This window comes from Lemur catta, chromosome 8 (genome assembly GCF_020740605.2).
Source record: "Lemur catta isolate mLemCat1 chromosome 8, mLemCat1.pri, whole genome shotgun sequence".
NCBI lineage: Eukaryota > Metazoa > Chordata > Mammalia > Primates > Lemuridae > Lemur > Lemur catta.
This window is the reverse complement of record NC_059135.1, coordinates 54567990-54712168: the sequence shown is the minus strand read 5'-3', so window position 1 is coordinate 54712168 and position 144179 is coordinate 54567990. Positions and strand designations below refer to the sequence as shown.

Below are 144179 nucleotides of genomic sequence, written 5' to 3'. Positions count from 1 at the left end.
CCTGGGAATAAACAGTTAAGAAAGGCTTACATCCAAGACTTTCCACCTTAAAACCAAAGGCAACTTGATGCTGGAGGAAAGTTTTGTCCCCTGGTAGAAGGGTAGACAATTTGGGGCCACTTTCTTACTCACAACACCAGAATCTGATGTTTTGAGATAGGGCTGGTCTTGTGGTGAAGTCTAATCAGCAGCTGCAACTTGACAGTAGCCACTTTATCACCCAGCTGTATTTCTCCTAATCACGTCACTTAAGATGGTCATGGGCCTTGAACTTCTTAAGGAAGAGATATGTGTTAAATTAAACATCTTAAGGTTATCCAGACGTCTTATATATTTCTTGCCAAATTGACTTTTTTCTTCTCTTTTTTCATTTTATTTTTAATATCACAGACAATGGCTATACTTATCCTACTGTTAATATAAGTTAGTAGCTATGGTGACTAGTATGTCTATTTGTTTAAGTACCCAACTAGGTATGTCCCTGTACTAGGTATACAGTAAAATAAGTAAGTAAATAGATACATAAGTAAATAAGTAAAAGTTTACGATATTCCCCACAGCATTTAGGAGATCATATAACAGTGACCAAATATACACCAGGCTCACAGACAACCAAATAAACCTACTATCTGATATAATGGACAATGACGTAGTTATAGCTACACAGGTCAAGGAACTGGACCATCTCAATGTCGTTTCTTCCTTGCTTACAAGTTCTCTATCCTTCTTCTTTCTTTTTTCCATTTTTTAAAAATCTCTGAGTATTTTGCCTGTTAATCTTTGCAAAGGATGGAAATCTGAGTGAAGATTAAGCAGAGCCTGTTCTGGTTACATCCACCTCAGGAATCCCCAAACCTAGCTTCTGGCAACAGCCTGCAGAAAAGCCAAACAAACCGTTCCTGGTCGGGAAAGGAGTCGTCACCCTCATCAGCAGCTCATGTGCTGACAAAGCTCCAACAAAGGAGATTTTGTGTGGCCATCAGAGCCACACGGATATGCCTTCTGCAGCTGACACATCTGCCCCTTCCTGAATTCTCACACTGTGTCTGGGGCATGCCCTGGAAAAACTCACTCCAAAGACACTGCAGAGTACTAGAGCCGTGTTTTCCTTGGCTATTGTTCCTCGCCTCGTCTCCACACTTAACAACGCCACCCTGCACAGTGGAACACTTGGCAAGGAAAGAAAGCAATCCAGCCTGGATGCTAGGGACTGCTCCAGTCATCAGGAGGAACCCAGGACTGTCTCTTGCCCTGCTCTCTCCTACTCAGTGCACTTCTGCTCCCCACTAATTTTTCCATCTTATACATCTTTTATTGTTTTCTAAATATAGACATGCTAAAACCTCAGTGGAAAGACCATCTATTGAAACCAGAGTGATAGCAAGTAATGTGCCCAGCAGGCAAATCGCAAAACAAATAGAGGGTGCACTCAGCACTTTTTCTTCTGATGCACAAAAGAACCCAAATAAGGCTCCTGGAAACATGGGTTGAGTAATCAAGTCCTTTTCCTGGATGTACAACAGCACAGCTTTGGGAGATAACGAATTCAGCTTGTGTAACCATACACCCATCTAGAAGAGGAAAGGGAAGCACAGAAAGAGAGAAAAGGAGAGTGGGCCAAACTTTGAACGGCTTGCCCTCCTTCTGCACCTGCCACGACTTGCAAGCAGAATAGCAGTTCCCAGCTGGCCACTTGTCCTGAATTCTGAGACCCCAGGACACCCATTGCCCTTGGAATTAAAGAATTACAAATGGAATTTTTGCACCTGCGAATTAAAAAAAAATAAAAAGATAGTGAGAGAACTTGGAAAGGATCCCTTGAAACGTTTCTATCACCCTTGTCAGGCTGTGTTTACTGCCCCTGGTGAATGCTAACCAGACACATAAGGAAGGACTCTTGAGGACCATTTAGCTGTTTCACTGAAATTAATTTTGGTTCCTACAGATTAGCCATAAAGACATGCACCGGCTGCAGGTGTGCCAAAACCAGCGTTAGGAGAAAACCCAGCAAATTTTGCAGAGATGGTTAATGACTCCTGCAAAATTAATTTAAATTGAAATAGGATAAGAACATATGGAAAGAATCAATCATTCTCCATTTTGAATGAATATTATTTTAGCATGCATACATTTCTGATATAATTTTCTTCCTTTTCCTTAAGGGTCGAGGTGTACTGAAACACTAAGTCTTTTTGTAAAAGAGAAGATTTTTTTTCCCCAGGAAAGAGGAGAAATGTGTTTCATAAATCTTTTTCCTTGTCTAATGCTGAAACATACATCTGGGGGTCCACAGACACTGCTAAAAGCCCTCCCAGAAAACACAGCTCTGCTCTTGGGGTAATTATGCTTTCCTAGTGTCTGTACACTGGCTCTAGCTTCCATTTAGAATAAGATCTGGGCCCACTTATTATGCATGTCCATATTAACTGGACCAGTTATGGAATTTAAATGTGGAATGAGGAGAAAGCACAGAGGCAATGGCCATAGAATAGAATTATAAAAGAAAAGTATTTCTCAAGTGCTTGGAAGGAAATAAGTACATTAACAAAAATCCCACAGCCACATATTCATACTCTTGTACTCCCATTCCATGTGCAAAGCCATGTCCAAAGTTTGGCTCTAGTTTTCTCCCCAGGGGAATAAAACAGAGGTAAGCACACTCATCTTAAGGGATGGGTTCCCAAGGCATGAGTTACAACAATGAGATTTCTTCTACTCCACTGACATTCTTCTAATGCTATTTATAGTTTATTTACCTAAGTTATTTATACTTTGTTCCAGAAAATATTTAAGGTAACATTACTAATATAAATCTTCATACACATCAGCTACAGTTATCAACTAAGTGTCTAGAATTTATTTGTTCTTTATTCAACAAATACAGATTAAGGTTTTGCTTGTTTTAGGCACAGGGCAGAATAAGATACAAAGCGGAACAAAGACTAGTCTCCCAATTCTTGAGGATCATACAATTTAGGGGTGAAACTGACACACAAACCCCTAAAAATAAACATAGCAACATCGTTCATGCAAAAATCGTCTACTCATTTTTTTTCTCTCTTTTCACTTTGGATTTATTTTCACATATATTTATTGGATACCTATCACGTACCATGCAGTATACTAGGAATTGGAGATAAAAATTTGGATTTAAAAATCCAAAGAAGAATTTCAAAAGAACATTCCACAATAGTAGAGACAGCAGAAAAGAAGTCAGAAGAGATCTATTTGTAATATTTGTGCCAATGGAGATGGAGCAGAGAATTGAGAAAATAACAACAACAAAAAAATCATTCCTATGTGGTTTGGGAAGCGATCCTAAATTTTGTGCAGAGCAGGGGAATAGGGAGTGGTGAGGAACTAATGACTGTCTAAGTCAGCTTTTCTCAGGCTAATGTTACAACTAATTCCTGTTCCCTGAGTATTCATCATCTGGGGAGCGAGGGGCTGGTGGAGAGGATTAAATCCAGATTCCAGCAGTTGAGGTTCAAACATTCATTGCACAGAATCCACAAAAGAAATCATCTGGAAATGGCTGTCTAAATAATAAAAAGTAGGGAAAGAAAGGGGACATGATATAGCCAGAGAAGGAAAGCTGGAGGACAGTAAAATAAAAGATGAAATCAGATGGTAACAGACCAAAAGGGTAATATCCTTCCTCTGGTCTTGCTGACAAGCATCCTGGTTTAAATCCTTAGCCAATTAATTGGGATGATCATTAGTTTCTTAGAGCTCCATCTGCTGAGCTCATCCCTAGAGGGCTGTGACTGTGTTCTGGTCATCCGTATCTCCAATCCTCAGCACAGTGCCTGGCCCAGGATTGGCCTCCAGTAAGTGTTGTTTAAATAGATAAAAAAAAAAAAAAGTGAATCAAGTGAAGGAGAGGATAGAAATAAACACGTACATGTACGAAAGGTCCTCAAAAAGTTCATGGAAAATGTATATTATGAAAAACCATGCATGGATTTCAAAAATTTTTTGCACCAAAATACTCACAAATTTATACTAACTTCTTATAACATGTTGGAACAGGATATAGTTTGAGGCACTAACAGGAGTAAGACATCAGTTTGAAAAGAGCCCCCCTATCAGAGCAACATGAATTCTGCAAAAATGGAAGCAAGAACACCAAATTTATGGTGAAGTGTGAGTGGAAGAATGGTGAAATCATTGATGCTTTATGAAAAGTTTATGGGGACAATGTCCCCCCAAAATCAGAAGTTTACAAATGGGTAACTCATTTTAAGAAGAGAGGAGACAGTGTTAAAGATGAAGCCCAAACTGGCAGACCTTTCACATCAATTTGCAAGGAAAAAATGAATCTCATTCATGCCCTCATTGAAAAGGACAAATGATTAATAGCAGAAACAGTAGCCGACATCATAGACATCTCAACTAGTTCAGCTTGCTCAACTGTGACTGAAAAATTAAAGTTTAGCAAACTTTCCACTCCATGGGTGCCAAAACTGTTGGGACCAGATCAGCTGCAGACAAGAGCAGAGCTTTCAATGGAAATTTTAAACAAGTGAGATCAAGATTCTGAAGCATTTTTTTGAAGAACTGTAACAGGAGATGCAACATGGCTTTACCAGTAAGATACTGAAGACAAAGCACAATCAAAGCAGTGGCTACCAAGAGATGGAAGTGGCCCAGTCAAAGCAAAAGTGGACCAGTTAAGAGCAAAGATTATGGTAACAGTTTTTTGGGGATACGCAAGGCATTTTGTTTGTTGACTTTCTGGATGGCCACAGAACAATAACATCCACTTATTATGAGAGTGCTTTGAGAAAGTTACCCAAAACTTTAGCAGAAAAATGCCTGGGAAAGTTTCACCAGAGAGTCCTTCTCCACCACGACAATGCTCCTGCTCATTCCTCTCATCAAACAAGGACATTTTGTGAGTTTCAACGGGAAATCATTACAGTCCTGGTCTGGCTCCTTCTGACTTCTTTTTGTTTCCTAATCTTAAAAAATCTTTAAAGGCACCCACTTTTCTTCAGTTAATGATGTAAAAAAGACTTCATTGACATGGTTAAATTCCCAGGACTCTCAGTTTTTTAGGGATGGACTAAATGGCTGGTATCATCACTTACGAAAGTATCTTGACCTTGAGCGAGCTTATGCCTCTAGTCCCAGCTACTCAGGAGGCTAAGGCAGGAGGATTGCTTGAGCCCAGGAGTTTGAGGCTGCAGTGAGCTATGACCATGCCACTGCACTCCAGCCTGGGCAACAGAGCAAGACCCCATCTCTAAAAAAATAAAGTAAAAAAAACAGATAAAATTAACTTTAATAATATATTTTATTTAACCCACTACCAACAAAATATCAGTTTAACATGTAATCATTATAAAAATGTATTAGTGAAATATTTTGCATGCTCTTATTCATACTAGGTTGTCAAAATCTGATGCATATTTTATACTTGCTATATATCTCAATTGAAACTCATGACGTTTCAAGTGTTCAGTAGCCACATGTAGCTTGTGACTACCATATAGAACAGTGTAGTTCTTTTTTTTTTTTTTTTTTTTTTTTGAGACAGAGTGTCACTTTGTTGCCCGGGCTAGAGTGAGTGCCGTGGCGTCAGCCTAGCTCACAGCAATCTCAAACTCCTGGGCTCAAGCGATCCTACTGCCTCAGCCTCCCGAGTAGCTGGGACTACAGGCATGAGCCACCATGCCCGGCTAATTTTTTCTATATATATTTTTAGTTGGCCAGATAATTTCTTTCTATTTTTTTAGTAGAGACGGGGTCTCGCTCAGGCTGGTCTCGAACTCCTGACCTCGAGCGATCCACCCGCCTCGGCCTCCCAGAGAGCTAGGATTACAGGCGTGAGCCACTGTGCCCAGCTACAGTGTAGTTCTGGATACTGTTTTAGGACTGGAGATACAGAGATGCAACATACTGTCTCTATCATCTTGGAGTTGATGGTGCAGTAAGAAAGATCAACTATGCAAGCCATTATAAAATAATGTAGTAAATGAGTAATTAGTGCTGTGTACAAGATGCTGTGGGAATAGAGCTCCTTCCACCAGTAAGTAGGGTTTAGAGAGCGATAATAAGTAACACTTGAATGGATCCTGAGTGCTAAAAGATTCTGCCAAGAAAACAAGAGGGTGGAGAGGGCAATGCAAGCAGACAGAGAGAATCTTCACCTTTCCATTGGCTCTAGCTATATCAGCTCTCCTCTGACTATACACCCAAGACAGACATCCTGCCCGTCTCACAGGTACACTTGGATCTCCTTCGTTATTTTGGTCCAGGTTTGAATGGACCTCTGCAGTCTTAGCACAGCCTCTAGGAATAGAAGCTTTCAAAGGAAATGCAACTAGGGAATAAGAGGGAGGTGGTGGTGAGATATGCAATGTGGAGAGGCTGCCTATAAACAGACGCATTGAGAGAACCTGTCTGGATCCATTTTCCTAAGGTAATGTAACTCTGCCCACTGACGGGCTTCATTGGCTCAGGTTCCCGGGCACAAAGCCCAGCCTTATTTTCCTCACCTAATCTGTTTCCTTTGCTATTTAAAAAGCAATGTCGCTGGCCAGGTATTAAAGCCCATTATTCCTATCCTTTGGTGACATTTTTGTTGTTGTTTTCCATTTTTTTCCCTTAAATGAGCCCCATGGCTCTAGCAGTGCCGAAGACTTAAGGAGCAGCATCAACATCCCTCTGGTCAGTCTTGTACGAAAATCCTACTACTTTTAGTCAAATTTGTCTGTCTTTTCCCATTTAAAAATTCAGACACCCTATAGGAGAGCTCAAGAAATTCTTATTTTTGTCTGAGAGGCACTGCTGTTTCTCTGCTCTTTGAAAAGAGGATATAACTCAAGCGACCCAAGACCAGGTAATGGTCACGTCCTGCTTCAACTTACCTCCTCAGCATACTTTGTTAGATGTTTTTGGAAGACTCACCCCACTCTCTGAAATCTCCCCAAATTCAGTTTCCTAACATAAAAGTACTTCACATGTATCATAATAACAAAATAGAGCTGCCCTCCCTTCAAGCCCTCGGGCCTCCTGTGAGGTTCCTCTGACCCTCTTTAGGAAGTAATCAAGTTCCCTACAGATCTCTCTGGGTAACCCCATAGTACTTAATAGCTGGTGAGGATTTTTAAGGATACTCAAGCAGTAATGGGAGAGGAAAGGAGGATAACTATTCTTAGATACTAAAAGAGAAGTGTGCACTTAACTCAGACAAACATTCTGGCGCCTTTCTGTATGAGCAGAATTCTGATTTCCAGGAGGTTGGAGAGCTATGGCTAACTGTTTACATCCTTTGTCTGCAGCAGTCAGATGGTATACACTGTAGTCTTATTTTCCTCGTCTCCTTCTTAAATCAACCATAAATCATTTTCAATGCCGAGCTTTCCGCAAAAATTCCCTGTGGTTTCTCTTAGTCTCTCCCTCCAACTCTCACATTGTGATCCCCGTTGGCAATAATGTCAGCATCTGTTCTCCATACCAGCACTATTTGCAAATACTTTAAGACCAAGTCCTTGATTACTACTCAAAAGTTCAACTTTTGTTTTCTCAGAGCCAAAACACATACTGTATTATCCAGTTTAAATAGTTTCCAATCCTCATCTGGGCAGCAGGCTTCATCAGTTCCTCCCATTACTCATATTATTTTTTTATTGCTTTTTATCCTTTTCTTTCAAATCACTCACTGTAGAGATGATTAACTTTGTCTTGAACATTGCTAACTTTGCCATTCTGAGCTCCTTAAGGATCTCTTCCATCCATGATATTGTGGACGTTAAGATGTTCTTTCACTTCCAAAGGCAATTTGTTAATGCCACCTTTTTGTTTTCTCTCTGCATGGTCTAAGTTAGATCTCAGTATGCCAGGAATTAGGCAACAATTGTCCATTAAAAAAAATTACTCTTAAAGATAAATTTCTATGGTTTACAATTTCTTTCTCTCTCTGGCTTAAAACATCCACGATTTTGTTTGTTTGCAATGTGTGTGTGTGTACATGGTTTGGTTTTGGTTTTGTAAGTGTGTGTATGTATGTGGTTAGATTTTGCTTTGGTTTTGTTTATTTGTTATTTTTCTACATGACTTGGTTGAACAGTTCTTCAACAGAGCTGAGTGTGACATTCTGAGCACTGTTAGTCAGTCAATATATATATATATTTTTTGAGACAGGGTCTTGCTCTGCCACCCAGGCTGGAGTGCAGTGGCCTCTGGACTCATCATATAGCTCACTGCAACCTCAAACTCCTGGCCTCAAGTGATCCTCCTGCCTCAGCCTCCTAGAGTGCTAGGATTACAGGTGTGAGCCACCTCAACTGGCTGCATCAACATTTTTATGAGCTGCCCCTTTTTCATAGACACTGTGCTTCTGGACTTGTGAGAAAATACATACTCATATGATTGTGTGTGTGTGACTAAAACATATGCACAAAACTAATACAGAAATGAAAACAAAGAATTGAGGAAGTTACTTTACTAAACCCAGCAGATCAAAGAATCACATCTATATTGTATAAGTTAATCACCTTAATCACATCTAAGTTAATCAAAGATATTTATGCATTTATATAAGGACTAGAGGAAATCATAAATTGTAAAGAAAATCACTAATATTCTGATACAACTACTAATACTAACAATTTTTAATGGTTTTCCATTTATCAGGTACTATTCTATATCCTTTACATTGAGAAATCCATTTAGTCCTTACAACTCTGTAACATAGGTACTATTATTATCCTATTTATAGATGAGAAAACCAAGCCACAGAGAGGTTAAGTGACTCACTCATGGTTTCACAGTCAGATAAATGGAAAAAGGCACAACCAGACAATTCACAGAAGATAAAATGCATTCTTAAATGGAAAAATGTTCAAGATTGCCGGTAATCAAAGAAATGTAAATTAAAACATTAAGAATCATTTTATACCACACCTTTGGGGAGGCTTAATTAAACTGTCACTCTCAGATATGGTAGCAACAATGTAAATCAGTATAAGCTTTTTTGGAAAACCATTTGCTAATACTTACAATGGTAAAGAGGCTCCCTTTAACACAGTAATCACGCTCCTAGAAATTTATTCTTAGAAAATTATTCAAAAGAAAAAGCCATATGAATAAAAAAATTGCTGCAGTATTCTTTATGTTATCAAATATTGAAAGCAGTCTAAAGTTCCAAATATAGGGACTATTTAAGTAAAGTATGGTACATCAATGAAATGGAATACCATGTAGCCATTTAAGCTATAATTATGAGTAATAATGGTAATATTAAAAAGTTATATAATGTCAAATGAAGTAAGCCAAATATAAAATTTTACCTATTTTATAATTGCAACTATGTAAAATTATGTGTACATATGTTCAAGGACCAGAATGGAACATAAAATGAAAATGCTTGAGATGTCAGATGGCATAATTTTAAGTCCCTTTCTTTCCTATTTTTAATTATCTTTATTTTTGTTGTTTTCCATATGATGGCAAAATCAAGAGTTGGGAAAAAATAGAAGATGCTGCTTCTACCTTTTGGTAATACATAATTTAGCTGGGCATTCAGAGAATCATTGACTTTTAGAGCTGGAAGGGACTTTATCTGGCTCTTGGTACAACTTCCTAATTTTACAGGAATTAAAATTTTCAATAACACATATTTAAATAGGAGCCAGAATTTACAACTCCAAAAATGACTCACAATCATTTAGGGTACATTTCTTGCAGATAAATTAAGTTGCTAGGACCCTATCTTGAAATGCATTGTGTTGATTAAAATGACTATTTTAACTCAATGCTACTTTCTTATCTGCACTATCAACTGCCTCATTTCCCCACCTGAAATAAGCTTTATGCCAAAGCAAGAGCCCTGCCTAGTTCTTGTATGTATTGTACGCATGATGCATATTTTTGGTATTTCAAAAAAATGTCAAAACATTTATAAAGAAGATGAATATTTCAATAACAATGGGAAAGCTGCTAGTCATTTACCAGTGATGGAAACAGCAGGAATTCAATTAAGATTTGATAAACCAATTAAATTGAATGTTACTTTCAACATTAACAAATGTTTTGTAACACTGACTAAAATATCTGTTTTAAACCTCTTAAAAACTAGTTTCTGGGAGAGAAATGAAGAATCTGAGTGAACGTATAAATGTTTATGCAGCCTTACAGACAGGTTGTCATCGACTCACCTGTGACCACAAAAAGAAAAGCATGTCCTCAGGAAAAGTGAGACCCTTCTGGCAGGTGAGGCTCTCTACTCTTAAACCCACTTTAGATCGTGATATATTCTGGCTGGGCTCTCTGAAAGGACAGATGAAAATGAAAAAAACATGGGAAGATGCTAAAAAAATTTGGAAGTTGCAGATTGGTAGGGATATCTAAGTTGTTCCAGTTGGTAGCGGGGGTGGTATGTCAAGGCCACAAGGCTGATTCCCAGTGAGCATGTAAAAGCATTATGTGCTCACTGTGGGGATTCAAACGTGCCTGGGCAGGTGGCTTTAGCGCAGTGAGTCTCTGGGGGTGTCAACCAAACGTAGCACCAGCAACTAAGACAAGGTGATGGTGGTGGCTGGTCCCGTCAGTGGTATGCACCTGTGCCTCGGCAGCAGTGCCAGCTTTGGGCACTGGGACAGGAGCATGACCCTCTCACTGGGCACGGTCGGAAGCCCTGGAAACCATTTAGCAGAGGTTAAAAGAGCTGTTGAGACATCCCATGGACAAAGGAAATAGAAAATAAGAGAAAAATGAAGAATCAGAGAGGAAGACTTTTTTTTTTTTTTTTTTTGAGACAGGGTCTTGCTCTGTCACCCAGACTAGAGTGCAATGGCATCGTCATAGCTCACTGCAACTTCAAACTCCTGGGCTCAAGGTATCCTCCTGTCCCAGCCCCCTGAGTAGCTGGGACTACAGGTACATGTCACCATGCCCAGCTAATTTTTTTCTTTTTTATAGAGAAGAGGTCTTACTATGTTACCAAGGCTGGTCAAGAACTCCTGGCCTCAAGTGATCCTCCCAACTCACCTTGGCCTCTGAAAGTCTGGGATTACACGTGTGAGCTACTGAGCCCAGCCTTAAGGGAGAAATTTCTTCTACATGCAATTTATAGTTGCATGTTAATAGTATGTGAAATTGTGAAATATGTATTTGGCCTTTGTTCCTGTTTCCTGGCATACAACACCTAATATTCTTAGAATCTCCATAGTGCTGTCTTTTTATGTGCTAATGTTGATGGCTAGTTCCAGGATGGAGCTGGTCACCAGAAAAATAAGGCATGATTAGACAGTTGGGACTTTCAGCCCCACCCCTCCAACCTCCAGGAATGGGAAAGGGGCTGAAGATTAAGTTGATCACCAATGGCCAATGGTTTAATCAATCATGCTTACATAATGAAGTCTCCATAAAAACCTGAGAGGACAGGGTTCAGGGAACTTCTGGATAGTTGAACGTGTGGAGGTTTCTGGAGGGTGGCACCCCTGGGAGGGCATGAAAACTCTACATCCCTTCCCCCATACCTCACCTTATGCATCTCTTCATCCATATCCTTTGTAATATCCTTTATAATGAACCAGTGAACATACATAAATGTTTTCCTGAGTTCTGTGAGCCACTCTAGCAAATTAATTAAACCTGAAGGGGGGCGTTGTGGGAACCCCAACTTGAAGCTGGTTGGTTATAAGTTCCAGAGGCCCAGACTTGTGACTGGTGGGAAGGGAAGGAGGGGGTCAGTCTTGGGGACTGAGCCCTCAATCTGTGGGACCCAGTGCTATTTCCAGGTAGATAGTCCCAGTATTTAATTAAAGGATGCCCAGCTGGTGTCTGCTGCTTGGTGTGTGGGGACAACCCCCTACATTTGGTCACAGAAGTCTTGTTATAGTACTGAAAGTTCAGCACTTGTCCCCAAGGCTACATCAGAAGAACAAGGACAAGTGGTTTGAGGAAAAGAAAAGAAATGTTTATTAATTTGCCAGCAAATGAGGAGGATGTCATACTCTCATCTTAAAAAACCATAGTCCTCTCCATAAGCCAAAATACAGAGCTTTTAAAGGGAGTTTTCAGCTTCAGGCTATTGCTGTTTAACTATAGCATCTCCGGCGAAGACCAGAAGATGGTGAAAACTGGACAATTCCATTGAGCCATCTCCTGTGGTATAAAAATAAATAAAGAAAGAAAGAACACTCCCCTGCCCTTCTGATTACTGGCCTCGGGCAGGAATACAGGTTTTAATTCCCAAAAAGAGTGTGTTGGGGGGAGTCTGTCAAAGAGACAGCTTGTATTAAGGCCTACTCAAATTTAATAATCTGACTCTGCTTTTTACAACTCTAAACCAGCTCATAATCCATGGGATTCTCCATGATATTTTCTTTTACGTCATAATCCAATGGTTTTCAACCCTGGCTAAACATCAAAATCTCCCAGAGAATAATAAACAAACAAACACCAATGCCTAGGCCCCCTAGATGAATAAAATCAGAATCTAGCAGTAGGACGCAGGAATCAGTATGTTTTAAAAGCTTCCTGTGTTCTTCTAATGAACAGCCAAGGTAGAGATCTATTGTTCCAACAAGAGCAGTCAGCTTTCTGAACGGTTCTAATTTTCATGTGCATACCAATTGCCCAGTGATCTTGTGAAAATGCAGATTCTGATTTGGTAGGTCTGGGATGGGACCTGTGATACTGAATTGCTAAAAACCTCTCCCAGTGATGCTGATGCTACTGATCTGCAAACCACCTTTGAGTATAAAAAGAATCTAGGAAAATTAAGACAGGTGGTTAATTCCAGAAGACAGTGGGCAGAAATAAGTAACAAAATAATAAATTTTTTATAAAGAGGGCAAAACAGAGAGCATACATGGTCTCTTTTCATATGACCAATTTTTTTAACTTGATCACTGCTATGATTAAAATGTTTGTATCCCCCTAAAATTCATATGTTGAAATCCTAACCTCTAAATCAATGGTATAGAAAGTGGACCTTTGGGAGGTAATTAGGTCATGAGCGCCAATAGGATTAGTGCCCCTACGAAAGAGTCCCTCACATTCATTCCTCATACAAGGTGAGGACACAGGGAGAAGATGCCATCTATGGAGTGGGCCCTCACCAGATACTGAAACTGCTGGTGCTGTGTTCTTGGACTTCCCAGCCTCCAGAACTATAAGAAATGAATTTCTGTTATTTAGAAGCCACCCAGTTAATGGTATTTTGTTATAGCAGCCCAAATGGACTAAGACAGTCACCTAATCTATATTCTTTAAGGTCAAGGAAATCCTAAAATTGGTGGCATGGAGCTATCTGCATTGCTACCTCTCAAGCTTGCTATATGTGACTTGTAGTCATGTCATATTAGTCCAGGGGGCCTGCTGCAAATGACACTCCCTAGGACCAAGTTTTGGGCAGTGCACCTGGAGGTGACATTTGGATTGAAACAATAGGGAGGCTGAGGTAATACGTAATAAGATGAGCATGAACTCTGAAGGGAGATGCAAGACCAGAAAAAAGGAAATAAGTTCTTTGATCAGAAGACAAGAGGCTGGAGCTGGAAAAAAATAAATAGTGCCTAAAATGCCAAACTCAGGCCCTCAGGAAATGCTGGAGTTCTTCTCCTATGTTGTCCCAGGCACACTGTGTGGGGAGGTCATATGTTACTTTCTGGCCATATATATCCCTTATTTAGCTCCCACTTATATGTGAGAACATGTGGTATTTGTTTTTCCATTCCTGAGATATGTCACTTAGAATAATGGTCTCCAGTTCAAGCCAAGTTGCTGCAAAAGACATTACTTCATTCCTTTTTGTGGCTGAGAATACTCCATGGCATATATATACCGCATTTTCTTAATCCACTCATCAAGTGATGGACACTTATGTTGATTCCATATCTTTGCAATTGTGAACTGTGCTGCAATAAACATTCAGGCATAGGTGTCTTCTTGATATAATGGCTTCATTTCCTTTTGGTAGACACCCAGTATTGGCATTGCTGGATCAAATGGTAGATCTACTTTTAGTTCTTTGAGGAATCTCTATACTGTTTTCCATAGAAGTTGTACTAATTTACAGTGCCACCAACAGCATGTAGGCGTTCCTTTTTCACCTGTTTCATGCTTCACAAGCCAATATCCTCTGGAAATACCCTCGTAGACACATCCAGAAATAATTTTTTACCAGATATCTAGGTATCCCTTAATCCAGTTAAGCTGACACCTAAAATTAACTATCACACTACCCTTTGTAAAAAAAAAAATCTATTAATGATATTAATCACCACTTATTAAGCACCAATCATCCCCAGGCATTATCCTAGCACTTGATGTGCACTATATTCATATATATCCTTGCAACAGTCTTCAGTAAGTGTTCTCTCCATTTTATAGTTGAGGGGATCAGAGATTTTAAGTGTCTTGCTTAAGGTCACACAACCAGCAATAGTGAAGCTAGAACTAATATCCAAAATGGATCTTGTGTTTCTTTCCTGACAACCCTTTTTACCTGTTTTTACTTAGGAACTATCATTCTTATCTTCTAGCATGCTTTTATTTTAGGGTAAATAAGTAAATATATAAAAGGAACAATAACCATCAGGACCCCTGGTGAGAGCTAGGTGGTGAAGCATAGTTTTGTGTTCTTAACACAGCCAATTGCATGAAAAGCAACTGGACACCTGGACCAAAGTAACCAGGGAAAAGCAACTCAACACCTAAACCAAGCATTTTCTAGGTGCAAGAAAATGGCACTGTATATCCCAAGGTGAAGAGAGACAACGAAGTTCAGGAGGCAAAGCAGGACAAATACCATGATGTAGATTTTTAATCTAATCCCTGTGGTCTAGAACAGATCAGCTCAAACTGTGGGTGGGTTCTGGTCCGTAAATTGTTTCATTACCAGTCTGTGACAAGGTAAGTACAGAAACGGAGTAATTTCACATCTATTGAATCTAATAAAAATCTTGGGCTTGTATTTGTCTATCTTTACTTTTTCCTATTCATCCCCTCACTCCCACAATCTAGAACAGAACCTTACATGTAGCTGAATGATGTAGCTGGTACTCCCTGGTTGGCTCGAGGGTATTAAGGAGGGATCGTGGGCAAAGGCAGAGACCAGGAAACAAAATGGCAGGAACTGGAGTATATCTTCATTTTTTTATTTTCTAGTAATTCATGTTTACTGTGCTTTACAAAAGTGTTCATCTGTGATAGTCTGGAAATTTAAACAAAAAGCAACAATTGGTCCTTCACCTCAGATAGTTCAAGAAGCTCTGGTCTAGAGCCAGGTATTCATACAGAGTCAGCGCAGAAATGGTGTTAGGTAGAGTTGCTAGACCCCCTGGCCATTTATTTAGCATCGCAGGAAAGATGTGAATGTAGCTGGGTTCCCAGAATAAGTCACTGGTTTTAACTTTGGAAATTCCTTTTGTTTGCAGTTCCCAGCATTCTAATCATGTACTGTGTCAACCCATTCCCCACAGATTCCATCTATCATGAAGGCAAATGTTTGCAGACCAGAAAAGCTGCCTTGGGCTTGTAGGTAAATGTTGAAGAAGTATTGACAGTGAATCTTTCTGAGCAGACTACTACTCAGCAAGTGACAAAGGGACAAAGTAGAGTCCACTCCACACTGCTCTAGCCTCTGTATATGTGGAATAGATTTTACTCAGCACTTATGGATGGCTTAAGGAATTCCCACCCCTGTTGTTTCTTGCCATGTGGAGGAACAGCAACTGACAAAACTCCTAGTCCCTTTAGTACCACCCTCCTCATTCCTGGGAGAAGTGGAGAGACTTATAGTTGAATGTGGGGGATGACTTAAGCCTGTGTAACCTAACCTTTGTTCGCTCCTTCTCTTGGAGGAAAGTATGCTGTAAATGATAAGGCAGACCCTCATCAACCCAATACTAACCTATTACCTGGCTTCTGCAATTGCATCAGCCACCTGAGACCCCACCCCTCAGACCACCCCAACCCAATAAAAATGGGAAAAACCTGGTAGACAGGGCTCAGAATTTGGTGGCGAGACCCCTCTGAGGCCCCCAGCGAATAAACCTTGATTCTCCGACTCTCTGTGTGGCGCTGGGTTTGTCCTCGGAACCACCTGCTGTAACATTGTGGTTCCCTGACCGGAAACCGACCGCGCTGGCCCCTTGAAGCCTCCGGTTCCGGCCGGGCGCGGAGGCCGACGAGATCTCGCAACAGAAGCGAACTGGCACCTACCACCATTTTGTGGAATATCTTTGCTCCTCGGGGGCTCCCACTGGCCGCGGGGTCCCAAACTCGCCTGGACACGCCAGAGGGACGGACAAGTCAAATCACGTCTAGAGGCATCGGACCAGGTAAGGTCCCGGGACCCATCTGTGTCAGGCCTGTCAGACGACGGAAGAGGAGCTTGATCACCTCCTGAGTGCAAGAAATTCCCAGGGCGGGAATGTGTGACCTCTGCCTGTCTGAGTGAGTGAGTGAAGAGTGACTGTGGTTCCAGGGCTGCGGCTACGGAATCTGGGTGGGTCCCCACCTGCGGTTCTGAGGTGGCGTCCTTCGGCATAACGGTGATTCACTCCCCTACAGGGAGCGACCAGGCCCGGAGGTTTATACGGGCACACCTTAGAGTTCGAGGCCAAACTGAGCAAGAGTGAGACCCCGTCTCTACTAAAAAAATAGAAAGAAATTAGCTGGACAACTAAAAATATATAAAAAAAATCAGCCGGGCATGGCGGCGCATGCCTGTAGTCCCAGCTACTCGGAAGGCTGAGGCAGTGGGATCGCTTAAGCCCAGGCCTTTGAGGTTGCTGTGAACTAGGCTGACGCCACGGCACTGTAGCCTGGACAACAGAGTGAGACTCTGTCTCAAAAAGAAAAAAAAAAGTCTCTACAAAAAAGTTAAAAATAAAAAAAATTAGCTGGGCATGGTGGTGCTAACCTGTAGTCATAGCTACTGCAGAGGCTGAGGCAGGAGGATCACTTGAGCCCAAGAGTTTGAGGTTATGGTGAGCTATGATCGCACCACTGGACTCCAGCCTGGGCAACAGAGCAAGACCCTGAAAAAAACAAAGAAAGAAAGAAAGTCCTTGGTTCTGAGGCAGCTTCTAAAGTCTTTTAATTTCCTTTAGTTAAAAGTGCTCAGCATGCCAAAATGCCATACTCCAGGCTATTGTTTTCTGAGCCTCAATACTTTTATTAGCCATTTCGGTGGTATAACTGCAATTCAGGTAAGCAGAAAAAAGCTCATGGCCTCTGTAGTCTTCCTATTTCCAAAGCTCAGCTAGGACTTTTTCTTTGGTTCTTTTTCTGAGCTTAGGCAGGGGACATTTAAGCTTATAGTTCAGAGATTCAATTACAAGTCACTCTTGCTACAATCTTTCCTGATCTTGCATTTTTGTTTGGGTCACTGGAGCAGTATTTGGCTAATCTGCCTGTGAACATTGCCGACTCTCCCTAAGGCCAGAGTGCTGCTTGCTTCTGCTGGTAGCCTTTCCTGCTGGTGACTGACTGTGTCCATCTGAGCTTTAGAGGACTGACTGGTGCTGGAGTCCTTGTATTGACATGGTATGCTTCCTCAGTTGGACTTGTCTGTGTCAATAGCTTTGTCTTCATACCACCCTGAAGATGGTATGTTATTTGCCACATTATATTAGAGATTGAGTCCTTAAGAAAGACAATACCCATCCTTGATGGATCTTTGTGTTTTCTACTTTTATTCTACTTATCATTCAACTTTCCTAGCCCAAAAAATGCGTTAATACAGTACAGTCTTCAGGTTTAGAAAGCCTGTCTTTGGAAAGTTACTGACCTCAAAACAAATTATGAATAAATTCCCCAAAGTACGATGAACTAAGAGTAACTTATATTCACATATAAACACAATTACAGTATAGATACAGCTGCATAACTAGAATAAAATTTAATGTAAATGTGCCAAAGAGAAGAAATCATAGAAGATGTACAAAACTTACATGAAACAAGAAAATATTTAACTATATATTAATAATAACCAAAGCTTTATTAACTTGGCAGTCTTGGGAATCTAAAAAGTGAAGTAGTCCAAGCCAGATTCCTTTAGTGTTACAGTTCCTCCTATACCAGGCCAGTCAATTAGCAATGAAATTGGAGTAGGGGTAAGCCCTGCATGTTTTGATTAGTGTGTCAGACAGGTGAAAAACAGCAAAGAGGTAATTCTTTATTCTTGAGAGCTTCCTTGTGCAAATGATTAGCTTCTCCATGCAGCTGGAGGGGGAACAACCCAATTAAAATGTCTTTATTTATTTATTTAGAGACGGTCTTACTCTGTCTCCCAGGCTTGGAGTACAGTGGCATGATCATAGCTCACTGCAGCCTCGACCTCCTGGACTCAAGTGATCCTCCTGCTTCAGCCTCCTGAGTCACTGGGATTATAGGCATGAGCCACCAGCTCCTAAAATGTCTTTTAAGCCCTGCACAAGTCTGAGGCAGGAGGATTGCTTGAGCCCAGGAGTTTGAGACCAGCCTGAGCAACATGGTGAGACCCCTGTCTCTAAAAAGGCTTTTTAAAAAGTCTAAGCTATATGACTATACATTAAAACTTTGAGGAATGGGAAAAAAAAATCTATGAGGAAAACATCAGCTTATTTCCCCAGGGAATGAGCCAAACTTCATTCTCATTCCAGCACGGGACTGCTGGGCACCTAGCTCCTTTCACTCTGGGTAGAAAACAAGTCCCCGAGTTGCTACTGAGCCAAACTTTAAAGGCCAGTCAGGAAATGAGCAGCACTCCCGAATGGGAGAGACTGAATCAATGTTTTTTTCTAAAGTAAACAAAAGATCTGCAAAAGTATTTCCTTGCACTATTTGGCAAGAGAAAGAAGCACCTGGAGAGTGAGTTAGGAAGAGAAAGCATATAAGAAAACAGGAGTAAAACAAGGATAGTTATAATGAAGCTTTGTCTCCCTAATCTCCAGAGCCCAGGTGCTCTATTAGGAAACCAAGCTGCAAATGAGGAGACACTCAGAGAGAGAGCCTGCTTGATTAAGAATACATTCATGGGAAGGATAAACAGAATACTTTTCTGAATCCTGAATTTCATCTTTCATTTGGATTCCTAAAAAAAAAAAAAACCTTGAAAAATATCTTCTAGGAAGTCAAAGGAAGAATGTAAATATTAAAATAAAGGAGGGCTGTGAAGGAAGAAGTATGAGCAATGAGAAAAGCAATTATCCTTGGAGGCAGAAATTTCTTTCCTTGCATGTGCAGCATGTGATGCTGGCAATTTCAGCCATTCTCTTTCAGGTGATTTTCAGTGCCAGTTCCAAATGCTGCTTGGGGGGATGCTGTTTCAGCTCGCCTAGGGAGCAGGGCACAGCTAAAGAGGTATGGAGGCTATCACATTCTTCAGCTGAGCATTCTGTTCAGCGGGATAGCCTCAGGAGGAAGACAAGTTACTCTCAGGAGGCAGAAGGTGAGAGAAATGAGGCAGCAATTACATGATGTTGATTGTATTAAGTACATAGCATTAAAAAAAATTTTTTTTTAAACCCACTAATGCAATGGACTCAGCAGTGTCTCTTCATTAATTTTTGCAAGTCACACCATTTTAGTGCTTTTTCCCTCAGTGAAAAAGCCTTAAAAGCCCAAAGGGTGACAGTCCTTCCCCAACGTTGTTTTTTTTTTTTGAAACAACCAATATTTGATCTATAAAGATTAACTGAGGAAAAAATTAATTCCTGCTTTTTCTGCAGTGAACTAGGAAGTGTCACAAAAAGGAGTAATGGATTGAAAACATTGCCAAAGAATTTTTGTAAGCATAACAAAATTTAGTTTTCCTGGACCAAACCTCATCAGCCCAAGTAGAAGAGATGGATGCTTGGGGCTTTTTAGAAGGCAATCAGAGGCTCATTTTATTTGACAGGCAAAATCTGATAGAGAAGCTTTTTTTTTTTTCCTGAGTCCCAGGCTCTACTCTACCTGCTGGAGAAAATCAAAGATAAAGACCCAGATCACTGGGATGCCAAGGACACAGCTACCTGGACACTGTTTGTGACTGAAGTCAATGTGTTCCTATTGATTTTTTTTTTCCCTCTTTATGTAAGGTTAACGTGTATTTATTCATTCAGCTGCCTCTAGCTGTTCCTTTCTAAAGGTTAAGTGGTTGTGAAACCACAGGCACTGTAGAATCAAAAGTTGTTTTAAACTTTTGGCCAAGTAGTGGTGCCTGGTAGCTTACCTCTGATGAGCTCCAGGGGCAGCTGAGGGTGGGTTCTCTGACTCTCTGGGGGTTTCAGTGGCCTGCATCCATCTCATGCCAACCTGACTTGCGGAACTTAGGGTCACTGTGCTCTGAGACACTTTGAGATGATGCTCAAGAGAGCTGTGCTCCGCGGCCTCCTGGGCCCCTCCTGCAGGTGCACTTGCTGTTTCAATTTGATGCTATTTTTCTTACCCTCTGTAGGAACTCACACGCAGAACTATTATTACTTGCTTGTTACTGCATGTTGCTGATTCATACTCAAAGGAAAAAGTAATTTTGTCTTCAACACCTCTTCCCTGTCATTTAAGGCATATGTTAATGAAAGACAGATTTTGGCATCCACTCTCCTCTGTAGCTCTGAGGCCACAATATAGACTCATTATAAATGAAGACCCAACTGTTATTTTACTTCTATTTATATTTATAACTACACTAAAGCCATCTTGCAGGTACTTTTGTGCCTATCAAATCCCAAACCATATTCCAAGAAATGCTCAACATTTCATGCCTGAATTGGTATTAATGTGGCATTAATGTACATACAAGGTTTTAAATAGAGATGTTTTCACTCATATTTTATTACTGACACCTCCTGATTTCACATATTTTAGATTATGCTAGAGCTGAATCCTTTTGAAGACATTTTAAGGGCTTTTCCCCCCCCTTGCAGTACAGAATGGTTTTTTTTAAAGTAAGGAGTATGCAAGTGAAGAGCGCTCTGCGAGGAGGGGTGCCAAGTGGAAGGCTGAAGCCTGGGGGGGTGGGGCGGAACAGAACCAGGCATAGGCAGAATGCTGAAAAGAACTGATTGAAAGCTTTTTGCTTTGTCATTCCTCTCGGTTCCTTTCCCCTTCCTTCCCAATTTATAACTCTGGACAAGTGCAACCTATTTATTTCACGGAATGACTGGATCTAGAATGCGCCTTAACCTTGAAGGTCGTCTGAACCCTTTGCTGTAGCTCTCCGCTTGATTCGAGAGCTCTCTTTCTTCTCTACCACCTTTCCCAGCAGCATCTGAGCCTATCACTTAAACATGCAGCAAGGAGAGTAGAGGTTTTAGAATCGGAAAGTTCTGGGTCCAATTTCTGGCCCTGCCACTTGCTAGCTGTGGTATCGCAGGCAAGTTACCCAATAACTCAGAGCCCCAGTCTCGTCTGCTAAGTGTTTAATCATAAAAACGTATAGGAGTTTCAGGATTAAATGAAGTAACCTGCATGGTACATACAAAACTTAGCACTCAGAGCTAAATTCAGAATAGCTAAGCGGTTCAATAGGAAGTAGGACCCATGCTTCCTGTCTGACTCTGAGGCAATACTTTTTCTGATACTGTATTTCTCACAATGTCTCATAAAACCATTGAAAAAGTATCTGCTGCCGGAGTACTCTGTGTGCTGCTTTGTAGACTGTAAATGCGGTTGTCAATAACAACACCTCACTTCTATTGAATGCTCTAGAATTTACAAGGCACTTTCACAAGTGGGGAAAATCCCCAAGCCAACATGTAGTCTACCGATGACTAATAGAGGCAGGAAGTAGGAGCAGAGGCTTTGAAAGAGGTCTATTAGCGATGCAAATGTGAAGTTATCTGCACTTGTGAGGAGCATAATAAACATCCAACCCAATTAGAAGTAACAATGCGTGATATATTCAGGCTTCCGAACTTTGATGAGTTGGAAAACTGTACAAATATAGCATTCGTGTTTTAGGTTCTCATGGCTTTAGGTTTTGCCCCAAGAGGGCAGTGATTTGCATATAGGTGAATTTTCATGTACAAACTAGAGTAGACTTAGAATTACATAATGGTAGAAACTGGGATATGTTCACAATTTGGAGACAAAGCATATGGAATTGAGACAGAGAAAGCAAATAAATTCTCAGAAGTCAATGTTAAATGAGCGTTTCAATACAGACAAATGTATCATACCGAATGCAAAACTTTTAATAATAGAAACTGTTATCTTGACTTTCTCACAACCTTCTGAAACAGTTCTTCACATGTGAGAATTTTTACATTTGGACAGTGCTCAAAAGTAAATTTTTAGAAATGGAGAAAAATGGAGGGTACATTTTTACCATAATATATTTCATTGTTTCTGTATTGTAGGAAGATGAAGAAATATACCTTTCTCTGTCAGAAAGAAAATGGTCCTTTTGAAATTCAGCTTTCTCAGAAGATGAATTTTGAAATATCAAACTCTGCCTAACCAACTGGTTCTAGCTTTATGGATGTGAGGGGGAAAATTAGAATTTCATGCAGTGATCAAGTATTTTAAACTAATACCCAAGCAGATACATTTGCCACACTTTATGATTTCTTAACACCTATAGGCAAAAATTCCAAATAGGTCTTTCCATTTTCTTTCTCTGCCAAAATCGACATTTCTGTTTAGCAGCAAACCCTAAACAGGAGGTTGATTCAGGTGGGCTCAGAGAGCGAAAGACTGACCAGACAGGCAGAAGACGCTGGTGGAAATGGCCCTGATGCGCAGCCATGTGGAATAGGAGGGCTCTGCTGGCCAGAGCCCAAAAGAGACCAGTTTGTGTCTCACAGTCCAAATTTGGTTGATGTATTTTTGAAGCTTCTAAAGGTTAACTCACATGCTGTAATACATTATAGAAAGACACGAAGCCGAATTTTACTGTGCTAGTCAAGAGGCTGGCTTGAATCTGCTATTTAGAACTGAGAGAGACAGTACAATTTACATGTGTGAGAATGTGAGAATAATTTTACCTTCTGTTGTTTTTAAAACCACCTTGGGCCATGATTTTTAAATTCAGACACAAGGAGATCTGCTGGGGTTCCCATAGCAACATTAACTTATCTAAACTGCCCTTGATGTATGTAATACTTTCATTACTAGTTTGGCTTTTAAATGTATTCTTTAGTTATGAAATACAACTGAGTTAGGAGTCTCAGGCAAATTTTAACTTTTACATTTACTGACTTATGCATGTTTAAACAGAAATCTTAATAACTGTCCTTCTGAGGACTTGCTACCAAGGCAAGTTCGTGCAAAAACATTTATGTGGTCTTCCTTGCCACTAATCTCTGACTTCTCTCCATTCCACGGACAGCTCCTTTATCAATCTCTCCAAATACATTTATAACACGTGTCTAAGATAAAACAGAAACAAACTGAATGAACACAGATTGTCCCAGTTTGGAGACAAAAAGTCAGGATACCTGCTGTTCCAGGCTGTCTGCAAGCTAACCCTCTCCCTCTCTACATTTCCTCATCATTAATGTCCCACACCAAAAAGACCTGCCTTCTGTCTTCTGAGAAGGTATGTTCAAGGCCTAGCCTCATGCCCTCCTTCCTCCAGAAGCCTGATTCTTCCCCCTTCTTTTTCAGAGCTGATCTCTCTCTTTGGAACTACTGTTTCTATTGCTACCACCGCTATCTGATGTGTTGGCTGTGATTGGGTAGTATCCCTCCCCATCTTTTTTGATAACAGTGTCTTGATTTTCCTTTGAAGAATGTTTTCCATTTCATACATTTTAGTGACACCATTAATTAAGCTGCCCTGCCCCAGCCTGTCAAGAGATGAATCCATGACCCAAGTTGGACCGATTGTATTCTTCCAGAAAATTGAATTTTAAGTGAATTCAAAAAAGGAAAAATAGTGGGAACTGAATTATTCCAGTGATGGTCCTTTCAAGAGATTGTTCATTTCTTCCAGATTTCTGTGGCTCATAATCAAAGTCTGCTAGGTGGTAAGTTCCCTATTTGAGTACTTGATTGTATATCATTTTACATTATGATTTAGAGGTTTGGGATATGCACCTTTTGCTTTGCCAGTTAGATCCTATTTATGTTCCCTGAAGACAGGGCTGATTCTTTATTGACTGTATTATTTCATATAATACAGCACAATGTAAGTACTCAGTAAATATTGTATAATGAATAAAAGACCAATTTTAAAAACTCAGTTTTTATAAGGTGCAATTTGCAAGCTAACTTATGTCCTTTTTAAGGCCAAGGGGGTAAATTTTTAACTGCTACAATTTAAGAATTTTCTTAGGTAAGATAATTGTCTTAAAGAGAGCTTACAACAACTTGTACATCTAAGAATAGCCTGAAAATAATGTCAGCATGGGCCATACTTCCCCAATTTTGAGAAAGGAAAGAGAAACTAAAATTGTATTTCAGATATCAGTCTCTGAATTTAAAAGAAAAAAAGGCTGGGTACCAGAGGCTCATGCCTGTAATTCTACCACTTTGGGAGGCTGAAGCAGGAGGATCATTTGAGGCCAGGAGCTTGAGGTTGCAGTGAGCTATGATGACACCATTGAGCTCCAGCCAGGGCAACAGAGTGATACCTGCCTCAAAAAACCAAACCAAACAAACAAAACAACAACAACAATAAAACCACGCTGGGGAAAACAGACAACAACAAAACAAAAAGCAATACATTCTTGATCTTAGGCTTGTTACAGCTTTTCCTGGAACCAGGTTTGCTGCTTCTTTGCTATCAGATGACAATGGGGAGAGTTTGACTGTGTTTGGGAACTGGTTTACTAAACCTAATGTAAAAATAAAGTAGATAATTTTTTTTACTTGTAAAAAATGGCAAGTTATGGTTTCTGAAAATTTTCTGAATTACATCAGTAATTTAATTGAATAATTATAAAATCCAAGGAACAAGCAAAATGATTAGATGTAATAAACCCAAACAAGCTTGGGCATATCAAGTTTTCAAAACACAGAAAAAGGCGCATTCTTCCAAATCACTTACATGTGCTTAAAATGTACAAAAGAGCTCACCTATGATAAAACAATAAGAAATATAAATTCTCTTTTTATTGTCTTTTGAGAAATGAAAGATTTGTAGGAGTCTTTAAATAATATAGTCCTCTGGTTTTACACCTTAACATGGTACCTAGTTCAGTCATGAGAAAGGAGTGAAACTACCAATTTGGAGCTATTTGAGTCCAGTGCAATGGTTTCTGGAATTTGCCTTGAACCCACACTCGGTGCATTTTCACTTGTTTTTTCCTATTAACTTGCAAGCGACGATCAACCATATTTTGCTTTTCATCTAAACCGGCCTTGCAAAACATATTGTGGACTTCCCCTGTGAGACAAAAATGGCAATCAAAGATATGACATGTGACTAGGGATAGGGGGAGGTCAGAAACAATGGAACATTGATGGAATGACTGATGATCTAAATTTCACTTATACCAAGAAACACCCTCTCGTACAATTTGGTGAAGGAAACCTGTGAAACCAAGCAGGTTTCTTCTACTTCACAAAAATACACCAAGTGTAAACAGGCTAACACAGCAGGCATATACAGATACACAAAACTATGGCTGCAGTTTTCAATATTTTGAAAGGTGCCCCCTTTCTGAGTTTCTGTTGGTTTACAGAGACTCAAAATGGCAGATTATAAAAGTACTCACATAAATTTGGGGCAATCCTTGAATGCAGGATTCATTTGATACTGTCAGAAATGCTTTTTTAAAATGAGAAATTGATAAGAGATAAGTAATTTTCTGCATACTTATGAAATAAAACTCCCTCCTTTGGTTGTGGCATATCATCAATTTTTTTCAAATTTGGGCTAACAATATCTCCAAAATGAACAGACTGCACCTTCATTTGATTATAAAGGTGAAACAAGTGATTCTTTAAAGTAGTTTTAACCGGAAAAAGATTAAAAGGCAAAAAGGCCATTTTCAAGCTTTTATGTAGAAGAGTTAGTTACAAGCATGAAAGTACGAAGATATCCAATGTTTAATCAATGATTGAAGCCTCATTTTTATAGCTTTTGAAGTATAACCAAAGAGATAATAACCAATGCGAGTATTTACAGCTAATTATTTCCTCTTGTAGATTAGCATACCTTTTGTAAAGAAATATACTCTGGTACCATCTCCTCGAACATAAAAATTTTCAGATAAACAATGTCCTAAAAAAAAATTGTGTAAAGAGAAACTTAGTATTACTTAAAAAACAAAACAAAACCCAACAAAACAACTTGACATGAAATATAAACAAAGCATTCTTTAAAATACATGAAAATAACACCAAACTGAATATATCATTACCCTTTTTGAAACGAAGCTGAGTCTTATCATATCTTCCATAGTCCCGAAATAACAGCATTCCCCCAGGTTTCAGTAATTTGGACAGTCGGTTTGCAACACCCTGCATCCTTTGAAAACAAGGTAAGATATTGTATTTGTGGAAATCTTGTTTTATTAATACATACCATATTTAACTTTCTTGAAGACAAAATAAGAAAAACTCGATAAGGCCAGAGAAATCTAAACCACAAACATAAGGGCAGTGAAACCAAAAATATTTTGTAAAGAGGAAATAAAAGAACACCAACTTGCTAAATGACCAGATATGAAAGGTCTAGAGTATCAAGAAATCACCCAAATGACCAGAGTGGTAACTTCACAGAGCTTGATGCAGGGTGTCAAAACTGAACTGTAAAACCACAGATGTTTCCTGATATTTACAGCAATTAAGATCTGAGGTGGACAAAAACTGTGTGTGCTTCATTTTCCTTGCAAGATAAAAAGTATGCCAGAATGGTCCCAAATTATACATATCTAAACAGGGAACATTTTTTTTTTTTTTGAGACAGAGTCTTGCTTTGTTGCTGGGGCTAAAGTGCTGTGTTGTCAGTCTAGCTCACAGCAACCTCAAACTCCGGGGCTCAAGCAATCCTCCTGCCTCAGCCTCCTGCCTGGCTGGGACTATAGGAGTGTGCCACTACACCCAACTAATTTTTTTTTTTCTATTTTTAGTTGTCCAGCTAATTTCTTTCTATTTTTAATAGAGACAGGGTCTTGCTCTTGCTGAGGCTGGTCTCGAACTCCTGACTTCAAGCGATCCTCCTGCCTCAGCCTCCCAGAGTGCTAGGATTACAGGCATGAGCCACCATGCTCGGCCTAAACAGGGAACATTTTCCCTTCAAAACTAGCTCATTTTCCTTTTGACTTCTTTACTTAGTTCAAAGGTACCATCATTCACCTTGTGAAAGACAAATTATTTTTCTTTTCTTCCACTATCCTATGTGGCCATCAAATCTACATCCTATCTCTCTCTTTTTTAATGACATCTTTGATGTTTTTTCTCTTTTTTTGTTTCCCATTGGTACTCCCTTAGTACAAACCCCTATCTCCTAAGCCTAGAAACAAATCCGTTTCCTAATGTGCTTTATTATTCACCTGTCAATTCTTCCTGCATATTACTGATGAGTTATTCTGCTTAAAATGATGGCTTTGTTAAATCATCCCCTTGCTCAAAACTTTCATGATTTTAATCCACAGGATAAAATTTTAATTTCTTAGTTGAGCTCTTTAAGATCTACTTCTACTGACCCCAATTCATCTTTCTAACAGCTTTCCAACCTGAAGCATCTCCCCGCATCTGTTATATGCTTAGCTCTGAGCTGCCTATGCCTTTGCTCACGTGATTTCCCCTCAAAGAATTCTCTCCTTACTCTGCCTGTTTAAACTTTATTCACTCTCCAAGCCCCAGCTCAATAGTGGGAAGCCTTTGTTTTCTTCCTTTTACTTATTCATTCTACTTACCTGGCTTCCAATCAAATATGACCCCTTATAACCGCTCTTCATTTTGTGTTTTTGGCCAAGTGTTCACGGCCTTGTGTGTGATTATGGGCCAGGGATGGCAAAGATTTCAGATCTCGTATCATTGCTGAGTGATCAGCATTAGCTGCCTACAAAGCTCTACTGAGAAGGCCTCATGGAGTTCACAGGGAATGACAGAGTGATCCATTATCAATGTCTGCCGTGAGGAGGGAACAGTAAATGGCTGCTTGTGTGCTAAGGCTATGCTGTCTCTGCTTTATCCAAGCTAATTAAAACTGCTGAGGGCTTCTTATTTAAAAAAAATGGGGAGTTTAGATGAGATAATCTGTAAATTCCTTCCAAATAAAACATTGTTCAGTGGAACAGTGGGGTGAAAATCAGATTATGTCATGTACTGAAGGAAGTAGATAGTGAGACAATGAAAGCAACTATGAAACCAGAGAAATATGACAGAAAGAGGTGGCATGATTAGGTGAAAACCTCTTTTAAAAAACTGGAACACAAGTACATAAAAGGGAAAAAGAAAAGTATTTTTTGTTTATTTTTACACTGCAATTTTATCCTTATGCTTTGGCAATGAAAGAAAACAATATCTAAACCTTAAAATATTCACTTTCAGGATAAATGATTTATGTACAGAGCAAAATCTCTTTCTGTAATTATTAGTAAGACAAACATGAAACTAAAATGCAGAAAAACAAAGAACCAAATGCTTTAAAATGTAACCACCTCTTTCTGCAAAGCCGTTCCTTCAAACCAGCCTTTAATGGCTGGGGTTATGGATACAGGCAGGGAGTGGGAGCTACTTTTCTTGGTCATCTCATCTTGGTTCATAAGGCAGTTCCAGAGTCAGTTCCTGAGAACTGCAGGGGGAAGCAGGCCGGGGAGGAGATGGACAAAACAAGGATGGGACAACGTCCTGTTCGTTCTTTATCCCACTGGGGCTGACTCTGCTGTCCTCACCTATCTCCAGATGGAGGGACAGAAGAAGGAAAACAAGAGATTAAAAATGATACTTATTGACTACCTACTCTATGCTTGGATATGTATTTTATACTTTCTTTTATTTCAATGATAAGAAAGACAGCTGGTTCTTTTGTAGCCTCCTACAATTTATTCCCATCTAAGCTGGGATCCTCCAGACTCAGAACTGCTTGCCATTTATTTGTGCCTGAATTTACCAAGCTGCCAACATGCTAATTTTCTAGAACTTTCCTGAGGTTGAATTTACTACTGTAGTCCTAAATGACCCTAAAGACATTGCTTTGCCTTTTCACTTACTTCTGCCCCCTTCTATTCATTCACCTGGTATTTAGATCACTTCCACGTAGGTAAAAAAAGTAGGCACTGACACAAATACCTCTGAATTTATTTTATAATAAATATCATGAAATACTGTATTATAAAAGCAATCTTCCTAAGACAATCTGCTTCCCCTTCTCTTTAACATACAATTCAAATCATGAGAAAATACATTATATAAACTAATTCCAAATAGTCTTTTTGTGGTCATATTTAGAATTTAAATGTTTCCTGTTATGGGTGTTAAATAGGAAGTTTTATTCTCTATCCACCTACTCCATCCTTTTAACTATTCATATAAGGAAACAAAATACATAGATGACATCTCTCTACTAGTACCTGAATAGTGCCAATAGTCTGAACAGATTAGCAGAAAGAAATAGGTTATAGAAACTGGAAGGAAAAAGTGATATATCTCACCAGGTGCACATGTATCTTTCTTTCAGATTTATTGGGAAATCTAATTTGTTCTTCCATAAGTAATGAAAGTGTTTATCTATGAATGGAAAGTAAAAGAACTACAAAGGGTCCTAGTGGCCTTATAATTGCAAAGAAAGAAGCACATGGTTGCTCCATGTCTGTGGGAAAGGGTCATACTTACCAAACAAAAAGGGGTCGATGCCAAATCTGTATCTCCTACCAGGAAATTGTGAAAACTCAATTTTAAGAAACCTTATGAAAGCACAAGCCTGGACACTTACCACACATGTGCTTTAATACATAGGTGGCAAGATTTTAAGAAAGGCAATCATTTCAGTTGCTGACAACATCTCTTATTTCCTCTTTGGAGAAAACTATGTTTATAGTTTTAAAATATACAAACATAAAAATTTAAGTCATAAATATTAAAATGAAGACACCAGGCTAACCTTTGATCATAAAGGTCCCAGGATAATTTGGCAAACCTTGAAAACCCCTAATTCTCTGATAAACTTCTTTAAAACAAATTTTTTTAAAGCCGATCAATAGACCTGTGTGAAGCCAAACAGATCCACGGCCCACCCCTTCACAAACATTCAGAAAGACACTAAATCAAAGATGTTTGTTTCTGATCACCAAGTACAGTTTCCCTCTTGGGAGTCTATTAGCTGTTCTGAATTTGTAATTTCCTTGAAGCACTGTCACTTTTAATAGGTATGTGTCTTGCCAGAATATGCTCACTTCATTCTGACAGTGACAGAAAGCTCACTAATGAAGTAGTTTGACCAGTTTCTTTGGAAAAGTCTGAAGAAAGGGAACAACTGCATTTAAAAGTCTGCATATAATATATAATGCAGTTCACTAAATAATAAATTCAAAAATCGTCATTTTTGCTTTGATAGTTCTGAAAACCACTACCGATACTGAAAGGGGCTTTACATATTTGCCCTGCCCTTTCGTCTTCATTTACCTGTCAGGATGAATAGCAGAGAGCACAAAGACCAGGAGAATGACATCCAGGATTCCATCTGGAAAGGGGTAAGGTAGGCCATCATCACATATATCATGAACAAAGGCAGAACACTGGGCTGCTCTGTAGGACGAGTGTGACTGTCATGATAAAGGAATAAAAAGCAAAAAGGAGTTAGTAGACTTCTGGGATTTTTTAAAAATAAAAAGGTCAATTTTTTTTTTTACCTTTTCTCCCAAGAGCCTTTCCTCTGTAAATCTGAAAGCACTTTATTTCTAATTCGGCATTGTTAGCTTATTTCAAGCTGCCCTAAAAAATTAAGGCTAGTACTGGACTTGAGTACAAATATTTTTCACAAGTCCACTTTAAATTTAAAAATGGAGGAGGACGGGCTTTATGAGTCAGTAGGCGGCATTGTTAGAGGCCCACCCTGTATTGTTTCTGCACTTAAAAAGTTCTGTTTGGACCATGGTTATTCCTGGGCAGATGTACTCTCTGAATTTTGTAGGTCAGTCTCCTTCCTGGCCATCCCTCATGTGGTGTTGCTCTTTCTAGGTGTACCAGTCCCTGAGATCTACCTTAAATTCAAAACATCTATTGTTTTAGGGTAATATCTTAGACATCAGTTAATATAATTCCTGGAAATTGTAAAAGCTCAGTTAAGAATAGTCACAGATACCATTTGATCCAGAGACATTTTGAAGGAATCACTTCAAAAGCAAATAAATTAGACCTTTAAATGGGCTTTCTGTAAAGGAAATATATGGCATACCTTTACTAGCTCCACAGCTCCAGAAGCAAAATCACAACAATAAAGAAAGGACTCCGGAATGTTCCTATGAAAATGCAAGAATATTTAACTCTAGAGTTCAGATATGTTCAAACTAGAGAAGAAAGGAAACTGTAGGTTTGACTTGTTATTAAGTATTTCTTTAATAGAATTTTGGATGACACTGGACTTGTCATTTCTTCTTTTTAAATATTGTTTTATTTTTCTTTCTTTCTTTTTTTTTTTTTTTTTTTGAGACCGAGTCTTACTCTGTTGCCTGGGCTAGAGTGCCGTGGCGTCAGCCTAGCTCACAGCAACCTCAAACTCCTGGGCTCAAGCAATCCTCCTGCCTCAGACTCCCAAGTAGTTGGGACTACAGGCATGTGCCCCCATGCCCGGCTAATTCTTTCTATATATATTTGTAGCTGTCCAGCTAATTTCTTTCTATTTTTAGTAGAGACGGGGGTCTCACTCTTGCTGAAGCTGGTCTCCAACTCCTGAGCTCAAGCAATTCTCCTGCCTCGGCCTCCCTGAATGCTAAGATTATAGGCGTGAGCCACCACGCCTGGTCTTAAATATTGTTTTCTGTGCTGGTGTATGGGTGCCTTGGTGTTGCTTCTGAACCAGCACTGTCTCATTTTTCATAATTATAGCATCTCTTTCAAACTCCTGTCCTGGTTTTACAGCCCTCCACTACTTGGGCCTGCCTGTTATATCCCATCATACTCCCACATGGGAAACCTCCAAGGCCATCTGTCACCATTTTCATCCTCATTCTTTCTTCTCTACCACCCTCATCATGTCCTGCAGCTCCTCTTAGCTTAGCCAAGTTCCATCCTTCCCTAAGGATTCTCAGACTTTGCCTGTGTCCTTGGTGCTTCATTTCCCTTCCTTTCTGTACAACTCTGGCTCCTGGGCCTCTCACAGAGGTTCTGATGCCCTGATATACATATTTTTTAAACAGCATGTAAATATAACTTCTAAAAAAGAATAAAACACTAATATATTAATTCTCAGTTATCTTTTAAAATTATTGTCAATATTTATTGAGTCTCATGTATGTACCAAGCATTAGAATATAAAGTAGTAAATGAAATTATGTAATAAAATGGCAAGATTTTGGAGCCAAACAGACTGTGTTTGAATCCTGAATTTGCCACTTGTTAACTCTGTGGATTTGCCTTAACTTCTCCAAGACACAGTTGCTTTATTTACAATGCTTCATGTAAATAAAGCAAATTCAATTTTTTGGGGGGGGGTGCTGTTTACCCATATGATTTTTAATTGGCCTCTTCTGAACTCAAACATGGTCTGTTTGGCCTTTATTTGAAATTCAGAAATGATAGCTGGACCATGGTTATCCATGGACAGGCATATACTCTGAATTTTGTAGGCCAGTACCCTTCCTGGTCTCAAATAATCCTTGTATCATTTTGCTTAGCACCATGTCTGAATCACAGAAAGAGGTTAATATGTCATTAAATAGTAATTCTAAGTATGGTCCTGGGTCTCACGGATTGTATAGTCTGGTTGGAGACATAAATAGTTTTATACAACTTCTATAAGGGTTTAGAGAGGCCTGGCACCCTGAAGTGATAAGTATTAAAAGCTTTGAAGGAGGAGGATGGCATTGCTAAGCAAGGAGAAGGGAAATGGTATAAGGGTTTAGAGGTGGGAGTCACAAGCCAGGGATGAGAAGGAGAACTGATCCTGAGAGCCCAAACTGGTATATGGCAGGTTATAAAAGCAGGCCTTGACACAAAATGAGGACTTCTAATTGAGTCAGGAGGCATTTCAAGCAAGAAGGACTTCTGAATAATTATGAAATACAAGCATAAACATGCATTTAGCAAAATCTCAGCCAGGCTCAGATTACACCTTTTTATTTATTTATTTATTTATTTATTTAATTTATTTTATTTATTTATTTTTTTTGAGACAGAGTCTTGCTTTGTTGCCCGGGCTAGAGTGAGTGCCATGGCCTCAGCCTAGCTCACAACAACCTTAAACTCCCGGGCTCAAGCAATCCTACTGCCTCAGTCTCCCGAGTAGCTGGGACTACAGGCATGTGCCACCATGCCCGGGTAATTTTTTCTATATAGATTTTTAGCTGTCCAAATCATTTCTTTCTATTTTTTTGGTAGAGACGGGGTCTCACTCTTGCTCAGGCTGGTCTCGAACTCCTGACCTCAAGCGATCCACCCGCCTCGGCCTCCCAGAGTGCTAGGATTACAGGCGTGAGCCACCATGCCCGGCCTCTTTTTATTTTTTTTTAAAGACAGAGTCTTGCTCTGTCGCCTGGGCTAGATTACAGTGGTGTCGTCACAGCTCACTGCAACCTCAAACTCCTGAGCTTAAACAATCCTCCTGACTAAGCCTCCCAAGTAGCTGGGACTACAGGCACACGCCAACATGCCCAGCTAATTTTTCTATTTTTTTGTAGAGATGGGGTCTTGCTCTTGCTCAGGCTGGTCTCAAACTCCTGACCTCAAGCATCCGCCTTGGCCTCCCAAAGTGCTAGGATTATAGACGTGAGCCACTGCGCAGGGCCAGATTATACTCATATAGGGTTCTCATTGATGAATAACTATGTTCACATACAATAATCATTTATTCTGTGGAACTAGGGATTTGCATTCAATTTCAGATCCAACTAAATAAGTTAAAGTATGATAAATAGGATTTGGTTATAAAAAGTTAACCAGTACTGAATCAAAGTTAAAACTTGCACTGTTTGGTCTTTTCTCATCTGTCTCCTATAAAAACAGCATGTTATTTCAGTACATACCCCTGTTGTTTCCTACGAAATCCATATAACTGTGACTTGTAATTTGCTGGGTGGCCACATGTGTTTGAAATGTTCTCAGTTAACACTCAGATGCACATAGCACTATGTGGAATAATGGTTAAAGACAAGGGCTCCGGAATCAGACTGCCTAAGGTTTGATTCCTGGTTCTACCATTTAGTTGTGTGACCTAGTTACTCAACCTGTCTTTAACTTAGTTTCCTCATCTTTAAAATAGAGATAAGCATGGCATCTAAAGTGTTTGGGAGGACTGCATGGACTTATATAGGTAAAGTTCCTAGAAAGGCACCTGACTCAGAGTAAACAATAAATGTCAGTCATTATTAATAATTGTTGTTGCTATTATTATTATTACTATTATTTTTAAAGGAGATTTACCTCTGCTTTCTAGGAACTTAAAAACTAACACGATCCTCTAAAAACTTCTATGTAACTTAAAATGATTTTCTGGACACTGGTACATCTAGTTCCTTATGAAAGGTCTGCAGTCTACCTTTGGGCAGTAGTTACTGAATACCCAAAAGATACAGAACAGTCTAGGAGCTAAAGGAAAGCATGTGCCATTTGCCATGTATCCTACCAGGGTGGCAGCATGACCTCTGAGACTGAATTCCCACTGCATCAGCAGCCCAAGTTGAAGTCTTGTGACCACCCAATGACTTTCCAGAGCCTTTCTCTAAAATCAGCTGACTGCCTTGGCCCTTCTCCCAGCAAGCAGGTGTAAACATCACTACTACCATCATACCACCAAGCACTCTCTTGGCAGGGGGTTTAAGAATTAAATGATCCTTGGAGAATGATATGACCTCTCAATTCCAGAGATCTAATTATGGTAAAATATTCTGAAAATGTAAAACATTAATCCTATGTTCTCCAAAAGTAATAAAACATAATTTCTTAAGGTGGAAAAAAAAAGTCTAATCCTCCCTTTGGAAGGCTAATCACTGGCTGCCTTTTAAAGATGAATGAATTATCTCAGGTTACTAAGCTATAACGATTTCTAAAACACGGGTATGAGGCAAAGAAAGATACAGCCAAAGAGTTAGTGAGGAGCCAAGAGTTTGCAACTGTAAGTTGGAAGGAGAAGTAGAGAGGGAAAAATACAATGAACAAAGGGGGAATCCGAGATATTAATCAGTCAGTATGTGCTGAGCTCTAGCTATCTATACTGCACTGTTAGGTAACCCGGGAAATCAGATTAGGATGAAATATGCTCTCTACCTCAAGGAATATAAAAAGCAGTTGGAAAGACAAGGCATAAAGAAAAGACAAGCTAAATAATACCTTGAGATCAGTCATAAAGTAACACATAATCAACTGCCAATGTAGTATATTTATGTGTATTTATAAGTTCAGAGATCACTGGGGTAAAGGAACCTGGCTATGTGGTCTAAGAAAACAGAAATTTCAGCTCAGAAACTGGAAAAGGGAAAACAAAGATAATAAATACAAAAAGAGAAAGGCCATTCAGAACTATAAATTTACCAGCATCACCTGTGCCTGGCCACTGTACCTGGTTTTTAGGTGACGTTAGGGAATCACTATTCATAATATAAGGTTTATAATAGTATTAGAGAATGACTTGACTTTTTGCAGATATATCCTGAAAAATTAAAGATAAAGTGTCATGATGTTGGCATTATGTTAGTATTATAATTGTTGAGTCGAGGTGCTGGGTATGTGGAAATTTGTTGCACTACTCTTTGCTTTTCTGAGTGCTTTTTACATTTTCATCATGAAAAGTTTAAAAGATCACATCATTAAATCAGAAAAACATGCATAGAGAAAAGAATGAACGGAATTAAAACACAACAAAACTTCCGTCAGTGGCTGTGTTAGGATGGTGGGGATGATGAGTGATTCTCTCCCTCCCCTTTTCCTCTAATGGAAATGTTCTGCAACGTGCTTATGCTGATTCTGTAATGGAAAAATAATGTGAAAGCTATTGTGTAAACTTAAAAAAAACAGAACTTGACAGACCAGCCATAGATAAAAGGTGTTTGAAGAGTTTTGTGAGAGGTGGATAATATTTCATCATGGAAATATTAAAACATAAAGGTGAGATGGTGAATAGGAAGAGCAAGTCAGGAAAACCTCTCTGTCCCTATCATCTGCTTCTGCTTTTTGGAGTCTTAGGGTTAGTTGCTGCTACCTCCAAACAATTTCAAGCCCAGACACAATGATTTGACATCTAAAGATCTTACGCAGGACGTTGTTCCAGAAGTGATGACAAAATAAAACGAGGATTAAGGTTTAAGCTTTAAACTTAATTCTCTATGTGTAAAATGACATCTAACTATCCAAGAGGAGAAAGTAATCTCTGAAATTTAGCAATTCACAGCTCAGTGGAAGAATGAAATCTATACTTATTCTCTCATCCACATAAACAGAAGCTTAAAAAATTGCTTCAAACCCATGGTGGAAAACCCGTGGCTGGGAAACACTATTTTCAGAATAATTCCCTGTTCACGTGAAAATAGACACTAAGACTAAGACATTTCTTTTGAAATTTACTTTAGTCATTGTTTATATAAGAATTAAGAAAACTACTGGCATATACATGATAACATTTTTCCAGAATTTCTCAACATTCCATAAATATGTAAAAGTCTGTAGAAGAAAACACTAAAACTCACCGCAAGGTATTCAGAATTGGAAAAACACTATTTCCAGCCCCACAGCCAACCTGAAATCAAAAGAATAAACAAACATCATGAAAGCAAGGTTAAATTTTCATCACCAATGTCAGATTTTCTATTAAAAAAAAAGCAAGAAGAAATTTACTGGACCTCTGGGTATCATAGAGTTGTCTAAACTCAAAAGCAAATAAAATAAATCACAAGAATAACACTTAGAAATTTGACTATGGAAACATTTAAAATTTTTATATACCCAAACCCCAAATAAACCAAATTAAAAGGTGACCAACACACTGTGAAAAAAATATTTGGGATAAATATGATAAAGGGCAGGGCTCACTAAAAAAAACATAAGCAAAGGAAATAAATGGACAGAACACAAAAGAAGTACAAACAGCTTCTAAACATTTCAAGAACTATAGGAACTATTTAGTAATCAAAGAAATTCAAATTAAGACAAGATAAAATTTTTGTCTAACAAAGTAGAAAACACTAAAGTAAGAATATTCCAACCAATGAGGATGTGATGAAACAGACATACACTGTCATGGAATTGGTATTAGTACAACTTCCTAGAAAGTAATTTAGCAATATGTTTTAAGTGTATTAAAAATTTTCATACATTATGATCTAGTAATCTAACCCAAGACAACAAAAGAAAATGTAGCTAAAGTCTATACCCAAAGAAGTTTGCTTCAGAAAACCTGAAAACAATTTAAATGCTCCAGTAGTGTGAAAATAGGTAAGTAAAATATTAGTACTCCACATAGTAAAATATTTTGCAGTCATAAAAATGTTCATAAAGAATTTTTCAAGAGAGAGGAAACTGCTTATGATATAATGTTAACTAGAAACAAAGCAAAACCCTAAAATACATGTTCAGTATAAACAAAAGAACAAAAAAGTCAAGGAACGTTAATAGTGGTTAAATCCTTTATATGTGAGATAGTAGATAATTTCATTTCTCTTATTGATGTTTATATCTTAAGATGATTCTCTGTACTCAATATGTTACCTTTATAATCAGAAAGATGGGATTTAGTTTTAAAAATAGAAAACTGAGGTCTATACCAGATTATAGCAAATTATGTATCTCATTTATTTCTATTTTACCTAAAAAGGGGTAATAACAGAGAAAAATTAAGACCAAAACTTTATTGGTACTTAAAACTGCCATCAAGTTAAAATGAAAAGAAATTTTTTAAAAGGCAACCAAAACGCAATTAAACCCACAAACTTAAAACTTCACTGATTAAAAGATGTGAGTCCCTTAAATATTATTTATGAACAATAGTATACTGAACATTTAATTTAGATTTGATCATTTTCTGCCTATAAGATATAAATTATTAACAAACTAATATGGAATGTACATTTTCAAATTATTTGTCACCTCCCATCTTTGTCCCGAGTACAGTACCTCCAGTATTCTGAAAGTGGCATTGCTACCAGGAAACAATTCAGTTTTCAGAGGTCCTTTTCTGTGTTCTTCAGAGTCTAAGTTGGAAAAATCAGACCCTGCTTTGCTTTGACCATCTGAAGGGTCAGAATTTTTCTTATAATGATTTGTTTCTTCAGGCATAGCAGGGCAGTGCATTCTTGAGGAACAGTTTGCAGCCTTAGTTTCTACATGATTCCATGATGATTCTCCCACCTTCTCTTTAGTTTCTTGATCAACTGGAAGAATTTCAGGAAATTCCCTCAACAGCCAATTACGATCCTTGAAAAACTTATTCTTATGAATTTTGTAAAAGGTATCCCAGTATTTACTAGCTTCATTCTCATACTTAACTAAAATAGAGAGAAAAAAAATTTATTTTGCTATGAATTATATTTACTGTTAGCCACTATTTTAATAATAAATATATCTAATGCATATTATTAAATATATATTATTTATAACAATTACATTTACTATTAAATCACTTTAATGTTATAGTAATTTATCTGATAAAAGGTTAAAACTACAGAGTTTTAATTCACTCAAAATATGTCAATGTGTGGGATATTTAGTCCTACCCTTATAAATCTGCTTCTATCTTAACAGTTAGGCCAATAATTTTTTTACTTTTTATTTTTATTTTTTAGAGATGAGGTCCTGCTATGTTGCTCAGGCTGGACTCAAGCAATCCTCCTGCCTCAGCCTCCCAAGTAGCTAGAACTACAGGCACGTGCCACCACACCCAGCTAATTTTTGTGAGGAATATAAACATTGCAAAGTACTTTCCCCAGTCTAATATTGGAATCTTAACAATCACATTTTTACCAATAATCTGTGTGGCTCTTTATTACCTTAGAAAGAACACTTTATTTTTTATGTCTCTAAAATGCAGTTTCAACATGACAAATATGCAAATTGGTTATCAAACAGGAAATTACAAAATTATAAATGACACAATTTTAGAACTAGAAGCATTCATTGAAATAATCTACTCCAACTCCCTTATTTTGCATTTGAAGAAATGACCTGACCGCATTTGTTCCAGGTCCTAGAGTCCCATCACAGTGGAACCACGACCATAATCTCCTGACTCCTGGAGTCTAGAGGCCATCCCATAACTCCATTCTTCTCCCACCTCCAGAGGCATCTCTATTACTGACATATCCCAACATGAAGCCTTAGAGAAAATTTCTGATGCCTTCTTAAAACAGATATGCATTTTGTGATGGCATCCCAGGTACCCGGTGTCAGGGACAGATCGATAGTCTCGGAGCTTCAGGCAATTGAGCTTTCTGCCTCTTCCTATCTATACTTTAATAAAATAACTCTCTCCCTCCCTCATTCATTCAACAAACATTTCCTGAATACTATCTATGTAACAGGCCTAATCTCAAGGCCTAATCCATGGATTAAGAATTAATTTTACCCATTATAGACATATCACTTTTTAAATTTCTTTTTCATTTTTAGAGATAGGGTCTGCTATGTTACCCAGGCTGGTCTCAAACTCCTGGGCTCAAGCAATCCTCCTGCCTCAGCCTCCAGAATAGCTGGACTACAGGCATGCACCATCACACCTGGCAACACATGATATTTTTAAAGTACTTTCAAAGAATACCAAAGCTTTCTTTTTATAGATTTAGTGTTTCTTCTAAGATTTAGTGTTAGGTGAAAACACAGGGTATATAATAGTGTGTATGTTATGCAACCATTCATTAAAAAAAGAAGAAAAATACATGTGTGTGCATACACAGAAACATATGTGTATATAAACACATATTTACTTGTATAGGTACAAAATACTTTTGGAAGGATAATCACATAATTAGTAATACTGGTTGCCTCTAAGGAGGGGAAAGGAGTGGCTGGGGACATGGTATGAAGGAGAATTTTCATTTAAATTTTGATCCATGTGAATTTACTATCCAAAAAATAAATTAAACTAAAAATAAAATTAAGAGACTCGATTCCTTCATAATTTTAAAGAAGCCCCTACTCTCAGAATAAGCAATTGCCTGAAGACAGGTTCATCTTTATTACAGAACCCTGTCCTGAGGCCCTTTATAGTTTTCCTTTTCTTCTTTCCAATTTTATCTTTATGGCCTCATACCATGGATCTCTACACATCTGGCCATAGGACTTCCTTCCCATCGAGGCTGAGTTGTATCTGGCAGCAGGACTGCTATAAAGACAGAAACCCCCATCTGTATTTAAAGTTTCAGAAATGAAAGTGGATCTCTGTAACAAAAGAATTATGTGATGTTAAGTCCAAAACATGCTCACTGCTGCACTAATGGAAGGAAACCTATTTATGGTTAATCTAAAAATGTGTGTTTATCTTTGAAATAGTTCTATATCCACTTTTAAAAATTGGAGTGTACCTGATATACTGTGTAAGAAAATAAAATGACATTCTGAATATCAGACTTAGGAGAAATTAGAAAACCATCAAATTTTCCCAGGGTCTTCTCAAACCTTCTTGCTTACCTTAAAAACTCTCTTTATAACTTATTACATGCAGGTAAAAGATTTTCTGCCTAACAAAAAGCAGCCACCTAAGAGGACCTACATTTAGTCAAATCTCTAGTATTTGAGTTTCCAATATCAAGCTACTTGTGAAGAGAGTTTGAACCTAATGACCAGTAACTAGAACGTACTGTAATACTACACCTTGATTAATTTGTGGGAATATTCCTCTAGGAATTAACTGGGGTGGAGAGAGTGCAGGGGAGTAACCTGATAAAAAGGTGTGCATAACAGTTCTACTTACATTAGGAAAAACTGGGAAATAAATGCCCAACAACATGAGAATGAACAAGCAAACCATGTAGGTCAAAACAGGGCAACCTTACATAGAAATTTAAAAATAAAGGATAATAATGTTAAGAGAAAATACACAGAATAGTATATACATTGATGGCACTCTAAAACTTATTTTATGTTCATTCGCAACAAACGGATGACAATTTGGGGCAATGGTAACAATTTAATGATTATTAGGTAACTCTTTCTTTTGCAAAGTTGTATCTACGTCTTACACAAAGATGAAGAATCTTAGCTGAATTCTTCATATCAACTTGCCTACAGAGTTTTCTCATTTGATGAGGGGGTTGAATTAGAGCAGTATCTGTAAAGTCTGTTTGAGCTCTAAAAATTCTATGTACTTTCCTATTAAGCTGCATGAATTTATGGGAGAACATTAGACATTATCAGTTCTACAAACTACAAAATCTTGGATCAGATTGCTGTTTTAAACATGAGTCTGTACTACTGTTTTAATTTTTACAGTGTAAAAAGAAAATGAATCTGTAGTGATGTGACTGCAATCTGGTTCAGATACCAAACATATCAAGTACCTAAATTCAACTCTAGCCTATGCAATCTATAAAAAGAATTTGATTACCATTAGAAGACAATAGTCAGGTTCCTAATATATACCTTTCAAGCCTTTTTCAAGTATTTCCCACTCAGAAATTAGGAGGGGAAAAAAAATCAACAATTTACATAAATCGTTACCCATAATGGTAGCATTAAAAATGACAATAACATACATTGGGTGTTTATTATGTGTCCTAGGCACTGTATCAAATACTTTACTTGGATTTTTTTTCCCATTTAATCCTAACAATATCTCTGTAAATTCTTTCCAATTTACAGGGAAAGAAATTCAAGGTCAGAGGGGATAAAAAAATGTCCCCAGATTACCCAGCTAGAAGGAGCAGAGTTAAGACCTGGACCAAGTCCAACTCTAAAGCTCACATTCTTAACTATTATACTACACTGCCTGCATAACACAAAGTCAGTAGGAACCCCCTCCAAAATATCTCTGAAAATAATCTCTGCTTTTCTTATTATTACTTTCCTCTCAATTATGAAGCATCAAGTTGAAATTAAAATCTCAGTGTGGCTTACAATCAGTTTAAGTAAGTTGTAAAAATAATGCCAACTGGGCCGGGCGCGGTGGCTCACGCCTGTAATCCTAGCACTCTGGGAGGCCGAGGCGGGTGGATCGCTCGAGGCCAGGAGTTCGAGACCAGCCTCAGCAAGAGCGAGACCCCCCTCTCTACTAAAAATAGAAAGAAATTATCTGGCCAACTAAAATATATATAGAAAAAATTAGCCGGGCATGGTGGCGCATGCCTGTAGTCCCCAGCTACTCGGGAGGCTGAGGCAGTAGGATCGCTTAAGCCCAGGAGTTTGAGGTTGCTGTGAGCTAGGCTGACGCCACGGCACTCACTCTAGCCCAGGCAACAAAGCAAGACTCTGTCTCAAAAAAAAAAATAATAATAATGCCAACTGGAGTTAACCTTTATTAAAACAGATCAGAAATACAGAAGTAATTAAACTGCATTCTTTGAATTATATGAAATATAAACCATGCAAAGTTATATGATGATGAGCAATAGAACATAAAATGCTCTATGAGAATAGATAGGTTTGTGAACCAGAAACAAGACAGAGAAGCAGGTCCAGTGGGCTGGAATTTGTTTGGCTTTTGAAAGTTGTGCTTTCAGCAGTGTCTCCAATCAATGCTGGTAATTCCATAGTTCCCAGTAATGTGTGATGCCTCTGAGACCCCACAGAAGCTCAAACTCATCGTAATTATGATTATGAGACAACAAACACCTTCAGTGTATGATTTAATTTCCTGAACTCCAAGAGTTATCTGTGATAACAGGGGAATTGGGGGAGTTACTGCTCTCACCATGAGAGAAAAATTTAGTCTCAAGCTACTGTTAACTCACCACACACATTCAGGTCAGTAATCATAAAAGAATATAGTGTGGAGAAACCTGCCCGTTTTCATCTTGTCTAACTGACCTTCTAAACAGGTGTATTAATGACAAATTTTTCTCGGAGGAATATTTTTTCTTTTTTCTTTCCTAGGTTAGCAATTCAGAGTTAATTGCTCTATGCCAGTGGCAGTAAAAGGGACGTAGTGATCTGTTTAACCACATCCAGATGAAGCAACTTCTCAATTATTCACTTATTAAATTCAATACTGCTGAGGGGAAGAAGGAATATGGCACACCAACCATCCCTAAATATTCAGAATTCACTCTAATCATACTGAACATCACAACTAAGAAACTAAATTAAACCATTTATGTATCTGACATATATGATATGATTAATATGAATTATGAGAATTTATTCTAAGTTGCCATGTAACAAAAAGCAACTTAAAGTTATTTTTGCACATCAATTACACAAATACCTGAGCTCTTAAAGTTGGAAATTTCCACATGTCACTGATAGTTCATTGTCTAATAAAAGAAAACTCTTAAAGTTATGAAATTAAAAGCATATTTCTGAGAGCACTGCATAAAATTTTAAACAACCAAAGTCAACTTATAAACAAATACCGTACATTTATCAGCACAAAACTTTCAGGTACTCTATTTTTTTTCACATAGAACATTCTCTCAATGGTAAGGTATTCACAGGGTAAGGTATAGTAAGACTCTTATTATTTTGCTTGACATAAATAACTTACCCTAGGTAGGTAGTTATTTACAAGGATATTTTAAAGTAAAAATAGCAGCTCCTTTTGTTATTAAGTTTTAAAAACCCATTATATTTGCTAAATAACCAGATGAGCTATAACACACTGGAGATGTTTTTAGGAAATCATAAAATATAATCACGTTAACTCAAAAACTGCCAAATGTATCTTTCTTATTTCTCTGAATTAACCTGCTTTTAAAAGAAATATGAGCTATAATAAAATTGAAAAGAAATTACAAAAAGGAGATGTGGAATAAACATCATTAATCTGGGCGATCTAATTGAAAGAAATATTACTAATGAGAGCCTGGATGCTATACATTTTAATCACAGAAATGAAATGTCAACCATCCTGTGGCAAAAGGCTATTATTTGTGATGCCTAAGTTCTTACTTTCAGATCGTGAGGGTGTTTCCTGACTTCAGTTCTCACTAACAGCTGAGACAAGAGGTGAGAAATGGGAAATGGGAGAGAGAGGAGAGCCTGACACACGCAGAGACCAAAAGAAATGTGCCAGAGAGTCAGGTAGCTCAGAAGAACCACCAACCACCAGCATTTCCTCCCAGTGGCGTTAAAATAAACTGAGATAAGATCAATAAACAGTGCCCTGCTGTATGATAATCTGCATATGGAATACTTTGTGATGGGAGAAAACTGGCTCTTTCAAAGATTTAGGACTCTCTTGGATAAGAAAAGATAGTGGTTAACTGGCAGAAGAGCCAAGGTCAAGGCTTCCTTTGGGCTCTTGTAAAGTCTGGAAGTAGAGCTTTTAAACAATCTATTCACCTTGACCCATATTCATATTCATAAGAGACGGCAAATATCAGATCAGAAGCTTCACCCAGGGTTCTGCAGACTGGTAGGTCTATAATCCCTAGCAGAAATTGCATTGGGTGGCTCTCACTGTAATGTCCTGTCATTCAACATAGTTCCTCAGAATGAAAGTTTTCTTTCTTTGCCACCCTCTGGGCAGCCTCGGTTACTACTCTGTGCAACACTGCTTAAGAGCAATAAGATAGTCACTCTCATAATGCATTCCCTTTCCCTGCTGTGGTGACATGGACGAAGCCTATCACACTCAGTAGTGTTACAGGGGGATGCAGAGGGGACCTGGCAGAAGCTTCTACTTCTTTGAGTCATTTTGAGATGGAATTTTTTGTTCTGTGTCTCCACAGCAGTCAGAAAACTTGCTCAGAAAAAGACTAGATATACTAATAAGCAAATCAAATGCTTCAAAGTGGTATATCATCAGACCTCTCCTGCCTGCCTTTCCTGTTTTATAGCGAGAGGCCAGTCACCACCTTTCTATTTCAGTCACACTATGGTTCTGTGGGAACTGTCATTTTCCTTTACTGCGGTTTCCAAGGCCCTAAAATAACCTTCTCATTAGCTTCACTCAAGTTCATTGTTAACATAAATAGGACAAAATAGGCAGCCACACACAGAGCACTTTAAGGGAATATTATCAGCATTGTTCATCTATTCATGTTCTAAACAGAAACATTCAAAATAGGGTAAAAATAATCCGTAGTTTTCATATTATCAGGAAATATACTATAGATAATTTTTAACATCCTGGAAATGAATTAAGATGACTGACAACTTTTAATTCAATTTAGGCTTGACTCTGTCACATCCAGGTGGCCACTAGCAGAAGCTTGAGTAATGTGGAAAATATGTCTGTGCAGCTGCTGGCAAAGAAGCAAAATTATACTTCCTCAGAAACAGTGTGACAGAGTTCCTGCAAAGGAATGCAACGTTGGCTGACTTGTAATTGCCACTGGTATGCATCCTCAAATCCAACCCCAACACTCCCTGGCCACATTCCACCCTGGGACTGCATGGTTGGAGCTCATAAAAATAGAATGATTCCGCTGTGGATCAGGTGCTCTTCTTTCCTGTCCACCTTCCAGGACACATTAATGCTTAAGATGAGGATGGAGAACTACCTCTAAGGAATAGCAAATGATGCCAGAGAATAAGATAGGCACTGCCCCCTTCACTGGTTAAGGGCAGCTAATGAGGGCTGTCTCATTAGCTCAGTTTCCCCAGCTACCTTTGTTTCAAACTTTAGCCCTTAATTGTAGACTAAAGTCAATAGAACAATAGCTAACTACTAGTGGGATTTGTGATTTTTACTGTGCTTGGCTTACACAGAGGAATGCAAACATCTTTCCCTAGAAAGTTTTAGGACAGCTGATCAATTTAGAAACAGAATTCTATCTTGCGGGCTAGAAGACTTTTTTTGTAAAGGGCCAGATAGTATTTTAATCTTTGTGGGCCATGTAGCTTCTCTGTTGCAACTACTTAACTTTATAGTTACAGCTCAAAAGCAGCCATAGATAATATGTCAACAAATGAGTGTGTCTGTGTTCCAATAAAACTTTATTTATGAAAATAGGTAGCAGGTTGGATTGGCCCTAGGCAACAGTTTGTTGATCCTTGCTCTAACTGTTTTAGTGACGTTGCTATAAGAATGACTGAGAAATGATGATGATGAACAGAACCCAGTTGTTCTGGCAAAAGTAATCTACTATATTAGAAGCCAGAATAGTGGTTGCTGTTTGTTGTGACTGAGGGGTGGGGAGGAGTATTGTAATTGAGAAGGAGCATGTGGAAGCTACTGGGTTACTGACAGTATTCTCCTTCTTGATGCAGGTGATGTTTACATAGGTGTACTCAATTTGTAAAAATCCATTCAACTACGTGAGAATTCACTTGGAGTTGCATACATTTCTGTGTCTATCTGTTACTTAAACTATTTTAAACAAGAAGGAAAAAAGAACCAATATGTTCTAAAGGAGAAATCATTTTAAGAAAAATCAAGTGAAAAATCCTATATAGAGAGTGTAGGATTTGGGCAAAGTGTCTGTGGGTTCCCAGCTATGTGCTGAGAAGGGCATAGGCCAATCCTTTTTTTTTTTTTTTTTTTAGTGTCCTTGTTTTATTGTGATAAAAAATAATGTAAAATTTAGGCCGGGCGCGGTGGCTCACGCCTGTAATCCTAGCACTCTGGGAGGCTGAGGTGGGCGGATTGTTTGAGCTCAGGAGTTCAAGACCAGCCTGAGCAAGAGCGAGATCCCATCTCTACTAAAAATAGAAAAGAAATTATACGGACAGCTAAAGACATATATACACATATACATATACAGAAAAAATTAGCCGGGCATGGTGGTACATGCCTATAGTCCCAGCTACTCGGGATGCTGAGGCAGGAGGATTGCTTGAGCCCAGGAGTTTGAGGTTGCTGTGAGCTAGGCTGACGCCACGGCACTCACTCTAGCCCAGGCAACAGAGTGAGACTCTGTCTCAAAAAAAAAAAAAAAAAAAAAGAAAAGAAAAAAAATGTAAAATTTAACATCTTAACCATTTTTACATGTATAGTTCAATAGTGTTAAATATATTCACATTGTATGAAACAGATCTCCAGAATGTTTTCATCTTGCCAAACTATGTAACTCTATATCCTTTAAACAACAACTCCCTTCCTTCCCTCCCCTCAGCCCTTAACAACCACCATTTTATTTTCTGTATTTATGAATTTGACTACTTTAGATATCTCATATAAGTGGAATCATAAAGTATTTATCTTTTTGTGATTGGCTTATTTCACTTAGCATAATGTCCTCAAGGTTCATCCATGTTGTAGTATGTGACAGGATTTCTTTCTTTTTAAGGCTGAATAATATTCCATTTTATGTACATTTCATTTACCTATTCAATCAATGATGAATATCTGGGTTGCTTCTACTTTTCGCCTATTGTGAATGGTGCTGCTATAAATATGGGTGTGCCAATATCTCTTTTACATCCTGCTTTCAATTCTTTTGCATATAACTCAGAAGTGGGATTGCTAGATCATATGGTAGTTCTATTTTTAATTTTTTGAGGAACCTTCATACTGTTTTGCATAGTGGCTGCACCATTTTACAATCCCACTAAGAGTGTACAAAGGTCTCCAATTTCTCCAGATCCTCATCAACATCTTGTCATTTTGGTTTTCTTAGAAAATTAATTAACCAATTTATTTTTATTGATCCATAATAGATGTACATATTTTCAGGATAATTTAATATATTCATATAATTTGTAAAGATCAAATCAGTGTAATTGGGATATCCATCGCCTTAAATATTTGTTCTTTCTTTATGCTAGAAACATTCAAATTGTTTTCTTCTAGCTATTTTAAACTGTACAAAAGATTATTGTAAACTATAGTCTTCCCTTTCTCCTACACCCCCCAGCCTCTGGTGACCACCAATCTGCCCTTTATCTTCATGAGATCCACTTTTTTAGCTCCCGTATATGAGTGAGAACATGTAAAATTTGTCTTTCTATCCCTGGCTTATTTCATAATAACCTCCAGTTCCATCTATGTTGCTACAAATGACAGAGTTTCATTCCTTTTAATGGTTGAATAATAATTCCATTGTGTATATGTACCACATTTTCTTTATTCATTCATCCATATGAAACAAGATAAGGAAGCCCACTTTCACCACTTTCATTAAACGTAATCCTGAAAGTCCTGGCTAGAGCAATTAGGCAAAAGAAATAAAGGGCATCCAAATTGGAAAGGAAGAAGTCAAATTATTAGCTTTGTTCACAGATGGCATGATCTCATACTTAGAAAAACCTAAAGATCCCACCAAAAAAACTGTTAGAACTGATAAATAAATTCAGCAAAGTTGCAGGATACAAAATCAACATACAAAAATCAGCAGCATTTATATATGCTAATAGCAAACAATCTGAAAAAGAAATCAAGAAAGTAATCCCATTTACAATAGCTACAAAGAATATAAAATACCTAGGAATCAATTTAATCAAAGGAGTGAAAAATCTATGCAAGGAAAACTATAAAACACTGATGAAAGAAACTGAAGAGGACAAAAAAATGGAAAGATATGCTATGCTCATGGATCAGAAGAATCAATGCTGTCAAATGGTAAAACTACCCAAACCAATTTGCAGATCCAATGCAATCCCTATCAAAATACTAATGTTATTCTTCACAGAAACAGAAAAAACAATCCTAAAATTTATATGGAACTAGAAAAGACCCTGAATAGCCAAAGTTATGGAGCAAAAAAAAAAACAAAGCTGGAGGTATCACACTACCTGACTTCAAAATATACTATTAATACAAAGCTGTAGTAACCAAATAAGCATGGCACTGGCATAAAAACAGACACATCCACCAATGGAACACAGCACAGAACCCAGCTACAAATCTACACATTTATGGCCAACTTATTTTCAACTGCGGTGCCAAGACCATACAATGGGGAAAGGACAGTCTCTTCAATAAATGGTGCAACCACATGCAGAAAGATGAAACTAGACTCCTATCTCTCATTATATACAAAAGTCAAATAAAAATGAAGAGTTAAATCTAAGACTTCTAACTAGAAGAAAACATTGGGGAAATGCTCCAGGACACTGGTCTGGGCAGATTTTTTGTGTAAGACCTCAAAAGCACAGGCCACAAAAGCAAAAATAGACAAATGGAATTACATCAAGCAAAAAAGCTTCTGCACAGCAAAGGAAACAATCAACAAAGTGAAGAGACAACCCACAGACTGGGAGAAAATATTTGTAAACTATCCATCTGACAAGGGATTAACAACCAGAATATGTAAGGAGGTCAAAACTCAATTGCAAAAAACCAAACAATCTGATTTAGAAATGGGCAAAAGATCTGAATAGACATTTCTCAAAAGAGGTCATACAAATGGCCAAGAAGTATATGAAAAAATGTTCAATGCCACTAATCATCAGAGAAATGCAAATTAAAACCACAGTGAGATATCATCTCACCCCAGTTAAAATGACTTTTATGAAAAGGACAGGGAATAACAGATGTTGATGAGGATGTGGAGAAAGGGAAACCCTTGTACACTGTTGGAGGGAATGTAAATTTGTACAGTCACTCTGGAAAACAGTATGGTGATCCCTCAAAAAACTGAAAATAGAACTACCATATAATCCAGTTATCCCACTACTGGGTATATATCCAAAAGAAAAGAAATCAATATACCAAAGAGATATCTGAACTCCCTGTTTATTGTAGCACTATTCACAATAATCAAAATATGGAATCAATAATTTCTGTTATTTTGTAGTAGCAAAGGCCAATTTTTTAATAGCCGTTTATGAAAGGTTGGTAAGGCCTTACCTAAATTATACTCTACATATAAAGGTCTCCAAGAAAAGTACCTTCAATTCTTATTGAAACTCTATCTTTATCTTAAAAGACCAGCAACATTTTGATATGACTTTACCTTCTTCAAAGTTGATGAATTTGTTCAAAATTCCTAGCAACCAAAATGCACAATAACATACTAAAAGCAGCATAGCAAGAAGAAAAGTTTAAAGTTATGTTTTCATATCTTGTTTAAAATGCTGCCCATGTGTGGATCTCCCAGAAAAAGCAATAATATGACTACTCAAAGACCGATTATAGGGTGAATACATATTTCATTAGCTTTGGTCCCACTACACTGGGAGAACTGGGAATTGTACCAAATGGAACAAGTGGATTGGCATAGGTAGAAGCTAAGAACTCCCAGAAGCAATGACACAAGGAGGAGGAAAAGTGAGTAAAGTATAAACTGAATCAGTGGAAGGCCAAACAGAGAAGCCTGGCTCCAGGAGCTACAACACACAGTTGGCTACCTTGCTCTTCCAGAAGGACTCGCACAGCTGAATTTTCTTTTACTGTTTTTCTGGCTGCTTCTTCTTCTTCTTTAGACCACTGCATGTGATCCCTATTAAAAATTTAAAAGGTTGTAAAACATGCTTTATCAATGAAGGCGGCAAAAAAGAGGTGACACGAGACCACATCTTTCATTCCAGATTAGTCAAAGACAAATGATACACACTAACTGCATGTTGAATGAATACATTTTGTGACAGATGTTCCTACTGATGGTGTGGGTACAATCCTGGAACTCCTACGGTTCTTCTGTTCAAATCTGGTTGTACTGCAAGCCCCAGCCACCTTTGGGAAATGGCTGCTGAAGTAATGTCCTCAAAACACCCTGGTGCATGATTATTTGGGTGCTGGTATGGTTTGCTTTTTTTACTCTAAGGCCATATTTATTTGCCTTTTTCTTAATTTATGAACAGGGCATTCTTTAATAGTTTTTTTAATGCTCCTTTTATAACACTTATATTCTAATAATCTGCTGTCAAAGAGAAGCAAGTTTTAAAATATTTTGTACTCATCTTGCAATTTTTACAGTAACTGTTTTTTAAAAAATTTATTTACTTTTTAAAATTTTTGAATAGAGACAAGGTCTTGCTCTTGTTCAGTCTGTTCTCGAACTCCTGAGCTCAAGGGGTCCTCCTACCTGGGCCTCCCAGAGTGGTAGGATTACAGGCATGGCCACTGCATCAGGCCTAAAGTAACTATTTGGATTTGTTTTTCTTATTAGCTACCTTAATTTCTGTAAATGGATTCATTTACATTTAAATGATAGAGTAATTGGTATAGCATATAAAAGGGTCACCTTTTTGAGATCTGGCACTTTCTGTAAGTATTTTTAGTTTCAGAATTTATTCTCCCTATATGAGAACATATTATTTTCTACTGCAAAAATGTCTTTCTTGGAATAGAAGCAACAACTGTATACAAAAAAGGGTGATTTTTTTGGTTTGTTTTATTTTTACAAAGTTTGCATTTCTCTTTTTGCAATATGTTAGACTATAAGTAAGTGGAGCAATTTCCTGGAATAAACCATTTTTCTCTACAACAACAAAAATTATTATATATACCCTGTATTCAAGATACATATAAGCTACTGCTAATTATAAAAAAAGCCCCTAACACTATTATAATATATGGTATTTGTAGACACCTGCATGATGAGAAGAGGTAAATTATAAAATTCTTGGAGGTATATCATTATGGTGACTGATAAACATTAACAGAGCAATTAGCATGATAATAATTACTATAATAATAATAATTACCACCATTTATTATTACATATATATATATTTTTGGAGATGGAGTCTTGCTCTGTCGCCCTGGGTAGTGTGCAGTAGCATCATCACAGCTCATTGCAACCTCAAATTCCTGACCTCAAGCCATCCTCCAGCCTCAGTCTCCTGAGTAGCTGGGACTATAGGTGCACATCACCACACCAGGCTAATTTTTCTATTTTTTGTAGAAACAAGGTCTTGCTCTTGCTCAGGCTGGTCTCGAACTCCTGACCTCAAGTGATCCTCCCACTCGGCCTCCCAGAATGTTAAGATTACTTTTTTTTAATTTTTTTTATTTCAGCATATTATGGGGTACAAAAGTTTAGGTTATGTACATTGCCCTTGCCCCCCCTCCTCCCCCCGAATCAGAGCTTCAAGCGTGTCAATCCCCTAGGTGGTGTGCATCACACTCATTATGTATGTATACACCCATCCCCTCCCCCCCACCTCTGCCCCACACCCGATTAACGATATTCCTAAATGTGCTCTTAGGTGATGATCAGTGAAACCAATTTGATGGTGAGTACATGTGGTACTTGTTTTTCCATTCTTGGGATACTTCACTTAGTAGAATGGGTTCCAGCTCTATCCAGGAAAATACAAGAGGTGCCATATCACCATTCCTTTCAGAAACACTGTGAGGGGGTTATAATCATGTTCCCTTTGCATATTAACTAACAGAAATTTAGTAACTTACTCAAGGTCACATGGCTAGGAAGTGGCAGAACCAGAATTCAAACCTAGGTTTGTGTCACTTCAAAGTCCATCTTCTAAACCATTAGTCTATTACTGTCTACCAAGGCAGTGGGGGTCACTGGGAGATTTAAAACTTAATCCTTGCCCATCATGGGTTTATAATCTCCTAATACAGGTAGATAGATGGAGAGTAAATGATAATACAATGGAGCATGCATGGTTATCACCTGATGAATGGGAGTGTAGCCAATTAATGCTAGCTGGGACAAATAGGAAGGCTTAGAGGAAGGTGGTTTAGGCTCAGGTTAGGGGGAAAAGCCGTGGAGCAATTCCTCACGTCACTTAAGAAGCTGGCAATATGGACAGCATGTACAGGAGACAATTAAAAAAACGATTTTGACTAGAGCTCTTGGGATAATGCAGATGAAGTTAGGAGCTGGGTAATGGTCACATTTCAAAGGATCTTAAATGTGGGGCTGAACAGTTAAGTAGTGGGCAAGACACACGATGGGCAGGACTGGAGGGAGGGAGACCAGTTGCTGCAGTGGTCTAGGAGTAATGAGTCTCAGGACTAAAGTGGTAACAGTAAAAAACAGAAACGAAGCGTGGACACTGAAAAAATTATAGTTATGACCTAGAGATTAACTAGATATTGGAGGAGAAGAGTAAGAGTCATGAATGATTCCAAGGTCTTACAAAATTGAGATCTAGGAAAGGGGGGATAATGACAAAATAAGGAGTTACTTTGGGAGGAACGATGATAAGCTTGGTACTAATTTTATTAATGTCTATGCAAGCAGATATGAGAGGGTATATTCCAGTGACCTGGCTATAAATACACCCTCTGAAAGTTGAGAAACTTTTTTTTTTTTTAAAAAAGGATCAAAACTGCTATACTGGAGTCTCCAGGAAAAGAGAATGAAAATGTAAAAATCAGTCTTACAGATAAAAGTTTAACTGCCAGTTTCTAAATAAAACCCAATCATTTACAACCCAAATAATCATTAAGCAGCTCTGTCACTTGCTTTAATAAATGAGATTAGAATAGATTTTTGTTTTGGCTTATTTTAATAAGCAGCTATACTTTATATTTTGTGTATGTAAATATACTATGTTGAATACTATTACATGACAGTTACAACATTAAAGGCAACAAGTCATTCATTTATTGAAAAAATAGTATTACTAAGACTGGGGGTGAATTTCTTATATATAAATTCCTACAACATATAGGAAAGAAAATAGAACAACCTACTTCCCTATAAAGAATCAAGCTGTGAGACAATGAGAGTATATGCGGTCTTCTGCTTTAAGCATTTCTTTTAAACTGTTAGTTTAAAGTTGCTACTTTTTAAGTATTTAATAGATTGTTATTTCTTAAATTGTTCTACCTTCCTTACATTGTTCTTTACGTTGCTTCATTTTCTTCACTGCTAAGTGAGAGGAATATTATGCCCTAAGCTCCTGCAGAACAGATTTTTTTCACTGTACAGTTACAGAATCCCTACAGAACCTATAAAATGTCCCTCTTGTGTTTATGGGGACTTCCTCCTGCCCTGCTGCATTATGGCAGTTCTTATTTCAGAGGAGTCTGATTCATGGATACCAAAACCCAACAGACAGCAATAAGAATCATTCAACTTTTCATAAGTAATACATACAACTAGAAAAGAATTTAAACATAGAGATAAATAACTAATAAACAAACTGAAAATAATCAGGTATTTAACAACACAAAAACCAAAGGAAAATAATTGTTTATAGGTCTGGCCTATAAATTGTACTTCTGGGACTTACTGCAATGAAGTAAGAACAAAGAAGTTCTGTACAAAGAAATATTAATATCTGTACAAAGATATCACTGGAACACTAAACATAAGAGCAAAAAATTAGAAACAGCTTCAGTGATAGGGCAATGAAAAAACTATGGTAACTCAAAGGAATATAATGTGGACATTTAAGATAATAAATATGACTATTATGTAACCATATGGAAAAGTGTTTATAAAATAGCATAAGATTAAAAAAGCAGATCCCAAAATTGTATATGTACTATATTACAACTATTTAAAATTATCTATACCTTGAGTGAAGATTCTAAATGGTGAAATGAAAACAAGTATATTAGAATACTAGGATTAAGACAAAATTGTATTAAAATTTCCTTAATATTATAAAGCTGCTTCAACTAAAGATAATTTTTTAAAATTATATTTACATAAGATCCATACTGTATATTTAAGACATATAACAATGATCATTAAAAATTTTACATCACTCTTCTTGGGAAAAAAATTAGCAATCATTATAATAAAAAGGAAGTTATATTTTCTTAAAAAAGAAAAACAGTAAAAAAGAAATGAGCAGAAAATATAAAATATGCTCAATACTTTTCATAAAAATTTGAATTTGAGAAAAAGAAAAGTCAAAAATAAAAATGAGATTTTTGAGTAAGACAAATTTTCACAATATAACTAGTAGAATTAGTCTTATGATTTTGTGGTAGTCATCAATCCTATAATTTCAGTTGGGATACATATTTTACATATATATTTCCTATTCCTTCTATATCTATAGTACAATTGAATGATGAGTTCTTGCTTTAGCTTTTAAGTTGATGGTAGTAACAATCTAAATTAGTGTGCATTTGGTTTAGTTTGGAAAAGTTAAAACACAAACATACACATCCCAATTGATTACCTTGGGTACTACAGTTTTTAACGATCCTACCTATAGAAAATTCTGCTGAATGTGGTGCTGCTTCCTATTATAATTTTTAAATAATCAGATGTAAGCCAAAGCACCCAGTATAAACTATGTGTATAGACTGTTTTCCTATCTTTGTTATTTACCATGTATGTAAAGGTCTCAGTTTATTGATAGAACACAATTTAAAGACAAATTTGATAATGTATTAGGTGACTCAGGAATTAAAAATAAAATATTTATTCTTAGGTTAAAGGAAGAAAGAGTTCATTAGTTTCAGCCTAAAACTATTTCAATAATTCTTAATTCTATAGCAAAATCATATTTATTACATAGTTACACACACACATTTTTCTACATAGCTACAAAATCTTCATCATAATTATGACTTAAAACTACTGCATAGGACTTGTGATTTAGGCAATGACAGAATATCTGGTAATAAATTTACCCTCCTACTACACACATTTATGAAACTGGATAAGGTATTTGAAACAACTATTTTCAGATACTGGACTACACTTCAGATAGTGCAGAACTATGATCCTTAAGAGAAACACAAAAGGTGAGTCCCCATATCCACTCGGTCATTCTGTCTAGGGACACATTTTAGACTGTGGTACAGAGAGGTGGAACCCAAGCAGAGGGTGGTTGTCTCACTAAGGGGCAGTTCTGTGAGTTGAGAATGTAGAGATCAGAGTTCAGAGTTGCTGAGGTGGCGAGGGTTCATGCAGCAGGATATTGAAAAAGATGGAGCTGGACAGAGGGGAGGGCCCCTGAAGTCTACAAGAGTTGTCCCAGGGTTTTCAGCTAGTGCTGGCTGCTCATCCACAGGGAAAGACTCCACAGGGCCTAGTAGAGAGAAAGGATTCTGGGGATGGTGGTGGAGAAAAGAGAACTGCCTGGAGACAGGTAATGCAATGCTTGGAGATACTAGAGTTCTGGCTAAGCCAGAATAGAGAGATCTCTCTGAATACCTCAGACATCCAGTTAAGACTGTAGAAATGCCATGCCATAGGAATAAAAACCATACTGGACTCAGAATGATATTAAAATAGTTCCATCCTAACAACACCTAAAATCAAACCTGACGCAAGCAAGATCTGGCAGTAATTTAACCCCTTGCCAGAAAAAAACTCACCGTCTTTAAAGGAAGACAACATAATCTGGACTCCATATAAGATATCATCTGTAATGTCTACCATACAAACAAAAACTATTAGATATGTGAATCAAGAGAAAAGGCAGTCAATATCAATAGACTTTGAGAAAACCAAATACTGAAATAAGTACACAAGGACTTTAAAATAGCTTGTAAAAATATGCTTAAAGATTTAAAGGAAAAGATGAACAGAACGAAAGAATAGATGGGAGGAATTTCAGCCAAAGAATGGAAACTATTTTTTAGAAAAGGAAATTCTAGAACAAACCCATTTACAATATCTGAAATAAAGAATTCACTGAGTAGACTTAACAGCTGATGGACACTGCAGAGAAAAGGTCAGTAAACTTAAACACAGGTGTAGAAATCATCTAAATCGAAGAATAGAGAGAAAAAAGAAAAAAAGTATGAGTATCAGTAACCTATGTGATAATAACCACTTGGTCTAACAAACAAATAAATTGAAGTCCCAGAAACGGAGAAAAGAGAGAAATGAATAAGAAAAGAAAAGAAAAGAAAAAAACCTAAAGAAATACTGGCTAAAATTTTCCCCCCAATTTTTTTTTCTTTTAAGAGACGGGGTCTTGCTCCATTGCCCAGGCTGGAGTGCAGTGGCCAATCATAGCTCACTGTAACCTTGAACTCATAGGCTCAAACAATCCTCCTGCCTCAGCCTCCCAAGTAGCTAGGACTACAGGCATGTGCCACCACTCCCAGCTAATTTTTTTAAAAGTTATTTTTTGTAGAGACAGGGTCTTGCTATGTTGCCCAGGCCAGTCTTGAACTCCTGGGCTCACGCGATCCTCCTCTCAGCCCCCAAATTTGATTTTATAAAAAGAAGAAACACCCAACAGATCCAGGAGGTACAGTAAACCCCAGGCAACATAAATATAGAGAAAACTGCTAAAAACAAAAGATAAGGAGAAATTTTAAAAGTACCTATTATATATAGGGGAAGAAATATATACTACAGCTGATTTTTCATCAGAAACAATGATAATGGAGGCCAAAAGGACAAAGCAATGACATCTTTAAAGTGCTGGGGAAAAAAATCAGTCAACCTAGAATTCTATACGCAGTGAAAAAATCTTTCAAAATTTTTAAGTAGAGATAACTTCAGATAAACAAAATTTAAGGGAATTTGTTACTGGCAGAACTTGCACTACAAGAAATGTTAAAGATCTTCAGGTTGGAGGAAAATGGTAGCAGATGGAGTCTTAGATCTATAGGGTGGAATAAAGAGACCAGAAGTGACAAATATGTGAATAAGTATAAAAGACAATTTTTCTCTTTTTTTAAATTTCTTAAAAAAAACCCAGATAACTACATATAGCAAAAACAGTAACAATGATTATACCACTTATATATAGAGGTGAACTATATAACAACAATAGCACAAACATTAGAGGGATGATAAGTAGAATCATATTGTCTTAAGATTCTTACATTTTACTTTAGATGGTACAATATTAATTCTAAGTAGACTGTATTAAGTTGAGGAAGCATATTATAATCTCTAGAACTGTGGTTCTCAAACTGTGGTCCACCCTTTTAGGTGGTCCACTAAGTCAAAACTATTCTCATAATATTGTATTTTGCTCTTTCACTATGTTGACATTTGCACCGATGGTATAAAAACAATGATGGGTAAACTTATAACTGCCTTAGTATAAAACAAGGCAATGACACCAAAATGAATTAGTAGTCATTGTATTCTCTAACACCATCCATGAGTGGTAAATAATATACCAATTTTTGCAAAAAATAAAAATAAATTTTTAAAAAATTTTCACTGGTTGAAGAAACAGTAAAAATTATTAATTTTATAAAATATTGATGCTTAGGTACAGATCTTTTTAATATTCTGTGTGACAAGATGGAAAGCATGCATAAAACACTTCTGCTCCACAATGAAGTATGATGAGTGACTTGAGGAAAAGCACTTGTACAATAGGAGTGGTGAACTGAACTAGCGGCTTTTTTCATGGAATGCTATTTTAACTTGACAGAGCAACTGTAGATAAAACTATAGTTATTCAGGCTCGGGTATTTGGCATATATTTTCTCAAAAGTAAACAAAATGAGCCACTTCAAGAAAAACAAATGATAATATTTGTTGCCAAAGATAAATTTTGTGCTTTCAAGCAAAAATTAAAATTTTAGAAAACTTGTATCTACCACCGACAGTTTGATAGCTCCCTAGTAAAAACTTTCCTGATGAGACTGGTGGTGGTATTAACAAAAGTGATTTTTAAATATTGTATAATGAAATGTGTCAACCTTTGGAAAAACTACATAAAACAGGTAACCAATCTTTTCCAAATTATCCATGAATCATGTTATAAAATGATGCATAAGTAAAGGATCCATCCAAAGTACAGGGTGCCCCAATATATTATAATGTGGAAGAATATAAAAAGTTCATTGGTATGGTTTCATATTGCATATTGCAACTTAAAAACTACCACTATTGAGTTTTAGTGTAATATCAAGAAAAACATCCACAATTATCTGAAAAGGCTATTAAAAACTCCTCACCTTTGCAAGCATATATCTGTATGAGGCCAAATTTTTTTCAAATAATTCAGCCTAAACAACACATCACAAAAATTGAATACAGAAGCATATAGAAGAATTCAGCTTCTTGCATTAAGGTAGACATTAACAAGACTTGCAAACATTTCAAACAATGCCACTCTTTGCATTACATTTTCTGGAACATATATTTTCATTAAAATATGTAATTTATGTTAACATGTAATGGGTTTATTATTGTTTTGAAATAATAAATAAATAATAAATATTTTTAATGTCTCAGTTTTCCAATATAGAAAATATCAACAGGCATAATCCACATCCATAAGAGGTCTTTGGGGTCCTCAATAATTTAAGAGGGTAAAAGGGTCTTGAGACCAAAATGTTTGAAACCATTGTGCTAGAATAACTCCTAAAAAGTAATGCAAAGATGTAGAGATAAACAGCTAGTACAGAAAATAAAATAGAATACAAAAAAAAGTAATCAATTCATCCAAAAGAAGGCAGGACAAAAGGAACAGAGGGGAAAAGAACAGATGAGATAAATAAAAGAATAAACAAAAAGATAGCCAAACAAAATTATATTAATTTACAATGCTATCTGGATTGGATGTTATCCTAAGTTTCTTTTCTTTCTTGCTTTCTATTTTTTGTGCTAATTTAATAGCTCTAAAAGGCTACCTTATTGTTTTAATTTGTATTTATTTTACTGTTGAATATTTTCTCATATGCTTATATGTACTTCCGTGTGGATCAACTTTTATGTCCATTGCCCATTTATCCATATAGCAAATAATGCTTTTCTAATAAGATAACAAATACTCTATGTTAACCTTGATGTATCAAAGTAGAAAATCATTTAGATCTTCTGTCTCTTAGTTTTTGTATTAGTAAAATAAGAGTAATAGTTCTCAGAATAGTATATGAATTAAAATTAAGTACTCTAAAAATATAATTATCTTCTTTCATCAAATCCAAGATGCCATTATTTTCTGTACCAGTAAGAAAGAAAAAATACTTCCAACTACAATTTTAAGATGTCATCAATTGTAAGAAGTGTCATAATTCCAGAGATGTTAATTGGTGGAAAAATGTGAGTCTCAGAACAGATGAAATATAGCTATTATAGGCATATCAGCAAATAATTGAACTAACTTCAATTAAATCATCTTTTCTACTATTGATGCTAATTTATATTTCTTATTCCTGGATGCTCACTTCTCTTTTTGGCCATAATGAATATTTCAGTTGATTATTGTTATTAGTAAATTAGTTTCTTAGGAATGAGTGACTAACAGAAGACACAAACACAGAAAGAACCAATGCCTTCCCACTTCTGCATACAATGGAATGGAGGTCACAGCTGCTGGAAGAAACTGATACCCACCTCCCTTATTAAACATTTATTGTGAACCTATATCTATCAGGCACTGGGCTGCGAACTGGGGACACAAGAGGAGGAAGATTTGGTAGAACTCAAAATTATAATTGATGTAAGAAATTGTAATTGGTATTAAAAAATACAGAATTTATCATCAGGTAGATAGTAAGGCAGGAACAGGTGTGTAGGGGGAGACATTCTTTTTTTATTAACTAAAATTCAAACAAAACCAATACATACAAAATATAAAGTTTCATCTTTTCATCTCTACCCCACCTCTCATGCCCATTCCCATGCCTGAGATGAACATCACTATCAGGATAATGTGGGCCTATCCAGACTTTTCTCTCTATATATAAAAACTAAGATGTATATCTACATGTAACACAGGTATAAAAATTCCTTAACAAAAATGTCACACTGGAGATACTTTTCTGCAACTTACTCTCTTCATTTAACAATGTATCACAGCCATCTCTTTTTTTTTTTTTTTTTTTGAGACAGAGTCTCGCTTTGTTGCCCAGGCTAGAATGAGTGCCGTGGCATCAGCCTAGCTCACAGCAACCTCAAACTCCTGGGCTTAAGCAATCCTCCTGCCTCAGCCTCCCGAGTAGCTGGGACTACAGGCATGCGCCACCATGCCTGGCTAATTTTTTCTATATAGATTTTTAGTTGGCCATATAATTTCTTTCTATTTTTAGTAGAGACGGGGTCTCGCTCTTGCTCAGGCTGGTCTCGAACTCCTGACCTCGAGCGATCCACCCGCCTCGGCCTCCCAGAGTGCTAGGATTACAGGTGTGAGCCACCGTGCCCGGCCTACAGCCATCTCTTAATATTAGTAAAGATCTCTCATTTTTATTAACTGCTACATTATTTTCCAATGTATGGATATAACAATAGTTTTTCACGGTTTTATTAAAGTGTACCTGACAAACAGTAAACTTCACATATTCAAAGTGTACAATTTGGTAAGTTTTGATACATGTAGTACTTGTGAAACTATTACTACAATCAACATAATGAACATATCCATCACCTTCAGAAGTTTCCTTGTGCCCCTTGTAACTCCTTCCTCCCATGGCTCCCCTTCTCACCCGCCTCCCCACTGACCAGCAACCACTGACCTGCCTTCTGTGTCTATAGATTGGTTTGCATTTCCTAGCACACTACAAGAAAGTATACTATGTATTCTTTATTCCTAGCTTCTTTCACTGAGTGAAAGAATACTAATAAATATTTATTTTATTATTAATAATTTATTAAAGAATTCTGTCAGTAATTTCATAATTATTTTGAAATTCATCCATTTTGTATGTATCAATAGCAGGTATATGTTTAACTTTTTAAGAACCTGCCAAGTCACATTCCAAAGTGCTTATACCATTTTATATTCCCACCAGCAGTGTACGAAAGTTCCAGTTCAGCCACATCCTTGCCAACCCTTGGTATGCTCAGTATTTTGAATTTCAGCTATTCTAATAGGTATGTAGTGGTATTACTATCTCATTGTGACTTTAATTTGCCCTTTCCTTATGACTCATGATGTTGAGCATCTTTTCATGTGCTTATTTACCATCTGTGTACCTTCTGTGGTTAAGTGTCTCCTAAAATTTTTTGTTCATTTTTACTGGGTGGCTTTATTATTTTTGAACTTTGAGAGCTTTTTATATATTGTGATTATGAATCTTTTGTCAGCAATAAAAAGGAACAAACTATTGAAACATACAATATCATGGATAAATCTCAAAATAATTATGCTGAGTAAAAGAGGCCAGACAAAAAGAATACATATTATATGATTCCCTTTATATTAAATATTGGAAAATGCAAACTAATCCGCTATGTATTCTATGTTCCTTCTCCCTCCTTCCTTCTTTCCTTTCTGTTATTTTGCAGGTAAATTCTCCTAAAACTCTACTTGTCCCAGAGATCTGTTTCTTTCCCTGTAAGCTCCAGTTCAAAGACTAGGCATTTTCTCTAGCTTAGGTGGGTGTGGGGAGAGGCAAAAGCACTGACAGACTCCACTGTGTAGCAGGCAGCCTTTATGAAGGTCTGGGTCTGCTTTTTTGTTTTGTCAAATGATCCTTTGTTGAAATATTTTTCTTTGTAGTTCTTAACTAGCAGGGCATTCCACTGCACTACTATTGATGTCATCTATGATGTCATGAGGGTGAGCAATTGAAATTGCAGTCCACAGACTAGGCACTCCCCAGGATTTCCTTCTTAGTTTTCTGGCTAAATATTAGTGACACATCTGTCAGGTAATGTTGACAATCTCATTAAAAGTGATATTTCCACTATGCTTTTTTTTTTTTTTTTTTTTTTGAGACACGGTCTCACTCTGTTGCCCAGGCTGGAGTGCAGTGGTGTAATCATAGCTCATTGTAACCTCAGATTCCTGAACTCAAGTGATCCTCCTGCCTCAGCCTTCCACGTAGCTGGGACTACACGCATACATTACTGTGCCTGGCAAATTTTTTTATTTTCTGTAGAGACAGGGTCTCACTCTGTTGCCCACATTGGTTTTGAACTCGTGGCCTCAAGTGATCCTCCCACCTTGGCCTCCCAAAGTGTTGGGATTGCAGGCGTGAGCCACTGTGCCAGGCCTCCAGTGTGCTTAATGTTTTTCTGTTTCTTTCAGTCTCTGGGTGGCTCCTGGAGGGCTGTGCTGATCAGGGCAAATGCAGAAGGTGCCAGCTTAATCTGGGTCTACCTGTTCTGAATGGTCCTTAGACCCTTCTAGGCATCAGTTGCTTTGGGGATGTCATCATCAACTTTTCTTAGAGATAGTCCCAGGGGGATGATCTGGGGAATCAGGGAGGACATGGAATGACTTTCCCACTGGTGTACCTCAGACATACCACTTTGATCTCCTTGGGGTTGAACTTGAGTGGCATGGCAGAAGGGGCTGCTGCCAAGTGAACCTGGATATGGGACAAATGAAGAAAGCTGCACCTTGGCTTCTCCAAGTTGAAAGCCAAAAAACTGAGTCTGCCTTTTTTTTTTTTTAAGAGTCCTATGCCAGGTCTCATTTACCTAGTTAGGCTATGCCCTACTTCTAAGAGTAATTTCTCTTGGGCTTTGGATAGGTCCCTCAATTCAGCATAGTACCCTGGAAAACAGAGCCATCTTGTTTCCCCTGCTCTGCTGAGACCTCATATTCTATTGTGATAGGTAAGAACATTTATTTCCAAGAGCTCATTTTCAACCTTTGCTGGGGCTGCCTAATGAATATGAGCAGGAAGACTTACAATTTGCCTGCTGACCTTCTTTCCCTAGCACTGCTGCTGAGGAATGTAGGTGGGATTAGGAGCTATTCCAAGCCACACAAGAATCTACAATTACTTTTCCTGGTCACTAATTTTCCATGTTTATGGCCTTTTTTGGGTTGCTGTTGGTATAGTTCTGTGTGCTTTTACTACTCCTTATTTATTTGGTTGGAAGAAGAATACTCTGCATTTCAGATTCATCTTATCTTTTTTTACTTGGAAGGCTTTGGCTTATTTGTGAAATAGACTAGTTATCTCTTGGGTCTGCCACAGAACCTAGCCCAGTGACGGGCACATGTCAATATATAGAAAATGCTGGGAATAAGGGATATCTTTCCATGTTCTATAACAGTTAACTCTAAGAATTCGGAACAACAGAGCCAAATTAAATTCTCCTAAACACTTCTTTTGTCACATTACTCATACTGTTTCAAAATATGAGGCCTCTCTTCCAACTAGGCTGGTTTTCTTGCTTTGGAATATACCTCATGTGTTTATTCCCAAATCCAGATCTTCGCTTATGCTACCATTGGTCCAAAACAAATTAGCTTTACTGTTTAAATAGTCTTTATCCTTCAAAGCTCAGGTTAAATTCTACCTGCTCTTCCATCCCCCACCTTGGGAATCTCTTCCTATTCTGAATTCTTATCGTCTTCACAGTCTTTATCACTTATTATGACCTCACATACTCCTTTATGTTGTTAATTTATGCATAGGCGTATATCTCAATTCCTCATCCAATAATAATAAGAATGATGCTTTTTAGTGAATACTTACTACTGAGAGCTTATATGTATTTTCTACTTTAATAGTCACAAGAACCCCATGAAAGAACTGGCTCAAGTTCGCATAGCTGGAAAGGGATAGATTCAGGATTTCAAGTCAGATTTTTGGGATTCTGAAGTCCATGTTTAGCCACTATATTAACTTTCAGTCTAGTTCTAAGCTTCTAGTAGATAGGAACTGGATCTTATATTTCTCTATATTGATTCAGTTACTCAAATATATTTATTGGTTGCCCATTATAGGAAATATAGCTATGGGGAATATAGCTATGAAACAGCTCTTGTCTGAAGAAGCGTACATTCTAATAATGAAGATTAAACAGATACATAAATAAAGTACATGTTAGAAAATAGTAATAAAATAGCTTATTCTTATATGTTGCTTATTTACTATGTGTAGACATTTTATATTATATAAACTCACTTAATCCTCACAACACCCCATGAGATGGATATTACTATTATTATCCCATTATCCCATTTTATGGATAAGGAAACTGAACCACAGAGAGATTAAGTAACTTCCCAAGCTTGGACAACTATTAAGACTGTACTCTAAACATCTAGACTATACTGCCTCTCATGACAAATGTCATAATGGAGGTAGCCAAAGAAAATACTTACTGATTAACTGCAATAAAGAACTACGTATATGAAACAGGGCAAGAGAAATAAGATGATAAATGTAATGATTATATATAGAAAATTATACAATAAGAAAGAATTCTTGGTATCTATTTGGACCCTAGAAACAGCCTATTATTTAAATGGGTTATATAATAGAAGTAATGTTGCAACACACAGGTCTTACCTTGGATCTACAGAGAATGGCTTAGCTCAGTGTTTTTTAAACTAAAGGTCATAATCGCTTTGTGAGTCATGAAATCAATTTAGTTAGTTTAATCCACACTTAAAAAGAGAAAGAAAAAGAAACAGAGTAGAATAAAATAAATGGAAAACATTGGTGTACATTTCACACGGCAAATAATGTACAGGAAGCTTTTGCTACTGTTTTATATATGTGTATATGTGACATCATCATGTACTGGTCCAGGATGTAAACTGCATTTCTTATTGTGGATCATGCCACTGGCCTAGCTGATTTGGTTATATAATAGGCATTTACTGCTTCCTTATAAATTTCAGAGATACCTTGAAAACTTCCTACACACTTAAACCAAGAACAGTGTGGAGTAAGGAATGAGTTTTCCAAGTATTAATATCCGTGTAAGTTACTCAATATAGACAGATTTCTGGGCCATGTCCCCAAAGCATTTTGAGTATCATTTCCTGTCAATACCCCCAAAACTGATAAATGTACTAAGTATGATTTTAAAAGACTATAGGCGGAATGTAAAATGGTTTACTTGCTATGCAAAACAGTTTGACAGTTTCTCAAAAACTTAAACAGAATTACCATATGACCCACAATTCCACTCCTAGGAATATACCCCCCAAAATTGAAAATAGGGACTCAAACAAGAACATGTACACACATGTTCACAGCAGCACTGTTCACAAGAGCCAAAAGGTCGAAACAGTCCAAATGTCCATCAGTAGATGAATGAATAAACCCATAGTAGTGTATTAAACAATGGAATATTATTGAGCTGCAAAAAGGAATGAAGTATCGATACGTGTTACAAGGTGGATGAACCGCCAAGACATTATGCCAAGTAAAAGAAGCCAGACACAAAAGATCACATATCATATGATTCCATTTCTATGAAATATCCAGAATAGGTAAATCCACAGAGATAGAATACATATTAGTGGTTGCTAGAGGCTGGAGGAGTGGGGGTAAACTGCTTCATGGATAACGGATTTTTACTTTGGAGTGATGGAAATGTTGTGGAACAAGACAAAGTTGCTCGTTGCACAAAATTGTGAATGTTATTAATGCACTGAATGGTTCACTTTAAAATGGTTAATTCTGTGTCATGAATTTCATGTCACGAAATTATTAAAACATAAAAGACTATAAGTAAAAATAAAGTCAGATATAAGTACTAGTAATAAAAATTTCCAGAATCTGGAAGTCAAATCTTTCTCAGGATATGAGAAACTGAATAAAAGGGGTTATCTTTATCTTTTCTTGAAAAAACAGCTTTAAAAGAAGGTCATAGAGAGTAAATCATCCTTACTACCTAGAGGCTAAAGGGAAAAATGAATTGTAGACAATTCTGAGCAATATCTCTCAGAGAAAACTGACATGTACTTTTCTATAAAGATGTTTAAAGAATCAAATTCAGCAAGAGAAAAAACACTATTCTTAAACTGAAAGAAAATAAGGAAGAAAGTGAGAACTTTTGGACAGCACTTTGGACTTGAAGGAAGGGGAGAACAAACCAGTTTTAGTTTAACTTGTGAATCTTCTCTTAAAGAAGAAGAAGGAAGATGATGTGAGCCACCTTCCTCTTCCCTTGGAGGAAATTATTTTTATTATTAATAGTATGTATCCATGTTGGCAGAGCGTTCACTAGAGGTTTCCTGGTGCAGGCTGGCTAATTCCTTGGCGGGGGCAGGGTATGCCGTGGAAGAAGATGCCTATTTAGACTAGATCAAGGGTTTTCAAACTGTGATCAGCAGAGCCCTGAAGGTCCTCTAGGCTGCTAGAAAAAGTGAGAGGTAGGAAGAAACAGAAATGGAGCTGTTGATGACCCAGGTTCATTCTGAGCAGGTTTGCCTCATCTTTTAAACCCTAGGATTCCACATTAAAACTTCACTTGAAAAAAGTTTTGCTGCTAAAAATAAATTTGAAAACCATTAGATTGGATCAAGGTTCCCAAACTTGGCTGCTCAGCAGAATTACTAAAAGAGCTTTTTCAAATTAAAAACTCCTGGGCTATACCTCTAGACCTAGTGAAACAGTAGCTCCTTGAGGGATTTTCCTGCAGCCAGCCCAAAGCTAGCCCATGGGGTTTAAGAAGCGCTGGACCAGATGACCCCTGTTTTCCTGAGAGAGTTTATGACAAAACAGAACTTAAATCAGTAGGCAAGAATCTCAAGTAAAAGAGCAGGTGGTAGCAGATGGAAAAAGAGAATTCAGACAGCTAAATCACCAGGGTCTAATGAAGGAAAAAAAAAATTGGTAAACGAAGAGCTTGCCTAGGACCAGAAGTTCCTCTGGAGATTTAATTGCCTGGCAAAGGGCCCATTTTATCTCACAGCATACAATAACTATCCACATTGGTGATGGTAGTCAAAATGGTTTAATTCAGCAGCTGCCCAAAAAAGCACAATGTGAGCTGCATATGTAATTAAAAAATTTCTAGTAGCCACATTAAAAAAAGTGAAAATAGATGAAATTAATTTTAATACTTTATTTAACATATATCCAAAATTTCATTCATTTTAATATGTAACTCAATATAAAAATTATTAATGAGATATTTTAATTTTTTTTTTTCCTGATATGGAATCTCGCTCTGTTGCCCAGGCTAGAGTGCAGTAGTGTGATCATGGGCCTCTGCAATCCTGGGCTCAAGCGATCCTCCTGCCTCAGCCTCCCACGTAGCTGGGACTACAGGCGTGTGCCACCACACTCAGCCTTACCTTATTTTTTTGTGTTAAGTCTTCAAAATCTTACAGTACATCTCAATTCAGACTAGCTACATTTTGAGTGCTCATATGGCTAGTGGCTACTGTATAGTACAGTATAGGACTAATTAATTAAAAAAACAACATATTTCCTTCTAAACTGATATTTTGTTGCAATAAAAACAAAAAGTCCATGATCACCTTCCCAGCTCTAAAGATGCTGCTCCAGAGGCTAGTCTGACAAGAATTTTGTCTACAAATCTCATACCCCACTTCACCTCTTCAGTCCTGGCCATCAGCAGTATCTGTCCTCTGGACATTTTCACCTGAAGGTATTGCTCACAAATCCTATTCAAAATGTCTAAAACTAAATTTACAATCTTTCTTCTAAAATAAAAAATCAATTTACCTCTTGATTTTCCTATTTGTATCAGTCACCTAAGATCAAAACTTCAGAGTCAAATCTACCTGTTCCTTTATTCTGTGCAAGCACCAAGTTCATTTATTCTTCCTTCATAATCTCTTTCTCCCTGGCCCTTTCCTGCTTTCAGTTCTCCCTGCTGATATGTCCAGTATACTTTTACCAAATATGCATACTTAATACACTATGTATAATGTCATTTCTCTTCAATGGCTCCATAATGCCTTATACTTCAGCTACAAATTCAGGACCATGAACAATCTTCATTCCACTCACATTTTTGGCCTGTATCATTCCAACCTTATCTTTTGCCAGTCTCCTAAAATAGCCTTTTTTTAGAGCAAATTATCCTGTGCACTGTCTGTACAATGCCTTATACTTCCCTCATCTCGGGGTTTTATGATTTTACCCACCTAGAATGTCCTTACTCCAGTTGACTTATTCAAATCATTATTCAACAAATATTTATGTGTCAGGCACTGTGCTCTGTACTGGAGGTAGAATAAATTCAGGCATACCTCAGTATGCTTCAGAGATGTTGCATTTTTTACAAATTGAAAATCTATGATAACCCTACACATAGCAAATCTATGAGTGCCATTTTTCCAATAGCATGTGCTCACTTCTTGTCTCTGTGTCACATTTTGGTAATTCTCGCAATATTTCAAACTGTTTTGTTATTATGATATCTGTTATGATGATCTGTGATCAGTGATCTTTGATGTTACTGTTGTAATTGTTTGGGGGCATCATGAACCATGCCCATATAAAATGCCGAACTTAATCAATAAATGTCGTGTGTTTTCTGGCTGTTCTACTGACCATCTGTTCCCCATCTCTCTCCCTCTCCCTGGGTCTCCCTATTTCCTGAATACAACAATATTGACATTAGGCCAATTAATAACCCTACAATGGCCTCTAAGTGTTCAAGTGAAAGGAAGAGTCACGTCTCACACTTTAACTCACAAGCTATTAGTAGAAATAATTAAGTTTAGTGAGGAAGGCATATCGAAAGCTGAGGTAAGCCAAAAGCTAGGTCTCTTGCACCAGTTAGCAAACTTATGAATGCAAAGGAAAAGTTCTTGAAGGAAATTAAAAATGCTACTCCAGTGAATACATGAATGATAAGAAAGAAAAATAGCATTATTACTGACACAGAGAAAATTTTAGTGGTCTAGACAGAAGATCAAGCCAACTATAACATTCCCTTAAACCAAAGCCTAATCCAGAGCAAGGCCCTAACTCTCTTCAATTCTGTGAAAGCTGAGAAAGGTGAGGAAGCTGTAGAAGAAAACGCTGAAGTTAGCAGAGGTTGGTTCATGATGTTTAAGGAAAGAAGCCATTTCCATAATAGGAAAAAGTGCAAGTGATACAACAAGTGCTGATAGAGAAGCTGCAGCAAGTTATCCAAAAGATTTAGCTAAGATCACTGACGAACCTGACGACATTAAACAACAGATTTTCAATGTAGGCGAAACAGCCTTCTATTGGAAGGAGATGCCATCTCGGACTTTCATAGCTAGAGAGGAGAAGTCAATACCTGGCTTCAAAGCTTCCAAGACCAGGCTGACTTTCTTATTAGGGGCTAATGCAGCTGATGACTCTAAGTTGAAGCCAATGTTCATTTACCATTCTGAAAATCACAGGGCCCTTATGAATTACGCTAAATGTACTCTGCCTGTGCTCTAGAGATGGAATAACAAAGCCTGGATGACAGCAGATCTGTGTACAGCATGGTTTGCTGAGTAATTTAAGCCCACTGTTGAGACCTATTGCTGAGGAAAAAAGATTCCTTTCAAAATATTACTGCTCATTGACAATGCACCTAGTCACCCAAGAGATCTGATGGAGATATACAAGGAGTTTATGTCATATTCCAAATCCTTTGTTGTCATTTCAACTTAGTTGATAAAGCAGTAGCAAGATTTGAGAGGATGGACTTCAATTTTGATAGAAGTTCTGTTGTGGGTAAAATGCTATCAAACAGCATCACATGCTACAGAAAAATCTTTCAGGGAAATGAAGAGTCAGTTGATGTGACTAACTTCACTGAAATTGCCACAGCCACACCAGCCTTCAGCAACCACCAACCCGATCAGTCAGCAGCCATCAACACTGAGGAGAGACCCTTCACCACCAAAAAGATTACAACTTGCTGAAGGATCAGATAATTTTTAGCATGTTTTAGCAATAAAGTATTTTTAAATTAAGGTGTGTACATTTTTTTTTAGACATGATGCTACTGCACACTTAATAGACTACAGTATAGTATAAACATAACTCTTACATGTAATAGGAAACAAAAAAATTCGTGACTCACTGTATTGCAATATTTGTTTTACTGCAGTGGTCTGGAACCAAACCCTTTCCCCCACTTTAAGAAATCGTCCTGAGGCCAGGCACAATGGCTTACATCTGTAATCTCAGCACTTTTGGAGGTGGAGGTGGGAGGATTGCTTGAATCCAGTAGTGAAATACCAGCCTGGGCAACATTTTTTTACCTCTATAAAAAATTTAAAAATTAGCCAGGCACGGTGGGGCACACCTGTGGTCCCAGCTACTCAGGAGGCTGAGGTAGGAGGATTGCTTGAGGCCAGGAGTTCCAGGCTGCAAGTGAGCTGTGATTGCACCACTGCACTCTAGCCTGGGTGACACAGCAGGGCTCTGTCTCCAAAAAAAAGGAAAAAAGAAAAAAAAAAAAGAAATCTTCCTGACTTTGCACAGACAGAAATGGTTTTACATTACTGAGTTGTTCTCATAAGGCATATAGTCTACAACACTCCCTGGACCCTTACATCTTGCTGCCTTGTATGGCAAATTATTAACCTTTTTTTTTTTTTTTAATAAATATCTATCTTCCCAAGTAGTGTGGATTTCCTGAAAGTGTGGATGAGAGTCATACCAACATGTTCTCCATGGTGCTCAGTAAGCAGCAGGTACTGAATACACATTCGTTGATTGACAAGTATTTTTACAAAAGGAAGGGCCTGTGGAGCAGGAGGAAGGGCCCCACCTCACGCCTACCCAGTGATAGGCTGGCAAATCAAGAGCAGAGGTAAGAAGGAAGGGCCTGCAAGAACCCCAAAGCACTAAAAGCACTTGGGAAGTTTCACTTTTCCAATTTCATTTGCAAAGAAGTTTAGAATTGGCAACAGTTAAGTCAGGATTAGTTACCCTAGCTTTTGGACCTCTACAACGTGAGTTAGGTGGTCAGCTTTAAAAATCCTTTCTTGGTACTAAATGAAAACAATACCACTGGTGATATTTAATAAACATATATAATATCAGAGCTAAAAAGAAAACTCACCACATGTTGTGTTCAAAAACTTTGGCTGGGTCAGTTAAAATCCTTGATCCCAGAGGGGCCACTGGATGGTACCCACTTTGGTATCTGTGTGGCACCTTTCCTAGCCTTAGGCAGAAAGTGGAATTTCTCCAAATAATATTCATCCTGAGCAGTACCTGAGAAGTTACAAATGATTAATTAGTCATTATGGATTGCATGGTGTATTGTTTGTCTAATAGCCAAAATCTGGTCCCTAAGGTTTACAACCTGAGAAACAACATGAAAACCAAAAACTTTTACATGAAAAATAGGCATGACAGCTTCTCTCCTGAGGTATTTTCCGGACAGAAAAGGGGAAAAGAATATTTAGGGTAGGTGACATTGGCCAGCATTATTTCTATGCCACAGCCTTGATCAACTTTGCTTTGCTGGGTATTTGTTTATTTAATTTTTAGCACATGGCCAAAGCATGTAAACCCAGATCCTGAATTTTATGTATTATATTAAGGACGGTTTTTTTAAAAAGAGATTTTCTTATTTTGTTTTGGGAATTCTAAGCAAACGTATTTCTTGAGAATATTTTGTGACCACTAGACCAAATACCCAAGTATAGTAGAAAAATAAGAAAATAAACCTATAAGTCTCATTCTTCATGCTGAACTGAATAATATGAGAATCAAATAAGTAAATAAATACTATATTAAGACAGAATCTCAGCAATTCTTAATTCTAACGATCCTGTATACATATATATATATTTAAGAATAGTAACACAGTTGCAAAATAGATTTCCCTATATAAAATGCATGCTTAAATCCTAGCTCAAGAGAGTCATTAGTTGATTAGCCCAAATCCATCCTCATTTCTGGAAGAATAACTTAAACAAATATTTAAAGAGTATGTCATCTTAATTATGTACTAGTAAATATGTCACTTTAAAATCTTTATGGAAAAGTATTAAAAAGATGCTTTAATGAGCTTATATTTTCCAATAAGAATTCACTGTAATACTGCTTGACATATCAGCTATTCATCACAACATTCAGCCTAATGCTGTAAGCTGTCAGGTAGAAACAGATGCTAAAAGGTGTGTGTACATAATATGCATTAGGGACTATTGGAGGTGCTATTAGGCATAAAAATACCATGTGCTGTACACCCTTTACTCTCTTACTGAAAATGAATGGGTTTTAAGACTGTGAATTCCAAAATGAACTGCAGAATGTCAAAAATATGTCATTGTCTTTTTAAACATAAAAGTCAAAATTTCCCTTTTGGAAAAAAAAGGGGGCTTTGTTATACACATCAAAAATATTGTAATGGTTCCATTCAAATGTGACTAACAGTGATGAGAAACGAAACATTCAACAGCTAGTGCAGATGCGCCTTGTTTGTCTTCCTTTCTCCACTAAATGCAAGCTCTTTGGGTGGAGGCAAATGAAGTGAAATGCTCCACCCACCACTACCTTCATCCTGATGTGTCTTTGTTCTTTTTCCTTGCCAGTGTTCCACACAAGACTAGCAAAACCCTACCTGCAAAATTATTTTTAGAGCTCTTTCTGCACTGAATATAATTCATAAAATCTTCTGAATGCTGAAAAGTAGAAACTGATTACACCTAGAAAGAGAGGCAATTCATGCTCAAAAGAGTGAAATGATGTAAACGTTTCCCACCCAGGAAAGCCAAATCAAAATGAAATTTCAATCCTTCAAATAATCATGTGATACTTATCTATATCTATCTATATATAGAAGAGGAAGAGAGAAGAAAAAAAAGGCAAGAGTGTCTCTCACTATAAATGACCAAGAACCTCTGTGGACAGTCAGAGACAAAAGACATAACCAGACTGGATATTAGGCAATTTAGGAAAATGTCAGAGAAGTGTGTGCCTTGCTGCCTGCTAGCCTGTGGAGAGAGCATTGTGTGGCCAGGGCCTAAATATGTGGTTCCCTGCTTAGGCAGCTGTTTCTCTAATTAACCACACAAACATATTTATGTATTTCATTTATTTATCTGTAACAGACACACACAGCCTTGTGTTGCTATTTATCTTTTTTATTACATAAGAATATAATAAACTTATATAAAAGAAAATATGTAATATAAATACATAATAAAATTATATAAATGCCTTCTTAACTAAATTGCTAGCTTCTAGAGGCAGTACCAAGTTGCTCATGAATTGTTTGACTGGTTACATAAAAATAATGATACTTGTCTGACTTAAATTTAATTGCAAGGAAGTTATTTCATATTTTCCAGGGTAGCTCCTAAGATCCTTGCAGGGAGAAAGAAGGAAATGACAGAAGAGTGGGAAAGTATACAGGAAGCTATCCAGTTATTAACCACAATGATTAACAAATATCTGCTTTATATTATGACTACTATGTTAGCTTAAGGTTTACTCCGTCAGGGTTTCATTTCGTGATGGGAAAAGAAGAGAAGGGCAGGGCCAGCCCCAAACAGAATTCTGGTAAAGGAAGTTGGTTTCTGCCACCAGAATGACCCACTCCCTTTATGTGCATTCTCTTAACTCTCTTTTGGCATACTCTAATTTGAATATGAGCTTAACTAAGATATTATTTGCATAATGAAACTGTGTGGATATGTAGCATTTTTATTTGAAATAACACAAAGAAGTACAGTTTAAAATATTCCATTCACTCAAAAGAAGGCAAGGAAAGAAGAACAGAGGAATTAAAAACAGATGGAACAAATAGAAAACAAATACCAAGATGGCATATGTAAACCCAATCATATCAATAATTTCATTAAATGTAAATGGACTCCAATTAAAAGGCATAGAATATCAACTTGGACAAAAAAGCAAGACCTAACAATATATTGTCTATAAGAGAACCACTTTAAATATAAAGACACAAATACATTAAAATTAAAAAAGATGCAAACACTGCATGAGAAAGTTGGTGGGGCTATATTAATAAGGAAAGTAGACTTCAAGAAAAAGACTATTACAGAGATAAAGAGGGCATTTAATAGTGATAAGAGCCAATTCATCAAGATAACATAGCAATCTTAAATGTGCATGTAACTAATAATAAAGCTGCAAAATGAAGCAAAAATGGACTGAACTTTCTAAAAGGAGAAATTAACAAATTCATAGTATAATAATACTTGAAGATTTTAACAACCCTGTTTCAGTAATAAATAGAACAATCAGCTATCAAAAATTCAATAAGGTTATAGAAGATTTGAACATTATCAACTTGACATAAATTACATTTATAGATAGACACTATATCTAATAACAGCAGAATATACATTCTTTTTAAGTGAACATGGAAACTTCACCAAGGTAGACTATATAGGTTGGGTTATAAAATAAGTTCAATAAATTCCAAAGTATTAAAATCATACAGAGTATGCTTTCTGATTTTAACAGTATTAAATGTTAATATTTTTGATGAATTGATTCATTAGTAAATATGCCTCCTTATCTCTGGTAATAGTCATTTTTTTGAAGTCTACTTCATCTAATATTAATACAGCCCCACCAGTGATCTAATGTAACACTGTGTAAGTCATGCATTTAAAAAAAAATTTTAGTCTATTTATGTGTTTACACTTAAAGTGCTTCTTTTATAAGCAGCATATTGCTGATCTTTGCTTTTTCATCCAAATTGACAATAATATCTAGAAAAATTCCCAAATATTAAGAAATTAAGCAACACCCTGGTAAATAACCTATGGGCCAAAGACTAAATCTTAAGGGTAAATAGAAAATATGTTGAACTGAATGATAATGAAATCTCAAAATATCAAAATTTGGAGGATTCAAATAAAGCAGTTTTTAGAAGGAAATTTATAGTTTTAAATGCTTCTATTAGAAAGGAAAATGATCTCAAATCTGTGATCTCAACTTCTATCTTAACAAGCTAGAAAAGAGTAAATTAAACCCAAAGTAACTAGAAAGCAGGAAATAATTTTTAAAAAGCAGAAAACAATGAAATAGAAAATGGAAAACACAGAAAGTATCAAAGTCAAAAGTTAGTTCTTTGAAAAGGTTAATAAAATGGATAAACTTCTGGCAAGACTGATATCCGAGATAAATTTCCAGTAACAGGAATGAAACAGGAGATGTCACCACAGACCCTACAGATGTCAACAAGCTTATACAGGGATATTATAGGCAATTTTATTCCATTCATTAGATGGGACAAATTCTTGAAAACCACAAGTCAGCAATAATAACTTAAAATAACACAAGAGAAAATCTAAATAGTCCTAAATTTATTAAATAAGTTAAATTTACAATTAAAATCAAAACAAACATCCAATAGGAGGGCTATTTTTTTTTTTTTTTTTTTGGAGACAGAGTCTCGCTTTGTTGCCTGGGCTAGCGTGAGTGCCGTGGCTTCAGCCTAGCTCACAGCAACCTCAAACTCCTGGGCTTCAGCGATCCTACTGCTTCAGCCTCCTGGGTAGCTGGGACTACAGGCATGTGCCACCATGCCCGGCTAATTTTTTCTATATATATTTTAGTTGGCCATATAATTTCTTTCTATTTTTAGTAGAGACGGGGTCTCGCTCTTGCTCAGGCTGGTCTCAAACTCCTGACCTCGAGCGATCCACCCGCCTCGGCCTCCCAGAGTGCTAGGATTACAGGCGTGAGCCACCATGCCCGGCCTGGGAGGGCTATTATTAAAAAAAAAAAAACAGAAAATAAGAGGTATTGATGAACATGTGGAGAAACTGGAACCCTTATACATTACTGTTGGAATGTAAACGATGCGGCTGCTGTGTGAAACAGTATGACAAATCCTCAAAAAAAAATTAAACATAGATTTACTATGGGGTCCAGCAATTCTACTTCTTGATATATACTCAACAGAAGTGAAAGCAGGGACCAAAGAGATATTTGTACCCCTATATTCATAGCAGCATTGTTCACAGTAGACAAAAGGTGACACAAGTATCCATGGAAAGACAAATGGATAAACGAAATGTGATACACACATAAAATGAAACATTATTCAACCTTAAAAAAAAAAGGAAACTTTGATGCATGCTACAACATGGGTTAATCTTAAAGACATTATGCTAAGTGAAATAAGGCAGTTTAAAAAAGGGCAAATATCAGCCACGCACGGTGGCTCATGCCTGTAATCCCAGCACTATGGGAGGCCAAGGCGGGCGGATCGTTTGAGCTCAGAAGTTCGAGATCAGCCTGAGCAAGAGCGAGACCCCGTCTCTACTAAAAATAGAAAGAAATGATTTGGACAGCTAAAAATATATATACAAAAAATTAGCCGGGCATGGTGGCGTATGCCTGTAGTCCCAGCTACTCGGGAGGCTGAGGCAGTAGGATTGCTTGAGCCCAGGAGTTTGAGGTTGCTGTGAGCAAGGCTGACGCCACAGCACTCACTCTAGCCCGGGCAACAGAGCGAGACTCTGTCTCAAAAAAAAAAAAAAAGGCAAATATTATATGAAACCTCTTATATGAGGTTCTGAGAGTAGTCAAGTTCATAGAGACAGAAAGTAGAAAAAGTTGGTGCAGTGGCTGACACCTGTAATCCTAGCACTCTGAGAGGCTGAGGCAGGAGGATCACTTGAGGTAGGAGTTCAAGACCAGCTTGAGCAAGAGCAAGACCTTGCCTCTACCAAAAATAGAAAAAATTAGCCAGGAGGCTGAGACAGGAGGATTGCTTGAGTCCAGGAGTCTGAGGTTGCAGTGAGCTATAACGCCACCATGACTGCACTTCAGCCTGGGTGACGGAGCAAGACTCTGTTTTAAAAAAACAGAGTGGTTAGCAGAGGCTGGGGGAGGGTAGAATGGAGAATTAAGTGTACCTAATAGGTGAGTGGGGGGAGGAAATAGGGACATGTAGGTCAAAGGATACAAAGTTGCCCCTATGTAGGATGAAGAAATCTAGAGGTCTCATGTACCACATGAGGACTATACTCAATAATGTTGTATTATATTGGGGATTTTTGCTACAAGAGTAGGTTTCAGATGCTCTTGTCTCACACACACAAAAAGGGTAACTATGTGAGATGATGTATATGCTAATTTGCTTGACTATGGTAACCATTTCACTAGGTATATGTATATTAAAACATCTTGTTGTATACCTTAAATATACACAATTTTAAAAGGAAGCTAGACAAAAAAAGTTTTTAAAAAGTACAGTTTCATTTGGGGAAAATGAAAAAGTTATGGAGATGGGTGGTGGTCATGTTTGCACAGCAATGTGAATATACTTAATGTCACTAAATCCTATACTTAAAAAGGATTAAAATGTAAATTTTATGTTATGTATATTTTATCACAATAAAAAACCTTCTCACAAAGAAAACTGCAGGCACAGATGTATTCGCTAGTGAATATCAAACATTTAAGGAAGAAACACCACCAATCTTATACAGACTCTTTCAGAAAATAGAACACTTCTCAACATGTTTTATGAGGCCAGTATAACTGAGATAATTGCACATTTGTGTGAAGAGAAGGTTTAAATACTGGCCACATTGTTACACTGCAGTTTTCCCATAGACTTAGTGCTTCCCATTATAGTTTCAAGTTATCAAGTATTTTTCAGGAATAAAACTTGAGGACATCTAAAAGGGGAAACCTGGGTAAGACTTTTCTCGGCATGTCTTGGTGTGCTTTAATTGTGAAGGCTCATGTTTAGTTTGCATTACTCCAGTTCAGAGCAGAGAAAAAGAAAGAAGGCAACAGAAATCTCCACAAATCCTGGTGAAGTGTTTGACTTTTTATTTACTGTATGAAAAATGTGAAAATGTGGTCCTGACCTGTCACTTAGTTCAGACTAATTCTGCCATCAAATTCTAGTGTATGTAATCAAATGCCATTTCTTCTACTTACTTTGCCTATAGGTTTCCACTGTCAGCTCACCATCCTATAGTGATTCGTCCTCTTGAATCCTATAAAGGCCAAAATGAAACAGAATGAGCATGACTTGAAGGCCGTGGCCCTCCGAGATCTCAATGCCAAGACTCAGTCATGAATAGTCAATTGGCTAAAGCAATCACCAAGGAGGAGACGCGGAGAGGAAGGGAGGCTCATACAAGTGTGAGATTGACAGAGTGTCATTATCAATAGCATTTATTATGCTACCAAGTATAAAGAAGTATACAATGAAAAGCTAACAGACTTCCTATCAGCTCCAGGTGTAGGTAGGTATGTGCCTATTTTAGAAGGCAAGGAAAAGAACAAATATATAAAATGACTTCAAGGAGAAGATGATTTTAATACTTACCAGTTTTCCGAGCCAACCACCACAATAAGCTTAGTAGCAAAAGAAGAAGTCTTTTTTTTTTTTTTTTTTTTGAGACAGAGTCTCACTCTGTTGCCCAGGCTAGAGTGCCGTGGGATCAGCCTAGCTCACAGCAACCTCAAACTCCTGGGTTCAAGCAATCCTCCTGCCTCAGCCTCCCAAGTAGCTGGGACTACAGGCATGTGCCACCATGCCTGGCTAATTTTTTTTCTATATATTTTTAGTTGTCCAGCTAACTTCTTTCTATTTTTAGTAGAGACGGGATCTTGCTCTTGCTCAGGCTGGTCTCGAACTCCTGAGCTCAAACGATCTGCCCGCCTCGGCCTCCCAGAGTGCTAGGATTACAGGCATGAGCCAGTGCACCCAGCCAAGAGGAAGTCTTGATAGAGAAGTACAACATGTGGGGAGCAGATCTCTGCCCCAACCACAAATTTTAGCTAAATGCTTTTCCTTCTACTAAAATGGAGCCCTTTTTACAATAATTCACACATCTGCCTGACCATACCAACAAACTATAACATAATCTACTAGAACAGGTAAAATGTATGTTACACACATGAAAAAGTGCTTCTTAAATAACTGCAAATTTTATTTTTGTGGAGCAATAGTTTTAATAATTTTTTACTATTAAAAGGAGGATTTTAGTTAAAGGAAATACTCCAAAGTATATTGAAAGAAATATTTTAGGAAGTAAAGGACCAAATTCCAATTTATCTTTCATATAAATCTTAATTTAAAAAAAATTATGTATTTACCCTATGTGAGGTCCTGTTCTAAGCATTTTACATACAGTATATTATCTTATTTAGTTTCCATTCCCCTATCAAGGGGTACTATTTTAGGAAAAACCTATAAAGGATGAAGTAAACTAACATGCTTAATTAAGGACACCCACATAAAAACTGGCTTTGATTTGAATCTAAGCAGTCTAACTGGAGAGCCCATGCTCTACCTTTCCGTACCTTTCTTTCTTTTCTTTTTTTTTGAACAGCTTTGTTATCCATATATGTATTATTGACTCATTTGCCTTCTACTTTTGAATACCACATATACAAGAAGGATCATGGTACTAATTCTCCAGTTTTTACTAGGGTTGCTAATTTGTTGCAACTGATTTAAGGAGGCCCAGAATGCCTTCTCTCCCTTCATCTCTCTCAACTCTATTTCTCCTCTTGGGCCTTAATCAAAGAGCAAGCAATGCCACTGGGAGGCACGTGCCCCCAAATTTAGGAGAGCACAGTCATTCTCTTACGGGTACTCAAATCTCAAGACACAGGCAAAGGGCTCTTGCACCACCTAATTAATGCAACATCTTAACACCCAGTTCTCACTGGTCTTCTGTTTTTGCACAGCTGAGGAGTATAGGTAAGGAAAGGTTTCTTAGTTCCCTTGCTTTTTAAGTTTGATCCTAAGATTGCCTTCTTATATTCTAATATTAATACTATTAGAGGAACACCAAAGAAACAGTAAATAGTACTGTTGTTTGTGTGAATCTAAAATGATTATCCTTGGAGCACTTTGCTGGCTCTGGAAAGAACTCTTTGTAAGACTCCCCAAGAATGATTCCCAGTTGTCTCAGCTTGCTGAAACCCTAGGGAAAGAAACTGCTGTTAATCATACACTAAATGCCTGTCCACCATTTAAAAGTTAACTCTCTCTCAATGTTTCTTGAGTTCTGAGCATCCTTTAAGTAAATAAATTAGGGAGATATTCATGTTTTCACCTTTGTAACTGTTCAGCTTTTCTTCTCAGCTTGGAAGCTGGTACAAAGGTTTCATTCAGAGGAGCAAACATCATCTAGATAAAGCTGCACTAAACATTACTGGAGAGGCTAGAATTAATGAGAACAAATTAAAGTACTATTGTTGTAGTCTTTTAGAGAGTGAAAGCCAACAGGTAAGGAACACTTAAGTCTGAACTACACTGCAGTAAAAACTGAAGCTTCAATTAACTCTGGCAATTTCAGAGAACTCCGAGGGTGACCGTCTGCCAGGCGAACAGCTCTGGCAACTCACACATCTTGTTTTAATCTTGCTTTGGATGGTTATAATTTCAGGGTATAAATAAGGTCATTAGCAAGAAGAGAACAACAATAATTACAGTAAGTATTTGCAGAGCACTTTGATCACACTATGACGTCAGTCACTGCAGCTTCACAATGGGAATCTCATGCTTAGTGTTTGCTCTCCATGACTGCCCTGAAAGGCGACTATGTGATGCTCTCACTCACACAAAAAGAGGCTACTGGGATGCAGAAGTTATTTCTTTAAAGGATTTCATGTAAGCCCATCTCAAATCTTAATCCAAAATATATGAAGTGTATACCATTCTAATTATTCTACAAGTTGTCTCCAAAAGCTTTATGCCAGACCCCAAGTAATCAGTTTTAACTTACCTGGCATTTCACACTTGTCTGTGCTACAGTAACTTTTGGAGTTGTTAACCAAATTTAGTGGGCTGATAAAGGATATTAAGTTACATTCATACTTTATGTGCTATCAGTCCTTCCTTACAAGTGTGGTAAAAAACTCACATGGATGAGATTAATGGAGTTCTGCCCTTACTGAGACTTCTGGTTTCCTATTCATGGCAGAGATCTTTATCTCTAGGCACACCAGGTGATAGGAGATGCTTGTGCTCATATGCAGGATTTACTCAGCTATATTTGGACTAATGTATCAATAAGGCTGCCCTGGCTGAGAGTGGACTATTAGGAAAAATTTAAGTCATAAGTTGATGTTAGATACAAAAAGTTTGGACTACAACATTAGTGAATAAAGGTATCCAAATGGATGTATTTCCATAACTTTAAAAGAACATGGGATATAGGTAGGCAGACATTATAGCATGGTGTACATTCTATTTTAAAGAACTACAATTAGTTATAACTTGAAAAAAATAAAGCAAGGTAAACTGCACTGTGGAATATCAGGTAAAATTTTGACTCTCACTTCACAGAAGGCACAACACAATCAGAAAATGGGTCCAGAGAAGGAAAAGTAAAATTCACAGGAAAGATACAATTTCTATATGAGAATAGACAAGTTGAAAGTTTCCAAGGGAGCAATATGTAATTCTGTAAAATTATGGCCAGAGTATGTTATATTCCTCGTAAGATGTATCTGTGCTTTCTATCTATAACAGTCAGATGCTGCTCCCACTGGGGTCACTTCTATTTTCCTATTGTCTTGAAGCGTCTTCTTGGACTGGTCTTCTGTCTATGCACAGGCCTTTTGTCCAACAGAAAACAGATCCCTGATTCCCTGGTGGCTTTCTAGACAGAGCAGTGGCCTTGTGAATACTGGGAGACTAATTCCAACATCTTGTTATTATTCAAAAGATAAGCCTTCCTAAAAACTCACTTTTTCAGCTTCTCTTGTAGTTAGAGGAGACAGGTGACCATGTTCTGACTGATAGAAGCCTACTAAAGAGCTGAAGTCTATGCTTTCTTATAGAAAGGGAAAGTGTCCAGAGGATAGCTTGCTGGCCCCAACTCACCCTGCGTCTTTCTTGAGCTTAGGTGTGAACAGGAGGAAAACGGCTGGATTCTTGATGGCATCATTGAATGGGTAAACCAATGAGAGTTACCACCTACCTCTGCACTTCCTGCTATGTGAGAAAAATAAATCTTTATGTATTTTAGCTACTATTAGATTTTCTGTTATTTTCATATAACAGGATTCTAACATATAATGTCCACTATTGTTAAGTCCTGGGAATTCAGAGACAAGTCCATTTGGTTCCTGCTCTCAAGAAACTTACCTCAAGTGAAGAAGAAAGACATGCAAACAAGTGTCCCGACACAATATATAGTAAAGGTAAGTATAAGGTGTTATTAGAACACAGAGGAATGAGTGATTAAGTCTTCGGGTAGTGGCTCAGAGAAGCTTCCTGGTGGAGGCAATATCTGTACTGGGTATAAGAGGAATGAGTAGGAATATTCTAAGACATAAGGGTGAATGAAAGCCAGGACATTTCAGGCAAAGGGATCAACACAAATAAAGACAAAAGAAGTATGAAAGCACATATAACATTCAGAGAATAAAAGTCATCTGGAAAAAGGTGTTGACCTAACCAACTCTGGATATGAGTAGAGTCTATTAGACTAAAGGCAAGAGAAACTGTAATAAGCACTGTACTCTAGTTGATAAAGGATTAACAATTCTGAAACCACTATACAACTGGAATTGAACAATCAGTATATATATATGGTATAGGAAGCCAGGTTTCTCATTGTTGGAGTGGGAGGTTACAAACAAGGGTAGAAAGCTAGAATAACCCCTATGGTAATGGCTTAGAATGTAACTTAATGTAAATACTGATGTTACATATAGAAATATTTGTAGGTATGTGTATATACATGGGATGGTATACACACATGTATTTCCTTACTCTGTCAGCTGAAAGGGCCTAGAAACAACCACACCCCAGTAGCAACAAGCACACATGGCACCCAGATCTTAGTTTTTAATACCATTCTCTAATAAAAAGGAACCAGGGCTGCTTGAAGAAATGGCTGATTCTAGGACTGAGGCAGAGGAGATAAGGTGAGCCTGGAGTATTCTGTAGTGCCAGAAAGTAAGGAAGTGCTCAAAAAACAAAACAAAAACAAAAACAAAAAAACTACAATGATGAGAGTATGTCAAAAGGTCACAGGAGCCAACTGAAAGAGCTCCCAATGGCCAAAGCAGAACTTTGAGTGACAAAATAAAAAGTAGTTTTGGATTATAACCCAAAATATAAAATAAATGTATCCATACTGATATAAATGATTGAATAAACACATAGATGGGAGAGAATATAGTCATATTACGGATGGGGGCTTCAACATATGAATTTTGGGGGGACACAATGCAATCCATAACCAAAGCCATCTTGGAGCCATGACTGGACCTTAGGATGGCATGGTACGACTTTAGGATGAGGCCAATTATGAGGAAAGAAAACTGAGAAGATAAAAAGAAGTTAGGTCCCATTGTTAAGTAGTTGGATTAAGTTTCATTTGAAGCCAGTCTCACCTCTATTTTTTTCAGTTACTGAGCCAATACATTCCTTAATTGTTTAAGTCAGCCTGACTTTTCTATTATCTGTGATCAAAAGTAACCTGATAGAGCAGTTATTGATTTCCTCTACCACCTGGCAGTTTGGGGGCAAAATATTTGGTTTGATCTGGATTAGACAAATCTAGGCTTGGAGTACAGAAAGTAAGGGTGATTCAAGATGGTGGAATTGAGGGAAAATATAATTGGTGACCATGAAGTAAGCTCATGCTGACTGGAAAAAAAATAATACAGAGGGGAGAGGAGAGTAAGAGGGATGGGGGTGGGGGCTGATGGACTCGATGTGGCTCAAGTCTAGGTTTAATAGAAGCAAGGGGAAGGGAAGACACATAGGAGGTACTGGTTAGGAATTAGGCCTTCTGAGTGAGCCTGTTAACCCATGCCACCCAGTAACAAAAGCAGTAACACTGTAACAATGTGAAAGAAATACTGCTTTGAATGAGAGGCTCTTACAGTGTGGCTAAAACCACAAGGCCACAAACACCTACGAAAGAGAAACATTTCAGCACTGACAAAAGCTAAAAAAATGGACTCCTATTCACCATCTCATTTTAATCTTCTGAAGCTCATTATAATAGACCTCCATCCCTCATTCTTCACGAACAGTCCCCCCCACTGGACACATTTACTAAAACAAGGTTTGTCAAACTAAGGTCTTAGGACAACTTGGTGTTGTTTTTTTTGTTTTTTTTTTGAGAGTCTTTCTCTGTCACCCTGGCTAGAGCGCAGTGGCGTCATCATAGCTCACTGCAACCTCAAACTCCGGGGCTTAAGCGATCCTCCTGCCTCGGCCTCCCAAGTAGCTGAGACTACAGATGGGAGCCACCATGCCTGGCTAATTTTTTCTATTTTTTTTTTTTAGTAGAGATGAGGGTCTTGCTCTTGCTCAGGCTGGTCTCAAACTCCTGGCCTCAAGCAATCCTCCTGACTTGGCCTCCCAGAGTGCTAGGATTACAGGTGTGAGCCACCAAGCCCAGCCCTATGACAAGTTTTTAAGTTATATTTTCATTATGATAATAACTTTAGGTTATTATCATTAGGAGCACATGTATAACTGCTACTTGATTTCAGTGTCTGTGTTTGCATTTATGATCTTGTTGGCAACAAGCAGCACAGATGTAATATGTAAATAATGCATCTGAGTATACAGCACACTGTAAAAAGATTCTGCAGTATTTTGAATAGAGACAAGTGGTGAGGGAATTTGGAAGACACACAGCACACAACAGCACAGATGGGCTGAAGTTAAAAGAACCTCTGGTGATGGTCAGTGCCTTCTTCATAATGACAGTTGCAATTTAGTTTTGGTAAAACATCAGCAAACACAGTAAAATGCTGTTAATTTGAGTTTCACTGGTTTTATAGTTGCATTTTACTTACTTTGATCTTACAGTTGAATAGAAGCTTTATGCACAAGGAACTTATACCTAGATTTGTGTTTATAAATAATATAGTAAAAATATTTTAAATCAACCTAGGAGTCCACGAAATTTTTTTTCCCTAAATGAAGGCTTATTTCTCAACATTGAGAAATAAAATATTAGAAGAGTCTGTTCCACAGAATTCTACTCTTACTCCTCCTTAATGGTGGAAATACCCCTACATAGAGAAGAATCACTTCAAATCTCCTTGGAAAGCAACTGCATGCAAGTAGAGATGAAGTATTTGGACTAAGTTCAGGTTCTGCCAATTACTACCACTGTCTTAGTTTGACAACCTCTGGTATGATACTTTGCAAATCTCAATTTCCTCTACAAAATGTGGCTAATAAGACATTTTAAAATATAAGAAGCTTCTAAGAGGTAATTTATCATAGTATAGTGCTGATTGCATAGTAACTGTTCAGTAAACACTAGCAGATACTGCTGCTGTTATCATTAGTCTGTCTCTACAATTTCCACAGGACTTTGCGAACAGCACAGGATCAAGCCTTCTACTAAAATGCTTCTTAGTTTAAATAGCCCTAAGCAGTCTCAACTTCCCAGGAAAGTAAAAGACTAATTTACCAATGAAGCGGGGTCATATTTTTAGAAAGAGTACTGAACCAAGAATAGAATAAGTCCCAAGTTCAAGTCCTGGTTCAGCCACCTATTATTCGTGATTTTTGGGAAAGTCACTTACTATACCTAAGCCTGCAGGCTCATTTGTAAAATGGAGATAATTCCTAAGTCACAAAGTTGTTACAAAGAACATTATAAACTACATAGTGTTTCACAAATATAAAGTCAAATTATTATTCAATGAATTCCAGAAACATTTTTAAAGGGCACTTTTTAAAGCTTGAAAGGGGGAAAAAAACCTACAAAAAAACTAATGAATATTAATAATTAGAAATACCATCCTCACCTTCCACTGTCTAGTAATCAGGTATTGTGGTGGTCAATTAGGACAACAAGCCAAACTGTAAGTAACAATCAAGTCTTACTTTCTGCAACAGTGCAAGAGAGGCAAAAAGAGGTGCCCGCTCCCCAGTGTTCCATCTTCCTCTCACTGAAGGCAGCACCAAGTGAGGATCAAGTAGATACAGCAAAGATGGGGACATTACTTCACTGTCAAGGAGGTGGGGGGAAGTCTCCTGCTTTTTTTTTGTGGACCCCTGAGGTGGAGATAGATGGGGGAGAGGGAAAGGAGAGGAGTGTGGAGTGGAAGGAGTCCTCTGAATGGAGGCACTGGGGCTAGGAATGCAGGGGACTGAGTCCTGACTGCGGTCTCTCCAGAAACGTGTACCATCGCTCCCCATGAGGCCTTCCAGGCAAAGCTTAGGGTCAGGCCTGAAAGATCACACATAGGATTTCAACCTGCAGCCAGATTCCTTATCCACCAAAGAGAAAAAAAAAGAATACAAGTATTCTTTACCCAACACATAATAAACCTTATCCAATACACAATACAAACTTAAAAAAATAAATAAATAAATTTAAGAATGGTTTAGAAAAGCCCATGAATAATAATGTCACAGCAAGCTGATTAAGAATAACTGGGAATGTTAATTATATTCTTAATCTTCAAGGAATACATCATGTAGAGAAACCTTAGCAATCCTCAATCTATGAAAGGTCTTACTCCTATGATCATTAGTAAGACAGTTGGTAAGAGCTCAGAACCACATTTTCTATAGGAACATTTTAAATGGTGATTAAGATATTAGGCTAGTCTACACATGCTTTTTAAATCCATAATGTGGATGAAAAGAAATGTGTTTGTACATTTTAAGTGGTCTTAGAAAACTGGCAAATTCCATTTTCCCAAATAGTTGAAACACTGCCAATCCACACTGCCTGGGGCAACTTGAATCTTATTTAATACAAAAAAAAACTGATTAAATGATGACTCTTTTAAAACAATGACAAAATGCCAGCTATCTCTTTGCTACCTGATAACATAAGTTGTACCTAGAAGGTAATATTGTTTACCTAAAAACTAGACCTGTACCTCAAAATAAGTGGTGTCCCTTCAAATAAGTCACTTTAAGAGATTAGTATCTATTCTAAATAATAGCAAAACATTTTTTAAATTCCATTTTTAGATAACGTCTTCATAGCAAGCTATTGTTCTTTTTCATATCCCCAATGATGGCAAACTCTTTGCTTTAGGATAATACCCTTTACTTTCAGAGTAAGCTGCTGTTCTTGTTGCCACAAAAGTATAAACTCCCAACGTAAGCAGCTTGGAAGGATCATATTCAATAAGATAATAGCTTCTGGTATGTTCTGTTTCCTTAAACAGTCTTAAACAGTCATACCTCATAAGTGAAGTTCACACAGTACATACTGTAATACCACAAATGATAGTATCTTTAGTGCATACTCTTTTTTAAGAAGCCAAAACTATCTGGAAATATGAGCTGGATGTTTTAAAAAAGTGTTTTTATTTTAATAGAAAATATACACAGTGGTGTACACTTATAGTCCCAGCTACGCGGGAGGATCACTTGAGGGCAGGAGTTCAAGCCTGTGTGCCATGATTGCACCTGTGAATAGCTACTGCACTCCAGCCTGGACAACAGAGTGAGACTCTGTCTCTTAAAAATAAAAAAGAAAGAAAGAAAGAAAATATACAGGGCCAAAAAGATCCCTCTACATATGCACAAATGCAACAAAAAATAATACGAGATATCTAGGAATAAACTTAGCCAAAAATGTACAGGACCTCAATGAAAAAAGTTATACAACTCTACAGAGGGACATGGAAGATGGGGTTGGGGGTGGGCTTTGGTGCTTGCCCTTCCAGACATTACAACACACAATAAAACAAGTAAATCCTGGCCATGTCTCTAAACCCTAAGATATACAGTCAAAGCAAATGGAACAGAAATCAAAGTCCAGAAACTAGTCAAAATATATATAAGAATTCAATTCATAGTAAAACTAAAATTTCAAATCAGTGAGTTAGAACTGGCCTATTCAAAGTATATTAAGAAAATGGGGCCGGGCACAGTGGCTCACACCTATAATCCTAGCACTCTGCGAGGCCGAGGTGAGAGGATCACTTGAGGTCAGGAGTTCGAGACCAGCCTGAGCAAGAGCGAGATCCCGTCTCTACTAAAAATAGAAAGAAATTAGCCAGACAACTAAAAATATATAGAAAAAATTAGCCTGGCATGGTGGTGCATGCCTGTAGTCCCAGCTACTTCAGAGGCTGAGGCAGTAGGATTGCTTGAGCCCAGGAGTTTGAGGTTGGCAACAGACTCTGTCTCAAAAAAAAAAAAAAAATGAGCTCATTTGAAAAAAATAAAGAGTTACATCCCTATTCCATATGTAACAATAAAATAAATTCCAGACGAATTACACTTTTAAATGTAAAAAATTACATCTTAACAGGCCTAGAAAAAACATAAGTTGAATATTTACTAAAATGCGGAGTATAAATGACTCTTTTAAATATGATACCAAAGCCATAAACTATAAAAAAAGAGAAAAAGACAAATAAATTGCTTACATAAAATTGTATGGTAAAATGTGCTATAAAAGACACTGGTGGAAATACCTACAAAATATTACAATGTGTTAATATTATTACTATACAAGGGACGCTTAGAAAATAATAAGTAGAAATGACCTCAGTAAAAAATTTGCTAATGCCATGAATAACCATTCACAAAGGAAATGCAAATGGCCACTATACACTTGAAAATGTTGACTGCACTAATAATAAATGTCTTTTTAGTATTCTTTTAACTGCAAGTAATAGAAGGCACTACTCCAACTGCCCTACATAATAAGGGAATGATTTCTCTCATAACTGAAGTCTAGAGGTTGGACAAGCTCCAGGTAAGGCTTCATCTGCAGTTCTCTAGCAATCACTGAGAATGCAGGTTTCTGCTACTGCTTCATCTTGCTCTCCACAGCATCCCCTTCATCCTAAGGCTGGGTCCCTTTGTCACTTACAAAATGGCTGCTGTAGTTTCAGGCATCACACTGACATGGCAACATCCAGAGAAAGAAAAGAATCATCTCTTTCTTGTGTCTCTTTCTAGGAAGGATGAACTTTCTCACAAGCTCCTAAGCAGGCTTGCTCTCAGATGTCACTGGTCAGGACTGGGTCACAGACATTCCCAAACCAATCTCTGGTGAGAGAATGGATTGCTATGATTACCTTAGACTAGTGGTTCACAGAGTGTGGTCCATGGATCTCTGGGGGCTCCAAAGACCCTTTCAGAGGGTCTTCAAAAGGTCACAATTATTTTCACGATAATATCAACCTATTATTTGCTTTTTTTTTTTTTTACTGTTGTGACTTTGCACTGATGTTGCACAGGCAATGTGGATAAGTGTTAGCACCTTAGCCTGAATCAAAGCAGTTGCACCAAACTGTACTGAAGGTCACCATCTTCTTCACCAACCAGGGAGTCACCAAAAAAGAAAAAAAAGAAGAAAGAAAAAGACAGTTTCACTTAGCATTTCCTTGATGAAGCAATAAAAACTGTTTTCACGGAACACCATTTATACTTTGGCATTTTCTTAAAAATAAACAAAGAAAGCCTGTCAGGAAAACAACTGATACCTGATCCCTTTGATAAAATTCAAACTTAGAAGCAAAAATTAGAATTCTGGAAAAACTGCATCCACTGCTGTAAGCTTAACAGTTTTCTAATACTTAAATTCTGTTCTGATGAGAATATTTTTGATACTGTATAATGAAATATGTCAACATTTTGAACACCTGCACAACTCAGTGAACCAATATTTTCGAGATGACCAACACATGATGTTATAAAATCTTGCATGGGTGAGAGATCCATTCAAAGTGCAAGGCAGAACAATGGATGTTAACATAGCAGAATATGAAAAGTTCACTGATATGGTTTCAAATTTTATATTGCAATTAACCTTTAAGAAATTACCATTTACTGGGATCTGGTGTAGTATCAAAGTAGAATATCCACACTTATCTGAAGAGACTTTTAAAGCACCCCTTCCCTTACATATCTAAACCCTTATATATCTGTGTGAGATCAGATTTCTTCACATACATCAACCAGAACAACATATAACAGACATAATGCAGAAGCAGATATAAAAATGCAGTCATCTCTTAAGCCAGACATTAAGGAGATATGTAAAAATTTAAGACAATGCCAGTCTTCTCACTCATTTTTTTCTTTGGGAAAATATTGTTTACAAAAATATGCTTTTCATGCTAATATGAATGGGTTTATTATTGTTATTTTTAAGGCTTAATAAACATTTAATTATTTAAATTTAATTTTTTCTTAGGTTTAGTTGCTATTACAGTAAATAACTGTAGCCATGATTCACATATACAAAAGGTCTTTGTGGCCTCTATAATTTTTCAGTGTCAAGAGGTCCTGAGACCAAAAAACTGGAAAACCATTGCCTTAGGTTAATTTTCTGGGGTGACATGAATAGTGGAAAGTCTATCATAAAACAAAATAATTTTCTCACTATCATTTTGGCAAAGATGAAACATTGTGATCAGGTGTGTGCAGGAACAGCCATCCTCACACACTGAAGAAAGACTGAACTGAGAGACCTTTCCTATGGGGACTTTGATACGTATGAAATTTTTTAGACAAAAAATGTGATGGAAAATTTCATTCTACAAATATATCCTAAGAATGTAATCAGAAGAATATATTAAGGATTTATCACAGCATTGTTTGTACATTATACTGAAAAACTGCAAACAATTCAAATATTCTTCTTTAGAGGACTGACTAAATTATTGTACATCCACAGAAAGGAAAACTATGTAGCCTCTTAAAAATGTTGCTAAAAAACTAAATTTATTGGTATGGAAAGATGTCCATGATTTATTAGGTTGAACAAAATGTCAGGTACAAAATAGTATCTATAGTGTGATTTCATTTTTAAAATTTATATATACACACACACATACAAGAAATATACACATGCATAGAAAAAGTCTGAAAGAATTTATAGTAGTTTTCTCTGATTGAAAGGCTCACAGATGATTCTTACATTTTCCTAATACAACTCAAAACATTCTTTTCTTTTTTAAATAAACTCAAATGACTTTTATAATCAGAAAACATAAAAATATTTTTAAAATCACAAGTATACAAATTCTATATAATATTCATGAGTAGAAGATCCATACTAGGATAGTAAAGGGAAAAAAGATGGCATGGGCAGTAGGTGACAGTAACACTAGAACTTATCTGGTGGTCACCTATTTACATGGAGGAAAAGATGCTGTCAAATCTGTAAGAACCTGGTTAATAGGATAGAATGCTGGATTCAGGACCCAAACATCTGAGGCCCAAAGAAGCCTAGAGAAAGGTTACTTAAAAGACCCTAATTTGTTAGAGCATGTAAGGCAGATGTTTGTGGATGCTGATGAAGGTGGGGCAAAGAACCATGAAGCAGAAAGAAATTATTAGAAAAGGAAAAGAGTAGCAAGAGGAGGTGGAAAACAGACACATTATTCATGCTGAAAAGCCAAATTTCAGTTATCTAGAAACTTCCTACTGACCAACTATGACAGGCACTTGCTATACTGCCGTTTGACATCATGGCTGCTCTCTCTTTCCATTTGGTAACTGTGTTTCTGACGCACCAGGATCTTTTCATTTATAGTACTTGTTAATCATCAGACAGCAAACACAGATGGCACCAGCCAGGTCTGAAGCCGGAGCTAGCTCCCAGGAAAGCTTGTGCACCCTCTGCTGGTCAGCTCCACACCAGCACAAGAAGGTCTGTGACCAAAGGAGGAAACTTCCCAAAACACACCTTTGTGTTCTCCAGCTAATTTCAGTGGAGTCTGGGAGCCATTTCCTCAAACTGCCACCTAAAGGAGACAATTTCAGACTAAAACAATGCCTTCCTTCGTTACACCAAAGAAAAACATTGTGAAAACTAAAGAGCAGTGAGAAAATGTTTCATCAAAAGCATTTTAAGTTCAAATGATTTCACCTTATTACTTAATAATTAAAGGTGTTCACCTGACTGCAATATTTAACATGACTATAAAGCTCCATTAGAGTTTAATCTGGTTGAAAACCTGAGAATCACTGAAACAGATAATATTTGTATAGATTTTATAACTTAGAAAAGTTCTCACATTCGTTTTCACACCTAATCCTCACTACAATCCTGTAGGCAAGGGAAGAAGGCAGGAAAAGCATTTCCGTCATCATCACTGTACAGGTGCGGGAGCTAAGGCTCAAACAGGTTACAGAGCACACTTGGGCACACAGCCACAAGAGCCCACTCTCCAAGCAGGCTCCTGACTCCAAATTCCGTGTTTTACTCAGTACACTATTCTTTCTGAGCTGCTGATCCATAAGGAGTTTTCCAAAGAGCTGGTGTGTGTTTTAGGCAGAAGGGTAAAGGTTTCTACAATACATGTTTCTATAATACATCCTTCTATAATACATCCCACTTTTGCTTCAAATATCACCTAAATTTTAGATGCTGAATGCTACATCTGAGGGATTTGCATTGTGGGCAGTGCTCTTCCCAAAAAGAACATCAGTTTAACAAAGGGAGTGGAAGTGGGAATCTTAATAAGGAATCTACTGAAGACCAAATAAAGTTAAGTTCAGAATTTCTTTTCTTTTCTTTTCTTTTTTTGGAGACAGAGTTTTGCTTGCCCCGCTAGACCACAGTGGTGTCATTGTAGCTCACTGGAACCTCAAACTCTTGGGCTCAAGTGATCATCCTGCCTCAGCCTCCTAAGCAGCTGGGACTACAGACCAAATGCCTGGCTAATTTTTCTATTTTTTGTATATATGGGGTCTCACTCTTGCTCAGGCTGGTCTCGAACTTCTGAGCTCAAGCGATCCTCTTGCCTCAACCTCAGAATTTCTATGTGTGGCATGTTTATGCCCAAAAAAAGTATATCCTGTTAGGCTTTGTAGCTTCTGCATACACTCAGCCAGTACTACCCTATATACAAAGCATGAAACTGGGTTGGGAATTCTCAAGTTCTGGTCTTGCTTTCCCTTGAATCTTTACAATCTTGATGATTCCCCCTTATGAACAAAGCATTATGGATATGGTTTTGTTCAAGTGCCAAGCCAAAAATCAGTATGCTGAAGGAGAAGAGAGATGCAGTGAAATCTAGCTATCATCAGAGATCCCCAAAACTAAAGAGCTAAGTAGTATTAATAAATAGAAGCAAGCAAATAGTGTTTGCTTTGTGCCAAGAATTACTCTAAGGCCTTTATATATATTGACTTGAGAGGACTCTTAGTCCTCCCAAGAATCCATGTAACAGAGAAGGAAACTGAGGCATGGAAAGGTAAGTAATTCTTTGCTAACTTAAGGTAACCAGAGTTACACAGCTAATAAGGAGTGAGGCTGAGATCTGAACCCAGGCAGCCTGGTACCTGAATTCACATTCTTAACCACTAAGCTGTGCTACCCTCAGACAGTGGCATCTACTATATTCCTGTTGCATTTTAAAGTTATAAAGTATATGTTTAATTTCAGAAAAGTTTTAGATTTACAGAAAAGTTGTAGATAGTACTGAGTTCCCATATATCCAACAGTTTCCCCTACTATTAAAATCTTACATTATTATGGTATATTTGTTACAGTTAATAACTCAATAGTAATACATTATAAACTTAAGTCCACACTTTATTCAGACTCATTTTTACCTAATGTCCTTTTTCTCTCCCAGGATCCCATCCAGAATCACATATTACATTTAGTTATTATGTCTTCTTAGGCTTCTCTTGGTTCTGAAAGTTTCTCAGACTTTGTTTTTGAGGACTCTGACAGTTTTGAGGAATACCTGTCAGGTATCTTATAGACTATCTCTCAGTTAATATTTATCAAATGTTTTTCTCATGATTAGATTAAGGTTATGGGTTCTATGGAAGAAAACCACAAAGGTAGAGTACTATTCTTATCATATCATATCAAGGGTACTTGCTATCAACATGACCATCACTGTTGATGTTAAACTTGAACAGCTGGCTGAGGTAGGGTTTGACAGGTTTCTCCACTGTAAAGTAACCCCCCCTTCACACTGTGCTCTACACTAGAGGTCATACTAATATCTCCACCCCTAAATCATTACCACATGGCTCACTCTAGCCTCACCTCTGGCTTGTCTATAGCCTTCCACTCCAACAGTAAGAAATGTGGTTCCTATCACCACCATCAAGTTATTAACTATTCACTCTCAGTATGCATGCATAGTGGTCTCAGGATTGTCAACCCACACCTCTGTGGGAAACATTATCAACTACAGTACAGGGCTTATGTACAGTTCCTATTGCCTTTAGTCTTAGAGTCTCATTTCCAAAGTTACTCAGGTCAGCACCTTTTCACTGGCCCCTTTCAGTGAGGTTATTGCATACATTTGTAATACAGTTAGATTCTTTTGTCACAGTCTGCATTCCATCCTGGAATTTCTACTCCTCCTAAATTATTTTTAAAATTTTGCATACATTAAGATTTATACTTTGCACCATAAAGCTCTATGGGTTTAACAAATGCATATACCCACCATTACAGTATCATACAAAATAGTTTCACCACCCTAAAAAAATAAAATCCCTGTGTGACCTAATCGACCCACTCCCTCCCCTGGAGTTCCTGTTTCTGTTACATTTTCCTAACAGAGAATGTACTCGATATCATTGCTTCTCATCCTTTCCCCTTACCACTGGTCACATTTATAAACACATGTGAACTCACTTCAATCCTGAGTGTTTCCACTTAGCAAATGATTGAACAAAATTCAGAGAGAGTAAGTGGCTTGGTCAAGACCATAGTAAGTGGAGGTGCTGACACTAGAACTTGTGCCTTTTAACTGCTGGTATGATGCTCTTTCCACTACATAATTCTTCCTTCTTTTCAGCAGGGAGGAGCATGATTGTGTGGAGACACAAGAAGAAGAAGAGGAAGGAGTGGTGGTCAGTGATCATTTAAACCATATCTTACATTAACAGAAGCTTTTACACTAAAAATATGAAAAAGTAGAATTTTGGTTCTAGAAGTTGGGTGAACTTGACACTCCCAAAACCTTTCTGCAATATAACACCCCCAAATAACTGGATGAATACATTTAAAAAAAAAATCTTAGGCCAGGTGCAGTGGCTCACCCCCGTAATCCTAGCACTTTGGGAGGCTGAGGCAGGAGGATTGCTTGAGGCCAGGAGTTCAAAGACCAGCAGCCTGAGCAAAAATGAAAGCCTTTCTCTCCAAAAAAACCAAAAAAAAGGTTAAAACTAGCTGAGCATGGTGGCATGAGTAGGGAGGCTGAGGCAGGAGGATCACTTGAGCCCCGGAGTTGGAGGTTGCAGTGAGCTATAATAATGCCATTGCACTGTAGCACAGGTGACAGAGTGAGACCCTATCTCAAAAAAAAAAAAAAAAATATATATATATATATATATACACATGTATATATATCTCTTGTTAAACATATCAGCCAGCAAGAGCCAGCAAGAAAGTGAAGTTCTGAGACTAAAAGCTAGCAAAATGTACAGAGCTAAATGAGCACTGAAGCCAGCAGCTGCCCAAAGCCTACAATGTATAAATGTATAAAATGTATAATGTATAAAGTTTATAAAAAACAAAGCGTATCACAAAAATTTATCTAAATAAATTCAAGTTTAGTTTAGTGAATTTATATAATTCATCACATTATCAGATTAAAGGAAAAAAATCATATAATCACCTCAACAAATATAGAAAAAGCATTTTGATAAAATTCAACATCCATTCATGATTAACACATTAACTGCCATGTGAGTTGTATTTAACTCATGCTAGTTTTGAGCCAGGGGATTTAAGTTTTTTGAAAGTTATTTATTTTTATTCATTTTGTGATTTCCTACTGATTTAAAGAATAAAGGAAGACTAAATTTGCATCTATGCTAAAGGTACTTAGCTGCTGATAATAGATTCTATATAAATATGTTATTTTTTATAGTCCATTCATTCATTCAACATACATATGCATTAACCACATTTGGGGGCAGTGTACTAAGGACACAGAAGATATTACTGCTCAGTTTCTGTCCAGGCTAGTTTAGAAGACAAACAAATGACAATTCTAATATAGTGCCACAACTATATGCAAAATAACATGGAAGTACACACAAGGCTACTAAGCTGGAGGGGTCAGGAAAAGGGTCTAAGCTGTGATACCTGGGATGAGTCTTGAGACAAATAGATAAAAGAAGGAAAGGAAGGGAGCTCCAGATAAAAAAAAAATCTCAAGTGTAAAGGCACAATGGCTTGAGAAACTGGGCAAACATATCAGAACCACAAGAGCAAACAGGAGGGATGGTCAAAGAAAACATGGGCAAGATGAAGATAATGGAGTACCTTGTATCTTACCCCCAGAGATTCAGATTTTGTTCTATAAGATACCTTATGGGCCCCTAGGGATTTGTACATGTGGCATCAAGGCTATGAGATTTCTCTAGGAGAAACCTTTATTTTCAATTTGATAAAAAAACTAAAAAAAAAAAAAATTAACAAAAGGTCACTGGATCATGTGACTGACCACCTTTTAATTGAGTCCTGTCACAAGATTTCAGTTCACACATTTGTGTTTAGGAGTACACTGCTAAACAAGTGGTACCATTTGTCACTGGTACAAGTAAATAAGAAATAAATGGGGGCTGAGAAGGGACAGGTGGGGGGAAAATAAATGGGGACTACTATTAATATATGTAAATGATGTTGTTTGTCAAGTGAAGGTCAAATGAAGCCATGATACATAGGACAAAGGAAAGTTCAGCAGAGATTTAAACAAAGAGGTGAGAGCATCGAGTAATCTCTCAACACAAGGGCAACATGGACAGGCATTTCTGTAAGGAATATACACCACAAAGAACAGAATACATCCACTCTTAGAGCGAAACAGTTTCATGGTCACAATAAATAAGTATTCATTTGAATTTCCTGGTTTTATAATTTGGCTTCATTTAGTTTATAGGTGTTTGGGTGTTATAGTTGTATAAAAGATACAACATAAGAAATTTATACCTAGTTTTATATTTGCATATAAGTGACATACTAAAAATATTTTAAGTTAACGATGGAGGATTCTGGGTATCTATTCAGGTTTGAGAAATGCTGCTATGGGTGACTGGGAGCCACTGAAAGATTGAAACAGGTAAGTGACAGCTTGTGCTTTAGAAAAATCACTCTGGCAGCAGTGTGGAGGACTGGAATTTAAAGTACCCAAGTAAGGCAGAAAGAGTAGTTAGGAGGCTGTAAGGCTGGTGGCAGGCACCCCTCCCCTCCCTAATGGAAAAAGAATCCCCTCCTACTCCTCCATACCTGCCCTAAAGCTGAAACAAACAAATTCCTCACTCTTCCTGCCGAAACCTTCCCTCCAGAGAAACTCCCATCCCCCACCCCTAAAAAGGTATATAAGCCCACCCAGACTTCTGGGCGGCGTGCCTTCTGTGGTTCCACTCGTGGGACCATGAGGCTCGCCCGGGCCCCTCCCTTGGGACCCGTTACCCCTACCCGGGAGCACCCCAATAAAGCCTCTTTACTTATCCCTTTTAACTCTGCTTGTCTTTCTTTCTCTGGCGCTGGCCACTCCGTTCTTAAAACCTTACAGAGCCTACTAAATAATGTGATAAAAATGGTGAGGCCCTAAGTTACTTAGATGAAATCAAGAAGAGATGGTTAAGAGAATCAGAAGGACTTGGTTGTGGGTGAAGGAAAGCGGGGCATCTAGGATGAGTCTCCCTTGGGTGATTTGGTGGTGAGATAAAGAACACAGGAAGGAAGACAAACAAGTGGGAGTCGAAGAGGAAGGAGAAAAGAGAGAGATGATGAATTCAGTTCAGCGATGATTTGAATTTCATTTCAGCCAAAGAAAATCCAGTTATCTTTTCTGGGTTCCAGTTTTCTCAGTGACAGCTGCATTCTTGAATTACCAAATTAACTATTGTAGCACTCTCTAAAAATATACAAAGCACTCTACCGTATGCTGTAAATAAGTCATGAAAAATCAGCAAAAGCTCAGGCCATGAAGGAAATTCAGCAGGGTTAAAAAGAGATACAGCAAATTTTTACTAAGCACTTAAATTGTGACCCAACAAACTTACCCAGTACAGTAAGTCCTCATTTGTCATCAATAGGTCTTGGAAACTGGAGCTTTAAGCAAAATGACATATAACAAAACCAATTTTACCATAGGCTACTTGATATAAATAAGAGTTAAGTTCCTATGGCATATTTGTGGTCACAAAAGCATCATCAAACTTCTAAACAAATCCCAAAACACTTGTAATATTAAACACTGAAATAAACATGAGCTATACATGCATTTAACATGTGCAAGATTAATAAAAACAAATAAGATAATTATTTACTCAGTTACTCCAGTTCAGGGTTGAGGGTGGCCTGAGTCTATCCCCACCGCTCAGGGCACCAACTCTAGACAGGACGCCATTCCCTCTCGCACTCACATCCACACTCACTCAGACTAGGATGATTTACACTAGCCTTTGAACCTAACTTGCAAATGTTTGTAATGTATTAGTAGGAGGAAACCGAGTACCCAGAGAAAACCCACGCAGACGTGGGGAGAACGTGCAAACGCCATACAAACAGCAGCCCAATCTGCAATAGAATTTTTCTCATTAAATAACAAAACGACGTTGGACAAAAGAACGTTATTCGAGGACCTGTCTTACTGTACTTCTCGCTCTGCCAGTCAGATGAGATCGCACATTGTCCTTGAGCACCTATGAACAAGAGGTAGCAGGATGTCAAGTCCACGTGGGAGATGCAAAGACACCACCCTCAAGGAACTTACTGCAAAGCAACGAGACACAGCTGGTGCATGACTATTAAAAATTTCATGTTCTGGTTACTTTGAACATACAGGCATAACTAGTTAACAAAGTATATCTTTTACTTAGAGAAATCAGCGAGGGATATTTTAGGCAGTCTAATAAGAATGTATGCATTTTGTATTTTATTTTCTATAAGGAAAAAAATGGAGGCGAGAGGAAGGAAAAGGCAGCAATTATCGCAAAACCAGCTACTTTCCCCGCAGGCCACACAAGGGTGGGCCTGTGGGAAAGAGAAGTTCAATCCTAGTTTGGCAGGCCAAACTAGCATTGAATTGGAAGGCGGCATCTTCCACCACTAACTCATAATATAAAAGCATAGTGTTCATACACCCCAAATGTTTAACCTTCATCCGCATCCACAAAGTCCAACATGCGGCTGAAAGGAAAGACGCGGGGCGTACCTTCAGCACAAGACGCTGCATTGGGGGAGGGAGGGTTTTGCAATCGACAGAGCGCCCCTCCCGGCGCCTGGCTAGAGCCTCCCAGAATGAAAGTCAGGGTCTGAGAGGCGTGGAGGTACCCGGGCTGTAACAGACAGATCCCTAAGTGCACAGCGCGGACAAGGATCTGAGACCAGGAGGCGGCAGCACAGCGCCCCTACGACACTGCTCCGCGTGCCGCTAGCGGACCCGGAAAGGCGCGCCAGTGGGGCGGCGCAGCCTCCGCCGGACCGGAGGAGGCGGGGCCACGAGGCTGGGACAGGCAGGAGGCGGGGCTGGAGGCGGGGACGCGGCGCGTTTGAGGAGGGACTGGGGCAAGGCCACGCTCCCCGCTGCCTGATGGGAATTGTAGTTCCGAGAAGAAGGTCCTCTTCCTCAGGAGGCACTGGGAACTACATTTCCCGGTGAGGGAGCGGCTCCGGCCGGCCGCGCGGTACTGGAGCGTCGACTGTCACCAGCCGGACAGGGTTTGAGAGGCAGGCTGGGAAGCGGGTGTTTTTTCCTTCCCTGTTTTCCGCGTTCTCAGGACGCCAGCTCTCCTTCCCCTCGCTCCGCCGTCAGGTGCCCACCGGTAAAGTTGAGGCCTCGAGGTTCGGAGGGAGCGGCTGCTGCCCAGCACGAGAGTGTGGGGCGCGCCCCTTCGGCCCAGCCAACCCTGCGCCCGGCCTGCGCCTCCATGGGCCCGACCCGGAAGCCCAACGTGTGCCACCGGCTGAGTCGTAGGGCGCTGGGCAGCTTTTCGCGCGACGCAGGCGTGGTGCAGAGGACGAACCTAAGCATTCTGCGGGCGCTGGTGTGCCAGGTGACCGCCCGCCGGCCAGGGGCGGGAGGAAGGGCGGCGGGGCGCTTGGTGGCCAAGCCTACTGCGGGGATGCAGTTTTTACGCGCTGGGGCCCCATTTTTTAAGGGTCACATGTGATGGGGAGGTTGATGCCAGCCCTGAACATGGGGGATTAGTATATAGGTGTTACAGGGCTGTCAGATGCTTTTAGTTTTAAGCTGCTTATATCTTCCTGCAAACAGTCATTCTAAAAGTCGGTCATACCATTAAACTAAACCGTGAGAGCAGAGTGAGGAAGAATTCAAAATAATGTTTTTAAATAACGTGCGTGAAGTTACTTTGAAAACTGTAAATTTAACTATCCAACTTAAAATTGGTACACAGTAGAAGCGTATGGGTTCTTTCCTAAACCAAAATTCCTTGTGTCTTTCAGGAAAGTACTAAATTTAAAAATGTTTGGACAACTCATTCCAAGTCACCTATAGCCTATGAGAGAGGAAGGATATATTTTGACAATTATCGGTGCTGTATCAGCAGGTAACTTTAGTGATAAATTTTTCTGTAATTCACCTCACTGTTCATCTTAACTGTAACTTTTATATTAAATAGAAACACATGCCTACGTTAGTGCTTAGTGAAATAGGAGAATGGAAAAATGGATGCAGAATAAGACTATGTAATAAAATGGTTGTAATTTAAAAATCTTGTTAAATGTAAAGTTTCAGGTTTCATCTTTGTAAATACCAGTTTATAGCAAAACTACTTTATAGTGCAGGCAAAATGATAGATTACTCAAAGTACTGTTTAGTATTTATTCTACTTAAAAGATACCCGAGTAAAGGAAGCTAGTTACCAAATAATTAGATGATGCTTTGGAGAAGAATTTCTGTATTTTGTTTTGGAAGTACTTGCCTTCTTTTTGTTTTTTTTTTTTTGAGAGAAAAATTTTTAAACAGGTACATATATAAATCCACAATATTTAACAGTCACCCTTATCCACAAATGTCCAATGTGAGTCTTAGGGAAAAGCCACAACGAAACTCCATGTACACATTACTGAGATTCAAAAACTATCAAGATTTGCCAGACTTGCTTTTTCATTTCCCTGATGACTAGTGATGCTGGGCATCTTTTCCTGTGCATGTTGTCCATTTGTATGTTTTCTTTAGAGAAATAATCTGGTTAGATCCTTTGCCTATATTTAAATTGGGTTTATGTTTTTATTACTGAGTCCTTTATGTATTTTAGATATAAGTCCCTTATCAGATACATGATTTGCAAATACTGTCTCCCATTGTGTGGATTGTCTTTTTGATGTTTTTTACTTTCTTGACGGTATTGTTTGAAGCACAAAAAGGCTAATTTTGATGAAGTCCAGTTTATCTAGTTTTTCTTTCTTTGCTCGTGCTTTGGGTATCATAGTTAAGAATCCATTTCAGGCTGAACACGGTGGCTCACAATATAATCCCAGCACTTTGGGAGGCTGAAGGTGGGAGGATCACTTGAGGCCAGGCGTTTGAGACCAGCTTGGGCAACATAGTGAGACCCTATCTCTACAAAACATTAAAAAAAAATAATTAGCTGGGCATAGTGGTGTGTGCCTATAGTCCTAGCTGCTAGGGAAGCTGAGGTGGGAGGATTGCTTGAAGCCCAGGAATTTGAGGTTGCAGTGAGCTATGATCATAGCACTGCACTCCAGGTTAGGTGACAAAGCAAAACCCTGTCTCTTAAAAAAAAATTATCCATCGCAAACTCTGAGGTCAGGAAGATTTGCCTCTATGTTTTCTTTTAAAAGTTTATGGTTTTGGTTATTATATTTAGGTGGTGGGTCCATTTTCAGTTAACTTTTATACATGGTTTATAAGGATCCAGCTCTATTCTTTTGCATGTGGTTATCCAGTTGTCCTGGCACCACTTGTTGAAAAAAACTATTCTTTCTTCATTGCAAGGCCTTGCCACCCTTGTTGAAAATAAGTTGACCTTAGGCACTTGATTTTACTTCTGGATTCTCAAGTCTATTCCATTGATCTACATGTCTATCCTTATGTCATTACCACGTTGTCTTGATTATGGTTGCTCTGTATTGCTGTCATTTCTTCCTTAAATATTTGGTACAACTCAACCATTGAAACCATCCGGGCCTGGCACTTTTGTTTTGGAATGTTATTCAGTATTGATTCCATTTCTTTAATAGATACAGGCTTATTCAGGTTATCGTTTCTCCTTGGGTGAATTTTGGTAGATTGTGTCTTTCAAGGAATTGCCCATTTCATCTAAGTTATCAAATTTCTGAGCATAGAATTGTTCATTATATTCCTTTATTATCCTTTTTATGTCCGTGGGATCATGGGATTTTTAAATGGCCTCTCTTTAATTTCTCATATTAGTAATTTGTGTTGTCTTCTATTTTTCTTATCCTGGCTAAAGGTTTATCAACTTAATGATCTTTTCAAAAAAAACAGCTTTTGGTTTAGTTGATTTTTTTCTCTACTGATTTTTGGTTTTTGATTTTATTAATTTCTGACCTAAATTTTATTCTTTCTTTTCTTATGCTTACTGTGGATTTAATTTCTTCTTCTGTTTCTAGTTTCCTAAAGTAGAAGCTTAGATTATTGATTTTAGGTCTTTCTCCTTTTCTAATATATACACTTAATTCTGTACATTTTCCTCTAAGCACAGTTTTTGTTGCAGCCCACAAATATTCATATGTTGTATATTCATTTTCATTTAGTTCAAAATATTTTTAAATTTCTCTTGAGACTTTCTCTTTGACCCATGTGTTATTTAGAAATATGTTGTTCAATCTCCAAATATTTTGGGATTTTCCAGTTATCATTCTGTTATTAATTTCTAGTTTAACTCCGTTGTGATCTGAGAGCATATTTTATGTTATTCTGATCTTTTACATCTGTTAAGGTGTGTTTTATGGCCCAGAATGTGGTCTGTCTTGGTGAATGTTTCACATAAGCTTGAGAAGAATGTGTTCTGCTGTTGTTGGATGCAGTATTCTATACATTGCCAGTTAGATCCAGTTGATTAATGATACTGTTAAGTTCAAGTATATCCTTACTGACTTTCTGCCAGCTGTGTCTGTCAATTACTGGTAGAGGGGTGTTGAAATATGACAAAGCCTCATATTTTGACAGATATGTCTTCTTGTGGAATAGACCCCTTTATCATTATGTAATGTCCCTCTTTACCCCTGATAATTTTCCTTGTTAAATCCTACTTTGTCTGAAATTAGTATAGCTTGTTCAGCTTTGTTTTGTTTAACATTTGCATGGTGTTATCTTTCTTTATGTCTTTACTTTTAATCCATCTGTGTCTTTATATTTAATTTATAACATGGGTTTCTTGTAGATAACATGTAGTTGGTCTTGCAATTTTATTCACTCTAATAGTCTCTGTCTTTTATTAGGTATATTTAGACCATTCCCATTGAAAATAATAATTGATATAGCTGGTTTAATATCTACCATATGTATAACTATTTTCTATTGATTGCCCTTGTTCTTTTTTTATTGTGTTCTTTTCTGCCTTCTCTGGTTTTAACTGAGCATTTTATGTAATTCCATTTTCTCTCTGCTTTAACATACACTTTTAAAAAATTTTAGTGGTTACCTTAGAGCTTGCAATATGCATTTACAACTAATCTAAGTCCACTTTCAAAGAACACTACAGCTCTTCATGGGTTGTACAGGTACTTTATAACAAGAGTATTCCTAATTCCTCTCTATCCTCTTTTATAACATAGCTGTCATTCATTTTACTCAACTGCTGTGATCACCGAATGCCTTATTACTATTATTATTGTTGACAAAATTTAATGTTAAATCAGGAAAGAATAAGAAATAAGGGATTTTGTTTTACCTTCATTTATTCCTTCTGTAATAACTTTCCATTGTTTATGTAGATCTAAGTTTTTGAGCCAAGGCTCTTGAGCTGGTGGTGGGAGTCTATAGCACACCTCTCTCTGAGTGACTACCCTGTTCTAAAAGCTGAGTACTTAGGGTTGAGGGAATACTAACTTCAGATCTGCTCAATTTGCCTCACTCAGTGTGGAACCACTGCTTTATAAAGAGGGACAAGGCCAGTCAAGGCCCCAGTATTCTTAGCTGTGCCACACCCAAGGTAGAACCTCCATCCCATGAATGGGGGCTGAGTGAAAGTGGGGAGCCCCACCTCTTGACTACACTCACCCAGGACTCAGCCTGAGCAATAGGCAGTGCCCCTCCCTCACCCTTCATGATGACCCTCTGAGTGGAGACTGTGCTGAAAGGGAGCTGCACCAATCTGGAGTGATGTTTTCATCTTCCTGAGCTGGGAATGGGGAGGGAGGGAGCAAGCCCTGGTTCAAACACCACAGACTCTCACTATTCTTACTGATCTGTAGTAGGTTTTCTTGAATAAATGTTTCCTCATGTTGTATGTCCCCAGGACCATTTCTAGAACTTTAACTGGTTGTCCTTTTATAATGTTCACCAGTTTTGCTGAAGAGTATGTTCACAGAGTTTTTCATGCTGTCGTACTGGAAGTGGAAATGTGGACTGTTAGGTCCAGAGCTGAGAGAGAGACACACACCCAAAGTTTCATGTGCAGCAAAATGCTATTTATTTTGAGCATCTGAGTGCAGATGGGTGGAGGCGAAAAAGTGTCCATAAAAGAAAAGGGGAGATCCTTGGGTTTTATAGAGGGTTTTTTTGGGGAGAGTGAGTAAGTGGGCCAGAACAGCCGTTTGTAATTAATTCTTTTGCAAATAACCAACTCCTGAGGCCCCTGCCCCAGCTACATCCATCCTTCAGCTCTGGTGTCAGTTCTTATCAGGAGAGCAAGGGAAGGATAGCCTCCTCTCTGTCAGGGAGAGAGGGGAAGGAATGCTGGCTGCAGCTGTCTGTTAGATCTACAAGTCTGGGAACTCCTGCGGCTATTGTTTTACAAGCCTAAGTTTTGCATTAACCACATTCTGTCCCATAGATACTTTCTGGGTTCCCACCTGGAACAAACCAAACATGGACATTTTCTTATATTATTATAATGTCATTGTCACACCTAGCAAAATTAGCAGTAACTCTTTTTTTTTTGAGACAAGGTTTATGTTGCCCAGGCTGGTTTCAGCAATAAATTTTGGTATCATTTAATATCCAGTTTATAACTTCCCCAATTTGGAGGTACCTGCTTTAATTAAACATTTTTTAAAATTAGAGAAGTGACATTAATTAGTGTTACAATGGTAAATGGTAGTATCTGGAGTTCTTTAACATCCAGGGTGTTTTACCCACAGGTTAGAATCACATATGAGGTTGCATTCATTCCTGTGAAATTGTGAAATTCTGTTGGTTTAAACCTTTGAATGAATGAGAGAACATCAAAAGTGAATAAAACTGTCACCCTGAAAAATTGTTTCTCTTTCAAACAATAATTTAATTTTAAAATTCATCAGTTAAAGAAAAGAAAATTTTTTTGTTTTGAGACATAATCTTGCTTTGTCATCCAGGCTAGAGTGCAGTTTCATCAGCATAGCTCACTGTAACCTCAAACTCTTGGGCTCAAGTGATCCTCCTGCCTCAGCCTCCTGAGTAGCTGTGACTACAAGCATGTGCTACCACGCATAGGTAAAAAAAAAGGAGGGGGAATATTTATGATCACATCTAAGTAGTAATCAAAGAAGTATAAATTAAGAGACTATTTTTCACATCAAAGATAATAGTTTCAATATTGGCAGAAGTATAAACTTATTCAACAGTTCTGGAAAATAATTTGGGCGTAAGAAAATCATAAAAGGTATTTCCGTTTTTACCCACTAATTTTTATTCTAAAGTAATGGGACCCTTTTTATCTAGTAATTTTCATTTTAAATATCAGAACGAAAGTTTATGAACTTGATGGAATTCAACCGAGGTATTCATAGTATAAATGTTCAGGGGTAAAGAAAGAATTCAATATGATCCAATTTTGGAAAACAGTATCCAAGTAGGTATATATATGTAAAGAAAAACTAGAAGGAAATGAGCCAAAATGTTAATAATGTGTATTTTTGGCAGCTTATTGAAGTGCCATAAACTACTTTAATCTTATTATATTTTTCATATTTTTTTCTATTATATTATGGATTATGTGGTCAGAAAAAAATGTTAACATTTAGAGAAGAGGAAAGCAAATGACAAATTGTATTTTGGTATTCCAAATCTCTGCATAAAAAGTCTTTCAAACCTGAACAAATACTGTCTCAGTTATCAAGAAGAATAATTATTTTCTTTTTTCCCAGTGTTGCATCAGAGCCAAGAAAACTTTATGAAATGCCAAAATGTTCCAAATCAGAAAAAATAGAGGATGCTTTATTGTGGGAATGCCCAGTGGTAAGATTTGTTTTTAGAGCATTTATTTCCCAAAGCACTTTTAGCCTAAAACAACTGGTTATTGTTAGTATCTTGTAGAAAGGAATACACTTTACTATTTTAGTGATTCCTGAATGTTTTTTTTTTTTTTTTTTTTGAGACAGAGTCTCGCTCTGTTGCCCGGGCTAGAGTGAGTGCTGTGGCGTCAGCCTAGTTCACAGCAACCTCAAACTCCTGGGCTTAAGCGATCCTACTGCTTCAGCTTCCCCAGTAGCTGGGACTACAGGCATGCGCCACCATGCCAGGCTAATTTTTTCTATATATATATTTTAGTTGACCAGATAATTTCTTTCTATTTTTAGTAGAGATGGGGGTCTCGCTCTTGCTGAGGCTGGTCTTGAACTCCTGACCTTGAGTGATCCACCCGCCTCGGCCTCCCAGAGTGCTAGGATTACAGGCGTGAGCCACCGCGCCCAGCCTGATTCTTGAATCTTTTCAGCACTCGAGAGGAGAGTTTATCTTTTGATTATTATTTTTCCTCATGAAATAATTTCCATCTTAAAAAAGTTATGAATGTGTTTTTAAAATTAGATACAGTCTTTTAAATCTTGAAAACTAGAAAAAGTTATAAGCTGATTAAAACTTTTATAAACACTATAAGCTGGTATATAATTATTCTTAGTGTTTAAGAGATCATTCCACTTAATATAGTGAATAAAAAGGATTTAGAGCAACAATTATGTTACATGGCTCTTTGAAAATTAAATTGTTATGAGTTTCTTACATGCATGTTGTTAAGAAAATAATACGATAAAAATAAAATAATAAGGTCGGGCATGGTGGCTCACGCCTATAATCCTAGCACTATGGGAGGCCGAGGCAGGTGTATTGTTTAAGCTCAGGAGTTCGAGACCACCCTGAGCAAGAGCGAGACCCTGTCTCTACTAAAAAAAATAGAAAGAAATTAGCTGGACAACTAAAAATATATATATAAAAAGAAAAATTAGCTGGGCATGGTGGCGCATGCCTGTAGTCCCAGCTATTCGGGAGGCTGAGGCAGTAGGATTGCTTGAGCCCAGGAGTTTGAGGTTGCTGTGAGCTAGGCTGACGCCATGGCACTCTAGCCTAGGCAACAGAGTGAGGCTCTGTCTCAAAAAAAATAAAATAAAATAAAGTAATAGGATAAGCTCATTTCATCAGACCAGCATTGTCCTGGTGTGAATATTTCAGAATGATGTTTTAATAGGATATTAACAGGTGTATAGATGCCAAAGGAGTTGAGAGGAATTGGGCTGTGGAAAACTATGTATGGGACATTCTGAATTTAAAAGATTAAACTTTATAGAATTACTGCTCAGAGCCTTTACTAAATAGTAATAATACTTACAATAATACTAATGTCCATGATGATTGTCAAACCATTTGCCCAAACTCTCTTGATCCTAGAACTTCCTTTTTTGAGAATTATTTCTAAATACAGATTGAGCATCCCTAATCTAAAAATCTAAAATCCAAAATGCTCCAAAATACAAAATTTTTTGAACTCCAACATGACACCACAAGTGGAAAATTCCACACCTGTCCTCATGATGTTTTGCAGTCAAAATATAGTCAAAACTTTTTCTCTATGCACAAAATAATTAAAAATATTATATAAAATTGCCCTCAGGCTATGGGTATAAAGCGTATGTAAAAATGAATTTTGTGCTTTGGCTTAGGTCCCCTCCCCAAGATATCTTACTATATATATGCAGATATTCCAAAATCTGAAAATATCTGAAATCCAAAAGGCTTCTGGTCCCAAGCATTTTGGATAAAGGACGCTCAGCCTGCATGAGTTCTCTGTGGGATCAGGGTTCTAAGAAATCCACCTAGGAAATACTAAGACAGATTAATCAGATCTTTGAATCTGGTTGGTCGTTCTTTAGGAAAAATAGAACTCAAAATATATGACCAAAAATAATGTTTAAAGTATAATCTCTTATAGGTTATACTCTAAATTTCTGTTAGAATTCTTTTTTTTTTTTCCAGGCTGTTTTACATAAAATTGAAGTTTTCTGGAGCCGCTGCTTTCTTTTTTCCCTGGATACTTATTGTCTGCTCACAGAAGGCTCTTTTTTACAAACTAGAAAACTATAAGTCTGTGTTTTCTTCGTCATCTCCTTATTGAAAAGCTAAAAATAACTGTTGTGCTCTAGCAATTTAAAGCCTTTTAATCCATTGTCATCAGGGTGGGTGCATGGAGGGGAAAATGGCAGATTTCTGAATTGAGAAAGTTTTTAATACACTAATACAAAACTCCCAAAGTTTAGAGCAATCTTGCAAAAAATAAAGTTTGTAGTAACCCAACTCCTATCCTTACTTCTCTTGTAAACATTTTGTTCTCACTTGAAGTGAAGCAAGATTTTCCGTTAAGAAAAACTAAGAAGCATATTGTAATATTGTTAACATACTGATATGAGACTACTTTTAAATTAGTTCTGTTCTTTTCTGAGACAATATGTGAAATATAACTTTTTGTTTAAGAAAGTAGTTCAAACCTATTATATATGCTGCTTCAAATTTTTTAATAAATAAGATGCAAATAGTACATTTTTTTAAAACTTTAAAATCTCTATGAAATGATTCTTACATAAGACATTGTAGGGCCTGGCATGGTAGCTCATGCGTGTAATCCCAGGAATGTGGGAGGCCGAGATAGGAGGATCACTTGAGGCCAGGAGATCGAGACCAGCCTGGGCAACATAGCAAGACCCCATCTCTACAAAATATTTAAAAATTAGCCAGGCATGGTGGTGTGTGCCTATATTTCCAACTAACTAGGGAGGCTGAGGCAGGAAGAGCACTTGAGCCCGGGAGTTTGAGGTTACAGTGAGCTATGATTGTGCCATTGTGCTCCAGCCTGGGCAATAGAGCGAGACCCTATCTCTGTTGAAAAAAAAAAAAAAAAAGACACTGTAGAATAGAAGTATTTACATCATTACCTGTGAATTCAGTATAAAACTTCCAGAGGTAATAAGCTTAAAAAAAAACAAAATACAAGCAAAAATTTATTTTTTTTCTCTAACATTTAAAAGGGAAGACAACGTTTTAAGGAGCATTTATAAAATAAATATGCCTTTATTCATTTGTATTCACTTTTTGACCTAAGCAAATACTAGATTAATTTCAACTTCTCTAATGTCAACTTTTTCTAAGAACTACCTTTTTATTCCACAAATCAAAGTAGAAACATTTGCTTTTTCTTTTCTTCCTGCATTAGACTTCTACTTGTGATAACTCCATAGTAATAGAAGCACCCAAGCAGCTATCCTTTCATTTTTCTAGGGTAATTCATTAGTGACATAGGTCATTTTTAAAACCAGGTCCATCTTCTGTTCTTTGGCTTCTTTGATTCTGGATTCTAGCTTTTCATTTGAGGTTAGATTATAACCACAATGAATAATGGGGTAATTTGCACTTTGCCATTTTGACTTCCATCTGAAGGAAAACAAGTCCTGTAGTAAAGAAAAAAGGGGACAATGTGAATGTCTATTCTAGCTGAGGATTCTTAATACAATGCTATTATAAATGATTTTAAGAGCTGTTGTTATTGTAGGAGCAAAGTCACTGTTAATACTCCTACTATTGTTATGATTGGCTAATATTTGAATACTTAATAAATAATAACAGATATTAATAAATTACTTTAGGCACTAAATGCTTTGTGTGAATAAACTCAGTAAGTTAGTATGAAAATAATACTTGCAATCTTATCTTTCTTTGTGTTCATTCTCTATTTATACATTTAATGTTTCTTCTTTGGTTTACTTATTTGACTATTTAAGTATTTACCTATTTTCTTTGGACATTGATTACTGCAAATTGTTCGTGGCAGTTTCATTTTTATATCTCAATCCTTTTTTTAGGGGGAAGTACTTCCCAATCGGTCTGATTATAAGTCCTCACTCATAGCACTGACTGCTCATAATTGGCTACTTCGTATATCAGCAACTACAGGAAAAGTCCTTGAGAAAATATATCTTGCTTCTTATTGCAAATTCAGGTATTAACTGTGAGTTTACTATTCAAGATTGTATGATAAAAATTTGAAACTTGTGGCCCAGGAAATTTTAAGTTTCCCCCTATCCCCACCTCAGTTTTCCAGTGTGTACTCACATCTAAATTTATAAACCTTTTCTCTTTTTTCTCCTCTTATGATTACATTTGAAGATCTGAGGATAGATCTATCATTTATTTTTGTATCCCTAGTAAGTAAATAACCTAAAGTGGTTGGCAGATAAACTTTAAAAAAAAAAATTCCCTGTTTTATTCCTTCTACAAAAACAGAAGGAAATACAGGTACATGCCTTTAGTCCTAAATTGTATTTTCTATACAGGATGTACTTTCTGTCGGGTTTTCCTGAAGACTAATCTATTTCAGTTAAATTATCTGCCTCGTACAACCCAAGAACTGTTATTTTAACTAAATTTGATATAAATTTTTGAAGTGAATTTGTGCATGGAAAGTGTGAAAGTAACATTTTTAGTACTTTTTATATTATAGCTTCCATTTTAAAGTAGAAATGGGGTTATTTTGTTTTCTAAGTTTTTTTTTTTTTTTTTTGAGACAGAGTCTCGCTGTGTTGCCCGGGCTAGAGTGAGTGCTGTGGCGTCAGCCTAGCTCACAGCAACCTTAAACTCCTGGGCTTCAGCGATCCTACTGCCTGAGCCTCCCGGGTAGCTGGGACTACAGGCATGCGCCACCATGCCTGGGTAATTTTTTCTATATATATTTTAGTTGGCCAAATAATTTCTTTCTATTTTTTTAGTAGAGACGGGGTCTCGTTCCTGCTCAGGCTGGTCTCAAACTCCTGACCTTGAGTGATCCACCCGCCTCGGCCTCCCAGAGTGCTAGGATTACAGGCATGAGCCACCGTGCCCGCCTATTTTCTAAGTTTTGAGTAGTCATAGATCAAAAACAATTTTTATTCATCAAGACTCTAGGAAGATTAAAATTTTTATATGTGTATATATTTTTTTAAAATAGGGATAGATCCATATAGGGATATGGGGAAAATTATTTTAGCTATTTATTTATTTTTGTAAATAGATTACTTTGCTTTTATAATTTAACTTAAAACTGCTTACTTATAAAATATCTATGATATTTCGATTTTAAGCATAAGGAGACTGACCCAAATGAATAAACTTCCCTTCATTCTTTTAAGATACCTGAGCTGGGACACTCCTCAAGAAGTCATTGCAGTCAAATCAGCTCAGAACAAAGGCTCCGCAGCGGCCCGGCAGGTATATGTCTTTAAACATTCAATAAAATGAAGAATGTATTTCCATAGACACTTGTCTGCAAATTTGTAATGAAAGAACAAATCAGTGATCTTTGATTTCTGAATCATGTTATAAAAGTTGCTAGCTAGATTTTTTTTTTCCTGAAGCATGCTATTAAAATGATTTTCACCAGTAAAAATGATTTCACACCTGTACTCCCAGCTACTTGGGAGGCTGAGGCAGAAGATTTACTCAAGGCAACGCAGCAAGACTCCATCTCAAAAAAAAACACCAAAGATTTTCTCTCTTTTTTAAAAAAATTACCCAGGATTTACTATACTTTATAAAGTAGAGCCTAGAAATTTATATCAAGAAACTTATTTTAGGCCAGGCGCAGTAGCTCAGGCTTGTAATCCTAGCACTCTGAGAGGCCAGGGTGAGAGGATCGCTTGAGTTCATGAGACCAGCCTGAGCAACAGCGAGACCCCGTCTATATTAAAAATGTAAAAAATTAGCCGGGCATGGTGGCGCATGCCTGTAGTCCCAGCTTGAGGTTGAGGTAGGAGAATCGCTTGAGCCCAGGGGTTTGAGGTTGCTGTGAGCTAGGCTGATGCCACAGCACTCTAGCCCAGGCAACAGAGTGAGACTCTGTCTCAAAAAAATAAAAATTAAAAAAAAAACAACTTATTTTAGCTGGGCATGGTGCTGCACGCCTGTAGTCCCAGCTCCTTGGGAGGCTGAGGTGGGAGGATTGCTTGAACCCAGGAGTTCAAGGTTGTAGTGAGCTACAGTGATGCCACTGAACCCAACCTGGGCAGCAGAGCAAGACCCTGTCTCTTGAAAAGAAAAGAAAAGAAAAGAAATTTATTTTATTCCTGTTGGTGACTTATGGGGAAATACTATAGAAAGCATTTATTGAGCACTTTAAAAAAAATAGATACAGACTGCTATTAGAGGTTTTCTATTTCTTCATACTTCAAGGCATCTAGAAAAACAAACGCTTATTTTCTGTCTCCTCTTGGCAGAACCTATGTTCTAGTTCTTTATCATTTTTAACTTGTTAGCTTTTTCTCAGTACTGCAAAACAGCCAAGCACTGTTCTGAGTCCTTTATCTGTATCAACTTCTTTAATCTTCAGCACACCCCTTATGGTAGTTAGTATTATTATCCTATTTTACAGATGAAGAGAATGAGACCCAGAGAGGTTAAATAACTTACCCAAAGTTATAATGCTGGTAAGGGGTAGAAACTAGACTCAAATTCAGAAAACCTAGTTCCAGAGTCCTTGCTCTTATGTACTATACCATACTACCCTTTCTTGAAATTTTTGTAACACTGACTGGCAGGTAAAGTTTATATAGAATTCTAGGGTACTTTAAAAAAAAAAAAATTAAGTATTTTCTCTAATTTTACCTTACTTAGGTAAACACATAAAGCATTTCCTTGTTAACCCTCCAGTGTATCCCCATTCATTCTGGGCCAGTGAACTCTGCTTTTCATTCCTCTCTCATCTCCCTTGTCTGTTCTTTCTGTATCCTACTGAAGCCAAGCGAACTATTTTTTGGCTATTTCTATTTATTTTTTATTATGGTTATCTAAATATTTTTCCACCCTTTTCCTGTATCCTCTCTAGCCACATTAATAACATAACTGCATGCTTTTTATTGGAATTTCCTCACCCTTTTCCTGATTTACTAAGTATGACAATCTAAGAAAAAGAGATGCTTTCTCTCTATTAATATTTCTCTTCTTATACTCTCACTCACTATATTGCCCTCTCCACTTTGGTAAAGGAAAAATCACAAAAGTGAGGTAATATACCAAAGTAGCAAAACATTTTATGAAAGCTGGTGCAGTGGTTCACACCTGTAATTCCAGAACTTTGGGAGGCCAAGGCAGGAGGATCATTTGAGGCCAGGAGTTCAAGGCTGCAGTGAGCTATGATGATGCCACTGCTCTCCAGCCTGGGTGACAGAATGAGACCCTGTCTCAAAAAAACATTTTATGAGAATTCTAAAAGTATCTTGTCTAATGTACATTTGTTAAGAATTTAAATTTCTAAACAGCAAAAACTGAAGTATAATTCTATAGAGTACCATCTATAAACGTTTTTCGCTTACTGTCATGTAATAATATTAATAAAAGTCTTGTCAGTATTTCTGCATTCTAGACCACTTTCCCACAATCTCTAGCCAATACCAGTAGCTCTTGGTTGGGATGTACAAACTATACCTTTCATTTGGGTTTTAGGAACAAAGAGGGAGTCTGATTTACACCTTGAAGATCTTAGTTTAATAAAAATTTATCTCTTTCAAAGGGAGAATCCTTTGGGCTTTAAACATTATAATCTATTTTTTTGTTTGTTGTTTGTTTGTTTTGTAACTTTTAGTTATGGCAGTTTTGATTGATAGTCTTGATGTCCCAGCTTTAAAGGTTCTGTTGAGGCAGAGACTGGCTGTGATGGGGCAGACTCCTTTGCCTACCACAAATTGAGGAAATTCCCTTGAAGCCTGTACTGAACAAGTACAACAGATTATTTTACATTTTGTAGTGGAAAGAAATTCACTGGGTCTTATTCTTCAAAGTAAAGGAGCTATCCTTTTGAAGCAGAGACATCACTCAAGCTTTCATTGCTGATATTTTTTCTCATTTCCTATAGAAGTATCAGTGCAACATTAGTTTCAAACGTTGTTACTATGATAACTAAGTTTTTCAGTTAGCCTTTTTATTGCTAGAATTCCAGTTTACAATATAAATGCATGGTATTTTGTTGCTAAGAAATGTTTACTGTTATGTTTATTTTTGTAGATTTGTGTGTGTGTTTATTGCATGTGTCTGAAGGACTGAAGATTTAGTGGACATAGTTTGAATGTGTTTGCCTTCCTGTTTAAGTAACTGCAGTCTTTCCTTCTAGGCAGGCATTCAACAACCTGTTCTGCTGTATCTTGCAGTGTTTCGAGTTCTGCCTTTTTCGCTTGTAGGGATTCTAGAGATCAACAAAAAGGTGAGAACTCATTTCTTATTTAATTGCAATATTAATTTTATTGACAATAAGACGTAATGTTATCATTTAATTATTTATTAGGTGTTTTGATTGGGAATGTTCTCTTGACTGTAAAAGTTCACTGACCTGGTTTATTTCGTAACACAATACATGAAGAACATTTGACTTGGGAAGAGAGCCTAATTATCCCTCAGTCTTTCTGCATGTTTTTATGCCTCTCAAGTGGGTAGTGTTGGATGTCTGTGGTCATTAACAAACTGTTTTATAAAATAACAAAATAAGTAAGGTATTTTTTTAGAGGGAATATTCTAAAGCTTGTTAAAAATGATCATTAAAGGAAGATGAAAAGTTTCAACAAAACATCTCATTTTGGCTGGGCGTGGTGGCTCACGCCTGTAATCCTAGCACTCTGGGAGGCCAAGGAGGGAGGGTCATTTGAGCTCAGGAGTTCGAGACCAGCCTGAGCAAGAGCGAGACCCCGTCTCTACTAAAAATAGAAAGAAATTAGCTGGACAACTAAAAATATATAGAAAAAATTAGCCGGGCATGGTGGCACATGCCTGTAATTCCAGCTACTAGGGAGGCTGAGGCAGTAGGATTGCTTGAGCCCAGGAGTTTGAGGTTGCTGTGAGCTAGGCTGATGCCAGAGCACTCTAGCCCAGGCAACAGAGTAAGACTCTGTCTCAAAAAAAAAAAAAAAAAAGCCTCATTTTCATTGCAAAGTGTAGATCTAAAACTTGCTTTAGGATATGTAAACAAGCCTTATAATTAAATATGTGAATTTTCCAACACACTTAGTTTTGGGTTTGGTTTTGGCCATTGTTCTTGATGTACATCACAGTTACATGGAAGGAAAGAAGGGGCAAATTTCCCTTCTGTAAAAGAATCAATAGGCTTCTACTTTAAAAAAAATTGTTACTTACTCTGAATGAATAGTTATTTATTGGGCTATTCTAATAGTCTTTAATTAAGCACCTGAAGTATTGTAGAGGACAAGATCTTGAGGGCCCACTAATGTTCATTAGCAATCAAGTTGAATGTATTAAAATTTTATATTATGTAAGAATAATATACTAAACTGCATGAAGGCTGAAGAGTAATATTAGGTATGTTAACCAAGTTTTAAAATAGAGTGGCTACTTTATAATAGCACTCATTTAAAAATGTTTGAATTATACAAGTCCTTCTTTTCAAATTCAGGAACCAGGATCAGTAAATTGAAAAGTCATGACCTAGTCAACATGAAGGCAAACCATAATTATCCTTGTAAGAGATGTCAAAAAAGTACAACTCATAATTTAATTGTTCTCTTTGTGCTTGTGGATTAAGTAATTATGTGTGCTTATTACAGTTTACAACAGGAATGAGCACTTAGCAAAGTCATAAATTGTTTCTATTTATTCCTATATGTTCAGGGTAATTATCTGAGATTTGGTTTTGATTACGGTTACTTGGGATTGAAATATATCTTTCACTTAACATGCATAAGACTATACAGGGGCCAGGCTTAGAATGTATAATATAATACTTCAAGCTATTATTGAGGTGGTAAATCTTCACTAAGCAACCTCTCTTGAGTAGAAATAAAACAGATTTTCACCTGATTTTTAATTGTTCTTTTATTGCTATGATATTTGCCTATGTTGGCTTTTGTTAAATATTAAAATAGGCAAAGAGTCAAGTTCTTATCTGTGTGTAGAAACATGACGGGATTCAGTGCATAGTACAGAAACAGAAAGGGGACAAACATGGCCGGGAACAGTGGCTCATACCTGTAATCCTAGCACTCTGAGAGGCTGAGGTGGGAGGATGGCTTTAGGCCAGGAGTTCGAGACCAGCCTGAGCAAGAGTGAGACCCCATCTCTACAAAAAATACAAAAAATTGGCTGGGCATGGTGGCACGTGCCTGTAGTTCTAGCTCCTCAGGACTGAGGCAAAAGGATTGCTTTAGCCCAGGTGTTTGAGGTTGTGGTGAGATATGATGACGCCACTGCACTCTACCCTGGGCGATAGAGCAAGGCCCTGTCTCTAAAACAAGAAAAAAAGAGGACAAACAATGAGCCAATAAGTGTCCTTGTAGGTGTTTGGTTTTTAACATGTTTGGATTTTATATGACTAAAAAAAAATCAAACGGTATTAGAGATTTAAAGGACAAGGTAATGATAAAATTTTGGATTTGACTATTTCTCTTATAATTACTTTCCTACGTCCAATTTTTCACTCTTAATTAGCTGAAAAATTACCTCTTTATAAAGAGCATGCTAGCATAAAGAATGGGTTCCTGGCAGGATATGCATGGTAAATTAAACATTCATTTAAAATTGCATGGCCTCAGTATATGCCATCAGGAATAGGATTTGTTATTACTAGATATTGACAAAGCTATGAAGCAAATGAATGCTGGTGCATTATTTTGAAGGGTATTTGCTAAACTTTCATTAGTGTTCCAGTCTGAAAATCCAGTGGCTTACTGCTCACTTCTAATAACACCTTAACCTCAAGTCGCTAAATTATAATTAAGTTTTAATGCTAGGCATCAGTGTTGTAGTGGTGACCTGAATATTAAGCAAGAGTACAGACTGCTGTGAATGCTCAGAGTACTGGCCTTATGGTCTTTTCTCAGGTAATATATGCCTTTCCCCCCAGATTTTCGGAAATGTTACAGATGCTACCTTGTCTCATGGAATACTGATTGTGATGTACAGCTCGGGACTGGTCAGACTGTACAGTTTCCAAACCATCACTGAACAGGTAGAGAAAACTGAAATTTGCTGTGTTGTAATTAGCATGAGGTTTGGACTATGATTTTTTTTTTTAATGAGCTCCATTTAGAGTAAGGCATTTGTGTAGATTTCAACTCTATAAAACTATAGAAATGCAGAAAGACAAAGTAACCTTTAAAAGAGGGGTGGGAAAGATAAACAGGCCCTTGAATAAATATACATGTGAATTTTACTTTTTTTCTCTTTAGACAGCAAATAAATAGGTGCTAAAGCCACCATTTTTGTTTTGTTTTGTTTTTAGTTCATGCAACAGAAACTTGACTTAGGGTGTGCATGCAGATGGGGTGGGACTACTGGAACTGTAGGAGAGGCTCCTTTTGGCATTCCTTGTAATATTAAAATCACAGGTATGGCTACTCTATAGTATTTTTTCACCTTAAAAAATAAGCGCTCATATAAATAGTTATTATAATCATCCAAATGTTTTGCTCATTTATTAATAAACTCAATTCATTTTACTCCTATACAGCATATTTCTTGCTATTGAGTAAGTGTCAAGAAAAATCTATAAGTTATCATTGAACTGAAGGCCTAAGGATGCTGGGCCTTGCTTGGCCAGAGACCTTTGGCAAGTCACTTTCCCCTTGTGATTCTTGATTTCCTTACCCTCAAAGTGATGAGTTGCAGCAAATGATACCATCTTAGCTCTCTTAAAACTTAATATTTTGCAATTCTGAGAAATTTACCCATCTCTAAGAAAGGTATTTTCCAAGGAAAATACTATTACCGTGCCATTTGAACATAGACAGAGCTTAGACACAGAGAAAACTTCCCAGTAGACTTACTTATTGACAGAGCACAAAAAAGAGAATTATGTACAATTCTATAAATATAGTAAAAATGTTCTATATTTAACTACCTCATCAAGTTCAGTTTATTAAAAAAGAAATCAACAATGACTTAAAGTCAGCAGAGTATTAAAAGAAATAAACCATGACTATTCAGAGTTCATCTCAGGAATCCAAGGATGGCTTAATGTTTGCAAATATAATAGATATAAAAATTACATGAGTAAATTAAAAGAAAAATATGTTTTATTATCCTAATATCTATTTATCTTTATTCTTAGTTCATAAGAGTCATTTCTTTCATGTTGAGGACATTTTCTTTAATTTCCAACCAATAAGAATTATATTTTTTGGTGAAACTCAGAGGTTTTTCTAATATATGCAAATTAAGACAAGAATTTTTTCTACCATTTTTATTTTATGTTGTATTATCAGTAGATCAAGAAACAGAAATGAAAGATGTAATTGTTGGAAAGGAAAAAAAATGTTTTTAGCAGTAAATGACAAATTATAGGAACTACTGAGAGAGTTCAATACAATACTTGTCCATGCAGTTCAAAATAAGTATTTTAAAAATTACTCAAGTTTTTAGATGGCTTTGACAAGCTGAATTAGGCAGTTTTATGAAAACTCAGCCCCAGGAATACCTCTCATATTAAATACAGATACACTAGCAGAAATCTGTTAAGAATTTTAAAACTACGGGCTCCAGTGGTAACTAGAATGGGTTATTTTGGAAAGAGTTTCCCAAAATGATAGCATTACTGTTGTTGAAATGTAGAGAAAAAGTGAGTAAAACAAAGAATAAAGATGATAAAGCACGTAGAGCCTAAAGGATTGTGCTGTGGTTTTGGTCCTGTTTATAAAAAAAGAAGACTGGGTTTTGGATCAGAATTTTACTACTAACTAGTGGTATGATAGTGGGCAAATTACTTAACCTCTCTGGGCCTCACATTTTTTAACTTTAAAATAATAATCTATGAAAACACAATCTATGAAATCATTTGTCATTGTAAAACAACATAATTCAGTGATTTGGGGATGTTTGGCTAAGAAAAGTACCATGTTGTATTGGAAGCATTGAGTGTTTATTTCACACTGTAGAGACTGAAATTTCATTCATTTCTCCAAATTTGTTTTTCAGTGTGATTAAGGTCTATACAAAGTAATATCTATTTTAACTTTAAATAACTATTTTCTTAGTACAAAAGCAGTTCCTTTTCATTACAGAAAAATTGGGGAATAAAGTTAAACAAAAGAGAACATTTAAAACAGTCTCAGTCCTCTTACATGAATTAACTGTTATCACCTTGGTGCGTTCTTTTCCTAATTTTATACTGTGTATATTTCTATAATAAGTTTAAAGCCAAGAAAGAGTCATTCAATAAGTGCTCTTTCATAGCTAGCTTTTTTAAAAATCGACTCTGTTGAGCTGTAATTTACATGTAATTAACTGCACCCATTTTAACTGTAGAGTTTATTTTGTCAGATGTATACACCCATGAAACCACCACCAAAATCAAGATTTAGGATCTTTTTGTTATCCCAAAAAGTTCCCCTGTGCTGTTCCCAGTCAATTCCCCCTCACCCCAGCCCTAGACATCAGTGATCTTTCTTTTACTCTAGATTATATATTTTAGAGTTTTACATTAATAGAATCATGTAGTATATACCTTTTCATCTGGCTTCTTCAGGATATTATTTTTGAGATTCATTTCGTGTTGTCACATGTCTCTGTAGACTAACCCAGTTTTTAATGTTAATATGGGTATTAATTTCCATCTAGATTATTTAACAGATTGGTCTTGTGAAAACAATAAAGTTGGAGTCCTATATTACTCTTTACATCAAAATAAATAAGAGGTGGATAAAAGAAGTCTAGAAAAAAACATGGGAGAATCTTTTTATCTTAGAGTGGGGAAGGCCTTTTTAAGTATGACACAAAACCCAAAACCATAAAAGAAGAGATTGATAAATTTGAATACATTAAAAATAAAATTCTGCATGGTGAAAAATACCCACACACAACAGAAACCAATTCAAATCAAATAACGAATGGGACATATTTACAAAACATACTATAAAGGGATAATTTCCTTGATATATAAAGGATGCTATAGACCAATAAGAAGAAGAATGACAACACAATTTAAAAATGATCAAAGGATATTGTTCAGAAGAAAAGGAAATATAAATGGCTTTTCTTTTTCTTTTGCTTTCTTTTCTTTTTCTTTTTGAGACAGGGCTTTACTCTGTCACCTGGCCTAGAATGCAGTGGCAACTTCAAACTGCTCAGCTCAAACCATCCTCCTGCCTCAGCCTCCTAAGTAGCTGGCACTACAGGAGTGCGCCACCATACGCAGCTAATTTTTTTATCTTTTATGTTGCTTAGGCTGGTCTTGAACTCCTGTCCTCAAGTAATCTTCCCTACTCGACCTCACAAAGTGCTGGGATTACACATGTGAGCCACCACCCCCAGCCATAAATGGCTTTTAATTAGGGGAATGCAAAGCTCAATGTCACTGTTAATAGAAATTAAAATTAAAATTATGGTAAAATACATCTTTTCAGATTCTCAAATATCTAAAAGTTAGAACTTTTGTTATAACATGGTTGGTGAAAGTATAAAAGAGGCACTTTCATTTATCTGGGGGGCCCTTTATGGCCCAACAATTTGTCAATATGACATTTTGTCCATATGTATCAAAATTCTAAATGCATGAACTCCTTGAGCCCTGCAATACCACTACTAGGAATTTATCCCAGACATATTCATGTGTCAAAAATGATAAGTGTAGAATTAAAACATTGTTTCTAATAGCAAAAGATTGAAATAATGAGTACATTGGTAAGTGATACTAATATTATTTCATTTTATAGCTGTATCATAAATTTAATTTTTTAATTATTAAAAAGAAAGGAATTCTTTTTGCACTAGTAGAGAACAATTCCAAGATGTATTATTAAGTGAAAAAAAAATGGGTACAAAACTGTATGAGAAAAGCTTCATTTGTGTAAAATATTCATACTCAAATATTAAAGATTTATATACAATTATATGCTTTTGGATTTGCTTGGGATATCTGGAAGGACACACAAAAACTTGATAAATAGTAGTTACCTCTGAGGAGACACAGATGAAAGGAAAACTTAGTTTTCATTATGAGGTCTGCCAGGGAAGTATCCAGCCATGTAATATGAAAAATAGAGAAACTTATTAAAGACAATACAAGGTACAAGAAACGTTGTACATAGAATAATGATGCCTCGGTCCCCTTCATAGTAGGCACCTTGAGACTTCACACAGTTCTCCCACAGTTCTCTCTTAACCTCACCCATACACGTTTATTCTCAGGTGTTCTGCTTGTTGCAGGCCTTCTAGAAGGTGGCTCACTTTCAACAGATTCTCGACCATCTTTGAAGCAATTGTGCCACACTTTTATTTGCAGTGCACTCGTTGTGTTGTCCCCAAAAGCCTTTTGAATTATCCAAATAGTTTCCACGGAGGAATGTTCAAGCTTAACACAAAATTTGATGTAACTTTCTTGCTCTACTCACTCAGTCATTTTGAATGTGACGGCCACATAGTATACATGCTCACTCAATGGTGTCTAGCGCCCCACTGACTAGTACAGAGAAGGCGTCATTGTTTATGCACACGCATCCCCGTCCATTCTCCTTGGCTGCCAGGTTACGTCGAGGTCACACAAACCGTTCTCGTTATATTGACAATGGCTGGATACATTCCAGACAGACCTTGTATGTCATCTGATACTTTTTAAATGTACTGTTTGTATTACCTATGCCAAAAAGTGTTTCTGTGTGTATGTGTGTGCATATTCTTGAGGTGTTAAGGACTTTATAAGCTGTTTTATGAATGAACTATAATTGACTTAACCAATTCCCTACTTTGGACATTTAGGTTATTTCTAATTTTCTGTAATTATAATTAGTACAAGAATCTTCCTGTAACCATTAGAATCAGTTATGTCATGTGGGTTGCAAAATGGCAGTTTTAAAAATTCTGTCATTCCTTTTGCCTTTAAGAGCCAGCATTCTACTATAAATAAAAACGTTAGGCCAGGCACAGTGGCTCACACCTGTAATCCTAGCACTGTGGGAGGCTGAGGTAGGAGGATTGCTTGAGCTCAGGAGTTTGAGACCAGCCTGAGCAAGAGCAAGATGCCATCTCTACTAAAAATAGAAAAATTAGTGGAGCGTCATGGCATGCTTGTAGTCCCTGCTACTCTGGAGGCTGAGGCAGCAGGATCCCTGAGCCCAGGAGTTTGAGGTTGCTGTGAGCTAGGCTAATGCCATGACACTATAATTAGGGCAACAGAGTGAGACTGTATCTCAGAAAAAAAAAAAAAAAAATTCACCAACTAGGGATGAACTCCTTCTAAAAAGTCAAGGTAGATGTTTATTTCTTCCCTTTAATTGCCAATATTCAGAGCAAGGAGTTGGTATAATAGTCACTTTCAATGATAGCAAAGTATTTTATAGGTAAACCACAAATATAAACACAATAGGCTTATGGATTTTTATTTATCCAATGTATGGTAATAGTCATTATTCTTAGTGATGTTCAAATTGTCCAACAAGAACTCCATTTCAACATATCCCAGTTGTCTTGGAGAATTTCCTTGCTTTCTGAAATAATAATGTGTCCCAAGATTATCTTTTACTTTTTTTGTCCTAGATCCGACAAGGAGCTATTTTAGTAAGAAGCATCATTGGAGATTATCAGTTTCCTAGAGCAGTGGTCTCCAACCTTTTTGGCACCAGGGACTGGTTTCATGGAAGACAGTTTTTCCATGGACGGGAGCGGGGTATTGGGAGCATGATTTTGGGATGATTCAAGTGCATTACATTTATTGTGCAGTCAAACCTCTCTGCTAACGATAATCTGTATTTGCAGCCACTCCCTAGAACTAGCATCCATGCCTCAGCTCCACTTCAGATCATCAAGTGTTAGACACGCAGCCTAGATTCTTTGCATGTGTAGTTTTCAGTAGGGTTTACGCTCCTATGACAATCTAATGCTGCTGGTGATCTGACAGGAGGTGGAGCTTATGTAGTGATGTGAGTGATGGGGAGCTGCTGTAAATACAGATGAAGCTTCCCTTGCTTACCCCTCCGCTCACCTCCTGCTGTGCAGCCCTGTTCCTAACAGCCCATAGACCGATACCAGTCCATGGCCCTGAGGTTGGGGACCACAGTCCTAGGGTTGTTGTACCACCACAAACTGGGTAGATTTAAACAACAGAAGTTTATTCTCTTACAGTTCTGGAGGCTAGAAGTCCAAAATCAAGGTGCTAACAGAGCCAGCCACCCTCTGAAGGCTCTAGGAAAGAATCCTTCCTTGCCTCTTCTAGCTTCTGGTGGTTGCTAGCAATCCTTGATGTTCCTTGGCTTGTGGCAGCATAACTCCAATCTCTACCTCTCTTTATATGGGCCTTTCTGCCTCTGTGTCTTCAAATCTCTTTTTCCTTATAAGGATACCAGTCACAGAATTTAGGTCCTCCCCTAATCCAGTATGACTTCATCTTAACTTGATTATATGTGCAAAGATCCTATCTTCAAATAAAGTTACATTCACAGGTATGGGGGATTAGGACTTCCAACATATCTTTTGGGGAGATACAATGCAACCCGTAACAGAGACCAAGATCTAGTTGTATTCATTGCAATTGGGGGCCTTTACTTTTAGGCCCTTTGAATGAACAGAGCTGGGGAATCATATTTGAACAATAATTCATTAGTTCATTTTCATATTTCTAAATCTAACCATTCTTTTTTGATTTTATATTTATATTTGTTTTAATTCACACTGAACTTCCTGCTTCCTAATAAAACTTTATCCTTAAGTATACATGTGATAGTTTTAAAATTACAGTACCAGTGTTACTACGAAAAAACTATGAAATATGGAGTCCAAAGATTAGTATTTCTCTGCAGTTCCTTTTCTCTTTAGTATACAGCCCAATAAGTGCATACCCAGAGTTATGTGTTCAAAGGTAATTTGAAATCGTTTTTCTGTAGATTAGGTTACCAGTGTGATACAATTAGGTTCATTTGTTTCAATTTCTTTTTAATTTAGAGGTTTGTATTTTTTCCTTTTGATTTTATTCTTGAAGATGTAGAATGTATATGTATTAAATAATTGAAAGGTCAAAACTATATAAAAAGATATACTCAGAAATTTTGCTTCCAAGTCTAGCCCTTATATCCTGTTACTTCCCACTCTTCATCTCACATCTGCCCCTGTAAGTTTCTGGTTTATCTTTGTGTTGTGTTCTTTGTGCAAAAATAAGCAAATGTGTGTATGTATACTTTAAATATTGTCTTCTTTCTTATACCACGTGTAGTATATTATATACTCTGTTCTGTACCTTATAATTTTACTTAACACACATCTAAATCTTTTCAATAAACACTTATTTAGTAGGAAATAAGTAGGAAAATAGTAGGAAAAATACATAAGGTTAATTATCCCCTACATTTAAAAATTATAGAAAAATCATATCCTGTTACTGGTATAGCCCTTGTTTGATGAACAATACAACAATCATTTTTTATACTTTATGTTAAAACTTTCCTTTGAATTGTTATTGTTTGACCTATCACAGACTCAAAGTATTCTAATTAATCATAATCATTATTTTCTTTTTAATGTTTCTGTTTTTACAGTCTAGCCAGTAGAAGCCCCTTTTGCTGGCTCTCCTTTTAACACTACCCTCTGATATCCTTGTAAACATCCTTGCTTTCTAGCAACAACAGGATAGTCCTGATTCATCCTAAAATTTTCTCACCACAAGACATGGAATCACCTACTCTCTGAGACTTTGTAGGCCTTTTTCATTGAGAATAGTATTTGAGATCAAAATTTGGGCTCTTGGGAGTGTTGGCAGGGCACTTCAGAGTTGTGGGCAGAGTCTTGCTACTACTCCTGCGTCATTTTTAACAACTATTGGGAAAAGTATTTCTTTTGTAATACATCTGTATTGATTGTTTTTTCTATTTTGAATTCCTATTTTACATTCCGTATAACATACCTAATTAAATCTTAACCCCAAATTCAAACTCTAGTTATATCTTTTTCTTTCTGTAATTCTTTTCTTCATGTGTTGTTATATGGTAGCCACAATATTATCACATAAGGTATTTGTATTTCTTTCATAATTTACCAACACATGCACTTTGCCCATTTTTCTTTTGGGTTGTTTATATTTTTCTTATTGCTTAAAAAGACCTTTGTATATTAAAGATATTAGCCTTTTCATAAAAGGTAAAAAAAAAAAAGTAAGCACTTTAAATATATTTTATATGTTTATCCCTTTCTTTTCCTCAACTCAAGATTATCAGTTCATAAACCTCTTTTCATTACAGTTGACCCTTGAACAACACAGGTTTGAACTGCACAGTCTACTCATGTGGATTTTTTTTCAATAAATATATTGGGAAATTTTTTGGAGATTTTCCAGAATTTGAAAAATCTTACAGATGAATTACATAGCCTAGAAGTATCAAAAAAATTAATAAAAAGTTAGGTATGTCATGAACATATAAAATATATATAGATACTAGTCTATTTATGTTATTGGTAAGGCTTCCAGTCAACAGTAGGCTATTAGTAGTTAAGTTTTGGAGGAGTCAAAAGTTATATGTGAATTTTCAACTGCACAGAGGTTGTTGACCCTAATCCCTACTCCTGTTGTTTAAGGGTCAGGTGTACTTTTAGAGTCACAGGTCACCTTTCACCACAAACAAATGTACTTGTTTTTCTTTTGTATATAGCTCTAACTAGTAACTTGTCCTTATGAAGAGGTATAATAAAGCTGTGACTCTTAGACAAATGGTCTTCCCTAAGACAAGCCCTTTTACTAATAGTAGTGGCCTCATAAACCAAAAATTAAACTCTCAAGTTAGAGGGGTAAATAGGGAGTCATAGATTAGCTACCTGCCCAGACAAACCATATTTTGTTTCCCAAGGGCTGTCCAAAAGAAATTCTGGTCTTCAAAAGCTGCAACACCTTCCATTTATATGTCTAAGAATAGATCTGTTATGCTCTACTTAAACTTGTGATCAAAGACTGGGCATCGTTGCTCATGCCTGTAAGCCTAGCTCTCTGGGAGGCCATGGCGGGAGAATCCCTTGAGCTCAGGAGTTCAAGACCAGCCTGAGCAAGAGTTAGACCCCATCTCTACAAAAATAGAAAAATTAGCCAGGTATGGTGATGCATGCTTGTAGTTCCAGCTACTCGGCAGGCTGAGGCAAGAAGATTGTTTGAGCCCAGCAGTTGTAGTGAGCTATGATGACGCCAGGGTGACAGAGCGAGACTCTGTCTCAAAAAAAAAAAGATTGATATTAGAATTGGAAATAGTATCTAACCCAGAGTCTTGTACGTAGCAGATGCTCAGGAAATGATAGCTGCTTTTATTAAATGTACTTTGTCATTTTTTGCCATCATAGGCACCTTTAGCCCACTTTTTATCTCTGCTTGCCTGCAGGCCACACACCTAATATTTGTTTCCTACTAGCATTTTCTTTTCTTACAAATAAGCCTCTTTCCTGATTATATTTTTTCTTGAACATAGTATTAATAATATTTTCATTACTGGAAATTCATAGATGATGCATGCAAAGAAAGGTTGAATTCAGTTAATGAATGGTCTAAGGCCACCAGAATAGAGACGCTAATAAATTCTTTCTCCCATCTCTACAGACCCGCCACCACTGCTCTTTGAGGTGTCATCCCTGGAGAATGCTTTTCAGATTGGAGGCCATCCTTGGCACTACATCATCACACCTAATAAGAAGAAACAAAAAGGGGTTTTCCATATTTGTGCCCTAAAAGACAACTCTTTGGTAAATCATGAGGGATCAGACTTTTTTGTATCAATTTATATCAAAAATTCTTTATTCCCTACCTCTCTAATAGGTCCACATTCCTACAATACTTTTTTATTAATGTGTTTTAATAATTTGTGAATAATTTAAAATATAGAAGAATCCAGAGAATATAACAAACACCTGTGTACATTACCCATCATTTTAAAATGTTAACATTTGAAAATTCTTAGACCACCAGGAATATTTTAGGGTTTTTTTCCTTCCACCAAGGGGTCCCATGCAAAACATTTCTCAAGCACCACAGTAGGAATCGCTGATGGAATATGTACAGGCTGCCTCTGAAATTTCTGGTGGAATTTATTGTTTGTTCTGCTTCTACATGATTTGTTGCTATTTGCCTTCTAAAGCAGAACCAAGTAGAACTCTGGTGGTTACAGGGTAAGCAGTGAAACACTTTGAATTTTAAAGGATATTCTTAAGTTATTTATGGCAGAGTAGGAAGAAATGGTACAGGGTAAAATAGAAAAATAGAAATTTCTATCGAATTCATTTTTCTTCATTTTCTTTTTGTAAGTAATTTAGGCATTGGTTTGTTATTTAATAAACATTTATTGAGGGCCCACCACATGTCAGGCATGGCTGAGGACACGTTCCCTTCCCTCATGTTGCTTACACTCTCCAAGAAGGCAAACACTTAGAAAAAGAAGATGCAGTACATTAAGTACAGTGATTGCAGTTGTGCAAAAAGTGAGTCCACAGACGATAGGGATTCCATTTTTTTTTTGTATGGCTAATTAGTTTTGTTATGCAACCTCTTGATAGATCAGATGGACCTGCTATTTTTGAGGCAGGCTCAGCTTATTCCACACCCATCTCTTCCAGGTCCTTTCTCAGTCACTGTTGGTTCCAGTGGCTTTTAGAGTCACAGGTCACCTTTCCCCACGCTAAAGATTAGCACAGTCTTGGGTCTGTTATTTCCCTTGATGTCGTGGCCACCAGGAGACAATGTATATAGTGTCTAGTTTTCTTTTATAAGAGCACTGTTGCTTTCCATTTTTTTTCTTACTTGTCACGTGTGGCAGCTTGTGTTTGGCCCAGCTCAGTGACATTCTCTTTATTTATTCATGTTATTATGTTTTAAGAGACTGGGTCTCACTCTGTCACCCAGGCTGAAGTGCAGTGGCCTGATCATGGCTTAGTATAGCCTGGAAATCCTGGTCTTAAGTGATCCTCCCACCTCAGCCTCCCAAGTAGCTGGGACTACAGACATGTGCCTTCCTTATCTGTAAATAACGCCCTGGCAACATTCTCTTTTACAAAGGATTCTCTAGGATCTGTTTCCTGCTTTGAGAAGTCTTGATTTGATTGTTCACCTCTCAGCCAGTAGATACCCTTAAGCCACCAGGACTTGTCGCATTTCTTTTTCACTTAGCTTTGCATGTAGTCAAACCCTGCACAGTTGATATTCTGGACATTTAGCACATACTCTTCTCATATGAGAACTGATAATTTATATTCTTTCATACACACACACCCGAGTCAACTCTCCGTATCCATGAGTTCCACATCCATGGATGCAACCAATCTCAGACCAAAAATATTCAGAAACAAAAACAGATGGTTGTATCTGTACTGTAACATGTACAGACATTTTTCTTGTCCTTATTGCCAAAATAGTACAATATAACAATTTACATAACATTTACATTGTATTAGGTATTATAAGCAATCTAGAGATGATTTAAAGTATACAGGAAGATGTGCATAGGTTGTATGCAAATATTACACCATTTTATATCAGAGACTGGAGCATCCATGGATTTTGGTATCTGCAGGGTCCTGGAACCAATCCTTCACAGATACCAATGGATGACTGTACATGTAAATAATGGCCTTTAACATCTATATCAAGCATACCTGTTACATACTCTTCTTCTGTAATAACCAAGTATAACATTTAGTCAAGTATGTATTTCAACAAATTCATAAATAATTGCCAAATCCAGGGGAAGTTGTCAGTCCTTTTTCTGGACAGTTTTATTGCGGTGACATTGCTTTTATGATATATATGCCTATAACTTCCTCACCTGTCAGTCAGAAGAATGGATAACCCAGAAACACAAAAGCAGCCAAACTTAAGATTTCAGAAAATGTTTCATGGCTTTCTTTTTTTTTTTTAAACAGAGTCTCACTCTATTGCCCAGGCTAGGATGCAGTGGCATCTGCAACTTCTAACTTCTGGGCTTGAGTGCTCCTTCTGCCTCAGCCTCTCAAGTAGCTGGTACTACAGGCATGCACCACAATGCCCTGCTAATTTTTTAATTTTTTGTAGGGATGGGAGTCTCACTGTGTTGCTCAGTCTGGTCTTGAACTGGCCTCAAGTGATCCTTCCACCTCAGCCTCCCAAAGTGCTGGGATTACAGGCATGAGCTGCTGTACCCGGCCTCATGGCTTTCTTTATTAAACTGAGCTTTAAAATCTAGCATTTGAGCAAATAATAAAAACTATAGGAACTGGTAATAAAGATGCCTAGTATTTAACATTAAGAGAGATGATATATTGTGTGTATTATATTTAGATATAATAAAGAGAACAGTCTCCTGAAGAAAGATGTTTATAGTATGTACATGTTTTATATTAAACAAAGGAGTAGCTGGAGCTAATACCATCATGGGCACATTAATTTCAACGGTTACAACCAAGATGTTTAATTGTATTAATTTTCTTATATGTAAAATTTAATACCAACATTCCTGTTGCAAATAATTAGGATACATAAAAGTTCTTGAAAAATTGAAACTCATTCACTAATTGAATACATAAAATGTATAAAATTCCAAAATTTTTTATATTGTGTACAGAGCACTTACGATGTAGCACTATGGCTAGACACTGTACTTCTCAATTTGATTTTATCTGCTACTCGTGTTTATATGCATACATGCTATTTGGATTAACATTTCTGTGCTTTTGATTTTGTCATCTCTTCTTCCTGGCTGTTTTCTGCTTATCCTTTAAGGCTCAGTTGAAGCTGTTTTTCCTCCCAAAATTCTATTCACTTGAGTTGGGTACTTGATAATATCCTGTGCTTGGCTCAATTACTTCGTTTTCTACACTGCTGTATTATTTTCTGTTTATCTTTCTACCTCCCCCCACACTATAAGATTCTTTTTTTTTTTTTTTTTTTTTGAGACAGAGTCTCACTTTGTTGCTCGGGCTAGAGTGCCGTAGAGTCAGCCTAGCTCACAGCAACCTCAAACTCCTGGGCTCAAGCCATTCTTCTGCCTCAGCCTCCCGAGTAGCTGGGACTACAGGCATGCGCCACCATGCCTGGCTAATTTTTTCTATATATATTTTTAGCTGTCCATATAATTTCTTTCTATTTTTAGTAGAGATGGGGTCTCGCTCTTGCTCAGGCTGGTCTCGAACTCCTGAGCTCAGACGATCCACCCCCCTCAGCCTCCCAGAGTGCTAGGATTACAGGCGTGAGCTACCTCGCCCGGCACTATAAGATTCTTGATGGCAGAGATTATGTTTAATTCACATCAGGTATGAATGCCTGGAGTGATACCTAGAACATAGTAGCCTGTCAATATATGCTAACAGAATTTAAAAGCCTTAATATTGCGAAACTTTTGTGAATATCTAATAGGAAAGATGGTATCATTTCATTTTACATTGGAGAAATGAAAGAAATTAAATAGCTTGGATAAAGCCAGTGAAGTTAATGTATCCAAGCTGGTGCTAGTTCCCAGTGCTCCTGTGTATAAGGTAAAGCATTTGTGTACATGTGTGATCACATATCATAGTTTTATTCATTTTAATGTCTAAATATACTGCAGTGAGATCTCTCTTTTTGCCTTAAATGCTAAGTAGTGTTAGACCATTTCTTCAGATATTAGAGTTTAACATTTGACTTAACCAAGGAGATTGTGTGACCCATGTCTGAGACTGTAGGTTTGGTTACATGTTTATTTTTCTGTTACCAGCTCTTCTAACTGACAGGTTGCTGGGGATGGGGTAGGGAGGAAGAAATTGTGGAGAGCTACATGTGCATAATTGTGGCAGAGTTTTAAAATGAAAAGTCCATGGACTTGGGATTCAGATCTGCTGTTTACTAGATTCAAAACATTAGGCAAATGATTTATTTTCTTTGTGTGTTATTAATAGTTTCCTTATCTGTAAAATGCAGGTAACGATACTTACTTTGAGTGTTATTAAGATCAAATGAAATAGTGACTATAAAGCATTTGTTGCAGTTCCTGACACAAAGTAGATGCTTGAGATGTGGTAACTGTTGTGTTATTATTATTTGTGAAGTACAATGTCTGGTACAAAGTAAATCCATGAAATTTCTGAATTTAAGTGTTCTAAATTTCTCAAATTTGAATATCTTCATTCAGCCCTCACATACATCCCAGTTCAACTGGTTAATATTTTCTTCCATGTACATTTGAGTTACTGATCTATCACTGTTAGATTTTAAAAATTACTTCGTTTTCCTTTAATCTTTGTCTTCAATTTTTTTTTTCAACTTCAGGCAAAAAACGGGATCCAAGAAATGGAGTGTTGTTCTCTAGAATCTGACTGGATCTATTTCCATCCTGATGCTTCTGGTAGAATAATACATGTTGGCCCAAATCAAGTCAAGTGAGTAATTTCATTAGCACTTTAAATTTAAAGGTAGCTTTTGGCAGCATTTACTGGCATCTTTATTTTTGCTGCCTATTGAGCCAGTTATGGAAATAATAAGCTTGTTGTAGGGTGCTTCCTCAGAGACTGGCAACTAGAACACCTTATTTATTAATATTTTTCAGCTCCATCATTATTGTTTATAAATACTATATTTGAAGAAGTTCTTTGGTGGGTGATATGTAAATGAAAGGGAATTACAGATTGGCGCTTCCTTAACAAGTCTTAATTCTCTAGGATTAATAAGAAAGAAGATGATTTGTCTTTGTTCTGAAAGACAGCTTTGACAGAGGAATGGTATTGGATTGTTTGAAGTAAACCTTGTTTAACTTTGTTTGCATTCAGGACACACACATCTCCTACAAGTTGACCTCTCCTTCCTTGAAACACTCATTTGGCTTCCCTGACACTACAGTTCTCCTAAATATTTTCCTCCCTCTCTCAACTATGTCTTTTAGTATCCTTCCATGCTCTTCCTCCTCTACCAGGAGTTTAATTGTTGGATGTCCTCAGGAGTTAGGCCCTCTTCTCTTCTCACTCAGCATTCCCTTTCTGCATGATTCTGTTTATTCCCTTGACTTCAAAAATCATGTATGCACCAAAACTCCAAAATTTATATACTAGCCCAAACCTCTCATCTAAGGTCATGCCAGAAATCCCAAATCATTCTTGACACCTTCTTAACACCTTGTCTTTCATCAGTATATATACATTTAAACACTCACATGTGTTCCCTTTTTCTCTCTGTCTCATATATACATATACACTAACTCTGCCTATTTCTGCCTTTGGCCACTGTTATCACTAGCTAACTATAGTAATAGCCTACTTTCAGGGCTTCCAGAATCCACTCTGTTTTCTTCTCAGCAGCTAGAATGATTCTTAAAAACATGGACAAATACAAAAACCTAAGCAAGTGAATTCTGCTTTAATCTTTTTATGGCTTTTCATTGCTCTTAGGATAAAGACCAACATAGTCAGCATGGTCTGAAAGACCCTCCTCCCACTCCATTAACTTTAGCCATACTGTCTTTTCAGAAAGCTGAGGACCTATTCCTTCTGTTAGGAGTCCGTTTCCCCTACCTGTTCTTCTGCCTAATTTTTATTCATAATTTATGGCCCAGCTTAAATGTCACTTTTTCACAGAGACCTTCCCTGATACCTCGTTAGATTTGCTTGCCCATTGTACTTTTATTGCTCCCACTGTGTAATCTTCCTCTGTAGCACTTGGAACAATTTTAAGTAATTATTTGTGTGATTATCTGTCTAAATATCTCAGTCTGTAATTGTAAATTCCTTGATGACAGGGAAAGAGTATGTTTTGCTGACACCTATAATCCCAGCACTAAGTAGATGCTCAGTAAGTACTTATTGAATAAGAAGGGAAGCATCTGCCTTCTTTATTCTTTAGTACACTTCATGATCATCAGTCTACCTTTCTGGATCTATTATGAAGGAGGATGAAAGCATTTGGTAAATAAAATTAACTTTTATAAAACAAACTATGATTCAGCTTCATTAAGCCTTACTTTTAATGTTTATTACCACCTATCTTTTTACCACCCATATTAGTTTGAGTTTAAGAAAATAAGGCACACAAGAGTGTGTGCCCTTTCGCCAGGTTTGAAAAGATAGGCACTTTTAAGTATTGGCACTAATTAAGATAACTTATTGAGTAATTTAAAATATTATCTGATTTCTTTGTCTCTGTTAACTCTGATGCCTCTAGCTCACCCTGGTCACAGTAGCTGCTTCTCTCTGCTGTTCTCTTTGCCTGCATTTGAGACTGAGCTTAGAAAACATTGTGCTTTTGAAGCTTTGTTAATGATGTGAACAGATTTGCGTGGGTGGTGAGCAGATTATTTTATTTTCTCTTCCTTAATAAGCTTGATCCATTGGCACTCAGAAAACCCAAATCTTTAAATATGACTAATCCAAAGAAAAAAGTATAGTCACTTGCGGTTTTTAAATATTACTCTATCATGAAAACTCTCTTAGTTTAGATTTAGTTGCTGATACACTCTCATAGTTAATTCTAAGTGTTGTTCATAAATATCTCATTCTGTCTTCAGAAATAAAAATGCAAATATCTATTATAATGCCATTGTGAAAGCTGAAATGTTAAAGACCTATTGCAGGGTGGCAGAGATGAGATTCTTCAGAGTAATTTGCATTAAGCCAGCGTGGAAGATGACTTAGGCCTGAGCAAGCTATTTCATTGCCTACTTCAGTTGCACCTGTTGTCACCGTTACTACATTTTTCTGTTTAACACAATCTCTGAATTTGAAGGAGTTTATGGACTTTTAGTGATCGTACATTAGTATTGCAGACTAATCAGGAGGAGAAGAGAACTAACTCAGTATTGTTACTTTAATTTTTATTTGTTGAGTTTCATTTCAGTAGTTCGACCTTGGCGCTTTGATGGTGTTTTGAAGTCTTAGTTCTCAAAATCCTTTATTCCTTTTTAGAGTTTTAAAGCTAACTGAAATAGAAAGTAATAGTTTTCAGCATCAGATCTCTGAAGATTTTGTCATTTTGGCCAACAGGGAGAACAAAGTAAGTCTGGAGTACTTTAAAATCCTTTGTATATCACTGTTTTTCTATGTGACAATATAACATGCATATATATTTGCATTTGAATGTAGCTGAAAACATTTTACTATACCTTTTCTATGTAAAAATTTTTTAAATTAAAGAAAATAAATATGGCTGAAAACAACAGCACAACCCTATAAAAGTCTATGCATTTCCTCTACGTGGGTAGCCAGTGTTAGCCGTGTGTACATGAGATTTGAAGACAGTTGATTATGTTGAATTTATCTTATCCTTATTTCTCTTTCAAGTTTTATTGTTGAATTATCAACCTTTGGATCTAATTAATTATATAAACTTATAGTTAGTTGGGGTATATATAAATTCATTAAAAATCACATACCATATTTTAAGTCCATATGGTACTTTTCCTTTAGTGTATATATTAAGAACACAAAGAAAATGATGGGGAGGGAAATTTCTAAAATGTGCTGTACTAAGGCAAAGGTCAGAAGGGCAAAGCAGCAGCAAATATATAACCTTTTAATTAATTGATTTATTTTTTGCCTATTCTGGTATTTCATTCATTAAAGACTTTACTAAAGTATTTTTTGCTAACTGGAGGATGAGAAATCTGATTCAGGATTTTCTCAGTTGAGGAAAGAATTGTGGATGCTGGAATAGGGTTGGTTAGTTTTGTTTTAGCAAATTTGTTAATATAATTTTGTCTTTGACTGCATATAAGAGGACTTCTCATATCCTTTTATTTCTCTCCCTATGATAGAATGAAAACTTATTCACTGTTACAGCTTCTGGACGGGTGGTAAAAAAAAGTCTTCACCTTCTGGATGATGACCCAGAACAAGAGGTATTACTTTAGCCACAGCTAACAAACCAAACCAGTGTGTACTTACATTGTGAGTTTCAAATTAATGCTTCTCAGAGCCTGAGGTAGAGGTTGGGGTTGAGGGGTTCCCTACAGGCTGAGTGAATAGGATTGTGCTATTTCAACACAGCAGCCCCACTATCCTCTCTTTTCATGTTGGAATTATTCATAAAATTTTGTTTGCAGAAAGGTTCATAGGACTAAAATAATTTGAAAACACTATTAGCTTATTGTTTTGTGGAAATATATACTTTCTAAGGAAATCTCTTATTAGAAAATTCCTGGGTTATATCCTAATGAATTTTAGGTTTTTGGCTTATTTTTTACTTATTAGACATGGATATGTTAATGTTTATGGGCCAGAGGAGGAAGGTCTGAGGAGGGAGTCCCCAACAAAACAGAAAATTCCCTCCTCTGTATATAAAACTATATTCAAGAAAGATGTACTAAAATTACCGAAAGATAGCATGAATAATTAAGAGGGAAGAGGTGGTAGCAAAGAGAGAGATGCTCGATATCATGAAATTAAAAAGCAAAATCTTTTAGCCTATAAAGGACAAGTTGAAAGGAGTTGTGCCTTAAATCTATAAAATCACTGACACAGGTAAGAAGTCACCCTTTGAAATTTGACCATGGTAAGATGAAGGCAAAAAAGTAAATAAAAAGGAACCACAGGTAATAAAAATGATAAAGGCAGAAAACGTCAATGGATTAAAGAGCAGTTTGACCAAACATAAATGAAAGATTAGTACTTGGTGATTAAGAGAAACTTGCTGTGCCTGTCTTTAAAGTTGATGCCAGGCATTCAGCCAATGTGTGCTTTCCTGTGGTCCATCCCTGGATGGCTGAGTGCTAATCTGCTTCCCATGAGGTTTTTGGAGTTCCAGGTTTTCTTCCTTGAGATAGAGTTCTGTGGTTTTTCTCTTTATCATAGCTAACCTCTCTTGACCCAGTCGCATTCGGTGGGTTGGATTTTAGTTTCTCATATACTCCCTCAAGTATAAACAGCCATTTTTGCTTTCTCTAGGGAACCAAAAAGGGTTTATTAAAAAAACAAAAAAGATAGAAAATAAAGTCCTAAATAGTATGTGATAGGCTATCCCTTCTTGAAATGACTGGTTTGGGGGGGGGGTTGTTTTTGTTTTTTGGGTTTTTTTGGTGTGAGAACTTTCAGAGCTCAGTGAACAGTCTTCAGATTTCAGAACTGAGCTTCATATACTAATATTTAGTCTAATCCAGGAATCAGTGAACACACATGTCAGAGGCAGCAGCTGAATACCTTTTTTTAATTTGGAGAAGCTCTTGTTTGCTATCATTATAGAGAATTCCATTATATTTTGCCTGAGATCTACATAGACTTGGTTCTTTTTGCCAAAATCTGTAGGATAGAGTTTAACTCTTGAAAATCTTGGGACTGATGTTTTACTAGACATATAAGTAGAGACGTATTTCTGCCTATTATCCCACTCATTCATTCTTCCTTCTCCTGTATTTTTGTAAGCAATAGAATAGTTAAACTACAAATGTAGGAATAATCCTAACTGAGTAACTGGAATTTGCCCCTCTTTCCCTCCATTTTATCTATCTATCTCCTAGACTTTCAAAATTGTGGACTATGAAGATGAGTTGGATTTGCTTTCCGTGGTAGCTGTTACTCAGATAGATGCTGAAGGCAAAGCTCACTTGGATTTCCACTGTAATGAATATGGAACCTTACTTAAAAGCATTCCACTAGTGGAGTCATGGGATGTGGTAAGTAGAGTCCATGGAATACAAAGTTGTGAGAGTTTTCTTTATAGGTGTCATTTATTAGAACAGATGTTACTGTGTTCATGTCAGTCCAGATTCATGTATGCCGTGACCACGTGAGTTTATTGTCCTATACACAGGACAAAATGAGTACTTCTTAAGCCTTTCTCCTCTTGGCACTAGGGGGATACTCTTTTATCAGTGGCCTTAAAGATAAAACTTGGCTGGGCGCGGTGGCTCACGCCTGTAATCCTAGCCCTCTGGGAGGCCGAGGCGGGTGGATCGCTCGAGGTCAGAAGTTCGAGACTAGCCTGAGCGAGACCCCATCTCTACTAAAAAAATAGAAATAAATTATCTGGCCAACTAAAATATATACATAGAAAAAATTAGCTGGGCATGGTGGCGCATGCCTGTAGTCCCAGCTACTCGGGAGGCTGAGGCAGTAGGATCGCTTGAGCCCAGGAGTTTGAGGTTGCTGTGAGCAAGGCTGACGCCACGGCACTCACTCTAGCCCGGGCAACAGAGTGAGACTCTGTCTCAAAAAAAAAAAAAAAAGATAAAACTTTATGTGTTTTCCTGCTGTTTCCTTACTCCGGTCTTTGATTTTCTCCCAAGTTTGGTAACATTTTAAAAAAATTAAAGTATACTGTAATAAATTTCCATAATTATTTAATAGAGATCATATCTAGTCATGTAGGGTTTCCAGGTACTCTTGGAACCGTTTGTCTGATCTTTTAACTATTACAGCATTTAAAAATTATAAGGAACACTAGACATTATTTTATCCAGGCTTCATTTTATCAATGGAAAACTTGAGAGGTTTAGCAACTCACACGCGGTCACACAATGAGATAGATAGTAGCAGTGTTGGCAATGAGATCTGGGTATTTAGACTATTGAATCCAGAGTTCTTTTCATTCTCTATATTCTATAGAGTGTTTTTTCATTAGTAATCTGTGTATCTACAAATAATGAAAAATAAACCTATTTCTGGCAACTATTTTGCCCCTAAGTGTATGTTTGAAGATCCCTAGCATAAGTGCTGTCGCATTTTAGTGACACAGTAGTGAATATGGTTATTTGAAAAAGAGATTCCATATGATTGTATTTTTGTTACAGACATACAGCCATGAAGTCTACTTTGACAGAGACTTGGTGCTACACATAGAACAGAAACCAAACAGGGTCTTCAGCTGCTATGTTTACCAGATGGTATGTGACACTGGGGAAGAAGAAGAAACCATAAACAGAAGTTATTAAAAAGAGTGAGATAATGTTAACTTAAGAGACTTTTAGCCAAACCCTGTCTCCAATCCTCCTCTGTACTATCTGCATGGTATAGTCTCCAGTATTTTCCAGAAAGGTCTTGTATTGACTTCAGACTTTTTAAACTCTTGCTGTAGAAGGTTGTGAGGACTTTATTATATGTAATGACTTTTTAGAATGCTGTCCCAAGAAGTCTACTTTCAGCTAGGTGGTAATGTAAATATAAAATGCTGGGGAACAGAAAAGGACAGGTTAATTTCAGTTGTTGAGGAGAGGGTCATTGATGGGAAGGTATTTAACATAGTTCTTACAGGATGGTATGGAATTTTAATTGGTAAGGCTAGGAGAGAGACAAAAATAAAGATACTAAAGATACAGAAAGAAATCCTATATCCTCTATACCAAACTTTGCTTAAGGATGAGACATGAGATGTGTAATGTGAAAGCATACTTTTGAGCCAAAAACATGTAATCACAGTTTTATAAAAAAAAAATCTTATATATCTGTTTTGTATTTGTATGTAGTATCAGGAACTGGTTCTAGTTCCCAAACTATCCTTTCTTCCATGGTCTTATTCTCTTGGCTTGATGTTCCCATTGAATATTTGTGTTTCACTTATAGACTAATATAAAAGATTCCAAGCAAACCTTAAATGAAACTTTTTGTGATATGTATCCTGCTTAGCTCTTAATATATCTAAAGATGTTCTCATTTCACCATTCAATTCATTAAGTCAATCTTCCAATTTTTTTAGGTAATGTTTGCATACCTATGCAGTAAGATAAAGGTACCCTCGCCTACACCAGTTCTACTCTCTGAGGAAGAGTAGATAAAGTCCCAGGAGGAGTTCTTAACTAGCTTGGGAGTTATCTGATTAGCCAGAAAGAAATTTTGGCTATCTTAGTTATGAAATGAATATTTTTTTCCTTTTTTGTTAGAAAAGATGTAAATATGATCTTTGAACTTTTCAATAATCATTCTTCAGAATGTTAAATAAAGGCCACCTAAGTAAAGGGAGAAAGTGTTTGTGCTTCCTTTTGAGAAATGCAGTTGCTTGCAATCAGTGCACATGTTCAGCACATTTCTCTGATTCAACTTCAAAAGAATAACTAGTGAAAAAAAAAGAAAGGAAACAGCAGTAAAAATCATTGCTGATTCAAGTTTAAGGTTAAAATATGGAATTTTAGCTTTGATGATTTACATAAAAATCCTTCAGTTTTTCCTTCAGTTTTGGCTTGATGTCATGTTAAGAATGATGTGAATTCTGGCCTTGAAAATTTGCAAATAAATTTCACATTTGAGGTATTAGTTATTCCAGAAGTCAAGGAATTAGTAGCAGGATCTGTAAATTTAAAAGAAATAAAGGGAACAAACCTGAAACTGTTTTGTGCAACAGAAAAGATTGCTAACATTTTAGAATAAGAGAAAATATTTTTATATGGGCTAAAAATAATCTTTCTGAATTTGATCCTGTGTATAATAACCATCTGGGAAAGTAGAAGTGATTACTTTGTGAGCAAGACGAAAAAATTATCTTCCTATACTAAATTCTAATACTTTTACATTTACTAATTGAAAAATCCATCCTCATTTATGCATATTTAATAGTGCTATTTAATATAATATCTGAGGCCTTCAGAGCATTTTAGAGATATGATTACAGAGCAGTTAAATAGTTGCAGTGTGCTAGCTATTGCCCCAAACTTTCAATTAGACACTAGCTATATCTAAACAGTCCTGCCCAGTAAATTTACATCTTTAAAAAAACAAGATCAGTAAGAGTAGAGTGAAAATACCAGAGAAAAGAAAGAAACCAATGTTGTGTGAGTTTCAAAGCAGATGCAGAGTTGTGTAAAAGCAGAATGTTTACTCTCCATTTCTAAGAGTGTTTCAGAATAGGGTACCTTTAGACTGCAGTCCTGTCAGAGATTTTTTTTTTTAAGCTGGATATTGAGTTTCTCCTTCTCCTTTAAGTCATCTCCTTCTTTGGATGAAATGATAGAAATTCATCTACTCAGATAGGCATTTGAGAAATATCTGAGCTTCTTGACTGCTTTTTTGGTGTTTAGAGTAGGGGTGGAAGTATCTAATCTATATATGAACTGACCACTAAGAAACTCCCAATTTGTTACCACTGCCAAACATGGTCTAAATGCCATATGGGCCAGGAAGGAAAGACAGTAGGGAGTTGTGGGCAGTGTAACAAACAAGAGAGCTATGCACCCAACTAAATGGATAAACTGCTACAGCTTAGTTTCAGCCAATGGTGACAATATGTGTGAATGTGGGCTACATGATTGTTAATAAGATGGTTGATAAAAAGATACCAAAAGATGTGGAAGACAGCAAAGAATGTGGGAAATTTGAATACCACACATGGCAGGAGACAATGCAACATGCTTTCCCAAAAGGTATGGCCTTCCCAGCTCCCCACAGTGTTGTCACACAGCTGCTCATTCTGCCACCTGCCAGACATTCTTGCCATTCTCTTAGGGATGGAGGGGAGTGGTGCTTAATATCCTCCTGCCTACCTTAAACCCCCTCTTCACCTGACTGTTTTAGAGACTCTACCTATATGCCCACATACTTGACAGGTACTAGTGACAGGTACGAAACATTTCTGAGTGTTTAACCCCAGGTGAAGCAGGGTATGTTTTCTCAGCAAGTACAGGCATTAAGCTGAAAAGAAGTGCATTTCTGCATTGCACTCCTTAATCTCAGTTTCTGTGTTCTCACAGTATCAGTGCAGGAAGCTTACTGTTCTTTGACTTTCTATAATATTTCTCACAACTCTGGGAGAAAACAAAACAAATCATCACATTTCCTATTTGAACTGCCTAGTAAGGAGATGATATTGTTTTGTTTAAGCAAATTAAGACATTCCGCATTCTTCTACTAATTGAATGTTTTTTGTCTTATACACACTTCTTTTTTTAATAATTTATATTTATTGATTACTTTCTATGTATCAGCCACTGTAATACAGTACATGTAAAATGGGTCATCTCATTTAATATTCACAATAACCAAGTGAGGTATGAACTACCATTATTTTTCTCCTTGGTACACATGAGGAAAGTGAGACTTACAGAAATTAATTTGCCTAAGGTCCCACAGCTAATAAGTGCAGAGATGGGAAACATCCAGATTTGTTTGACACAAATTTATGCCAAATTTCCTCCAAACTTCTCAAAAGGCAGTGGATATTATTTTTTCCCATATATAACATACTGACAATTATAATATTGAGTACATAGGAAAGTCCTTAATAAGTGTTTTTTTAAATGATGATTGAATATCCAAATTTTGGGCAAAGTTTGGATAATTCACAATTCACACATGACAGAAAAGATGGTTCTTCATTCAGCGGTTAGAAGTTGTAAAAAAAATGATACTTTTCATTTTGTTTGTGGTAATAATAAATACAAGTATTAGTAATTATTCTTAACGTAATTCAGCTTCCTGTTCAATAATTTTTATATTCTCTTTCTTACCATGTTTACATATATCATTTACCTTTTAGAACCCCAGGGAAGATTCAGGGGCTAATTTCTGGTACCTGTTTTGCTATTGAATCTCTATTTTACAGAAAGAATAGAGCTGGGCATGGTGGCTCATGCCTGTAATTCTAGCATTTTGGGAGGCCAAGAGTTTGAGACCAGACTGGGCAACATAGCAAGATCCTGGCTCTACAAAAAATTTTAAAAACCTAGTCAGGCATGGTGGCCTGGACCTGTAGCTCAGCTACTTGGGAGCCTGAGGCAGGAGAATCACTTGAGCCTGGGAGTTGGAGGTTACAGTGAGCTATGATCATACCACTGTACTCCAGCATGGATGACAGAGTAAGACCCTCTCTCTGGAAAAAAAAAAAAAAAAATCAATTAAAAAAAAAACAAGACCAGAAAAAAATACTTTATTTCAAGCAAATGATATGTAATAGAAAAATAAGACCAGCTGGGCACAGTGGCTTACGCCTGTAATACCACCACTCTGGGAGGCTGAGGCTGGAGGATCACTCAAGGTCAGGAGTTCAAGACTAGCCTGAGCAAGAGTGAGACCCCATCTCTACTAAAAATAGAAAAAATCAGCTGGGCATGGTGGCGCTTACCTATAGTCCCAGCTACTCAGAAGGCTGAGGCAGGAGAATCTTGAGCCCAGGAATTTGAGCTATGATGATACCACCGCACTCTAGCCAGGGTGACAGGGTGAGACTCTGTCTCAAAAGAAAGAAAGAAAGATTAAGACCAACTGAGAGCTTTTCCCCATTATTTTATGATGAAAATTTTCAAACATATAGTAAATTGAAAGAATTCTCTTCCTAATACTTCAGATGCATATCATTAACTACAGTTTAATATTTAGTTTTTAAATTTTTTTATTTAATATTTATATGCAATGAAAACCACAAATCTTAAGTATAAATTTGCTGAGCCTTTGCAGAAACTCTTCAAAATTTAGAACATTGCAATCATCCTATAAAGTTTCCTAATTCCACTTCCCAGTCTATCCCCTCCCCACCCCTCAGGTATGACTACTGTTCTGATTCTTTTATATCACAAGTTAAATTTGCCTATTCTAAAACTGCATATAAGTAAAATGATACAGAGCATAATGCTCCTCTCACTCAGCATACTGTTTTTGAGATTTATTCATGTTGTTGCATGTATTAGTGGTTCATTTCTTTTTATCGCTGAGTATTCTTTTGTGTGACTGTGTCACAGTTTGTTTTTCCATTTTCCTGTTGATGGACACCTGAGCTCTTTCTGCTCTTTTTGATTACTGTTATGAATAAAGCTGCTATGAACATTCTTGTACAAATATTTTGTAAACATGTGTCTTCATTTCTCTTGGGTAAATATCTAGGGATGGAATTTTTGGGTCCTTGGGGTGGTGTGTGTTTAGTTTAATAAAAAACTGCGAGACCTTTTTTCCAAAGGATTGTACCATTTTACATTCCTGCAACAATATATGAGACTTCCACTTGCTCTGCATTTTTCCAGTATTTGTAGTTGTTAGTCTTTTTTATCTTAACATTTATGGTGGGTATGTAAGCATTTCTGGTTGATACTCAGATTGTTCCTTCTTGTGCCTAGTAACCCTCTTGTCAAGTGTATCTCTTTATCCTTTTTTAACAACTCCCCCTCCCCAGGAACTGCTGAAAACATCCTTTGTGTTAATGGTTAAGATACCCCCAGACTCAGCTTGAGTTATTTTTTCTTAAACATGGAATACATTGCTCACCACAGAACCCTGATTCCTTTAATGGAGACTAACATTCAGGAACAAAATTGGGTTCTAAGGGCACATGTTTGACTGTTTTATATGACTACTGGATCTGGACAAAATGGCAGTAGAAAAGAGGCTATAGAAATCATTGTAATAAAAGCAGAAAATGACTTTTTCTTTAAAGGTTGTGGGCTCATGTTATGTCTAAGTCATATTTTTCTCTAATATGAAAGCATGTTAAACAAGCTTTATCCTTTTCTCACTATAATATTCTAGGCTTCATATGTTCTGATATCAAATTATTACAGAGCTGCTCAAAATTTTAAAAGTCTTTACTTTTTTACTCATTTTGATTCTCAAATCAAGTGTCCTAGAATTTGTTCCAGAGTTTGCGGGTTCAGTTCATTGGCTCATTATCATTTGGGTCCTATATAGGGGTACAGGCAGGAGAGGGGAAATGTCAGCCTCCTGTATAGGCACACTAAAAAATACCATGCACAGGACACTAGGATCTCAGGTAGAATCCCCATGAGATCATTAGGCAATAAAAATGAAAGGGAGGATTCAGATCACCAAAAACTTTTAAGACTTGTCTGAT

General features: G+C 37.2%; 2 protein-coding genes and 1 pseudogene across 6 annotated transcripts; 1 reads left to right on the top strand and 2 right to left on the bottom strand.

The window, feature by feature from the left end:
• Positions 1-24821: 24821 nt before the first annotated feature.
• Positions 24822-100115, bottom strand: METTL8 (methyltransferase 8, methylcytidine). Its single transcript, XM_045558922.1, is given in 14 exon segments — positions 24822-25115; positions 25118-25261; positions 26036-26101; positions 26241-26347; positions 30451-30590; positions 31223-31286; positions 36663-36712; positions 38086-38456; positions 50293-50384; positions 71406-71560; positions 78233-78291; positions 98223-98271; positions 98805-98864; positions 99985-100115. Coding segments are annotated over 10 exon segments (1221 nt in total). The 5' UTR covers positions 71549-71560; positions 78233-78291; positions 98223-98271; positions 98805-98864; positions 99985-100115; the 3' UTR covers positions 24822-25071.
• LOC123643404 lies at positions 62197-62980 on the bottom strand (annotated as a pseudogene).
• On the top strand, positions 99790-142004 carry DCAF17 (DDB1 and CUL4 associated factor 17). 5 transcript variants are annotated; one of them, XM_045558916.1, is made up of 14 exons: positions 99790-100217; positions 100630-100733; positions 106462-106552; positions 110440-110576; positions 111742-111820; positions 114714-114803; positions 117450-117554; positions 117828-117933; positions 127101-127243; positions 131769-131878; positions 134390-134477; positions 135238-135321; positions 136936-137091; positions 138208-142004. In XM_045558916.1, the coding sequence occupies exons 1-14, from the start codon at positions 100092-100094 to the stop codon at positions 138346-138348; spliced, it is 1560 nt and encodes a 519-aa protein (XP_045414872.1). In that variant the 5' UTR covers positions 99790-100091; the 3' UTR covers positions 138349-142004. The 5 variants fall into 5 exon arrangements, with proteins under 5 accessions (XP_045414872.1, XP_045414873.1, XP_045414874.1 ...); XM_045558917.1 differs by lacking the exon at positions 110440-110576 and having other exon boundaries at positions 114751-114803; XM_045558921.1 differs by lacking the exons at positions 99790-100217; positions 100630-100733 and adding an exon at positions 105741-105808.
• Positions 142005-144179: the final 2175 nt, after the last annotated feature.

Coding starts and splice junctions, on each gene's coding strand:
- DCAF17 (XM_045558916.1), top strand. CDS start 100,092: ATGGGCCCGACCCGGAAGCCCAACGTGTGCCACCGGCTGAGTCGTAGG. Junction 100,218..100,629: donor TGCGGGCGCTGGTGTGCCAG/GTGACCGCCCGC, acceptor TGTGTCTTTCAG/GAAAGTACTAAATTTAAAAA. Junction 131,879..134,389: donor GTTGGCCCAAATCAAGTCAA/GTGAGTAATTTC, acceptor ATTCCTTTTTAG/AGTTTTAAAGCTAACTGAAA.